The 132646-nt window shown below is 40.5% G+C and overlaps 3 protein-coding genes and 2 long non-coding RNA genes across 6 annotated transcripts; 3 read left to right on the forward strand and 2 right to left on the reverse strand.

Moving 5' to 3' along the window:
- Window positions 1–1114: 1114 nt before the first annotated feature.
- LOC124264951 (protocadherin Fat 4-like) lies at window positions 1115–25958 on the forward strand. The gene is made up of 27 exons (XM_046699732.1): window positions 1115–1580; window positions 2357–2777; window positions 2932–3122; window positions 3762–3995; window positions 4439–4864; window positions 5470–5890; window positions 6019–6212; window positions 6681–6920; window positions 7810–8057; window positions 8962–9154; window positions 9848–10268; window positions 10559–10752; window positions 11659–11898; window positions 12588–12751; window positions 12783–13029; window positions 14469–14892; window positions 15522–15715; window positions 16438–16680; window positions 17439–17879; window positions 19384–19762; window positions 20555–20748; window positions 21425–21664; window positions 22292–22732; window positions 23221–23629; window positions 24106–24296; window positions 24516–24769; window positions 25911–25958. Exons 1-27 carry the CDS (start codon window positions 1115–1117, stop codon window positions 25956–25958), a joined length of 7758 nt encoding a protein of 2585 aa, XP_046555688.1.
- A 6010-nt stretch (window positions 25959–31968) lies between these two features.
- LOC124264960 lies at window positions 31969–34000 on the forward strand. Its single transcript, XR_006895296.1, has 3 exons — window positions 31969–32074; window positions 33540–33595; window positions 33935–34000. It is a non-coding gene; the product is annotated as an uncharacterized LOC124264960 (long non-coding RNA).
- Window positions 34001–39905: 5905 nt separating this feature from the next.
- Window positions 39906–59807, forward strand: LOC124264954 (annexin C1-like). Of its 2 annotated transcripts, none has more exons than XM_046699738.1 (3): window positions 39906–40014; window positions 43801–44307; window positions 59259–59807. In XM_046699738.1, exons 1-2 carry the CDS (start codon window positions 40005–40007, stop codon window positions 44292–44294), a joined length of 504 nt encoding a protein of 167 aa, XP_046555694.1. In that variant the 5' UTR covers window positions 39906–40004; the 3' UTR covers window positions 44295–44307; window positions 59259–59807. The 2 variants fall into 2 exon arrangements, with proteins under 2 accessions (XP_046555694.1, XP_046555695.1); XM_046699739.1 differs by lacking the exon at window positions 59259–59807 and adding an exon at window positions 45980–46549.
- On the reverse strand, window positions 42773–65564 carry LOC124264955. Its single transcript, XR_006895295.1, has 3 exons — window positions 65446–65564; window positions 56970–56971; window positions 42773–42783 (listed from the first exon to the last, which is right to left on the reverse strand). It is a non-coding gene; the product is annotated as an uncharacterized LOC124264955 (long non-coding RNA).
- A 12930-nt stretch (window positions 65565–78494) lies between these two features.
- LOC124264956 (dynamin-binding protein-like) lies at window positions 78495–124961 on the reverse strand. Its single transcript, XM_046699740.1, is given in 20 exon segments — window positions 78495–79002; window positions 80110–80345; window positions 80902–81109; window positions 81888–82076; window positions 82630–82809; window positions 83369–83512; window positions 84115–84243; window positions 84721–84825; window positions 85120–85250; window positions 85714–85819; window positions 87129–87278; window positions 88066–88157; window positions 88541–88664; window positions 89084–89325; window positions 89919–89937; window positions 98356–98432; window positions 114993–115831; window positions 115833–117156; window positions 118002–118275; window positions 124799–124961. Coding segments are annotated over 19 exon segments (4749 nt in total). The 5' UTR covers window positions 124799–124961; the 3' UTR covers window positions 78495–78822.
- Between the last annotated feature and the right edge of the window lie 7685 nt (window positions 124962–132646).

Genomic DNA, 132646 nt, shown 5'->3' on the forward strand with positions numbered 1-132646 from the left:
TTTGTGATTTTCACAGGAAGTGTGATAATCATGGCATATATACATGGGTTTTTTCTTTTATTCTTAGTTCAAGACAATCAGTTTGACTATATATCTGACCACAGATGCGGAATTCGCATGAACCAGACGTTAAAAGCCTCTTAAACACATACTGAGTTAAAAATTAGTTCGTAGTTTAGGATTTCACTGATAGATAAAACGCATTAAAGATATTTCCAAACATCCTAATAATATATATTTTGCGAAAGAGTCCATTGTCCAATTCAAAATATTTCAACAGGTGTGTTTTATGGATCACCATCAGATACTGATGATATCAGTTATTCGTCTGAAGGTGAGCATACGCTGCCACCGGCATAACTCGTCACGCATACATGCAAAGGCAAATCAATTAAACACAGATATATCATGACTGTTGTTGCAATACTATACTGTAACACATGCCATACAGACGAACACACGGTACAAGTAATACACATTTGCATTTTATCATGGAACGCACGTTATTAATAGCAATGGATACTTATTGTGTATATTTACGGACAAATAGTCACCTTATTCTTCTTCTCGCAAGGTGCTGACAGCAGCTACGTAAACATTGACCCCAGCACTGGGGAGCTGTCCGTAGCACAACGTATCGACAGAGATGGAAGCAGCAGCAAGACTCAGTTGGACCTCACCTTGACCGTAACTGACCAGGGAGGACTACAGGACACTCAGGCTTTCTCCATCACTGTAGAGGGACATCAATGATTTGACACCAGTCTTCGACACACATCAGAGTTCAGCGTAGAGATACCTGAAAACAGTGCTGCAGGTGGGCAATGGTGTTCTTCATTGCAAATACTGAGACACGCGAACCACGTGTTATAAATGTGTATAATGTTATATGCATTTAGCTTGACAGTAGAAACTAGGATGTGAGCCTGGTCCCGTGGTATAAGGCGCTGCGATTCGCTTTGCAAAGGTTGTATCCCTTTGGCATGCTAGAAACCTGGCTCGTGGTTCTCTGAAAAGATATCTTTATTATTGAATTTGTTAATATATTCTGTACACTATTATCTATGTAACAGCGATTTAAACAAGACCGAACTAGCATGTAATTAAAAACCCTATGATCGAACTTACCAGAGTTATTTCAAATGTATTAGATCTCTCGTTGTTGGATCTGACTTGTTCCGATGGGGATACTGGAAACAACGCTCTGTATGCCGTCACGGTTGCCAGTGGAGACGGTGGGGCAGGTATCTTCAAGATGTCCGGACTTCAGCTTCTTACAGACTCTAACCCTGCTGACTATGAAGCTCTAGAAGCATCAGGCTACATGTACACCCTGGTCATCACAGCAGTGGACAAGCCTGACAAGAGGGGCACCAACACAGGAACAGCAATTGTATGGGTTACAGTGACACCTGAAAATGAGTTTGACCCTGTCTGGACATCCCCAAGTAATGGCATTGGTGCTGTAGATGTAGATGAAGACTCAGCTCCAGGTGCAGTCATATCAGCTTACCAGGCCACTGACAGTGACTTAGGTGACGATGGAGATGTCACCTACAGCATTGTGTCAGTAGTGAGCGGTTAGTAACATTAAACGTCATGTAGCAAGTGCTGCTGTGACCGATTCTTTATCATACACACTCAAACACCGTTTGTGTCGAATGTACGGTTGCCTATAAGTAAAACTTGGTCCTGTGAATTTTTCATTTAATCATTTTGCGATTCTGTCCAGCCTCGTATAATTCGAAGTATTTACGTATGTTCCTTCAACTTTAACACAAGGGTGCTGTTTGACTGTGCTCGCGTAATCTACGGTTGTGTAAAGTAAAACTTGTTCCTTTAGATTCCTCATCTAGTCATTGTGCGGCTCTGTTGAAAATCGTATAACTCGAAGTATTTACGTTTGTCCCTTCAGCTCCAAACGCTGTTTGATAAGGTATTTTATATGTGTGATTTTTCTTTATATTGTATTCTTTTATGTTGCACTCTGGGTTCGACCATGATACAGATTTCTCCATGTCACGTGTGTAGCTAAGTGGTATATTTCAAACTTGGAACTATAAATGAACCACATTTCTAGTGTTCCCCGTACTTATATTGCTAAATGCGGCGTAACACTATACTCACTTACTTAAATACGAGTGACGAAACGTTTTTTGCAGCCTAAGAAATTTTTCAAAAGCAGAGTCGTTTGTACGTTTCCCTGAATCCGATGAGCGGCCCTTATCAATAGTAATTATAATAGTTGTTCGTGGAAAGGTAAGTGTAGCCTACCAAACCAGTTAGTAAGAATACAGCTCAATATGGCAAAACAATATAATCATACTCTTTTATTTCACTTCCATTCTATTACCAGCATCAGGCGGAGATGGATCCGACAAGTTCACAATAGATGCTGTATCAGGAGAGCTGATGGTGGCTGGAGAGCTTGACGTAGACACTGCTACTAATGGAGAGGCTAGTTACACTATCAGTGTTAGGGCTTCAGACAAGGGGGTGACTCCACGCACAGTGGATGGGAGCATCACCGTGACGTTGCTGAACACCAATGACAATGCACCTACATTTGACCAGCACACCTTCCAAAAAAGCCTCAGCGAAGACAGTGCTGTGGATACAGTTGTCATCACCTTCAACGTCGAGGACAATGACGGTGATGCTGTGACATTGTCTGTAGTCAGTGGACGAGATGACCTGTTCTCGTGTGATCGATATGACGTCAAGGTCAAGGGTGCGCTGGATTTTGAAACGGACACAACCCACGTTCTTGTAATAAGGTAATACTAAATACCTATATCCTTCTACCATTGATGATGTTCTTTATATCAAATTAGCTGTATATAGAAACCTTCAGTTATCACAGAATTTGTTCGGTGTCTTTCATCAGTGGTAACCGTGGATTAATCAGCTCATTCAAATGCATTGTTACAGGGCTAACGATGGTAAATACGACACTGATGTATCACTAGAGATCAATGTTTCCGACGTCTCTGACGAAGCACCTGTCATCACCGTTACAACAAGCTCAATGGCAGAGGAACAAACGGCAGGGTCAGCAGTGGATGGAGGATATGTTGTCACAGATGCCGATGCTAGAGACGTCGTGACGTATTCTCTGTCTGGTATGGTCTTGCACTTAACGTTTATTTGGGTGCATCTGTATAAGCTACACGTCTTTCTCTCTACATCAACAAGCGAGCAAAGTGTACCCTTGGCAAACAGCTACAGATATCTGAAGCTCCATCGAGTATCTAAGATGGCAAAATATTGTGGCACTATTAGGGTTTTCAACTTGTATCTGTAGTCCATATGTGCAGCCCGATGTCAACTGTAAGGCATTTTATGCAATTGAAAAGTGAATTTTTCATCAATTCATTTCGGTATTTGAACTGTCAATTCCTTCATCATCCTGATATGTACATCTTTTTGTACCACATGGGAATTGGTGCCTCCAGCGTGTGATTATGGACGTGAGATGTAAGTACTAAGTATATTGTCTGGACCACACTATCCAGTGATTTATACTGTGAAAACCTATCGATGCAAACCAACTTACTATCAACCAAGACTGACCATCCGAGCCATTTAGTCACCACTAACGACCAGCAGGAGCTGTTTGGGACGTACTCCATTCCGGAATCCCCAAAGAGTTACATCTGCAATAGTCATCATACACGGACTAGGAACCTGTAGTGTAAAACATCATAGATAATCTCCGCCACTCACGGTTCTGATTGTCAATAAGTTTGCTTCATCCGCAGGTTCCGATAGTGGCTATTTCACCATTGATTCAACGACGGGAGAGTTAACTGTGGCACAGAATATTGACCGAGATACAGGGAAAAGTGAAGTGTCTCTAACCTTAACTGTCACTGACCAGACTGGACTTACTGCCACCAAGAATTTCACCATCCCACTTGTGGACATAAACGATCTCCCTCCCGTGTTCAGCCCGACAGAGTATGCTGTTGAAGTCATAGAAAATGCCGCTCCCGGTATGTTTCTTCACAAAAATTAGGGGCGTTGGGGTAGCCTACTGGTTAAAGCGTTCGCTCGTGACGCAGAAAACCCGGGTTCGGTTCCTAACATGTGTACAATGTGTGAAGCCCATTTGTGGTGTCCCCCGCCGTGATATCGATGGAATATTGCTAAAAGCGGCGTAAAACTAAACTCACTCACTCACTCAAAACAATTCCTGTGCAATATTTTTCTACATATATTTGTGTAATATCTTACTAGGACTAGTACAATCAACAACAGAAACGTAAACACTTGCAAAGCTAAAGTCTTCACCTTCGCAAATAGTTTGCATAAATCCGTTCATTACATGCGATTTAACGTACGCTGGTTTGTGAGACAATTCCGTCGTGCTATAGTTGAAACACTTTTCGAGGCCTGCCTCACTTACTTTTTGGACAATTTTTAAATTGGTTTTCAGACACGTCGTTGTTGGACCTGACATGCGCGGACGGTGACGATGGAAACAATGCATTATTTAATGTCCTTGTTCAACATGGTGATGACACATCTACAAAGTTCAAGATGAGTGGTCAGCAGCTTCAGACGGATAACCTGTTGGACTATGAGTCCGTGGAGTCGTACACCCTGGTCATCACAGCAGTGGACACACCAGGCCAGGGAGAGGCCAACACGGGGACAGCGATAGTGAAGGTGACGGTCAAACCAGAGAACGAGTTCGACCCTGTGTGGACAGCACCTGCTTCAGATGGAAGTGGAACATTTAGCGGGATAAGCGTGGAAGAAGACGTTGCTGCTGGTAGTGTTGTGGCGACGTTCTCTGCCACTGATGATGACCATGGGAATGATGGTGTCGTCACCTACAGCATCGTCTCAGTCACTGCAGGTAATGAGATCTTTTGATCTGTTAGAAACGAACTGATCATTTGAGTAAATATCATTTTTATCCTGAAACACAACTCATGAAAATGGTAACGCAGAATCAGCATTACCGCAATACATGGGTACCCGGTAGGATTTGTTAGTTTTGTGCATATAGTCATTTTTCTTCTTTCATCTCAGGCAGGTGCGATAAGTTTGGTTCTGTTTACGGAGCATTCGGTAATGTTCAATATGTATTACGGCGGTCTGTACCAGATACCCTTGTGACTGACATCCTTGGAAGCGATCTACATCATTCAGATACCATTACAGGCATCACCCAAACCATCTAACCTCACTACCCGACAACGTCTGTCGCCTTGTATATCGTCCTGCGTTTAGAGCCCAGCCCATGCTTCACTTTCTTATTTGTTAAATTACTGGTATTCTATTGAACGTCCATAGAATGCTCATCCATGCACCTAAAGATGAATGTTAAGTTACATGTCAAAATTTAAGAGAGTCACAAATTACACCTCCGAACTTTAAGGGTAGAGAAGTACCAGAAACATAATGCGGCTTTTTTACAATTACTTCTGAAATGTGCAACTCTACAAATTTCTGATTCAGCTTCAGGTGGAACAGTTACTGATAAGTTTTCAGTCATTGGCCACACAGGAGATTTACTGGTGGCAGGCCCTTTAGACGTTGACGTAGGAACCAACGGGGAGGCGAGTTACACCATTGTAGTGAAGGCATCGGACAACGGCGCCACGCCGCGCTCTGTGGAAGGAACCATCACTGTCTCCCTCGACAACGTCAACGACAACGCTCCAGTGTTTGATCAGGCAGAGTACCAGACAGATCTCAGTGAAGACAGTGCTGTGGATACAGTTGTCATCACATTCAACATTCAGGACCACGACGGTGACGCTGTGACGTTGACAATCGCAAGTGGACGCGATGATCTATTCATTTGTGACGGTCATGACGTCAAGGTCAAGGCTGCTCTGGATTTCGAAACAGATACCTTCTATGTACTTGTAATTAAGTAAGTTTAACAGTTTGAACATTATTTATATGTTACAGTTGAAAATATACAGGCAAAGTCTTAAAATGTAAACATAAACAAAACATATGCTGTACGAAATATTTTAGAAAGTGTGTTTATGTTTTTAGGGCTAGTGATGGAAAGTTTGATGTCGAGGTCTCACTTCAAGTAGACATCACTGACGTCATCGACGAAGCACCTGTTATCACCATGGCAACCACAAGTTCCGTAGCAGAGGAACAAACAATCGGTACTGGAGTAGATGGAGGGTACATCATCACGGATGCTGATAAACAGGATGTCCACTCCTACACTCTCAGTGGTTAGTGCAACTAAATAGGCGATCATTCTGAATGCAAGACATATCTTGTCATGCACTTGTGACAGGAGACGATGGGTTCACGTGTCTGCTCATCAAGCCATGTTCGAAACCCGCATTTGTTGTGTGTTAATCTAATTCGTCTTGCTTCTCGTCACGTATTGTTGCAATATAACTCATATCAATATACAACAACCTCCACTTCCAAATAGTATGAGGACATACGTGGATCTAATATCGACTTTATTGAATTATTTTACCTACATATAAAGAGAAACAATATTACAATGGATAATCCCGATTTTATTCAAAAATATATGTTTTGAATTAAATAAACTATCTGCAAGTATCGATGCCACGTTCTTTCAAATCATCCTGAGAAAGATTCGAGGTTTCTCAACTGATAGTAAAACCAACTGATGAAATATTTGTGTAATTGAAGTGGGTTAGTGATAAGTATGTCCTTCACAGGAGCTGACAGCGCCTACCTCAGCATTGATTCAGCCACAGGTGAGCTGACAGTTGCCCAGAACATCAACAGAGAAGGGGCCAATGCTAAATCAGCCCTGTCCCTCACACTGACCGTCACTGACCAGGCCGGACTCCAGGCCACCCAGGACTTCATTATCACAGTTGAAGACATCAACGACCTCCCGCCAACATTCAACCCATCTGTGTACGAGATCCAGGTCACTGAAAACACTGCTGTTGGTGAGTGTTATCCCCATACCCACCTCATCATTATGTCCCTGGAAGCAACTCAAGAGGACCCTAGGTTGTCCTAGGAAGTATCTGGCAAATATTAAAATCGGATTATATCAGTACGGCAACCCTTGTGTAACAGATATAGCAGCATGTGCCTAGAGTGTTTTGGGTCTGAAGTTTGTACTATTTGCTCCTTTGTGTGCTATTTGGGATCATCAAAAAGAGGTTATCTTTCAAAACCTGCCCAACTTCTGGAAGTCCTCTCAAGCTGTACTTCATGTTGACAGGCGGTGACGGTACTGTCCAATTCCCTCACCCACCCTATCATATACGACCGCCTCCGTGGTGTAGTGGTTAGAGCGTCCTCCCGGAGAGCGGAAGGTCGCGGGTTCGATCCCCGACCGCGTCATACCAAAAAGACGTTAAAATATGGTACTTGTTGGTCCCTGCCTGGCGCTTGACATTAATGGGTACAACAAGGACTGGTCGGCTCGGAGTCAGTATAATGTCAGTGTATTCATGCTTCACTGCGGCATGGTATCTCAGTGGGCTAGCACTATAAAACCAGCTTAAGTCTTGGCTAGTACAAGCAGCCGCACATACACATACACATGCATGCACGTCGTCATATGAGCGAAATATTCTCAAGCACGACGTTAAACCCAATTTCACCTAACCTCACCCTATCATATACCACATTAGTCAGTTAAATACGCTTCAAACTGACCTGCTGTTTGCTTTTCATGCATCCAAAGAATCGATTTCTTTCGGATCCCAGATTAAATCCGACAGGGACTGGTTTATCTGCACTATTAGCGTGTTCATAGGTTCAGTCGTAGGTTCACACAACACTAATTGTCTCATATTTTCTCTCAAATATCATAATACACTTCAGACTCTGACCTGCTGCAGCTCACCTGCACTGACGAAGACGCTGGCAACAATGCTGTATTCACAACGTCAATAGCCAGCGGGGACGATACAGTTCGGAAGTTCAAGATGGCTGATCTGAAACTACTATCAGATTCTAATGCTGTTGACTTTGAGAGTCTGGAAGCCTCAAACTATATGTACACCCTCATCATTACTGCAGTAGACACACCCGATGATGGCAATCCCATGACAGGAACAGCAGTCGTCAAGGTCTTAGCTAATATGTATATATAGGTTGTCCTTGTAGGGAGTTCAGAGCAGGATAACCTGTGAAGATCCGGGTTAGAATTGATCTTCACCCACCCATGCTTGATACTTGTCGAAAGTGGCGACTAACGAGATCGGGTGGCATGGTTGACAAATATAATCGTATCCCATGATCGATCGATGCTCATTCTGTTGATGACTGGATTGTCTAGTCCTGACTCGAGTACGGACCGCAGTCATATAGCTGGAATATTGCTGACTGCAGCGTTAAACAACCAACAAACAAACAAACAAACACAGCAGTATAAGCCCCAGAGATCATAAATTGGGGTCACGCGTAATAATGAGCTTACCCATTACAGCGTAAAACACGTAACGCTTTACCAAGGTATGATTACCTACAGTGAATGAGAAGTGGGCTTCCCACAAGGTATACCAAGGGCCGTTCTTCAAAGCGATCGTAGCGCGAAGGTGATCATAACTCCCATACTTTAACATGGACTTACGATTGTCTGAGCGCTAGCTTTGCTTTGTGGAACACGGCCATGCTTACTTACAGGACGTCATCATACAATCTACAGATGTGGCATCCCAATAATACTTAATGGAGATATTTGGTGCATTGGTTATCATCCCAACCATATGTTAATTATTACAACAAAGAAAAAAATACAAACCTTTGCTTTTATCTATGGCTTCGTGTAGTTTTGACATCACGAATTAGAACCAAGCTTCACAAACATAAATCACTCGATGATCCTGGAAGAAATACATTTACATGCAGTGTGGGAACGGCTGCATAGATCATATAAAACATTCTGAACGGAATGACGCTGACAATGTCATGTCCCGATGGTGCCCACGTTTTACATGCAAGTTAAAGCCTATGAATCCTATGTCATTGCAGGTGACTGTTGTACCTGAAAATGAATTTGACCCTGTTTGGATAGCGCCGGCTTCAAGCGGAAGTGGTAGTTTTCATGACATTGTCATATCTGAAGATACAGCCGTTGGTTCTGTTCTGACAACATTTAGCGCTACTGACAATGACAAGGCAGACGATGGCCTCATCACTTACACCATCACAGGAACAAATTCAGGTAAATGTCAACTGAAGAAATCCTTCTCGATTATCCGCAGAAGTACTTTATAGCTATTAATGATTTAGCAGCAGGTCGCGTAATACGTTTGTGGTCTCAACTTTACTATATCTAAACATCAAATTTTATTTATTTATTTGCATGAGGATCCATCTTTCTACCGTGTCCTGTCTTCCGTTAATATGTTCCTGAAATTAACACTTCCATTGTATATGGATGTTTGTTGTGTTTGTTCGTGATGGGAAGGTCGATGTTTATAAATTACGGATAACGCAGGTGCAATAGGTGGTAGGTGAAATATAGATTGAGATGTCTTATCTGTACACCTGGTTGGCGGAAATCAATGTAAAATATCGATCCTTCAAATGGAATACTATACACAAAAGTCAGGGCGCATATACAGATACAAACATATATATAGCATTTTCCGTTGAACGCTTGATGTGCCTTTGCATGTGTTTATGACGAGTGACAGTTTGATATTGATTCAGAAAGACATGCTTCTAATGGTCTTTCCTTGCTTTCTTTGCTTATGGAATTGTTTTCATTTTTTCTACACACTGAAATCTTTAAGTACAAACTTATTTAAATCAAACTGTTATCAGAGGATTTGGTAATGGAGAAATCCTATTCGCGTTTGTGTTTGCTATGAGTGGTTTGTTTGACGTTTGCTGAATGTTTGAATTTTCACAGCTTCTGGAGCTTCTGCTGACAACATCTTCTCAGTAGACAGCCACACCGGAGAGTTAATTGTTACGGGACCATTAGACTACGACACTGGTACCAATGGTGAGTCCAACTATACAGTCTCAGTAAAGGCAGCAGACAGTGGAGGTACCCCTAGAGAAATAGCTGGCACAATCACCATAACACTGACCAACGTCAACGACAATGCCCCTGTCTTTGACCAAAGTGAATACAACACCAGCGTCGCCGAGGACAGTGATGTTGGGACAGCTGTGATTTCCCTCAACAACGTCGACTTTGACGGTGATGATGTCACCCTGTCCATCTCTACTGGTAGGGATGACCTGTTCGAGTGCGACGGAAACGACATCGTCGTCAAAGCTACCCTAGATTTTGAAACAGACAAAGTTCACATTCTTATAATAAGGTTAGTTGTTTCAGTATAAAGCATACAATAATGCTGATATCTCAATAGCTTGCCTGGGGCGGTAGGGTAGCTCGGCACTTTGAATACCTGGGTTTGATTCCCCTCAAGGGTACAATGTGTAAAGGCCGTTTCTGTTGATATTGCTGGAATATTTCTAAAAGTGGCGTAAAACTATACTCACTCACTCAAAAATATTTCATTCAACATTTACGTATGATAAACAGACATTTTAAGAAAATTATTATTTCCATCTGGATCCATTACATATGTACGTTTTTGTCATGAATCAGGGCATCTGATGGAGTACATGAAACTGATGTGACTGTCAAGATTGACATAACAGATGCAACAGACGAGACGCCCGTCATCACCATAGCAACCACGTCTTCCATGGCGGAGGAGCAGACAGTTGGGACTCCTGTAGAGGGAGGTTACGTCGTTACAGATGCTGATGAACACGATGTCCTTACTTATGTCTTAAGTGGTGGGTCTCATGCAATATACATCCAGACCAATCCACCAAACTATTTTCTCTTTTCTCATGGTGAAAAATATATGTCCATTATTGTCTCTTTGGTAATCTGTTTGTTGAGATGTTGACATCAACGTATGTTCCTCTACTCATAAAAATTAGTTTTCTTTTTTTCATCCTCCGCTTTTAAAAACCGTAGGTAATTAACTTTTCATCCTCGATATCTCCAGGGTATACGTTCCGATCAATCTCCACAACAGACATCGAGGATGTTAACTTTTATAAGCTGGATGGACGTATTTTGCGAACTAGTTTCTCCTTACTTGACTTCCTTCCGTTGTCGGGGCGGTGGGGTAGCCTAATGGTTAAAGCGTCGGCTCGTTACGCTGAAGACCCGGGTTCGATTCCCCACATGGGTACAATGTTTGAAGCCCATTTTTGGTGTCCCCCGCCGTGTTGTTGCTGGACTATTGCTAAAAGCGGCGTAAATACATACTCACTCACTCCTTCCGTTGTCCTTTAATAACCCAAAGGTAATCTGCTTTCATTGTACTTCATACCATGTTGAGGGACCGTTAATACTTTATGGCTAAGGGGTGATGATGATCTTTATGGAGCAGCATGTACAATGTGAATGAGACCCCCACCCCTTAAATTTACGTACAATTGACACACACCCACACACCCACACAAACTTGACACACACACACCCACCCACCACCACCCTAGAACAAAGTGGGTGATCCCCTCTTAAAATCATCATCAACCCCGCCATAAATTAGGACCTGTCTCTAACCCAATAATCCTTTACATCTTGATTTAATGTTCGTTGCTGACCAAATGATTTGCTGCGCTTGTTTGTACAAACAAGTGTTCCCCGCCCTTGATGTGTGGAAGTTCTTCTGTCCATTCCTACAGGTGTTGATAGTCCCTACCTTACCATCGACTCATCATCTGGCGACTTGTCAGTTGCTGCCAATGTTGATAGAGAAGGAACCAATGCTAAGACGGAACTGTCTCTCACCTTGACCGTAACTGACCTGGCTGGACTACAAGCAATACAAGACTTCACGATCACGGTTGAGGACATCAATGATCAACATCCAGTTTGTGACCCGTCTGTGTTGGAAGTCGAGGTCACGGAAAATATGGCTGGAGGTAATGCAAATGTATACCTTAGTGTAATACCATAGTGGAAATGATAGCCTTCTTTAATGAGTATATATGAGAATCATCTGGAACACCAGTTAGGTCTCCTATACAAACATATGTTGTCTCAGCATTGCGTGTAGTCCAAGGGTCACTTCTGTGATAGTCAGAGACGATAGTGCTAGCTTCCCTCGCCGAAGGGCTGACTTCATTTACGTTCACATGGGCACAACGTGTAACGCGAATTTGATACTGTCCTCGCCATGATATTGCTTTCTAATTGCTAAAGGCGACGAAACTAGATGTTCACCTGCTCACTGTTGCCAAGGAGGGTGTGATTCCATGGCAGGATTAATTTGACTCGTGAGACATGAAACGTTCTTCTATCAACTTGACCCTTAAAACATGAAACGTTCTTCCATCAACTTGACTCGTGAGACATGAAACGTTCTTCTATCAATTTGACTCGTGATATATGAAACGTTCTTCTATCAACTTGATCCTTAAAACATGAAACGTCCTTCTATCAGTTTGTCTCGTGAGATATTAAACATTCTTCTATTAATTTCACTCGTAGGACATGAGACGTTCTTCAAGGCCATGTTTTATCATGGCGTTGTAATGAATTGAATATCCCATCAACATATACACTGAAAACCGGTTAGATTCAACTACAGTATCACCCTTTTCACTTTCAGATACCGAGGTCCTGGATTTTATATGTGTTGACAGCGATATCGGCAGCAACGCCCAGTTTGGCTTAACCTTAGCGAGTGGGGATGATACCCCTAATAAGTTTAAAGTTTCAAACTCTAAACTCCTCACGGACTCTACTAACCTTGACTACGAGGCTTTAGAAGCAGTAAATTACATGTACACCCTGGTCATCACAGCAGTGGACACACCAGACCAGGGGGGAGGCCAACACGGGGACAGCGATAGTGAAGGTGGCGGTCAAACCAGAGAACGAGTTCGACCCTGTGTGGACAGGACCTGCTTCAGATGGAAGTGGAACATTTACGGGAGTGAGTGTTAGTGAGGATGAAGAACCAGGGTTTGTGATCACGACTTTCACAGCCACTGATGACGACCACAGTGACGACGGGGTGGTCACGTACTCAGTTGTCTCCATCACTGCAGGTACATTATCATATATATTTATTCTGCAAAACTACATTATTTTGTCTTATATTACAGATATAATCAAATGCATATGTTCTTTGTCAAACTATTTTCTCCTGCAGTATTAGGTGTTTAGTGAAGTGTGGTGCACGCCGGGCAGCAATAGACCGTTCATACTTCATGGCTGGGGGTTTGGGGTGGATGATGATTTTTATGGAGAAGCATGTACAATGTGAATGACCCCCTTAAACTGTATGTACAAAGTAAGTGATCTCCCCTGCATATCATGTACAAAAGCAATGCTCCCCACCCCCACCCCTTCCCATATTTTAAAAGCATAATTTCTAAATATTTTACGTACAAAATTGCTGACCCCACCTAGGAACGTGTACAAAATTGATGACACTCTCTCTCACACACACACACACACACACACACACACACACACACACACCTAGCCATAAATTATGAACGGTCCCTTATATCACTGTCTGGGTTGATTCTGGTTGCCTCAGCTATCCGTTCTTCTGTAAAACATGATATTTAGGATTCATGGCACCTCGGAATCAGCTTAAAACCTCAAACCTTACAATGAACACGCGATATCAAACAAAACATTATTACAATTGTAACAAAGTACAAAAAGTATTTTGACAATAATTTCACATCAAAAAGACAAATGCAGACATTGGAACCATGTTTCTGTTAGATAATAGGAAATGTCGTTTTCAATAAAATGTGGTGTTTCTTCCTGATCCTGACATTATAATACCAAGATGTTTATTATCAGGGCTATTCAGCGTCTAAATCTATACCAAGTATCAGTTTTGAAGGGTCACATGTGTGTGAACGAATGCCAAGAAACTACATTGATCTGACAATGGTGACAATGTGATTAACAATGTGATGACATGATGGTGATGGTGTTATGCTGTTTTATCTTACGTCACACATAAATGTCGTTTTCTGATTGGCTGAGCAAATTAATGTTCCCCGTTTACAAGCAAGTAACATTTTCTATGTTACCCGCTGGAAATGCCGAACTGTGGGAATTCGTTTGGTACTTCGTGTTAGTAGTGTTTGGGCTGTTGTCTAACTCTGGGACTCCTTATCATGATCCAATACCTGTGCTTCAAACAGTTCATAATTATCATTGAGGTGTTCGGTAAGATGAATACGTTGTTCACTGGTGCCTCGGGACCATGGATTGATGTTCATAAACAAACATAGAGGGTAGATCAACCCATGTCCCCCTCGTGACCAGTGAACAACTTATAGTGTAGCTGTAAAAATGGACAATGACTTAAAAACGTCAGTGTTGAAGGTGATAGGAACAGCTACCAAAATTCATAAACGAGTGGTTTAGCCGATGTAAATCGGTGGCAGGACACTGTGAATGAAGGTATAGAAATGGGACATTCCAGACATCTGATATTTTATCGGTATTTTTCCTACAGCTTCAGGTGCATCTGTACCGGACATATTCATCATAGATGCCCACACAGGAGAACTCATTGTGGCTGATGACTTAGACGTTGACGCAGGAACAAACGGTGAGGCAAGTTACGCCATTGTAGTGAAGTCATCGGACAACGGCGCCACGCCACGCTCTGTGGAAGGAACCATCACTGTCTCCCTCGACAACGTCAACGACAACGCTCCAGTGTTTGATCAGGCAGAGTACCAGACAGACCTCAGTGAAGACAGTGCTGTTGACAGTGTCGTGATAACTATTAACACTGACGATTTTGATGGCGATTCTGTGACACTGTCAATTACGTCTGGGAGGGATGACATATTCAAGATTGATGGAAGTGATGTGACGGTCAAGGCTGCATTGGTCGATTACGAATCCGCCCAGAGTCATCTTTTATACATCATGTAAGTTGCTTATACTCAGGAACATTTTAGGTGTGTATGTTGGGTAAGTGTTTAAAGCTGCTTAATGATAATATGGTCATATTAGCGGGGGACTGGGGGTGCGTGTTTGAGTGAGTGAGTATTGTTTTACTCCGCTTTTAGCAATATTCCCGCAAATATCACGGCTTGGGACACCAGGAATGGGCTTAACACATTGTGAGATTTGTACCCATTTGGGGAATCGAACCCGGGTCTTCAGCGTGACGAACGAACGCTTTAACCACTAGGCTACCCCACTGTCCCTGCGTGTTTGGATGGGTGGGTGGATGGTGAATGGTATTTTTGACTTTAATTAATTGAAAGGTTTATACATAACAGTACTGTACTATACAACACAATGTACAACAAAGGGTTATCTTCGACACTGATATCCTGGACGAAGGCATCTTGTTGTTTAGGTTCCTTCCCCCGGGTAAGCCAGAAACCTAGGATGGTAGGTGCGACTCCTGATCTGTGTTTACCGGCATTATCTGGTGTTTCCCTCCACATCACACTGACCCTCCATAATACAGCTGGAATATTCATCAAAGCGGCTAAAAACACATGTCACTCACTACGTCGAGCTGCTTTACTTTCGATGTCTGTTTCAGGGCGACTGATGGCACGTTGGAGTCCCGAGTGTCACTGCACCTCACGGTGCTGGACGTGGTAGACGAAGCTCCTGTCATCGCCATAGACACCTCAGGAACCATGTCCGAGGGTCAAGCTATAGCTACAGGAGTACAAGGAGGGTTTCGTGTCACCGATCCAGATCAACAGGATGTGCTATTATTTGCATTAACAGGTACGTACGTACGTCCATTGAAATAAGGACGTGTATTGTGACTGAGTGTTTGGAGATCAGAGAGTTCGGGAAAGGGACGCAACTCTGTAGTCTGGGAGAACCTGATCACTTTGCTAAATGGTCGCAAAATGTGTTCAAATGATAAATATATTATTCAGGTTTGACATGTGTAGAAATATGTGATGGTTAGCCATTTTATATTATTAGGTGTTGGATTACAATTATTAAAATACCCATTTTCATGTCTTTAACCCAACCACCGAGCACTGCCGACCACAACCACCGCCAGGAGCCCCCTCCATTCCTACACTCACGCATCAAGCCGACAAATAATTGAATTACTTTTCAAACCAACATGAAGCTCATTTCTGGTGTCCCCCGCCGTGATATTGCTGGAATATTGCTAAAAGCGTCGTAAAACCAAACTCACTCACTTCAAACCAACATTTTCAACCCAAACTTGCTCCTACCACTCTCAAGCCTTTGTCACTTCTGGCTTTCATTATTTTACGTTAACCCATGGCCACCCAGACAGAACTGTTTCCTATAACTATTGGAAGGCACATCGTATCCGAACTGCATAGAGTCATGCTCGCCGTATTGCAAACCGTCATATAGTTCGAACTTTGCCGAGTGCGGCGTTAAGCAACAAACGAAAGAAACAATATAAACCCACATCACCAAGCCAGGTGACATGTATGTCGTTGTATTATCTACTATAGGTGCAGATAGTCACTACCTGAATATCGACTCCGCAACCGGCGACCTGTCAGTAGCGGAGCATGTCGACAGAGACGGGGTGGGTGGCGTCACAGAACTGACCGGACTCATACTGACGGTCACGGACCAAGCCGGGCTCCAGGACACAAAGGACTTTACCGTCACAGTTGTCGACATCAATGACCACGCCCCCGTATTTGACCCAGCAGAATACAGCATTGAAATCACAGAAAATACTGCTACGGGTAACGTTTATGGGATAAATACTGATATATACTCAGGCATATTGACCAGGATCGACTTTTCAATGGATCATTACTGTTTCGGGAAGTCTCTATGCATGTACTCATAGAAAGAACAGCGATTTCAGTATGCAGTAATGTGTGGTGTTTACAGCTATATAGGCTTAATCATCATCATAGAAGTCAGGCTATCTTTTTGGGGGCGGTGGGGTAGCCTAATGGTTAAAGCGTTCGCTCGTCACGCCGAAGACCCGGGTTCGAATCCCCACATGGGTACAATGTGTGAAGCCCATTTCTGGTGTCCCCCCCCGTGATGTTGCTGGAATATTGCTAAAAGCGGCGTAAAACCAAACTCAGTCAGTCAGTCAGTCATGATATCTTTTATCGCGATAGCTTCACTAGTAAACGGTCTCCGAACGGAGCTTCAGTATTATACCTAAAGTAATGGTAGACGTGAAGTCAGGCATTGTATCCCTTTTACAATTGAGTATGAACTACGATTTAATAACGAGTTTATACTCCTTCCCGATTGAAGGCGCCGGGCGTATAGTGGTATTAAGTCGAGACTCCGAGCGTGTAGTCTGAAGTCGTCTCCAGTCCTTTGAAGTCGTCTCCAGTACTCTTCAAAGAAATTGGTTATGGAACCTGATATGTAGAGTGGTCAATAAAATGTAGAAGTGGAATGCAATAACATGCCCTTTAGAATGTTGCACAATGTGTTGTCCTGGGTATAAGTTTAATATTGGTATCTCTGTTTCCAGACACTTCCTTGTTGGACTTCGTCTGCTCTGATGGTGACTCTGGCAACAATGCTGTCTTTGTCATGGGTGTTGGAGATGGGGACGATTCTCGGACAAAGTTCAAGATATCTGGTCAGCAACTCCAGACGGACGTTAACCTCGTCGACTACGATAGTCTAGAAGCATCAGGCTACATGTACACCCTGGTCATCACAGCAGTGGACACACCAGACCAGGGGGAGGCCAACACGGGGACAGCGATAGTGAAGGTGACGGTCAAACCAGAGAACGAGTTCGACCCTGTGTGGACAGGACCTGCTTCAGATGGAAGTGGAACATTCGTCGCCATCTCCGTGAAAGAGGATCTAGCTCCTGGCGATGTTGCAGTGACTTTCACTGCTGTTGATGACGATCTCGGCAATGATGGAGATGTTTCATACAGTATTGTGTCTGTAACCGCTGGTAAATTGTGTTCTTGAAAAACCGCTGGTAAATTGTGTTCTTGAAACCTGTGTTGGTAGATAGCGGTGTGATGACATCTACTAGTAATTATGATTTACCGTAGCGATATAGAGACTATTACCATATGTATTATCAGTTGTTTAACACTCTAGAACCATAAACGTTCAAGCCAGACGTAATGGTTTCACCTAAAGCAAGAGAAACTTATCAATGAAATACTGGATCTTCACAGGTGGGTGAAGGCGGGAATCGAACCCGGGTCTTCGGAGTGACGAGCAAACGCGTTAACCACAAGGCTTCCCCACCGCCCTCAATGAAATACGCTCAGGAAAGTAGTCCGTCATAATCTGACCTCAGTTCATCCACACTCCGGCGCAGCGATGACTTAGCATAACATCACTGCCACAGGCTAATTTGCATATCATGTGACCGGACTTTTCTCTTGTTTGTAAACAAACGCGCATATTCGTAAGTAAGAAGATACTGGCCCTACGCAACCACTTCGGCGCGGTCTTCACAATGGTTTACATTGTTACATAATTATTCTTCTACAACTGCGACAGTCAGGTTTATGACAATACATATTGCTATATCAAAGGGGCTGCATCGTTTGCTCTCCGGCGGCTTCGATGACAGCACGTGGAGCCGTACAACCTATGTAAACAAAGGATCGCTACTCAAATCGAAACAGTGTTACACGTTTTAGGATATTTTCTCAGTGAAACTAAACCATTCTATCAAAGATGTTTAATGTGATGTGAAACTCATTAAAAATAAAAGAGCTAAGAAATATGTACATCATATTGAATGGACTGTGCAAGATGTGACGAATCGTCACATCTTTCAGTCCTGTGGCAGAGGTATTATGCTGGCTGGCCGCATGGAACTCTGGGTAGGAGAGTGCAGTTCATCACCATAAAGTAACCACTCGCGGACCTTGAATTCGATAACACACATATGTTTGACACCAACTATCTCAGTTAGGTTTCTTGCAAGGGGGTAAGAAAGAACATTTTATGTCTGGAGACTGATTAAGTGAATATTGATTACTCCGTAGTAGGCAATATTTCAACTACGATACGACAGCCGGTGAAGTCTGTGTCGTTATTGCACGATTACACTCACATAAGTCGGTTATGATTTAAACACTCATTAGTTAACGTATACGACGACGAAATTGTTGCCTCCCTTGACCAAGTCATGATCTGGTGATCGTGTGATCGAATCCCAGGCGGTTCACCGTTCCTGTTATTATCCATAGGCTGCCAACACCATACCCTTGCCCGTCGGTGTCAAAATGTCTGGAAATAGCTTGGATAAAAAATATGTCCTCATTAACATACATATTAGCATACAGTCATAGGACCTGTGGTGATCTGTTTAGCTTCTATGTTGATAACAATTAACATCATTATACCTAACTCACTCACTCACTCACTCACTCATTATTTACTTCCTGTAGCACCTGGAACAGATGGAGCAGACAGATTCTCTATGGATGCAGCGACAGGAAGGTTGTTGGTGGCAGGCAAACTTGACGTGGATTCCGCTACTGGAGGGGTGTCCAGCTACACAGTCGTGGTCAAGGCTTCGGACAATGGTCAGACACCGCGTGAGACACAGGGAACCATTACTGTATCGCTAGAGAATGTCAACGACATCGCACCTGTGTTTGACCAGACTGATTTCGAAACATCCGTCGATGAAGACGCAGCTGTAGACGTTGTGGTGATGTCTCTTGCAGTTGTTGACCACGATGGTGACGCTGTGACGTTGTCTATCGCCAGTGGACGAGATGATCTGTTCCTGTGTGACGGATATGACGTAAAAGTGAAGGCCGCTCTGAATTTCGAGGAGGAAGCTATTCATATCTTAGTCGTACGGTGAGTAAAAATTCTTAACCTCAATAATCCTCTGAAATATATACTTACACCAAACTCAACATACAACACCTACAGCGTAGCGGCGCAAGGGAGGCAACTCCACTGTGCTGGGGTGACTCATAAAATAAAACCAGATTTAAAACCGAACGCGTAGCGTGAGTAAACAATGACTTGTTTAACCAATCACAATCCAGTATTTACTGAAGTCATGGTAGAATAACATTTTTGGCAATTCGATAATGTTGGTTATATTGTCCACGTTTTCTTGAACCTTATTGCTGAACCTTGGGGTCATCTATTGGTTCAGGGGAAGCAAATGTAACGCTTTACTATATTGACAAAGTATAACCATTGACTTGTGGGCATATTCTTTTAATGTCAGAGTCAGCATGAATATATGGTCTGTTTCGCTCTGAAGTGTTTTAACGGAACATTGACACGCTTTGAAATCATGCAATACAGTCCTAGTTCCCTGTACATAATGCATTTGTTGCCAATGGAAATGTACATATAGCTTCGACTGTCTATCACCATACTATGTTATTAGTTTTAACACCGTTATGGTTCCAATGGTGTCACGTTACCAATATCAACATCAATATCAGTGAACTTGTTCGTAACATCACCCAAGTAATAACAATTCGATTTAGTAAAGCTTATTAAAATATGTCCTAATGACTACCTAAATATCATAATTAATCGCAATTAAGATTCAAACCAATTTCAGAATATATTTAAAACGGTGTCACAAAAACAAATATAATTGAAATGCACATGTTTTATTGCCCTCAGTGCATCTGATGGCACTTTCACCACGGATTTCACCGTGCACGTCAGCGTCAATGACGTCATAGATGAAGCTCCTGTGATAACCTTGGAAGGGACAGCGTCGATGGCGGAAGGCCAGGTTGTGGGGACAGGGGTGGATGGAGAGTATGCCGCCACGGATGCTGATGCTGGAGACACACTTACTTTCTCCCTCAGTGGTGAGTCACCCAGTACTGCTGAATACAGGCAATACACAATTAGTCATCCGCAGTACCATCAATGCCATACTGAATATATATCTTTCTCTATTAGACCAGGATCGGATCTATTGATCGTGCAAGCAAACCCAACCAGAAACTAATTTAAAACCATTATATTTGATTCTGCATGTATCATATATCTACATCAAATATTCTCTATTATTGTCTTTATGTTATTAATTGTTCGCTTATTCCCCCAGCAGAAAATGGGTACCCGGTGACTATTAACCTTCTATTAACCCTATGTGACTATTAACCTTCTAATGCCTCACAGGCAGTTTGGGTTATCCGGGGTAATAATTATCAGATTATATCTGTTAGCGCTATAAGCATTCATGTAGTGAATGGAGTTTAGCGCATTATGCATGCACTTATTACTATTAGTAGTAGTAGTAGTAGTATATTCTCATTGTTTAATGCCGCAATATTCCAGACATATACCTGTGCAAGAGACAATCATTGTGAGCAACAATCCAAGCAATCTGGGTGCGATGGCACGCAACTGACCATTTGACGGAGCCATTGCCACCAACCGTTTCACTTCTACTGATATTGTCATGCCCACGCTTTGACAATAAGTTGAGGACATATTATAATACTCTTGATACTCAGCTTTCTGCTCGATCTGCTGCAGGTACGGACAGTGGCTACTTGTCCATAGACCCAGCCACTGGCGAGCTCTCTGTTAACCAGACCGTTGACAGGGAGGGAGCTGATGGGAAAACTGCGCTGTCCCTCACACTGACCGTTACTGACCAGGCCGGACTCCAGGCCACCAAGGACTTCACCATCACAGTAGAGGACATCAATGATCTACCTCCTGTGTGCGATCCAGCTGTCTTCGTAACGGAAGTCACAGAAAACACTGCAGAAGGTGTGTTCATGAATCTTCAACACTCATCATTCACTTCAGACAACATGACTGACTGACTGAGTTTGGTTTTACACCGCTTTTAGCAATATTCTAGCAACATCACGGCGGGGGACACCAGAAATGGGCTTCACACATTCAGACAACATGACACTGTGTTTGACTGGGTATGGTGTGTTAAAACACTGAGGGATATGGAGGCAGGGTTACAATATATATTGTATGGTGCTTTTTCGGTTTTTTTATTATTTGTTTTATTTTATTTTTATTGTTTTATTACATCCTTATATTGTTGTTTTCAGAGTGGGGTCACATTTAGTTCATGTTTGATGACGAGCGAACGCTAACCACGGCCTATTTCTGGTGTCATCGCCGTGATATTACTGGAATATTGCTAAAAGCGGCGTAAAACTGAACTCACTCACTATGACTCAGCTATATCAGTTCTATTTATTTATGATATGTGTGCAGAATTTACAGAATGTTTATACACAAGTATTGTCAACCTTTTGTATGACCCGGTTATAGTGTATATATTTTCATATTGTACGCAACATCTGTTATATTTGGAGAACTCAGACGGGCGAAATCTCATTTTATTCTCATGTATGTCTTGTTTTCTGTTAACAGATGCTGTCCTACTTGTCCTGACGTGCACTGACGATGACGACGGTAACAACGCCATTTTCAGGGTGTCCATAGGCAGCGGAGATGACACGGACCCCAAGTTCAAGATGTCTGGAAAGCAGTTATTGACGAGCAGCACCCCGTTAGACTACGAGTCGTTGAAGGACAATGACTACATGTACACCTTGGTCATCACGGCAGTGGACACACCAGACCAGGGGGAAGCCAACACGGGGACAGCGATAGTGAAGGTGACGGTCAAACCAGAGAACGAGTTCGACCCTGTGTGGAGTGACCCGTTACCGGACGCCAATGGTTACTTCAATGACGTCACAGTTGACGAAGACGCTGCTCCGGGGACGGCAATAACGACAGTGACGGCGACTGATGACGATCAGGCCGACGACGGAGTGGTTGTGTATGAGATTACTTCAATTACAGTTGGTATGTAATATATCTCATAATTTATAGATATCTGTTACAATCCGAATAGTCCATGGCTGCCCAGCTGCTTCTGGCTGACCATTGTTCAAAATAACGGTGTAAATGTACTTATAGTGAACTTGCAGATATTTTATTCTCCGAAAGAAGGAGCCGAATATGTGTCCTGCCTGTCCAGCAAACAAATACTCTTTTTGTAATACCTGAATCCAAAAGAATCCGTTCAAATTATTGTCTTCAAACAAGTATGGGTATTGCTCATAATATCAATTACCGGTTTGCCTGGACCATAATCTGTTATTTACAAGTTGCCCTCATAGAGCTTGACTGAGGTGTTAAACAACTGAAATTACCAACATGTCATAGTTTTTACCCGGGTCTCTTTCTAAATGTATTTACATCATTCCGGAATATCCAAAATGTTAACTTATGTAATTTCAAGATAAATATGTCCTAGTGATAAGAAACATTATAGTAGTTTTTTGTCCAAGATGACGGATCCGACGCTCTGGGGACATTTGTCATCGGTTACGACACAGGCGACCTTCAAGTCAAGTCTGGACTTGATGCTGAGGGCGGCATCACCCGCTACGACATTTCAATCCGCGCCGTAGACCTCGGCACCGCTCCAAAAGACGTGACTGCCTCAGTTAAAGTATACGTCAACAACGTGAACGACATGGCTCCAGTGTTCTCAGACACAAAGTACCAAATAGTGGTGTACGAAAACGTCACCACCGATTCCGCCATCTTTACGTTAGCGGCGACCGATCCTGATGGAGACGATGTCACGTTTGCGTTAGAAGGCACTAGTGACCTGTTCGAGGTTCGAGGAGAGGAGGTTATTATTCTGAAAACATTAGATTTTGAGACTGACAGATACCACTCCACCATCATTAGGTAAGTGAAGCAGTCACAAATATATACCACTCCACCTTTGATAGGGATAATTTCTCTTTTTCAAAGGAGGGCGGCGGGGTAGCCGAGTGGTTAACGCGTTTGCTCGTCTCGCAGAAGGCCCGGGTTCTATTCCCCACGTGGGTACAATGTGTGAAGCCCATTTTCTGGTGTCCCCCGCCGTGATATTGTTCAAATATTGCTAAAGCGGTGTAAAACCTAACTCACTCACTCTTTTTCAAAGATACAGAAAGTTGATTCATAAATCAAGGGTACATTCACTTAGAATGTAATTTCAGATTTTCTCAGATAATCAACGTTTAGTTGTATGCATTGAAGCGTAGTTTAACCATATTATTCCATTCACCAAAACAAGACGTATATTAAAACGATGTTTGTCAAAGACCACCATAGCATTAAAGAAACGTAAATCAAATAAACAAACTGTGACGTAAAGCTCAATTACATACCGTTAACAGCGCTGGTGACGGTATTCACACCACCTACGTATCATTCGTCGTAAATGTCGGTAACGTCATGGACGAGCCGCCCTCCATCACGGCGCCGGGTTTCTCCATACCAGAGGGGCAGCTCATTGGCACCGTGCTTGGAGATGTCTTCATTATCGATGACCCTGACCTCGGAGACGTTTTCAAGTACACCCTTTCCGGTAGGTGCTTCACAATCATAGTTGTAATCGGGCTACACAGAAGGAGCCGACGTTTTACACTAGTTGTATGAAATATGGAAGGAAGTGAACGATACTTATATAGAAAAGTATGCGCAAGTTGCGAGGTGCGCTGACGATACAGCGTTATCTCACTTATGTAACCGGAGCATATTTGAATATTTTTGAAAGTTTCCTACATAATTTCATATTTTTTATCAGGTACTAATGCACATATGCTGTCCGTCAATGAAGACACAGGAGAGTTATCTATTAATGAGTCCATCGATTACGAAGGCGGCATGACTGTGCTTGAAGACGTGACCTTGACCGTGACAGATCAAGGGGGACAATCAACTAACTCGGATCTTCGGTTTCCCATCTGGGATATTAACGACAACGCGCCACTGTTTGCCAATCTGTCGTACACTGCATCTGTTACAGAAGGTGACTTGGGCGGTATGTATACGTCCCAGGTACTTGTACGGGGTACGAATAGTTAACTCTGTCATATGATACAATATGGAATCCTGTTCTGTGTATATAGACCCTTGGGAGTCTCAGGAATATACGTGACAGGCATGAAACCGGTACTCATCAGTAGCTATATATTTTTAAATAGTTCATCGCAGACAGTGTTGGGAATCGGAAACCAAATCCACTATCGATTATCGGAGGACTTCGATTATAATCGAAATATACTCTCCCCAAAAAGAAACGCATATAGGAATTTCAACTGTGTTTTTATGTTTATTTTGAAACATCTTTTAGGCTTTATGAGTCAACGAAATATAGCAAAATTGCACACTGGGAATGCAGACTTATCCGTCTTTGGCACCAACTCGAGGAAAGTCAGTTTGAGTGTCACATGGAGACGTGTGGTGGCGCTGAAGTCAGTACCTCGTGTGACCACCGTGGGCATCCAGAACTGCACGGCATCGCCTCGGCATCGAACGAATAAGTCTCAGAATCTCGTGTTGCCCAACCGCAGCCCACTCTGCCTGTAGTGCCTGTGCGAGTTGCTGAAGTGTCTGGGGCTGAGGGTTACGGCGTCGCACCCGTCTGTCCAGGGCATCCCACAGATGTTCGATCGGGTTTAAGTCCGGTGATCTTGAGGGCCAGGGGAACACATTGATGTTGTGGTTCTGGAGGAAGTCTCTAGTGTGACGTGCTGTGTGGGGCCTGGCACTGTCCTGTTGAAACAACTCCCTCTGGCGATCAATGATTGGAAGGAGGTGTGGGCGTAGGATTTCACAGTACCGTTGAGCTGTCAGGTTGCCCTGGATCATCACCAAATCACTTCTCCTACGGCAGGTGATCGCTCCCCACATCATAACACAATTCCCCTGCCGAATCTGTCCACCTGGGGAACGCAAACGTCGGCGAAACGTTCACATCGACGTCTGTACACCCGCATTCTTCCATCGCGTCGTTCCAATAGAAATCGTGATTCATCACTGAACCAGATTCTACCCCAATTCGGTAGGTTCCAGGCCTGAACGTTGGCGCACCATTGAACTCGATGTCGACGATGTTGTTGTCGAAGCACAGGGCCAAAATAAGGTCTTCTGGCACGTGAACCAGCCTCTCTCAACCTGTTCCTGACGGTCTGTGCAGAAAGCCTCCTCATACCGTGTATTTGTCAAGCGGTACTGGTTGCCGTAGCTGTTCGATGACGCAGGTGATGTACCCGGATGTAGCGATCCTGCGCCGCAGTGGTCGCTCGAGGTCGCCCACTACGAGGGGCATCTGCTATCGCATTCTGCCGGCGATATCTCTCCCAGAGCCGTGAAATGGTGCTTTGGTGAACATTCATGCGTCGGGCAACTGCACGTTGAGACTGGCCAGCTTCAAGCAAACCAATGACGATATGACGGCTGGCTTCACTTAGACGTGGCATTTTGCGTTCGTCAACAATATTCCAAATACAGTAAATAAACGACAGACAGCAATCAACCTTTTATACCCATCATTGAGACTATCTGATCCCCAACTTTCACGTGCATTGCATGTATGTATTCTGTGACACTACACGCCGAAAATCATGCTGTTAACTACGGGTATTTTACGGATGTTTCAAAACATAAACACCATAGGACTCATAAACAGAGCAAAACCTTTTGTAAAATGAATCACGTTTTAATTCATTGCTACATGAAATTGCTATTTTCATGATGCGTTTCTTTTTTGGGAGAGTATATATACATTTTTAATGTAATCGCCAATCGTTTTTTTATAACTAATACTGTCATGCAATGAAATGCACGCATGCAAGAAAGACACTGGAATTGTAATTAAACAATAAAAGTGGTTAAAATTTTACAATGCGCATAGCCTTACGCTGTTGAGCGCATGTTTGTTCGTGAATATTCATCAAATTAAATGGTTACTCAATGCAAGGGTGTTATACAAAATCAACAAAATTCCGATTAATCAAAAATATTTTGTTTACAATCGATAATCATTTTTAATCCTTCTTTCGATCGATTTTCGAGTTTTTTCGATCATCGGAACAACACTAATTGCAGAAATAGAACCTATTCTTGAAGTGTCAAAATGAAATATTCACAAACATTGTTTATCTTTTCGGTTGCTGAAACATAATTATTTGTGTAACTGATGTTACCAAAGCATACACAGGAATGTAACATCTCTGTGTGCTATTGCACTTGTTTTCTATTTGTTAGAATGGTATGTATTGGTAAATATTTATTTTTATTTGGGATTTTGAATTGTTTGATTTTGTTTTGTGTTACAAGCTGCAACAGAGAGTAAACATTCATGACATGGAAGGATAAGATACATTGAGTCACATCTTCTTTATTACAATAGGAGCGACGTTTCGGTGTATGATCTAACACCGTCATCAGCCAAGTTAGAACCTACACCTAAATGTCACCCCTAGTGCAATAAAGAAGCTGTTCATTCATATAAACTGATGCGCAAAAGAAAGTCCACAGTTGGTGCCTTGGGGTCATTTTAATACGTCAGTTTATCTTATCTTATCAGTTTAACTTCCAAGAGCCTCCCAAAGAAGTTTTAAAAATTGGTCTGGACAAGGAAACTTCAAACGTTATAAAAACGTACCCGGCTAAATACAGTGTCCAAGACATACATCCAAAGGGCATCTAGCATGCCCCTATCAAATGCATTACCAATGAATAGCCATTTATGAATTGTTTAAATCTGTTCACTAAGAACCATTGACGTGTATGTTCTTTTGGGGCGGTGGGGTAGCCTAGTGGTTAAAGCGTTTGCTCGTCACGCCGAAAACCCGGGTTCGGATCCCCACATGGGTACAATGTGTGAAGCCCATTTCTGGTGTCCCCCGCCGTGATGTTGCTGGAATATTACTAAAAGCGGCGTAAAACCAAACTCGGTCAGTCAGTCAGTATGTTCTTTTACCCGAAGGTGTACTTTAGTTCCGTCTATGTTATGTTGTTGGGTGGTTGGGACAGGGTGTTTAGATTATTTGCATTACTATTAATTTGTTTTCTCTCCATGACGATATTGGGTTTGGTTGGGGTATGTATTTTCTAAAAGATGCTGTTTTGCCGAAGATTTAAGGACGATTGTTTTCAATCCAATCATCAGGTCAGGCCCTGTTTGACTTTGTCGTTACCGATGAGGACGCGGGTGTCAACGGAGAGTACAGTATCAACATCCTATCGCCCACCAACGTCGGCAGCATGTACAACATCACTGGAACAACGCTCTACGCCAACCCTTCCAACATCGACTATGAAGCCCTTGCCAATACCGACTATAAGCATACGTTGACGGTGGTTGCCATAGATACTCCAGTGGACGGACAAGCGTTGACGGGAACGGCATTAGTCACCGTGACGGTAACACAGAACAAACACTAAACAGAGACAATGAATATCAGACATCATTTCACTGTTTTATCTTAAGAAAGTTCTCTATGTAAAGAATGGAATAATTCAGAATTCATAGTTAAAAGTTGAAATTTTATAGAGAATACTTGATTGGCGACATTTATAGCTGTATAGACTTGATATGTGAAACATTTTCAGAAGTCTGATACAATTTTCTACTCAATCATCAAATTCTGAACAGACTGAATATATGGAACAATAGCGATATATATATGTGTGTGTGTGTGTGTGTGTGTGTTCGTGCATGTGCGCGTGCGTGCGTACGTACGTGCATTATGGATGCACAATCAACAGTGTTCTGCTTTTAAAGGCTTCATTCTTTTCAGGATCAATTTGTTGTATCTGTTGACAATCCCACCTCGGCAACCATTTTGATAAGAGTTATTTTCTCTCATAACTGAGCCTTTTGTTATATATTGTTATAGGATGCAGATGCTTCATGTGCAGAATAGCGTTATAACATTTTCCTTCCATTTTACATAACGAACCAGCAACCAAATTTGACCTTCACATACCTGAAAATTTTCTCATTTTAAAAGCAGTTCCTACGAAAGAATGTATCAATAAAATGCAAGTTTTATGTATGTAACAATCGGGCTCGCAGACTTCCGATCGAATTTTAAAACGTCGAAAACTTGAAATTGAATAAATTATGCATTTTTTTCCACAATTGCTGATAGCCATTTCCGCACATCACTTTTTGATACCGCATGTTGTTTGCTATACACGGGTTCACGATTTATGCATCACTACGCATTGTCACCTTTAGCGCCGCAGCTTTTGCAACTTTTGTCCTACGTCCAAAATTCATGACCGGTGAAGATCCGGGTTAGAACTGGTCTTCAGTAACCCATGCTTGTCGTAAGAGGCGACTAACGGGATCGGGGGGTCAGGCTGGCTGACTTGGTTGACACATGTCATAGTATCCCAACTGCGTAGATCGATGTTCATGCTGTTGATCACTTGATTGTCTGGTCCAGATTCGACTATTTACAGACCGCCGCCATATAGCTGTAATATTGCTGAGTGCGGCTTAAAACTAATCTCACTCACTCACTCCAAAATTGACGACATGTGGCTTTTGGCTTGATTTCTTGTAATGACAAATAGAAAGCGATATATATTGCCATTTAGGTGGATCCAACAAATGAGTTCACGCCTGAGTGGATGGAACCCGTCGTTGACGTCAACGGAAAATTCCCCAACGTGACGGTTATGGAGTCGGTTCCGTTTGGTTCCTTGGTGGCCAATTTCACCGCCGAGGACGGAGATGATGGGAAAGACGGAAGGATCGTCTACGAGATACGGTCAATTACCTCGAGTAGGTTTGCTAGGGCCGTTTTGGAAAATATAACATGAATTGACAGTCAGACTGATATGCAAGTAATAGTGAGTGAGTGAGTATGGTTTGACGCCGCTTTTAGCAGCTTCACGACCTAAGGAGTAGGGTGGGACTCCAAAAGTAGGCGGTCCACTTTGTGTCCATACAGGGAGTCGAAGTCGGCTCGTGGTGTTGACAAGCCGATGCTTGAACCACTGGGCTACTCCACAATACCCGCCTTTCCACACCTACCCCGACTATGCTCCTGTAGGTATTTACATAATTAATATGGCACACTGGTTTGTTCTCAAGTGTTTGTTCTTAAGGCGGTGGCGTAACCTTTTGGTAATGTCTAAAGTTCATTTCTGGTGTCACACCCTGGAATGTTGTTAAGAGCGGCGCAAACCAATACTGGCTCAATCGTTTTTTTGTTGACTGCCAGAAGTGGGGTCAAGCCGTAAGTCACTAAAAGATATTTGACGCCTTGGTTCAGCTGTTTAAAAACAGCACTAGGTTTAGAGGTTGAACGGTGTTTTAGACCCTAAGCCGTAGTGAACAAACAGTATCAGTGTCTTCCCCGTGTTGAAACACTCCTCCAGCGTTATCATTTTTAGAAAGGAGATGACACCACAACTGGCTTCGCTTATGGCACACATGTAATGAAAGATAGCGTAATGTTTCACAGAGCAGCCACAGTTCCACCGGGATGCACTGTGATGTATGTGAAGGTTGGGGCCAATGATGAGGTTGGTGTGGATATCCTCAAACTGGATTGTTCACCCAAGACTTGGACGTCAGTGCAGTGTATGAAACAACACACACCACTTCCCCACCTTTTGATGTGCGATTTAAAAAAAGTATTTTAGATATTACCGCTTCTTTCACATACACGTTGCTGCGAATAGCTGCAAAATTGCTTATGCGCCGCCATGCAATATTCACTCACTCGCATACATTCAAAGTAGATACCCTGGGCCTAGATTTTCGAAGCTCTCTTAGCGCTAAGATAGTCGTAAATTAATGTTAATGTATGGCACTTACGACTATCTTAGCGCTAAGAGAGCTTCGAAAATCTAGGCCCTGGGCCAGATATCTGATTTCCTTTACAGCGCTTGTGTTTGGATGACTGTGTTTTCTTGTTACTACAAGGTAATGGCATTCAAGAGCCGGGTGTGTTGACGATGCGGGAAAGTGACGGCGTCGGTGGGTTGTACACGTCGTCAAAGTTGGATGCAGATAGCTTGTCCTACTACGAGGTTGCCGTCGCTGCTTCTGATACTGGTGACACTCCTCGTTCCACCACCGCCACGGTCACCATCAATATTGAGTCAAATGACCCAGGTAAGTCTACCGTTTTGTAGAAAAGTCAGTAAGTTTTACCCAGCTTCAGTAATAATTATTCGAGCAATATCACGGCGGGGGACACCACAAATAGGCTTCGCACATTGTACCCATGTGGGGAATCGAATCCGGGTCTTCGGCGTGACGAGCGTACGCTTTAACCACTAGACACCCACCGCCCCGACGGCGTTGGTTATTATAGTTGATGTGGGGTTACTGTGGTAGAGTAATGGTTCAAGCGTTCGCTCGTCACGCCCATGGCCCGGGTTCGATTCCCGACATGGGTACAAGCCTATTTCTGGCATCCCCCTGCGGTGATGTTGCTGGAATATTGCTAGAAGCGGCGTAAAACCATACTCAGTCACTATAGTGGATGTGGCGACTATCCACTTATTTGAACGCTGCCGTAATGAAAGGGTTGGGTAGTGTTGGTCGCAGAGCAAACAAACCAGTCAAGTTATGAAGTGATTAACGCAGAGTTGGATCCGGTTCCTAGGAAGTTTGTTTGTTGTTTAACGCTGAAATATCCTATGATGGCGGCCTGTTTGGGCCAGACAGTCCAGTGGTTGATAGCATGACCATTTAGGATACGACTACAGTCATCAACCACGTCAACCATCCTGACCGACCGGGCGGTGGGGTAGCCTAATGGTTAAAGCGTTGGCTCGTCACGCCGAAGACCCGGGTTCGAATCCCCACATGGGTAAAATGTGTGAAGCCCATTTCTGGTGTCCCCTGCCATGATGTTGCTGGAATATTGCTAAAAGCGGCGTAAAACCAAACTCAGTCAGTCAGTCCTGACCGACCGATCCCGTTAAAGGCCCCTTACAACAAGCACCTGCTGTAGAGCTTCCAGCAGGAAATGTTGGTGGTAGTATCAATGAATGAGCATGGGTTTTAGCTGCTTTGAAAAAAACTCCAGCAATATCGCGGGAGGGACACCTGAAATGGGCTTCACACATTGAACACATTGTACCCATGTGCGGAATCGAACCCGGCTTGACGATCGAACCACTAAGCTGCCCGTCGCACTAAAAGTAGTAAAGAAGAGTGGTAATAACAGATGGTTATAGTGAGAGCAAGAGATCAGTATTTGCTGTTCCAGTGGTCACAAGTCAGTCTGGCGTGGACATGGAGACGTGGATCTTGAGGGGGTCTCTCATGCTGATGAGCGTAGCTGTGCTGACAGGGTTTGCCATGTATGCGAAGAATGCACTGGGGTGAGTATAAAGCTTCCCTGAGCTGAGTATAGAGCCTCCTTGTGGTGAGTATAGAGCCGTCCTGTGGTGAGTATAGAGCTTCCCTGTGGTGAGTACAGAGCCTCCCTGTGGTGAGTATAGAGCCGTCCTGTGGTGAGTATAGAGCTTCTCTGTGGTGAGTATAGAGCCTCCCTGTGGTGAGTATAGAGCCTCCCTGAGCTGAGTATAGAGCCTTCCTGTGGTGAGTATATAGCCTTCCTGTGGTGAGTATAGAGCCTCCCTGTGGTGAGTATAGAGCCTCCCTGTAGTCAGTATAGAGCCTCCATGTAGTCAGTATAGAGCCTCCCTGTTGTATAGATCCTCCATGTGGTGATTACAGAGCCTTCCTGTGGTGAGTATAGAGCCTCCCTGTGGTGAGTATAGAGCTTCCCTGTGGTGAGTATAGAGCCTCCCTGTGGTGAGTATAGAGCCTCCCTGAGCTGAGTATAGAGCCTTCCTGTGGTGAGTATATAGCCTTCCTGTGGTGAGTATAGAGCCTCCCTGTGGTGAGTATAGAGCCTCCCTGTAGTCAGTATAGAGCCTCCCTGTAGTCAGTATAGAGCCTCCCTGTTGTATAGATCCTCCATGTGGTGATTACAGAGCCTTCCTGTGGTGAGTATAGAGCCTCCCTGTGGTGAGCATAGAGCTTTCCCGTGGTGAGTATAGAGCCTTCAAGTGGTGAGTATAGAGCCTTCCTGTAGTGAGTATAGATCCTCCCTGTTGTGATTACAGAGCCTCCTTGTGGTGAGTATAGAGCCACCCTTTAGTGAGTATAGAGCCTTCCTGTGGTACGTTTAGAGCCTCCCTGTAGCGAGTATAGAGCCTCCCTGTGGTGAGTATAGAGCCTCCTGTGGTGATTACAGAGCCTTCCTGTGGTGAGTATAGAGCCTCCCCTTAGGTCGCTTTTAGCAATATCAAGGCTTGAGACACTAAAAATGGACTTAACACATTGTAACCATGTGGGGAATCGAACCCGGGTCTTCAGCGTGACGAGCGAACACTTTAACCACTAGACTACCCCACTGACCCTAAATCAGAGAGTTGTAACTGTGATATTAAGTATCTTAAATCCAACCTCATTCGGTACGTGTTTTATTGTAGCTGAACCTTATTGTATCTTACTGTATATATTATAGCTCCTTGTATTTAATTATAGCCTTATTGTGTTGCGTTATCTTGTATATTTCTGTAGCTAAAGCTTACTCTCCCAATAATATGGTTATTGTTTACTAAAAAAGATTTGCAAAAAACCCATTGGATGTACAAGAAACCATGAAGAGTTCTCTCACATGGCGTTTTGCATATGGCTAGGTGTATTTTATAAAACTGAAATGTAGCGGAAGGGACGTTGATTGTAACTATTGTTGCTGAGTATGCACCTGTGTAGAAATTGTTTCAGTTTAATGTTACTGGTGAGCAGTTATTTAATGTTATTGTTTTATTTCAGTCGACCAAACATGCAGCGACCAAAAATGCGGAGAATAAAAATAAAAAGGCGTCCAGGTAAGATAATTATAGTCGAACACGAACATGGCTTCGTGTCCATTAAAACTGGCAGTGCTTTTGGTTTAGTGGTAACACGAGTTACCTCCCTTGTCCTTTTTTTGCCTAATTTTAAATGTTTAAACGCTAGGTTGTTGTTTTTTATATTACTATAAAACGTTTGGGATTACACTTCCTCAGTAATGTCAGCACGCAAAGTGGGAGATCTAACCCACTCAGCTCCCACATAAATGGAAATCTGTCAACTGGTAATGCAGATCACGTATTTTCTGTACCCCCAGGGACATTTTCACAGTATTTGTTAGAGTCCATGTAAACTCTGTCTTCCATCCTTTTCAGAGAAGCTTAAAAGAAAGTTTGAAAGACATTGTGATGTCGACAAAGTGTTGTCTTTGGCGGAAGTCGTGAGTATTGACTATTGGTTATCAATTATCGATTACTACGTACATACGTTACAGAACTTCGTGTAATGGCATAACAATACAGGTATTTGTACCTTGAGGATTGCAGCCGTGAAAATCTGACAACCCATGCTTGTCTTAAGAGGCGACTAACGGGATCGGGTGGTCAGACCCGCTGACTTGGTTGACATATGTCATCGTATCCCTATTGCGTAGATCGATGCACGTGCTGTTGATCACTGGATTGTCTGGTCCAGGCTATATTATTTACTGACCGCCGAGGTAGCGGACCCTGAGACAAGCACCCTGAGGAACTTTCCAGATCTTTCTGTTTAAACCCAGTACAAGTCTATAGCACACCACTGCCTCTTCTTGAATCTACACGTACAATGTATCTCACTTGGAACACTGCTACACAATGAACAACACAGTAACAGTACCAAATAACCCCATCGGCTTCATTACCATCACTCCTTATAGTGTCATTGTATCCCAATTGCGGTGTCATTCTGTGCCAATTGCGGTGTCATTGTATCCCAATTACGGTGTCATTCTGTGCCAATTGCGGTGTCATTGTATCCCAATTACGGTGTCATTCTGTGCCAATTGCGGTGTCATTGTATCCCAATTGCTGTGTCATTGTGTGCCAATTACCTACAGGAGTGGTGGGGTTGCCAAGTGGTTAAGGCGTTCGTTCGTCATGCCAAAGACCCATACGATTCCCCTCATGGGTACAATGTGTGAAGCTCATTTCTGGTGTCCCCCGCCGTGATATTGCTGGAATATTGCTAAAAGCGGCGTAAAACCAAACTCACTTACTCACTCAATATGTGTGAAACCCATTTCTGGTGTCCCCCGCCGTGATAGCGATGGAATAATGTTAAAAGCGGCGTAAAAGTAAACTCACTCAAACTTAATTGCATAGACCTATTCTTATGTCTGGTCCAGACTCAATTATTTACAGTACGACGCCATATAGCTGGCATTTTGTTGTGTGCGACGGAAAACAGCAAACAGATCCTTGAGGATTGCATGGTTGTGTGGATGGAATCAGTTTGGTTGGGCGTCAACCGTGATGCAACAAGACTATTGCTCGCACCAAAGGAATAAGGTAACTGAGACTCTGGCCCCCTCTTCCCCGTAGCGATCGTACCGCTAAGATGATCCCATACTTTAACATAGACTTACGACTGTCGTAGCGCTACGATCGCTTTGAGGAACGGGGCCCTGATTATGGAATTTGTGATTGCAATAAACGATCCATGTCATGCATTTTAATTCCAGGAATCATGGAACGCTGAAACCATTAATTCAGGCAGGATGATTAGACCACCTCGCTGAGATTCGCTGTCGACTGATTGTAAGTCTGCATAAGAATTATCACGGCTGTGAAGCTGATATTCGAACCACTATGATTTTGCTATGGTTGATCCAGCACTGCACCCGTATCCATTAATGTTTCATTGGGTTTGATGGGTGAAAAAGGGTGTTTAAATTTATGTTTAACTTCATGACTGTAAGTATCACGATTTGAATATAGAGTATATCATAACATAGATAAATGGCATCTTCAGGTTTTGTCATGGAATACATAGATATTGAAACCGCTCTGTATTCAGATTTTGGATTGGGTACGTTTCAGTATACAAAAACGTACCTAGGGAATATATGTGTAGTACCTGTACCGACAACGACCCCTTCAGCAGTAATATCCAGAGATGGATCCTGTCTGGGCCAAGTACTGTCTCATGTAGATGACAGATTTGAATGAAAAATATCACTGTATCAAATCATAACAAATGACATTAAGTATGAATTTTATTTCAGATTGAGAGAAAAGTCGTGACGATGTCAACATTAAAATACTATTCAACATAGACCTCACCACACTTCCAGTTAAGATATATTTGAATCACATACTCAGTTTTCTATCGATCTATCTCTTATGATTGCTGTAATTATACATCGAGAATATACAAAAATGGACCGGAAATGGGCCTTTGAGCCATGTTGAAAGAAAGCCAAACAGGAGATGATCCTCGATGAGCCCCAGAAATATCAGTGCTTCCCATATTAGTATAAATCCAGTTTCACACATACATATTTTCACCTGCGGGTTTATTTAACTGCTGATCATAAAAAAATATTAATGACAATAACGATGTAATTTCCTGGTTATACGAGCACTACACTAGTGTGTAGTGGGTACTTGAATACAAATATTCTACAAATGTAGACATAAAGTTGACCTATACAGTGTTAATGATGTTGACCTATACAGTGTTAATGATGTTGCAGCTAGCTTGGGTATGTTTAAACAGCTGCTATGCGTGTACATATTGTGGATTTCAATGTTAAAAAACACCGACTTCACAGGTTTGTACCTGTGATAATTCAATTGTTATAATTTATTTATATAATGTTTACAATAATTTTATATGATAAAGAAAATGAGAAAATGATATTTTGTTTTTATTGTAAGATGAACATACGGGCCTGGTGCATCAGGATGACGTTTGTTTGTTGGTTGTCACAGAATTGTTCAGTTACATTACGGCGGATTTTAAATGTTCGAGATTTTGTTCAGAAAATCCAGTGATTGACATCGTGAGCATTGATCTACGCCGTTGTCAGCGGCAAACGTCCAGACATGTAGATATTACAGATACTTAAATGGAGAATTTCAAATGTAACTGTACCAATCATTGTTAGTCTTGCAAGTGGACGGACATGTCATTACCCTCTGAGAAATGTAGACGATACACATTCACACACACTGAAGCTATCGATTTGCTGAACAATCCGCTTTGATCAGTTCTTTGAAATGATCAGGTCCATGCTGTGCACACTGTAATATGCTGAAACTGAGTTTGGGAAAAAGCGAGTCGGTAAATCACGTCTCGTTTAAAGATGTATGGAACACATTCGTGACCAACTCGTGTTATTCCGGGACAAGCCGTTGGAGGTTACGGAAAGGGGCGAGTGGTGACGAATGGTTAAAAAGTCCAAGTAGGGCAGGTGCTGGTCTTTTGTTCGCCACTTTGCATGGTGAAACCCACGAGAACAGATATCCTGCTGATAAACCTAGACACATAATCGGGACGAACCGGGATTCAAACCAATGATCAGGGCCCCGCTTCACAAAGCTATCGTAGCGCTACGACTGTCTATGATACAGTATAGGAGTTACGACCGTCGTAGTGCTACGATAGCTTTGTGAAACGGGGCCCAGGTTTTTAACGTGCCCAAGGGAGACACTTCAAGACAGCGAATTGCGGGTAACCCGTGTCCACGAGTGAGTGAGTGAGTTTAGTTTTACGCCGCACTCAGCACTGTTCCAGCTATATGGCAGCGGTCTGTAAATAATCGAGTCTGGACCAGACAATCCAGTGATCAACAGCATGAGCACCGATCTGCGCAAATGGGAACCAATGACATGTCAACCAAGTCAGCGAGCCTGACCACCCGATCCCGTTAGTCGCCTCTTACGACAAGCATGGGTTACTGAAGATCAGTATTCTAACCCGGACCTTCACGGGTCCCGTGTCCACGAAATACGTTATGAAGATACGAGAGTGAGTGAGTCCGGTTTAACCCTTTGGTGTTACGGATGTGGCGGATGTTTTAGGTTCGAAAGTAGGACGTGGTGCAGACCAAATAGAAGTCAGCTGTAACCCCCGCACACAGAGAAGTTGTTGACATTACATCCTCATCAATAAGACATAAATTCATCTTAACCACTCGTGACAACTTTAAATGGTTGGTTGTTGTTTAACGCCGCACTCAGCAATATTCCATCTATATGGTGGCAGTCTGTAAACAATAGAGGCTGGACCAAACAATCCAGAGATCAACAGCACACGTATCGATCTACGCAATTGGAAAACGATGGCATGAGCCAACCAGGTCAGCGAGCCTGACCACCCGATCCCGTTAGTCGCCTCTTACGACAAGCATGGGTTGCTGAAGACCAACTGTAACCCAGATCTGAAAGGATCCTCGTGACTACTTTATCAACCTTGAATAACTTGTCAGTTGAAAACAACCATGTCCAAGTACAACGTTCATTGAACAATACTAACAATGACGCTGTGGAGTGTGAGTGAGTCAGTCAGTTGGGTCTTAAGCCGCTTTTAGCAATATTTCAGCAATATCACGGCGGGGAAACACCAGCAATGGGCTTCACATTATGTACCAATGTGGGAAATTGAACCCGGACTTTCAGCGTGACGAGCGAACGCTTTAACCGCTTGATACCCCACCGCTCCTGTAGAGTATAATAACAAATGGCTGTATAACGTTCTTAATGTCCAGCAGATAAATATACTATCCCCAAAAAGAAACGCATAGGCGATTTGTATTTTAAAAAATCTATTAATTACCTATTGTGTCAAATAGTCAAAATATGTAACAAAAGTGTTGATAACATGATTTTACACAACTGCACAAGTAAAATATCGACTTTACCTGAAAATGTTGATTTTGATGAGAATTCTTACAAGAATTAGAAAGGCCTCGCCACAACGCAACAGAAATCACCTTCCAGTTGAAATTGTGCAGTTAACAGCATGCACTGTCTGGCTATAAAAATCCAGATTACTTTCGGAAATTGGCATTCGTTTTGAAGGAGTTTCAAGGTCAAATCACTACGCCACGTCTTGACGCTGCGACACGGAACATCGCCATTGAAAGAATGCACGCTGGAGATTACCAATCTTCTCTTGCCAGGCGTCTGAATGTTAGTCTGAGCACGATATTACGGCTTGCAGCTCGTTACAACCAAACAGGTATAACAAATGACCGTCCCCGTACAGGCAGACCTCGAGTCACCACTGCAGCCCAAGATCGGTACATCCGGGTATTACATTTGCGTGATCGTATTGCCACGGGTGAGAGCACAGCAGCCAGGGTGCCTGGACTTCAGAGGATATCCGGTCAAAGTGTACGGAACAGGTTGAGAGAGATTGGACTGAGAGCCAGGAGACCCGACGTCGGGACCGTCACCATCGCGCTCAGCGTCTCCGTTTTTCTAAAATTATCACTTGGTTGTACAGACATTACCTTCTTCTAAACTGATGCAAAAATCATTTCCTAAAGTCTATTTGTGGACGAGTTATACATGTTTGAAAATACAACATTTTCGCAACAGATTTCTGGCATATGCGTTTCCTTTTTGGGATAGCATATGTTGAACAGTCTTTTTTCCAGATCTTCGTCAAGAGGCACGTTTGTTTTTGTTTTTTGGTTTTTTAAATAAAGACTAAATGGCGCTACATTTTTATAAAGATGATGCGAACACGACAGAGTTAAGTCTGTGTAATCTATTTATGTCAAATTCAGAAAAGAACATCACAGTTCATGACCTTACAGGGCAACGTCTTTTCATGGAAGACTTGGTATTTAAAGGGCCACTGATCCAGAGCAATTTCCGTGGACTGGTTATTTAATACCTGCATGCATTAGAAACGAGCACCACAGTTCATAACCATTCAAGGTAACGTCCTTTTACTGCAGCGTTTAATACCTTCGGAAACGAGCACCACACTTCACAAACATTCAACGTAACGATATGAAGATATGACGTAATGAACACTGGATGACGTCATAATTCACTATCACTTACAATGTACTATTGTGACGACACACTGCTCCTGAAAATAACTGGCTATAATAACAGACGGTTATATTAAGCTCGCTCTTTTATCTTATGGGTAATATAACAAGATATTAGCCATAACGTTAACACGTGGTTAAAGAATTGAGAAATTGTTTGAAATATGAATTCTGCGGGGGGAAAGGGTGCTGACGGATGAGGAATCAGATATGTAACATGACTACCAAAATCTATTACAGCCGCTTCTAACAAGGGGCATCACTCTAACCTCGATACTCTCACTTCCGGTTTATTAATGACAGGGAATGTTTTCATTCGGTGATGCTTGGAAAAAACAGAGATTGGCATTTGTTTTGAAAAAAATTGAAGTTATGAGATCTCGTCTTTGAAAGATATGTCTGACAGTAAGTATATCTATGCCTTGTTAACATTTTAACGTCACTCCTTCCTGTCAATCAACACCATGATCATGTCTGACGTCTGCAACTCTGTCAGTCGCACTAATCAATAACTATATGAATATAATTTTAGGTAGTGTAGATTGGTCCCTCTATTTATTAATCATTGGAATGGTTCACATGCTTGTATTTCATCACTGCGACTAGTGTCCTTTGTTTGGCGCCCTTGTATTCAACAAGTGCCGTATGGGAACTGTGCAAGCCAAAAGCCGAAGCTTAGCTAATGAGTTAATGTAATTATCCACAACTAACCCAGGGATCGTAAACAGGTGACTAAACCTAAGAATCGTAAAGGATATTTGGTTAGCACGTGGTGCCCGACCCTAAGGATCATGAATTGAAGGATGTTAGATGGAAAAGGGCTGTCTAACCTTACAGCTACTTCAGAGGTGCTTGATAAGAAAGGGGATCCAAGGACTAAAGATTAGAGCTAGGAGTTACCTACTCAATCCCTAAAACAACTATTCTAAGGATCGAAGAGGCACAATCAGCAATCTGAGCTCATTAATGCTACACTAAGCACACTAGCTAATAAACCAAGGCAGGGCACAGGCGCTGTCATAAGTATCAAATTCTTTCAGTTTCTGTTATTACTTTGTAGAGGTGACTGGTAGTTCACTGAATACAGAAGAAATAAAAATTCTAACCTGCATCTTCACAAGTTAATACAGTGGATAAGACTGTGAGATAAACTGAAACTAAATTGATGCTAAGAATAAAGTTGGGCTAGTAGATTCAAAATGTTTTGGCAGAGTCTGCATGTTAGAGCTCAGCAATTGTTACCTTATTATGCATGAATACAAAATGTAAGGGTTAAGATAATATAATATGAGTGTCCAACCCTAACCTAAACTGTATTTGCACTAAGGATCGAGGGGCGGTGGGGTAGCCTGGTGGCTAAAGCCTTCACTCATCACGCCGAAGACCTGGTTTCGATTCCCCACATGGTAAAATGTGTGAAGCTGTCTGAAATGTTGCTTAAAAGCGGATTAAAACTGAAAACTCACTCACTCAATAAGGATCCAATTCAAAGGTCATTCTTGGCCAGAACAGGGCCTTGATTTTCGAAGCTCTCTTAGTGCTCAGATACCGGTAGTCGTAAGTTATGTTAAAGTATGGCACTTATGACTCTCTTAGCGCTAAGAGAGCTTCGACAATCTAGGCCCTGGTCTCCAGCATCCTGTGGTTGTGACTGTAAAATTTCCAATCAAGTAACAATACGTTATCACTGAGTTTGCTACTAGCTGGGTTATAGTATTATTTGCAATTCAATTACTGTAACAATGTGATGGTCATGATACACAATACCCTAACAGTATCAATAATAATATTTAAGTGTCTGGGACCCCCATTTTGTTGTCCAGGAACCCAGAAAATTAAGAGTATGAGTCCCAGGTACCCTCAAATACAGGACTCCAGGTCCTGTAGATTGGATTGTTCAGCTTGGTGACATGTGTCACCATACCTAGATGGTGTACAGCATCAGTCACTGGTTTGTCTGGTCCAACCTCCAATAACTGTCATCTTATATATATATATTCAGCTTTCCATAACTGTAGGAATTTAGTACAGACTAGGTTTGTAATTTTTCTCATTTTATCCCTTTTTATTAGAGAAAAAACCATGCTTAAAAGTAAGGTCACTTCATCTTCCACAATAGTCAACTGACAAACCTGTTAACCAATGAAATTATCAATATCACTCTCAACATCATGATGTAAATTATCAGCATATCTTATTAGACGTAAAATTCACATGGAAAATGCATACAGCAAAAATATATGGCCACACAATAACTATAGAATAAAAAAAATCAGTGAACTGATGAAGTGTACCGAATAAATTAAAAAAAAACCACAAGTTGTACACCAGTACATGAAATATTAAAAGTCCTTCCATGTATGCTTTAGTGACCTTTTCCACCAGGCAAAAAGCAGGCTTTTGCAGCAGAAATTAAAATCTACAATTCAAAGAGGCCTCCCTAAATGTGCATGGTTAACCTGAGTGCACTGATAAGTGACTATTAAACCTGAGGAATGACACAAGACCTTGAATAGTGATGATGGCCTTAACCATGTTAACTGAAAGGATTACAAAAAACATATTTCATGTCACTTGGGAGGTGACAGATTTGTGTATGGATTACTGTCAAAACAGCCTTCTGAACATAATTTCTGTTGTTTCAGTTCAGTGCACTGAATAAGGTGCAACTATAATACAAGTCAATATATGATAAAATATATTTATGTATATTTTTGAATAATGAAAAATATATGTGATTTGTATATATGTGTGTGTGGTGATAAGTTGCAGATGTTTGTGCAACTAACTATAATATAAGTAAAAATATATGATAAAATATATTTCTATATATTTGTGAATGTTATATATGTGTGAGATATATATGCAAATAAGTACAGTAAAATAATAAATAATAAAAATGTACGATGAAATATATTTATGTTGTCTTTGTTCTTATTTTGTGGTAACACCCCTGTTAAGTTTGAAATGGACTGGTCCACATGCCTACTTCATCTAACAAGCAAAGTCACTCAACCCTGACTTTGCCTGGGTCGTCTAATTGTTACTGTTTACCTGTTTTAAAAATTAGACAAAACAGGTTGATACCATCCTATTACCTAAAATGGGGTGATGAGGAGTTGTTGTTTTAACAATGTGTGGTAGTATTGGGATGTGGAAGTTTTGGGATATAACCTTTAGAAGCAGCCCCTGAATAAAAACACAGCTTTTGTGTATTGTGTATGTGTTGATTACAATGTTATCTATGCATCGATTACAACATTGTTTCTTCACTATAGTTTTAGAGATTTTGTCGATGAAACAGTTTTCATATTGAAAATCGTTAATAATTCTTCCATGGCACTACTTTCAACTGACTTGTTTAAAGCCAGCCCTATCTTTGATAGTCAATCAATCAATCATCAGCATGAGTTCCTATTCATATTTTATAGGCTCTGTCCTTGTTCAGCACAGATGTAGGTCATCGGCCCATTCAGCTTGCAGCCAGCTTTATAAATTATATATTCAAATTGCAATTTCTCAATTGCATTGCCTAAGATACAGATAATTGAGAAATTTCACAATTTCGGTGTTACTGAACAGACATTAGTATATTGTACATGTTTTTCTGTATGATATATGTGGGAAAACCTAGTGGTTAAAGTTCACTAAAAGCAGTGTAAAACCATACTCACTCACACACTGTATGATATACCAGTATTACTACTATGTACCTGTAAACTAGGATGTAAATAGTATCTCTTGTAAACATGAATATGATCCAGGTTTGTGTCATGGTGAGTGAGTGAATATAGTTTTATGCCACTTTTAGAAATATTATACCAGGGGACACCATTGACACATTGTATCTGGAGAATCAAACCTGGGTCTTTGGTGTGATAAGGGAATGCTTTAACCTCTAAGCTGCCCCCTGAAAAAATGTCATAGTGAAATGTGCTAGTTTCAGAAGGTTTCCAAACTATAACCTGAACTTTACAGTCCTGTATCAGCACCGAAATGTAATCCATATGATAAAAATAGAGACCACCTATTGTACTAAAGTTTTGCATATGATCTAATCATTTTTACCTCTATGTGATTTTATCGTTAACTGTTTTAAAAAGAGTTTTGTCTTTTTTGTGTGTTACAGAAATGCAAGTATGAGTCACTTCAGTTTAGGTATCTATAATACGTGACACATTGTGTTCCCAGATCAAGGCCCCCCTCCTTCGTATGATGAGGCACAGGCGTACCCTCAGTATGATGCCTCAGGACAGATGTCCAATCTGGGACCACCTCTCTCACAGACAGGCTCCATCTTCACCTACAACACTGACACAGCCACCCCACCAGGTGCATACTCCTCCCAGCCAGCTGGACCCCCTCCAATCACAGGAATACCCCCCAGGCGACCAGGTGCCCCCCCTCCTGAGTATGTAGGTAGGGCCAAGCAGTACGCTGCAAAGACTCAAACCTACGGTGCACAGTTTGGAGGTTTTGCAGGTCCACCTGAAGCACAGTATGGATCTGCAGCAGCAGGGTATAGCACGATGTCCACGACCTATGGCCCAGGTCCCACAGCAGCCTGCTGTAGCAGGGTACCAGCCCTCAGGCCCATACGCCCACCCCACAAACGCCACAGCAAGCGGGGTGGTGTACAACCCCTCCCAGGGTACTGTACAGACAGTGATGCCTGCTGGATATAACACTACCCCTCTGGTAAGTAAATATGTAAATTAGGAAATTAATGAAAGCTTGAAATTAGAAAATTCAAAACTGAAACATTAACAGCATGTTATTGTCCTTAATCCCATCAATATGTTGACAAGTATTAGTGGAACTGTCCAATATAGTAACACTAAGGTAATTTGGTGCTGCAAGAAGGTAACACTTAGAGCAATTTTCATTGGTTCAGATGATGGAACTCATTTGAATACACCTTATTTGGCATTTCCTGCTGTTGATCTTATTGTAGTTCAGCCATTGAAAGTGGAACAACATAATTTTGTGAGAAAAGTAAACACTATTATTCAGTTCAACTGCTACTTCTGTAAGTATACTAAGGACTGCAGGAATTTCCAAGTCTACATTATTGGAGTTGTCATTTCTTGATTAACAAGATAAGATAAAGTAGACAGTATAGTGCAGAATAACTTCTTGCTTGACAATGGTGTAAGGATCTTCCAAAATGTCACTTTTATCATGATTATATTTTATCAGTATCATAAATTGTCTAAAATACATTTTATCAGTATAATTGTGTCTACTTTGTCATCTATCAGCTCTATGGAATGCTTATCAAATGATTAAGAAGTCTGGTGTTTTTTTAGATTTTATGGTAGGGTTACTATCATCAATTTAATAATGCTTTAGTTTCATGATTGACTGTTTTACAGAATCGGTATTTTCATAAAAAGAAAATGTCTTTTGCAGATGACCTATGATAATTTTCATGTTTTTAAAGAAATGAATTACCTTCAATGGCATAAGAAAACAGTTGGAAACAACTGCCAAAAAGTCACTCAATGTTTCACAGTCACATAGGGGTCAGACTTCTTAACTCATCTAAGCAATAGATAATCATCATAACTGATAATCATGATAAATATAAATGACTAAATGCTATTGCTATTTGGTCACATCCCTAGACACCGACATTTTATGGCAAAATCACAATGACTTATAAATGTCTTCTTGGCTTTCATAGCTAGGTACTGCCATTTTCCCAATAATATTACTACAAACAGTCTTTTGTACAACATTACAGTCTGGTTGTCAGCTCCATCACACCTACAGTATTCGCTGTAATAAACACCATGCCCCAGTAGGTGCCTACATCTATGTAGGTAATCTTTATGAATGAGTGAGTTTAGTTTTACGCTGCTTTTAGCAATATTCCAGCAATATCGCGGCAGGGACACCATAAATCACTATAAATGCCCCATGAAGAAAACAAAAATTACATGACCAGGTTTCAAGACTAGTGTTATTAGTTATCAGTGTACAGTAATTCCAATATCATCCCAGTTGGTGTATAGTGGAGGGGAGGTTATCATAGTTACCATGTTTTGTTGTCTCATTACCTGCATGTACAAAATGTGAGGATCCCATGCTTACTGTCCCCTGCCCTCTGTCTGTGTGAACCCAAATAGTTCATCCCATAATTTTTTCCTTGAAGTGATAATTTTCTCCTGCACACTGAGTGACCTTTATAATTTTGCCCTTTCTTAAATTTTTATAATCACTTGTAAACAGATTTTAGATTTTCAAATTTGTTAAGGTCTGGGGTTGGAAAACGATGATAAGAATTAATTAGCAGTTGTGAGCATAGGAATGACGTTAGCATAGTTAGTCAATAATGTACAACTGACAGTATTCTCTGCTTCCACAGGCTTATGATCATAGAACTGTGAACCACCCCGAAGCACGGAGGCATCGAAAGATCGCCCTCATTGTCATCTGCCTCATCATTCTTTTTATAGTCCTCACCACCACCTTCTTCGGGATCTTCCTCTAGTCTGTACTCCTGGCTAGGCCTACAAAAAATATGTGTCTTTCTGGTTTCTGGCAACTGTAGTTTATGCCTCTGACCCTAAACCTTTTCACCCTTGAGTTGGACCATAGCTTTTATCACTGTCCTATATTTAGTGTGCGTTTGTTGTGCTTCCAGTCATTATCTACATTTGAAAACTGTGATTACATAATGCAGCTGGTTGAATTTCCAAGAATATTAATCAATAAATAAATATAATTTTGCTACAATATGAAATAAGGAAAACACATATTTTTGTTTAAGAATATGTCATTTCATCATTTGTTGATGGAGGAAATAGATGAATGTTATTTTACCAACTTTGTCCAGGGCACAATATTTAGTTGATTAGTTGTGCCCTATGAATCATTGAATGTAGGTGGGCAACAAGAAGAATACTTTAGATAATTGAAAACTATCATATTGGGCCTAAAAAAAAATGTTGTGTTTCCGATTACCCGACCGACCCTTGAATTCTGGTGCCGACCCTAGTTTTTTATGAGGTATGAATAGAATAAGCTTTCAGATACCATTGTTTTTTCCCAGCACCAGTGGACATTGGTCATTCTGATAGAGAAAGTCGACATGATGTCCGCAAGCTTGATTGAATAAACAATTACACATTGATAAATGTATTATTAGTTCATACTTTACTTCTAAAAAAATGTAAAAAATATTCCTTCCTACCTACCTACCCTAAATTTTAAAGAGGTGTAATCGGAACCACAACATTGTGTTTATTTGGCCTTATCTGGAATGGTTTTCATTTTTCACAGCTATGAATTTCATGTCACTTAACTGTAACAGTTTTCATTGGATGGCCGTTATGAGGTTATTGTTTGTGAACTTGACCAATAAACTTGGGTCCATCTTCAAATAGATGAATGCAATTTTACGCCAAGCTGGTCAAGTTGTATTTAGAAAGTAGACAAACGTTTACGGATAGCAACTTCTGCATTATACTTTATAGTGACATTTCAGTATAGATTTTTATACTTTTCTCATAGAGGAAGTCAACTGGTTTAATTGACTTCCTCATCATGTGATCTCTGGGTCGCATGTTATTATATGTTGTTAAAACAAAGTAATGTTAATCATAGTCCTGTATGATACTTGCTCTTACTGTTATTCCTTCACCTACCATGTATAAATCTCGTTGTGTTCATCATTCAGTCATGTTTGACAGCTGTATGAGGACCTTGACCAAAACACTGTTCCCAACTATACATGAGACTGTTGATCAAAGAGCTGTTCCCAACTATGCATGAGACTGTTGATCAAAGAGCTGTTCCCAACTATACTTGAGACTGTTGATCAAAGAGCTGTTCCCAACTATACATGAGACTGTTGATCAAAGAGCTGTTCCCTACAATACTTTAGACTGTTTGTCCAAGAGCTGTTCCCAACTATACTTGAGACTGTTTGTCCAAGAGCTGTTCCCAACTATACTTTAGACTGTTGATCAAAGAGCTGTTCCCTACAATACTTTAGACTGTTTGTCCAAGAGCTGTTCCCAACTATACTTTAGACTGTTTGTCCAAGAGCTGTTCCCAACTATACTTTAGACTGTTTGTCCAAGAGCTGTTCCCAACTATACTTTAGACTGTTTGTCCCAGAGCTGTTCCTAACTATACATGAGACTGTTGATCAAAGAGCTGTTCCCTACAATACTTTAGACTGTTTGTCCAAGAGCTGTTCCCAACTATACTTTAGACTGTTGATCCAAGAGCTGTTCCCAACTAAACTTTAGACTGTTTGTCCAAGAGCTGTTCCCAACTATACATGAGACTGTTGATCCAAGAGCTGTTCCCAACTAAACTTTAGACTGTTTGTCCAAGAGCTGTTCCCAACTATACTTTAGACTGTTGATCCAAGAGCTGTTCCCAACTATACTTTAGACTGTTTGTCCAAGAGCTGTTCCCAACTAAACTTTAGACTGTTTGTCCAAGAGCTGTTCCCAACTATACATGAGACTGTTGATCCAAGAGCTGTTCCCAACTAAACTTTAGACTGTTTGTCCAAGAGCTGTTCCCAACTATACATGAGACTGTTGATCCAAGAGCTGTTCCCAACTAAACTTTAGACTGTTGGTCCAAGAGCTGTTCCCAACTATACATGAGACTGTTGGTCCAAGAGCTGTTCCCAACTAAACTTGAGACTGTTGGTCCAAGAGCTGTTCCCAACTATACATGAGACTGTTGATCCAAGAGCTGTTCCCAACTAAACTTTAGACTGTTGGTCCAAGAGCTGTCCCCAACTATACATGAGACTGTTGGTCCAAGAGCTGTCCCCAACTAAACTTTAGACTGTTGATCCAAGAGCTGTTCCCAACTAAACTTTAGACTGTTGGTCCAAGAGCTGTCCCCAACTATACTTTAGACTGTTGATCCAAGAGCTGTCCCCAACTAAACTTTAGACTGTTGATCCAAGAGCTGTTCCCAACTAAACTTTAGACTGTTGGTCCAAGAGCTGTCCCCAACTATACTTTAGACTGTTGGTCCAAGAGCTGTCCCCAACTAAACTTTAGACTGTTGGTCCAAGAGCTGTCCCCAACTATACATGAGACTGTTGGTCCTGGAGAAGGCCTTGATTTCCAACAACTGCAGATAATTCATGCTTTGTGTATAGGTAGCTCTTCATTCAGCATTTAGTATATTTTATAAGATTTATATATCCTCAGTGGTATCATGAATGTGATGAAAAAAATGTAACTATTGGACTTATCCTGTGAGTGCTTATGGATCAGCATACATGTGAAGACTAGATATTCCATCAGTGGTAATTTTGCAACAGGACTGTTCTACCCTTTTCACTAACAGCTGCCAAATGAGAAGGGCTCCTTGATGGTAAAAGGGCAGATAGTTCCAGAGAAATGATTGTGTCAGAAGAACATTTATCATCTAATGGAGGGTGTTATTGGTGCAATAAAGCAATCTGATAAACTTGGTATCCAAATCGGATAGCTATGCAAATTACGTCAATCCACGAACTACTTCACAAAACTCCATACACGCCATGCGAATGCTAAAACATTAACATTTCATTGATGACGTCGCAAGTTTACATTGTGTGGACTAGTTTGTAAACAAACATGGCTGCCCCCATTCTCAAAATTGGTGATTCTGTAAGAATTGATGACAGATGCTTTGGAGTCGTTACTGCAGTAATTGACTTTGGAAATCATGAAACGGAGAACTTCGTTCAAATTGTAGGTACGGATTATGGGGCACGAGTGAAAGGCCATCATCTAAGAAAGGTACCAACCAAGGATTTCGATCTATCGATCACAATTACAGACAATGAATCGATTCCATCAGGTATATGAAAATGATATTGATGAGGTAATTACCCGCAATGAAAATAGAAACACTGCCAGGAAAACCCTGCCCGATTTTTTTGTTCTTTTTAGACAGAAAAAGGCTCGCATAATACAGTTTTTATTCCTAATATATGATAATAATGATAGGGAAACACACTCGGTTAATAATCTCTATTTACCTTCCACAAGTGGCATCCACAGATGATACAACTTTATAGGGAAGAGTCTTGCCCCTGGGATATTGGTGTGCTTTAAATCACTAGTAAGCAGTGTTCAGCATTTTGCCAGGTAACTTTCAGGAGCTTTGAATAATGATATTTACTGGTTAATTCTTGAATCAAAATGGCTGCTGATGTTCGACAAAGGAACACATAATTCTTGACTGGATCAACTTGGGACTGGATCAACAAAGTGCCATCAATAGTGAAATGGGTTTTCCATCAAGTGTACATCTGACTTTTGGACATAGTTCAGTAGATTTTAGTAGCCATCAGACCTTGGATGAAATTTGCATACTTGATTGCTTGCCCCACCATTTTTCCATCAGATGCTAAGTTTACGATTTTGACCATTAAATTACGCATTACACTTAACATAAATTGACTTTTGGACTAGTAATCAGTAGATTTTAGTATCATAAGGTCTGTTGCAGAAGGAATTAAAGTATGTTGAGTCACATGACCAACAATATGTATGGAGATACATAATGATTGGTCACATGTGTTTCTGTCTAGAATCTTCCTTTGTGTGGTGTACCATGTTGCCGGCAGACCACCATTTTTAGGTCCAAATTACACTTTTGACCTCTAGTAGACCTTAGGCCCAAAATAGGGTTGGCATCTCTGACAAAGACCACAAGCTGTTGCAGACTCTGTATGAGCAAATAATTTCAAAGCGATTCATGGCTTACAACACACTTATTCCCAAGAATCATGTGACAGTGGTTAGCTTTTGCCACTGAAGATTGTCAGGCATTCTCTTGACACACAAGAGGCTGATTAGATGTTACTGTTCTCAAACTGAAAAATGTGGAAGAATGATATTGGATCAAGTATGTTGACCTTTGCTAAATGTTGATATATTTGCTTTAAAAAACATGTCTGATTTATCATATTTATGGCTGAATGGTTTCAATAAATTTAAGCCCGTGTAAGAATTGGTCTTAAGGAGCCATTGCTTGTTAAGAAGGAAGTAAATTGTTAGGCTGGTCAGACTCACTGACTGATGCATGTTGTTGTATCCTGATTGAGCAGATTTATGCTCATGATGTCAATCACTTGATTGCCCAGGCTGGATTATTTACTCAACTGTTGTCATATACCTGGAATATTTCTGAGAGTGGTATCAAAGAATTATCTAACCAAACCAGTCAAGTTGCTTGTACAATTAACCTTGACCTGCTGCCTTATCAAAGGGGTTTTGAAGAATGTATTAATGGCCAACTTGAGAAGCTTGATGCAGCTGTTCCTCCGATACATATTTAATGTAGACTCTGCTCCTAGATCTAAATCCCTTCTTCAGTCTATGTCCAGACATTGTACAGGGGTGTAAATAACCCATTGCTCGACGCGAGTCCAGTGGGTAGCCTAGTGGTTAAAGCATTTGTATATCACACTGCCCGAAGACCAGTTCACTTCCCCACATGGGCACAATGTGTTTAAGCCCATTTCAGCAAGAAAACGGTCGATGTATAGTGGAATATATCAGGGCAAGTGACTTTACATGTGCTACTGAACCGGAGTACACTATCAATTTTAAAGTTATTTCCACCCTTTTGTAATTATTGTCAAATCTAAAACCTTGACAATGTCTTGGTAGTGCTGAGACCCCATCAGTGACAATATCTACTTTGATGCCAGTTATTTGTGTTACAAGCCCCTATGTTATGACAATCTAGTTAAAACCCAAGTTGTGGTATTTTGATGGAATCCAAGTTCTTCTGACAACCAGTTAGCTTAGCCTTGTACCCCATTAATTACTGTCATATGTCCTGTCACTTTTGTATTTATGACAAATTTACAAATGAATTTTGAAACTTGTTTTCTTCCTGAATTCTTGCAAATAATGTGCAAATTCCTGAAAAAAGTCACAAAGACAGTCATTGTCACCTTTGATTGGACCAATATTGAAGATAGACGGTATGGCTGACGGTTGCATTGTTGGAGACACTTTTCTTATTGTGATCTCAGTGACATTGTTTAGCTTGCAACATCCAGATACTGGTCTGTGAAATTCTCTCCACGTGTTGCTGCTTACATGGCACATGACACAGAACACAAAATCCTTTGTCACCACCTCCATTCTGTAGCAGACACTAGTAGACCCTCCCTCAGACATTGCCACCCATCTGCACATACTTGTCCCCCATTTTCTTTCTGTAACTGGCTGTGAACAGGGGCTGTCGTTTTCATATTCTTGAGATGTTACCATGATCTATTTTGGATTTGGACATTAGCAGATTTTTCCTTATCCTGACTCATGCTCTTTTGCTTGTCTTCTTCTTCTTGCGAACATAGTGGAACACTTGTATCTCCTTATTTGAAGCTCCCTTCAAAATAAAATCACTAATTGGTACTCACCACGAGTTGCTCCCCTTTGTCTCCCCTGGCGGGAAAAGGTGTCGCCACCCTCTGGCCATGTGCTTCACTCTCTCCTTCTTAGCCCAGTGAGCTTGTGTCTCCTTACACACACATATCCTTTGATAATCTCTTAGTTTTTACCTCTCATAGGTTACTATAGAGGTATAGCTAGTATCCTTTACTATTTGTATTGATTAATTATCGTGATTTCTACTGTTTATTCGCGTGTATTCGCGGATTGTTCAGCTAGCTTTACGCTCATGAAAATCTGTACGATTTGTAGATTACGCTTTTCTGCCTCCGATCCACATGTAATATGCCCTAGTTGTTCTACTGCGTGCTTAATTCACGCTGCAGTTACTGCATTAATTTATCTCATTCTGCATTTAATAAATATCATCTTTAAGGCCTTTAAGACGTGCTGCAGATAGAGATCACGCAAACAAGGGCAAAACATGGCAGAGAGTCCAGATATTCCTTCCAGTCAGCTGCTAGCGATCGAATTCTCTCCCTCGTCTGGTGTTCTGCTAGAGACCCTGCGGCGCAGAGGAACGATGGGACGAAGTCCGCTACCTCGAAGAAGCGACCGGCCTCCCCAGACATCCGTCATTGCAGACTAAGTCTAAGAGGGCTCTCATCGTGCCGTCTCAAGCGCCAGATTGAGGACACCCAGGGGCGCAGACTTCCAAAGGGAAATCACGAAGACAGCAAGAACTTTCTCAGCCGAGATCGCTCCAGCAGCAGAGTTGGGCCTCTCTCTCGATGATCAGCCGATAATCATCCGACTTACGGCAGAAGAAGTTGACCGGTGTCAGCGACTGTGACTTCTGCAGAGATCTCCATGCAGCCTGATGCCTTCTACACCGGCGTCAGACGTCATTGATGTGAACCCCATCGCGCAGAAAAGAGCGCCCGCACTTCGCTTAAATGGTGATCATCCCAGAAGACATGTATGCAGATTATGAAACATCATGGAGGACCACTACAAACCGCGCAAGCAGCGTCCGAAACCAGCGAAGGCTCCAACGTGAACAGCACCCAGAGGCACCCCCATCAGCGTGAAGCAGCCAAGGCGATGTCACCTTCTTCGAAGGAAGTCCGCACCACCTTGACGAAGGACCTAGATGTACAGCTCTTCGCGAAGGCCTTCGCCCAAGGCGAGAGATCATCACCATCTTCGATTTCATCTCTAGATATGGACTCAGACCATCAGACATCACGGAAGCCTTCGGCGAAGGTCATATCATCGATCCCCCGGACCGACGCGAATGAAGCTTAGCGAAGGCATTCGCGAAAGACATATGATTCCAGATCTTCATCGCCTAGAAGATCATCGAGGGACTGCCCGAAGAGCTTCGCGAAGCTATCAACATTCACCTCACAAGTCTCCGAAGATCATCCCATAGGCGCATCTCCACTCCGTTCATCAACAGGTCGATCACCCATCAGATCTCCACATAGAGCCGCGCACAAGTCAACTAGATCGCCACAAACCTCATCAGATATTCAAGACAGCTACGCGCAGTCCGAAGAGCATCTACAATTTATTAATGATGATGGTTTTGAGGATGATGGAGGAATCATATTTTTCTGATGCAGAGATACGGTATTGATGGTCAATAACCTAGATCTCACATCACCATCTAAAAGTGGCAATACAGCTCAGGACGTATTTCATGAAGGAAGATGATCCAGATGCAATCACTCTACCCCCGACGACCGATTGCGGCAGTGCCACAGAATCTAGATGCAGCTTTCCAGAAAGCTACGTAAAGTTCAGATACCACATCTACCCAACTTTCAAGCCAAGAAGTTCTCCACGCATAACATGGACTCCTTCTACAAGGCCCAGGACATGATGAGAACTATAAGATCATCAGCGATGTAAAGAACAAGATTTACAAGATGGATGATCGCAGTTGGCTCATATAGAAACCATGACGCAGATCGTATGTTCTTTGGGTTAAATAGATCTAGGGACGATCAATGAGACTCTTATTACTAGATTCGGATTCCACTGACGGAAGATGATAGAATGATTTATTCTGCCTTTACTTATGCAAAAGAAAGATCAGCAGCAGTTTTTAACGGATCATCTTACATCTGTTTCAGCAGCACTGACCTTAGCTCGTCGTCCAAGGCCTCCTCGCCTTCCTGTAATTGGGGGAGAACTTTACAGCCCCACTTTATACAGCCCCGTGGTGGAAGCAACATCCATCTTTGACGGAGAAATCGACAAAGGGTCGCAAAGGAAGTCTCTAAGGATTCCAGGAAGTCCTTATGATTAGATCGATGGACACACTAGCCAGCGTCATTCGATCGTGACTTCACAAAGATACTCAGAGCAGATCTAAGTTCACGCAGCCACCACAAAGAGCAAAGAGACAGGAAGATAGCCAGCTCTAGAGGTAAAGATTCTTTTCGTAAGCCCATATGGCAGCTATAGAGAGGAGGATCAGGAAGAGGCAGGACACCCAGAGGTTCCCGCAATTATAGGCGCTGAACACACAGGTTCGAACGACTGGAGTCTTCCACCCCCAGCCGCTCCAGGTACAACCAGCCTCAAGTGGGTGGGCCTTCCAACTACACTGGGAAAACTGGGGAATACTGCAAGATCCTTACCGTCTCCAACATTATTCAACACGGTTCGTTATCCCTCTACAGGACAAGCCTCCGCTGACAATCAAACCCCCCAAGTTCGATTTACAAAGCGCCAAACAACTACCAAAGATAAAAGAGGGGTTGTCTCATCACTCCTATCCAAAACAGGCCATAGAAGTAATAGATCAAACAAGCGTCCGAACCAGGTTTCTACTCCCCAGTTTTCCTAGTTCCCAAGAAAAACTCACATGAGAAATACAGACTCATCTACAACATGAGCTTTTTCAGCAAGAACTATCTACGCAAACCAATTTCGAAGTTTCGCGATGATACATTTACCTCGAGTTACGCCGAAAGATGATTAGGCCCTATGGACTACATGGGCAGCATAGATCTACAGGATGCCTACTTGCACATCCCCATTCATCCCGATTCCAGGAAATACCTCTACGATTAATTCTAGAAGGGCTACATTACCAGTGGAAAGTACTCCATTCGGAATATCATCAGCCCCTGGCTATTCGCGAGGATAACGTAAAACCGATTATCAAATTTCTACATCGTCAAAGGGCTACGCAGTGCTTTTTACCTCGACGACGGGATACAAGTAGATCAAGATCCACTCGTCTCAAACTACAGTTAAATTACATCATAAAGCTACTAACACAACTAGGTTGGTTAGTAAACTTCACGCAAATCCCGGACCTAGTACCATCATAAGACCTACAGTTCCTAGGTATTCGATTCATCACAAATCGCTAACCGCATTATGGTACCAGAAGACCGTTGGCTCAAGATACAACAGACCATTCCACCAGCTCTACTCTCTCCGTTACCACTGCGACAATGGCAGAGCCTACTAGGTCTTCTCACATCAGCCCAAGACATGACTGTCACAGGCAGATTACAGTTACGCCCCCTACAGGTCCTCATCAACGCGCACATCTCAACGATACAACCATTCAGTCTACCGAAACATCTCAGACCACATCTACTATGGTGGACCAAGAAATCGAATGGCTCAAGCAAGGGATTTGTTTAGCAGAGCAGGAATACAAAACCCATCTGTATGTAGACGCTGGTTACTCCAAGGTTGGGGAGCTCATCTCACCAACCACCGCGATATCAGGGTTATTGAATCAGCAGAATGCAAACTCCATATAAACAGTCTAGAAATGAAAGCTGTAATCAGCGCCATTCTACATTGGAGCACATTTCTACAAAATGCAGCCTAATGATCCATACAGACAATTCGACAGTGGCGTTCTACATAAACAAGCAAGGCTCAAGCGATCGATGAACCTTTTTGAACCTAAGCTTTCAACTGTTCGGGATTTAATACAAGATCTAAATCTACATGTCAGAGCAGTGCACATTCCCCGAGCCAGAAATATACTAGCAGGCGGCTCTCTCGGCCTCATCTACCATCACCGACAGAGTGGATGATCAACCGGAAATTTTGCACAGATAATCAAGCAATTAGGGCCGCTGATAGACCTATTCGCCACGCGATTCAACAATCAGCTACCGACATTCGTGTCACCAGTCCCAGACCCCCAAGCTTGGGCAGCGGACTCTCAAGTCTATCATGGGAAGGCCTCAATGCGTCGCAGCGTTTCCGCGGGCCAGCAATAATACCTCAAGTATTACAGAAAATCAGACAAACACAGAGCCTACAACTCACTTTGGTCAGCCTACTGGCCGGCCAGAGCGATGGTTTCCCATACTAATTCAAAGAAATCGGTCAACCAACACTGGAGCTACCCAAGCAGCGCCAAACCTGTTAATTCATCCTCACACCAAACAAGTGCGGAAACCCAGCAATGTTCCAACTACGCGTGATGGACTGTATACAAATGTGTTTAAACAAGAGAGGATATCCTGCCAGGGCTGCAAAGCAGTCACGCAACAGCATACGTTACTCAACTTCGTGAACTTGTGCGGCGACAAGTGGCACAGTTTGAAAATTATGCAACAAAGAAAGGGTTTACAGCAAGAGAGGCTTCACAACCTCAAGTGGCAGACTATTTGTGTTACCTACGCCAAAACAAACATTTAAAAGGTTCAACGATATCAACATATCTTGCCGCTTTAGCTCTGTAATCACCATGAGAGCGGGTGTCAAATTGACAAGATCTCCAGAGTTACTGGCCTTACTACGAGCTTTCGATTGGAGGACCAAAGCGGAAGTTCCACTTCTAGCTTGGGATCTGAATGTAGTGTTACAACACCTCACGAGTGAGGTCTATGAACCCTTGGAATGTCGACAAACTTTGAATTTCTCTCACAGAAAACATTGTTTCTGCTATGGTCGCTAGCCACAGCTTTGGCAAGAATGTCTGAAATTCACGCCTCTGGATTACGAAGGATACAGTTTGATGACAATCATAACACATGGCGCACCTCGGATTAAGATGGGATTTCATTGCAAAGAATCAACTGCCAGGTCAACCAGACAGATTATTCCACATCCCGTAGCTATCCTCTATTCTCGGATCACAAGATACACAAGACCTATCACTGTGTCGGTAAGAGCTCAAAGTTTATTTACTGACGATCCAAAACAAGGAGAAGATTTCTCAAACGTTTATTCATCCCATTATAAGCCTACTTGAATCAAACAGAAGTGTCACGGACCTACAATATCTATTTGGATAAGGACTGTCATTCTCCCGTGCCTACAAGGCAGCGGGCTTTGGACCCACCAACAGCATCAAATCCACATGAGATCAGGGCACTGGCCTCTACCCTCGCCCTACGGTAACTGTTCCTTGAACCACGATTATGGAAGGATGCTATTGGAAATCTAACATGGTATTTGCTAATCACTACCTAAGAGACATCACTACAGAAGATGTCTCTGGCATTCACCATTTCGGACCACTGGTCCTCGCTCAGCAACTGACAGTCCCTCGTAGGCGTTAAAATATTAGCCTCACAAGATTAATATGTATTTTATACATACTCATCTAGCTTATAACTCTAAGGAGTTTTAGGGCTATGTATATATGTTCAGCTTAAGTATTCTACCTTAAGCATATACTTGGATATAGTCAATTTCAGTGCCTCTATCAGAGTCACCTATATATATATATATATAATTTATATGTATTGTTCAATATATTCATAATGTAATTCCCCTTAATGGCTTTATATAACCTATGGTTTTCTTTATACAGGAAACATCCTAAATCTAAGACTTCATGAAGTTCCCGTAGGGGATATTACAGTATATCTATACAAAATCACTAATTATAAATCCAAAGTATTCTGTTACCCACCTCCGTTCCGTGAGGATGCTACAAGTAAAGAGCATGAGTCAGGATAAGGAAAAAAATATGTAATTTTTAGAGTAAAATTGATATTTTATACTTATCCTGACTCATGAGGTTAGCCCTCCCATCCTCCCCACATAACACTTTGGATTTCCCTGTAAATTCAAGTGTTGGGCTCGCTAAATCAGGAGAGAGTGGAGCACATGGCCAGAGGGTGGCGACACCTTTTCCCGCCAGGGGAGACAAAGGGGAGCAACTCGTGGTGAGTACCAATTAGTGATTTTATTTTGAAGGGAGCTTCAAATAAGGAGATACAAGTGTTCCACTATGTTCGCAAGAAGAAGAAGACAAGCAAAAGAGCATGAGTCAGGATAAGTATAAAATATCAATTTTACTCTAAAAATTACATTTTTGTACTTCAGCTGAAATTCCAGTTTTAGCTAACATTATTAGTTTTTTCAACCATTCATTCTTTTTTATTTTTTGTATTGTTCATCATTGTTGAATGAAAAGAGAATCTTACCCTCATTCCTTTTGATATCAAATATATTAAAACGAGATAGAAGCTCATGTTGTGAAAGTGATGAGTTTATGAACACATCCCCTCTCACACTTATTGTTACTAAATGCATGATTGTTGAGCCTGTTTCTGCAATATAGAAAAAGCACAGTTAATATTTTTGTTTTATCAGAGCTAACTTTCAAATTTATCTATCATTAGTTTTACCCCTTTTACTTCATCCAGCATCATTTAAAGCCCTAATGAATAAGACGTTTTTGCCTTTATGTCCTATGTTATTTTTTATTGAAGGTGAGCTTCTGTACCCTTCTTCAGTTTATTATATTTTGGTCTCCTTTGTGTGACACAGGCCTCAGACTAGATTCTTGAGAGGCATTTAGAAGTTAGTGAATATATAAGACGAGTATATGGATGGCAACTTCTTCTTTTTTGCATAACACAATACATTTATACAATAAAGAAGAAGTTTCCATCCATATACTCGTCTTATACAAGCCTCAGACATTAATCACTTAATTGTACAACTGATATTCCCAAGAGCACATGAGGGACAAACCAGTATTCACACAAATCACAGGTTTCTGGCATTCCCAATGGATGCACCAATGGCCCCACAATATCATTGATGGCAATTTTCCGCTGATTTTATTTCAAATTTATCAATTCTGTGCCCTCCTCAAGCCCCCATTTGATTAAACCTCAATAACATTTCAGCTGAAATTGGATTTTCCTGTTGCCATCCCTGCCATGTTGAGAGACAGATCAAATACCCATGGCAGTAAATTGTGAAGTTACTGTGCTCTATAATATGACATTTCTAGACTATTTCTTTTTCTGTCTTCAGGCTTATGGGAAAGGAACTGAAAATGGATTCTTGAGGAACAGGACATGTGTTCGTATAATTTTTGGATGTTCAGCTTGTGGACTTCTAGGTTTTATCATTTTGTTTTACAAATTCTGTCAGTTATTGGCCTCATGAACAATAATCATGATTTGGGCATCAGCATGATCAAGTTAAGCAATTGTGTTTCAAAATTGAGGGGCCTTGAGGTGTTCTCAGGTATTTGAATCTGTGTTTAGTATTAGTTTATGACAATGAACCCTTTACCTTCATGTCAACTGGAAAGCTAAAATACTCTCATTGACCGAATCTTATGAACCTTTTAGGTATGGATCATGCTTTGGTTAGGTGACTCTTGTACTTGGGCAGCATACCTATCCTGTCTTCTGAAGACACTATTTATATCTTAATGTACAACTATTATTCAAGAAAATCATGGATAGCAAGCTGTTTGTGTAATTGCCACAAAATTACATACAAACGAGTGAGTGAGTGAGTTTAGTTTTACGCTGCACTCAGCAATATTCCAGCTATATGGTGGCGGTCTGTAAATAATCATGTCTGGACCAGACAATCCAGTGATCAACAGCATGAGCATCGATGTGCTCAATTGGGATCTGATGACATGTGTGAACCAAGTCAGCGAGTCTGACCACCCGATCCCGTTAGTCGCCTCTTACGACAAGCATACATCATACAAACAAAGGCATATCAAAACCATTTAATCTGACTAAGCAGTGATTGTGTCTTGGAGTGTCTTTGTGTCTGAACTTTGAGAACAGGTTCAGTAAAAAGGATACATCTCTTCAGCACAGTATACAAGTGGGTAATTGGTATTTTGCAGTCCCAGTAGGTGTGTCCCTCCAACACCACCTGCTGTCTACTACTGGTGCTAGTTCTTATTCTGTTATTCTAATTATATACAAAGTCGGCCAATTAATGCTTGCCCTTAGTACAGAGACATGATGTCTCAGTTTTAACACATGATATTGATTACGATGTCTAGGACAAGGGAGACAACTGGTACTAGGTCATAAAGCATAATCCCTCTTTAATTGGCATAGGTCTTCTCACCAGTACAGGCCTATTGTTTTTATACATTGTGTATATAAATGTCTGTGTTATATTTCTGAAATGCTGCCATTTTGTACAATTTTGAGGTACATAGATGGTGTTTTTCACTCTAGTCATGTCTAACCTAACACAGATTGATTATACACATGCTTGCTGATGACACTAATAGTGTTTGGTACCTGTTGTGTTTTGCTGTAGTGTTTAGTGTTTCGTAATGAGAGCAACCTTATTCATAAACTTACCCAGTGGCCTGTATTCTAAGCGGTGTAATGATACGGTGGGTTTGCAATATGTTTCTGGATACCATGGGTGTGATAACTTTTCATTTTGTTGTGACACAACTTAAACACAACAGTGTTGGCCCGTACTTATATGTAATGATTTGATATTTTTCCTGTAGGTGAATCACTGTACCTTGAAGCATTTGATTCTAAATTTGAGTCATCGAAGATGAAATATGTAGGGTTGAAGTTTATGGGCAAGTGCTACTGTGAATGTCTAGTATCTGATAGAAAGGGACCAGTGCTGAATAAAGTTGGTCCCTATGTGTGAGTGAGTGAGTTTAGTTTTACACTGCACTCAGCAATATTCCAGCTATGTGGCGGCGGTCTGTAAATAATCGAGTATGGACCAGACAATCCAGTGATCAACAGCATGAGCATCGATCTGCGCATTTGGGAACCGATGACATGTGTGAACCAAGTCAGCGATTCTGACCACCCGATCCTGTTAGTCGCCTCTTACGACAAAGATGGGTTACTGAAGATTCATTCTAACAAGGACCTTCACGGGTCCATCAACTGCAAGATTGTACTTGTTTATCTGGTCACTTGATGCACAACCTTGGGTTCAGTTTTCTGCAGATAATTGGTTTGCAGTATTCTGCAATGCTAACATCAAGCTCCTATGTGGTTGAGTTTGAATAGTCTGTCCTCTGAGATGTTTCACTAAAAGGTCAAAAGTGGCAACTGTACTTTACCCTGTAAGAAGGTACACTTATGTAGGGGTTAATGTCATGATGCTGTTCAGTTACCTCCACAGTGATCTAAAGTGTGCTTGGTCACATTGTTCTATCATTTCTTTGGGAGGTGGGGTAGCCTAGTGGTTAAAGCGTTTGCTTGTCACACCGAAGACCAGGGTTTGATTCCCCACATGGGCAAAATGTGTGAAGCCCATTTCTGGTGTCCCCTGCCGTGATATTGCTGGAATATTGCTAAAAGCGGCGTAAAACCAAACTCACTATCATTTCTGTCAATGAAGGGAAGTGTCCCCATGGTTTTTCTTTATAATAGTTAGGGAAGAACTATATTTGATGACTTTATGCCTTGGGGTATAGTAGACTTTTGTTTCTTATTACATATATTTCATGAGGCTGTGATACGTTTCTCAAAGTACTATTAGGATGTGTAATCGAGTATTGGTGAGGGACTTGGAGGAAGCTTGTTTGGTTTCCATGGCCACAGTCCCTTTTGAATGGGTTTTATGCAATATTATAGTGTGGTACAACTAGACATCAGTTGAGGAGTATTTGAGATCAGTTGTTGAAAGATGCTAGTCAATTTGTTAATTTTTTTAATGGAATAAACAACTCAATCGATTTTCCTTAACACTGTGATTTTAGCCACTTGTTGTAGTTTATATGTTTGTGAAGTGTCCAAACCCACTGCTGGGTATCCAACCATACTCAGGTACTCAGTGGAGGTACCATAAGTTACTTCTCCAATTAGGATTAGTTTTACTGGAGCTTGGGAAAATAGTATTTTGATACACATATGAAAGTATATGGTTGTGCATCTGTTTACGTTGATAGAAGCTTTATCTGTTTTCAAACATATTATAAAAGTCAGGACACAAGTACAATAGTGACTTGTAATTCTACCAGGGAATTATAGCAATTATTTGTCACTGAACACATGACTAACAACAGGTCAAAGTTGTCTGGTGAATGCCCAAGATGTACCAACCCGTGTACCGATATTACCCATTCCTGACCTAGCAGTTGTAATACTTACTTTTGGTAGTTACATGTTCAGTTGTGTTAGAACATAAAATGAGGGCAGAAGACAAGTTCAGACAAGGATGTATATGGGACATGAACATACTGGAAATACAAAGGGCTACTAGAGTTTATAGGACTGACAGTGGCATGTTCTGACTTAACTTGTACAATATCTATCGATTCAAGTATTCATTTGAAGTATGGAAGGCTTTCCTTCATTTTTAATTCAGCTTAGTCATTATTACCATAGTGTCCTTGACCCGATAATTTTGCTGCTTTAGTGAAGTTGGCTGTCACAATTTCAATTGCGGAAAAACACTCACTTGTTTCCATGGCAGTATCATTGCACTGGAATTTTGTTTACAAGGGCACCGGTATATAATAGTGGTGGTCCAATTAATTGAAATAATCGAAGATTGGTCGCAATGACAAAACAACCAAGCAATCGATCATGCTTTCTCATAATCGAACACAATCAATTTTGGAGCACTTGTTTGCAATAACAATATTTTTCACAAGGTTGGTTTTGTCTGCTAGATTTCATTAGCACTACAAGCTCTTCCATGATTGAATATATTTTAAAGATTCCATGAAATTCATGTTTCTAACATGCTAGTCATCCTTTAAAGATGTGAAATTTGCAAATGCATTTTGTGCAATTTGCAAAGAAAACGTAAGAACTACATGTGTTTTTCTTTACCTTTTGTGCATTAACAAACATAACCAGGAAAATTTGATAAATGAAGCAAACCAATAATTTTCGATGATTGATCGGTTGTAATGAACCAATCATTAATTATCAGATTGAAACCAATTCCCAACACTAGTATAAGGGCACATCTCAAACTTCTTTTTGCAAATGAATCTGACATTATAGTGGTCTGTTGCTGACATTTGGTTCACTGGGAAAATGGCATTTTCTTTCCTCCATCCCAACTAGTCAAGATGAAGCTGTGATGACTGTTGCAGTATTTTATACTACACAAAAGAAGTCAAGGACAACCTGATTCTTTCACATAACTATGACTGATATGACCGTAACTAAAGTAATTTGAAAGAATTGGGTATTCTTAATTCTTTTGAGTAGCATGCACTATTATGATCCTCATGGTGTTTCTGGTTGTCATTTGATTGTGTAGTATTTTTGTGGGAATATTAATGTTACATTTTACCTTGTTTTCTGAATCATGTATTGATGAAGATTTTGCATTTCATTCATGGCTGTGTTTCTTTTTTCACAGTTCTTGCCTTTTTTTACAATTTACTTTACTCAAGCATTAGGCTCCATATTGTACAACATCCAGCTTGTCTGGAGATCACCTATAGATTATTTTTAGGAAAAGATCTAACTTATATTCCAGAGGGTATGTACTTATTACTCATGTGTGTTGTTAAAATTAATGTGCCGTCTAGTTGTTTGTTAGCTAATCAACCATTATACCACTGTTTGTTCCCTTTTTTTTTGCAATTCCCTGTTTTGACTTTTACATATTTACAGGTGAACAATTGTCTTGCCTCTGCATGTATTTGCAACATGGGCGACTATTGGGGCAGGATATGCTCATTGTTTTTGCCAACACCAGTCTTCATCACTATTTGTTCGCAATGAATAAACACATCCTTATGATATAATAGTTTGAATTATACACTGGACTCTGCTTTAACATTGTAACACTGCAGAGATTTCTATGATGAATTATGGATGTTTATTTGGTGCTTTTATTATTATTAAACTCACACCCCAACATCAAACTGTTCTGTTAACAGGGTATGGTTCGTGTTGAACTGTAAGCTATGACCTCTTTACTGGGTATCACTGCTTCTTGTTGTAGACTTGTCATGCTTACTCCTGGAATTATATGGTGGAAGAAATGTTTTTGAATGAACAAAAGTCATTGTCAGTACTTCCATGGAGTCCTATTCCCTCGTTTCCTTCATCACCCGTTCTTATGTCAACAGTACTTCATGACTTTATAATTTATTCATCTCCTATGTGTACATTGTCGGTGGGCTAGCCTAGTGGTTAAAGTGTTTGCTCGTTGTGCCCAAAACCTGGGTTCGATTCCCCACATGGGTACAGTGTGTGAAGCCCACTTCTGGTGTCCCTCGCGAAGATATTGCTGGAATATTGCTAAAAGTAGAGTAAAACTAAATTCACTCACTCACTCCTATGTGCACAGCATGACTGCTTCATTGCTTCATATACACTATTCTTCTTCATCACCAGTGTAATACTGGTTGTAGTGACGTGTGTCAGTTTTTAGTAGGATTTCAGAATTAAGCTGTTTGTAAGTCATGGGTGAGGTGAGGTGAAAGTAGGTTTAAAGTCGTGCTTGAGAATATTTCGCTCATATGACGACGTGCATGCATGTATGTGTATGTGCGCCTGCTTGTACTAGCCCAGACTTAAGCTGGTTTTATAGTGCTAGCCCACTGAGATACCATGCCGCAGTGAAGCATGAATACCCCACTCAGACACATTATACTGACTCCGAGCCGACCAGTCCTTGTTGTACCCATTAATGCCGAGAGCCAGGCAGGGACCAACAAGTACCATATTTAACGTCTTTGGTATGACGCGGTCGGGGATCAAACCCGTGACCTTCCGCTCTCCGGGCGGACGCTCTAACCACTACACCACAGAGGCGGTCTGTAAGTCATGGGAATGTAAAGAGCTCTTCTATTGAACTCTGTGCAAATGCATTGCCTGACATGTGCTAAACAGTCAAACACAAGGCAGATATGAGGTAAGCACTCTTTGGTCTGAGAGCTTACTTACTTCCCCCAGATTTGCTGGTTAAATATCAGGACTATTCTTCATATCAGCATCTTCATGCTAATGTATTCACAGGTGATGGAGGAACGTGAGGAATCCAGATACATGAAATATTGACAATAAAGCTACATTGGTATTTGCAAAACCAATTATTAAGATTTTCAGATTTGAAGGTTAATAAAATAGATATGGCATGCCTGAAATTGATAATTTTTAATATCTATACCTGTGTTGGTTCCTAATAAAATATGCAGGCACTAAATCTCTAATTGGAATCAATGTGTATGCTTTCCAACTACAGATCTGGAATGTGTCATTCCAGGAGTAAATCTTGAAATGACTTTATTATGTAAGCATATTTTTCTGGCTACCTAATTGGTCTAGAGGCTGTCACGTGACCGTCGACAGAAAAGCATATTGACTCCAACCCAGGTCCGACCAAAAGTCATAGTGATTTGAGTTACTAAAAATAGATTTTGACGTCAAGCTATGACGTCATTCTATTGTTTGCATGTCACAGTATTGTTGACATAGCGTTATTGGTTTGTAGCGAATTTTTTTTTACTTTTCTTGACTAAATGGACATGTTTTGGTATTTAGAAGCTTTTTTCGGTAATTACATAAGAAAACAATTCTGGACTGGTGAAGTTGGTCAATACCTGTATTTATGGACCTGCGAAAAGCAATATTCACCTCCGATTTCGTCCTCGTCAGTATTGCTTTTCGCGGGTCCATCAAGACAGTCCTCGGTCAATATTGCTTTTCAGGTATAAACCTCATCACCAGTCTATAATTGTATTTTGTTAAAAACATAAGTTTTAGGAGAGGATATTGTGAAGGCCTTGAAGATGATTGAGTCTTCCCTACTAATATGATGTATCTTGTCCATCATGATAGTAATGAAGGCCATCTTGTTACTGTTACTGGCTCTCATTGTAGTCAGTGTTATATTAGCACTGCAGAGTTGAAACACAGTTTCTTGTCACTGATGTAGTAGAGACTATATGCTGCATGGTTATCATGTCATGTTTATGTCTTCGACTTGTTCTGTTGTAAATCTTGAATAAAATATCTTGATGATATCCTGCGCATTCACAAATATTATGATGGGAGCTGTTGTTATTATGCAACTAAGTAGAAAATGGTTTTCTGATTGTGCTTATAGATTTTTAGGTTTTGTGATCAAGCATTTCAGCAGGGACTGAACTGTGTTAAAGTTGAAGAGTCTGTCATTTCTTTATGAACATATGTTAGACATATAATCCCAGTGTCAGTGTGCAGCCTTGTGGTAGATGTTATGTACTACAGGGGAAACTTGGCATCAGTTCCTGAAGGATTTGGAAATCTAAGATATCCTATTTTGGGGCAGAAAATTTGCTGAGTTTGCATTTTCATCATTACTACAGTGTCACATCAATGTTATGAAATGTTGCAATATACAGTATAATGAAAAAGGTTCATTGAAATTTTGTTGAATGAATGAAATTTCATTTGTTTCATTCAGCAGTTCAAAATGTTTGAAACAGGTTCATTAAGAAAGGAGATGTAATTAAATATCTCTGTAAATTATGGTACTCAAAGGGAAATATGATTTCTTCTGTTTAATTATTTCTGAATTTGTACCAAACAACTGGTTAAGGGATCAAAATATATTTTGCAACAGATTTGTAACAGACATGGGAGTGATTTTCAGAATTATAACTATTCAGCCCATTGTTCTGCAAAGTGTGTGATGAAATTTGGTGCATTTTGCCCAGAATCCTTCCAAGACTGAGGAATGACCTCTGACCTATGTACCTATCTTACAACATTGTCTGCATCGGCTGTTAGATTTTATTCATGCTAATAAACTGTTGTTACTTGTTAAACATGTTTGTCTTCTCTTTCCGAAGAAGATAGTTCTAATGAAGTAGATTTCACAGTGTTTGCCATGATGCAGAAAACCTGCATATCTGACTCCCAAAAACATGTCCATGACTCCCTCTCATGACATCAGTGTGTCATGATAACTCCTAAATTGTTATACCTAGGGCAAACACTGATGTCAGCAAGCCACAAATGGAACGTGTTCTGTAGTCTTAGCCAGAAATATTGCCTCAAGGAGACTATTGGATGCAAGAACATTCATTTTCACATGCAGGAAGGTAAGTTGAGGTGAAATGTCATTGGATTGCACTTCCTAGTAGTTAAAGCGTTTGCACGTCACACCGAATACTCAGGTTCGATTCCCCACATCAGTACGATGTGTTAAGCTTATTTCTGGTGTTCCCAGCCATGATGTTTCTGGATTATTGCTCAGTTGCTATTGCAACCTGAATGTGTGTGCTTGTGATTGTACTAGTTGGGATTAAAGACTAATGCTCGTCTACTGAGGTACCATGACACTTTCACAGGGTACCCCACTTACACACAGCACACTAATCAGGTGGACAAACCCTTGTTTATCTCAGTACCAAGCACCAGGCAGGGAAAATACAAGTATGATCCTCTAACATCTCTTGTCTCTTGGTATGAGACATTGGGGATCGGACCATAGACCTGTGTCTTTGCTGGCAAGCACTCTTCCAACTACACCAAGGAGGTGATGTTCACATGCATGGAACCAGTACTGTATATGTAAGTGTGATACTACAGATGATTGAAAGCTCAAAGGTGATACAATAAGCATTATCTTGCCTCACACATAAACATAGTTTTCTGATTGGCTGAGCACTTCTATTATTTTCAATGTACCCCGCTTACAAGCGAGTAACATTTTCAATGTACCCCGCTGGGAATGCCGAACCCGTTTTGTACTTTGTAGTAGTAATTCTTTATCTTGAATAACATTGAATCACGTATGATGTACGGAAATTACCGATGTTTTGCCAATGCAAATTGATGGAACGGAGATAATTTGTTTTTCTTGACGTCTTGTCCTCCATACTATGATCCGATACACGTGTTTCAAACAGTTCAAAATTACCATTGAGGTGTTCGGTGAGATAAATACGTTGTTCACTGGTCCCTCGGGGCCCATGGGTTGCATGAAGAAAAGTCATTGTCAGTACTTCCAAGTTGTCCTATTCCCTTGTTTCCTTCATCACCCTTGCTTATGTCAACAGTACTTCATACTTTATTCATCTCCTATGTGTACAGGGGCAGTGGGCTAGCCTTGTGGTTAAAGTGTTCTCTCATTGCGTCGAAAAACCGGGTTTGATTGCCCACATGGGTACAATGTGTGAAACCCATTTCTGGTGCCCCCTGCCATGATATTGCTGTAATATTGGAAGCGGCGTAAAACTAAACTCACTCACTCTTTGGGCTCAGGGAACATAAACAAACATTGACAGTACATCAGCCCATGTCCCCCTCGAGACCAGAGAACAACTTATAATGTTCCAGGTGACCAAGGCCTGTAATTATCAATGTCTGGATGAGGCAAACCAGTGGCAGAAAGTCCAGCCCGATGAGGACACATTATCAACATGCATGACCTGTCCCTTGAGTCACATCTTGCATGACAAGGAAGTCATTTGGAGGACCTGTTCTAACCAAAGTCCTCAGGGGTTTGAATCTCCAGTATCTAACTGCAGAACATCAGTTCTAAGTACAACCAGAACAATTGTTGCAAATCAAAGCAGAACAAATGTTGCAAATCAAAGCAGAACATTTGTTGCAAATCAAAGCAGAACATTTGTTGCAAATCAAAGGACAATTGTTGCAAATCAAAGCAGAACAGTTGTTGCAAATCAAAGCAGAACAATTGTTGCAAATCAAAGCAGAACAATTGTTGCAAATCAAACAGAACAGTTGTTGCAAATCAAAGCAGAACAATTGTTGCAAATCAAAGCAGAACATTTGTTGCAAATCAAAGCAGGACAATTGTTGCAAATCAAAGCAGAACAGTTGTTGCAAATCAAAGCAGAACAATTGTTGCAAATCAAAGCAGAACATTTGTTGCAAATCAAAGCAGGACAATTGTTGCAAATCAAAGCAGAACAGTTGTTGCAAATCAAAGCAGAACAGTTATTGCAAATCAAAGCAGAACAGTTGTTGCAAATCAAAGCAGAACAGTTATTGCAAATCAAAGCAGAACAGTTGTTGCAAATCAAAGCAGAAGGGTTTGACTGACCTGTTGTCAGATATTGGTTAGTTAGTTTTCTTAATGATCTCTTTAACAATTTGTCAGTGGTGTGAAACGATTATATATTTAATTTAATAAAAGTTGAATTGTTACTTCTGTGACCACATTAATTGACCTATATTCTTCACAATCGATTAAGTTAAAAAATATGGATGAAAAAGAGAATAAGCAAAGACACCAAGTATTCCTAAATTTTGGTCACATCCTAAAAATATAAGAAGAAAACTTGTTTAAACCACAGTGATATTTGGTAAAAGATTTTCACCCATGAGAATGCATTTCCCAAAGTATTATTGTCTAGACCAACAACAAACAAAATTCAAAGCATCAAAGGCATTTATTAAATTGACATATTTTACACAATGTATGTAGAACAGAAGCTAAACTGTATGTAAATTCTTCAAGTCCACAGTAATACCAGTATATATAGAAAGATAATGTACACTTTACACCAACAATAAAGATATGCATAGAATCACTGGAGGATGGAAGGGGACAGAACATAGACATTGTCAGTGAATGTAAGCATTTTGTAAAGAGGTACCGAAGCTCACCTTCAGAGCATTATTCAACATGAAAATTTATATCAACAAAAACATGATAATTTTTCAGAAAGCTACTGTTCTTTAACTTAAATGAGTCTTAAATTCATCCACTCACTCTTTCTAACAATATTCAGAAAATATTACCCTCTTCTCATGACAAGCAGTCTAGATCATAACACATGACATTGAACATGTTTAACCATGATTAAATGGATGCAATAACAGTTAGTGAAGCAATTGTAAAGGTTAAATAGTAATAACATTCATTTCACATCTCCATTTTCGTTGGATTAAGTATAAGAACATGATTTGAAAAGGCATCCAATATTGTTTGTGCGGTGTGTACTGTGGCAACACGTAGATGGGCATGGAAGTAAATAGTTCTTGTGAAGCATCACATTTATCAGCAGTTTTGCCTGATATTATTTACACATAAGTAACACGGGAAGATCTTGAAGCCATGCTTAACTAAAAAAAGGAGTTAAGAGACTTCCCTTTCAGAACAATTTCAATTAACAAAACATATATTTCTTTTCAGTTACATTTTTTCATCAACTGAATTCATTCTAGGACATATTTTATCAAGTATTGTTTCACATACAAGATTTAAGGATTTTTCTACAAATATATAACTACACATCTGTATTCTTCCTATGGTTGGTGCTTCACCATACAGGCGCCCTGTTAATAATGTCATTGTAACCATCACAACTACTCCCACAATAACTGAAGTCATAAATATTTCACACAGAACCTGAATGTGAGTTACTGTTAATGTCAGGTAAAATAATTACAATAATATTGACAAATGGGATTAGAGCAGTAACTGGAACAATACAAATATACAATTCATAAGTGCACTTACATAGATAACTGGGAAACAGGTACTTCAATTCAACATCATCAGAATATAACAATAGGTTCATATCTTTAAAACATTATGCAGTCATTGAGCAACTCTTTACATTATTTATTTCAGTGCACCATCAATCTACACATGAAAGAGCTTCTATGCATGTTGATAAAGCTGAGACAGCCTAGGATGGCACAGACTTCCTGGGTCTGATATACCCGGTACCTTGCATGTTTTGTATCCATCTCGTTCCTACATCCTTCGTGAAGACATGGCCAAAATACAGTAGTAGTGATGTGTATCTCTTAAGTCAAGCAATGAAATAAGGCTGCTTGTAACTAATGAAAAATCCTGGTCTGTGGATGAGCATGAAGCTTCTAATATGGAGCATTCTGTGACTCTCCTATACTGTAAGGCTATAGCTTTGTGAAACATGTCTTGACATGGAGAGAAACATTTGCACAAGATACATTTCTATACTCTCGTTAGTTTCCTTATTACCTGACCCTGCCAATGTCTACACTAAATATCAGTCCTTGTGTTAGCAGGTGATGGAAGAACGTAGTGTATGAAGTACTTACACGCTAACTCTCAGGATTAATCAGGATAAAAGGCCTTCAATCTAGAGGATTTCTGTTCATGTTTATAGAATAAAGATAGGTTCCACACTCTGTCTGTATGAAAGATAGTAAACTGTTTCCAGGTAAATGCAAGGATGCCATCCAGCAGACTGTTTTCTTTCCCCAAGAGGATTATTTTTTTATTGTTTATCAGCTACAACCTAGCATGTTTGTTTGTTTGTTTGCTCTGTTATAGGCGTCTATAAATAATTAAGTCTGGGCCAGACAATCCAGTGATTGATATTTAGTTCAGTCTGAAGTGTAATTTATAGAGATGTTCATATCATCAAGTTACATGCAATTAAACAGGCTGTCTCAACAACCACTGCAGTCATCCCAGACATGCATAGACAGAGGTGCTTCCGACTGTCATGATGTGCTCAAAACATATCACACAAGTAAATGGCATCTACTAGCACAGCACCTGACGCACGATGCGTGAGATTTAGGCAGCAGCCCTCAAAACTCAAATAACCACAGAACATGCCCCACCTGATTGGGTTGAAGATGTCCTGAAGAGCTGTTATTGCAATATTATACGACTGCAGTTAAGCATATCTTTTTTCCCTATAATCTGAAAATCTCATGTGGAATATCCACTGTTTTGGAAGGTGTCAAAAACAAATATGAATTAAACATTACCTAAATGTAATAACCATAAAGATTTTCTTTGCTATTCAGCAACTTACAATAAAGTGTTAGTTCATTAACAAATACACATATATTGTACTACACTAAAGTGAACATTATCTATAGAACATAATTATAGTATGTTATATGGTAAATCAAAATCAAAATACCATGCATGGTAAAACAGTTCTACAATGCTGCCTGCAGCAACTCCTCCTGCACTGCCATATAACAGTACATACACAGATATTTCAAAGTGCTGAACAGAACACTACCCACAAAATCCTAACCTAAACATTTAAAGGATTTTTTTTTTCTATATGATAAAATCCATCCTGCTGACACAATCTGTACTTTTCAGTACATGCTGTCTTTATATTTCCAGCAAAGGGCCAGTATGTGAACAATGCTACGTTTTAAACTCAAGCATGAAATTAATTCCGAATGAGACGTTGCACTTTTTGTTCAGGCAAAATTCAACTGTCCACTTCCTTTACAAAATAAGAACAGAGCTGACTGGGCAATGTTTGCAAACAGTGCTTTAGAAAAGTCGACATCCTGGCACTTTAATATCTCAAAGAAATATTTCATGGATATTACATGAATGGAACTGTATTTTCAGTATCACTGAAAGTTAACTTCTTTGGAGTGGCATTTTAGAAGCAGGAACGTCGCACTCCCGTGATAAAACAAGTTTTATCCATAAAGTTTGTCTATTTTCACTGAAAGGTATTTCTCCTTGGTAAGAGACTCTGTAACTATACACTTAATGAATACAAAGATAAGTTTAAGATTCCAGAAAAAATATACAACAGTAAGTTCAATAATCAACATCCAGGAAAACAAAGTTTCACTTCAACTCAAAGATTACATGGAACACAATTAAACCCTGATAGGTCAGATGGAAAATGTCAGTCATTTCCACACTCCACTCACATGCAAACAAAACAAAGATTAGACTCTGAAAACATAAACCGGAATGGCAACATACACAATAGTGATAGCTTTATAAGTGAAAAGATATTTGAAATAAATATTCATTGCAAGCTCATGAAGTTTGATTGATGCTGTTCGTATCACATATGAATCCTTTCAATAAAAGGTAAAATATGATAAAACCAAAGCTTGAACCTATCTTAATGTATAAAACTGATAAAGAGCAAAATAAAGAGAGAACCTTAATGCAGAATTCTAAAAGCAACATTCTGAGAAACTTTGAAATATGTGTTGACATATTACTAGCCTACAGATAAATACATTCATCCATTATTAATACAAATAATGTATATCATTTGAGGAAAGTTCATAATTTATTGAAATGATATAGATTTAAAACATCAACACGACAGGTTATTCAGCCTAGACTATCTGCTGAAACAGATTCCATTTGGCGTAAAATGTGCATGACAATCAGAGACGGTTTAGAGGTGAGATGCCCAACAATCATAAAACTGACACATCTTGTATTGATGTGTTGCATAACACTGGGCAAATCCTGTTTTTCATGTTTTGATAATCTTACAAGCATTTTGAAAATTGGAATTTCTGTTCCAATATCTGTTATTAAAAGCAACCTAGGTTGTGTGCCTATTTTATGACTCAAAAGGGTTCTGGTAAAGAGAATGAAAGTACAATACAGCCCTAAACTAAAATTAACCTAAACCAGGATTAAACTAAGATTTTCAGCTGCCTCTGATCTCCAATTTTTCAACTGTTTAAGTCCTTATTTGGAGATATCTGGAATTTGGTTATATGATCTGTTAGTCTTTTTTGACCCTGTTATCAGTGAAATACAATTTGGTTTTGCGAACGTAAAATATGACCAGGATCTCAATACTGGCTCCTGAAAATGCTTGATAAACATAACCGAGTGAGCCAGAAGTGATCCTTGCATTCGGTTCTGTTGTAGTCCATAAAGCACAGGAGAGTCCCAGACATGACCAACTCCAAAGCACATTACATTACAGCAAGAAGACATGACAAGTTATTCCCTCCAGAGGTGTATAGCTAATACTAGTGTTGTGGCAGTGGGCAAAGTAAATGATACCCTGAATACAAGAATAAGCTTGCAGAACAAGACCATACACAGTAATACTAGGTGATATAGGCTGTATAGAGGATTCCAATACCTACAGAGCTGATAGGCACCAGACATTGTGCTATGACTGTTGTAAGAATGGGCATTCTAATTAGTATACAATAGATCCTACATCACTTGTGAGTACATGTATATTGCCACAATGTAGATTTTAGTTGAATGAAATGGGGTGATCTATTACTCTCATAAGTGTGTGAGGGTGAGTGAGTGAGAAAGGCTTTTAGGAACATTTCATCCTGTCCGTGAGGACCTGAAATGCACTTCACACATTGTACCCACATGGGGAATCAAATCTGGGTCTTCAGCATGAACAGAGAACACTTTAACCACTAGGCTATCCCAATGCCCGATTGAGTTTCTAAATTATGACTGTGCTTGAAGAATCTATTGATGATAAGGCATTTTTTCCTGACTGCTATTTTAAGTGATCTGTCAAAATATTTTAGTCAGGTGAAACAAAATGTTTACAGTATAACTTAGAACTGGTTTCTTCTCTATTGTTTTAACTATACTGGAAATATTTTAGCAAAAATAGTTTGCTATCTTCAAATCTTTACTAAATCGAATACTGAAACACAAATGTGTTCATATGTATGTTATGCTCATAAAATGATTAAGCTGATTAGGCTTCGAGGAAATCAATGACACTGATTCCAATAAATACATCATCAAAGACTAAAATTGGTTACAGTCAACTTTAAACTCCTAACAGTGGACAGTGTGCTTAAATTAGCACCTCATCTGTGGACCATCATGACATGAACACTGAGAGTATTCACTACGATTTCATCTATGATTGTAAGTACTGCAACAATATATTTTGTAACAACACAATCCATTACCTTATGATAAGGTCATCATATGATACATGGTAAAATAATTAATTACATTACCATTGTCAGGTAAATGAGAAATATTCCATTATCATGGGGAATATGGACACTTGTTTAACACATGTCAGCTTTATTTCAACTAGAACACAAAAGCTTGGACCAGAAAACCTGTGAAGATCTGGGTTAGAATTGATCTTCAGTAACCCATGCTTGTCGTAAGAGGCGACTAATGGTATCAGGTGGTCAGAATCGCTGACTGGGTTGACACGTCATCGTGTCCCAAATACCTAGATCAATGTTCATGCTGTTGATCCCTGGATTGTCTGGTCCAGATCCGATTATTTACAGACCGACCGTCATATAGCTGGAATATTGCTGAGTGCGGTGTAAAACTAAACTCACTCACTCACTGGACCAGACAAACCTGTGACTGATGTCATGAACAACGATCCATGCCTTGTGACATGATGTCATGCAGTTACCGAGTCTGATTTCTACATTGCGTAACACCCCATCCTGCAATATTCCAGCTAGCAGCCTGTAAGTAATTGGGTCTAGATCAGAAAACTGAGCCTAGTAATTGATATTGTGAACAATGACACACAATCAACAAAGTGGCCAAGCTGGCCCATTCGATTCTCTACAGTCAGTTGTTTTCACATGTACATCATACTGGTGACTTTTTCTACACTGGAATACGACAAAGATGTATTACTAGTACATGTGTCAACACTGATACAAACCTTCAACAGTACGTGATATGATCAAAATGGGTCAGAGGTATGAAAATATGTTCTTTGGTTTTTATCAATGATAAAACATACAAAATTCATCATGGTAAGAATAATTTAAGACAGATAATAATTCTAGCATACAGTATTACTTGTCACTGTATTCACTCCCTGTAAAAAGCGTTACTATGGTTACATATAGCAACCTAGTCTCTCGACTTCAACCAAAAGGAGAATGCCTTTGTTTAACCCTATTTGGACTAAAAAATGAAGCGCAGTTGGACAGTTGAAGAAAACATAGCAGTGTTAATGACAATATATTGCAATGCATTTCACAATACAGACCTAGGTTGTGCAATATAATACAATACAAAATGTATTTGAAATCCTTCAGGTGTATTACAGAGGATGAACAGACACCACACCAAAACATATTTAGTAAATGTAATTGAATCAAATGAGTGAGTGAGTGAGTATGGTCTTAAGCCGCTTTTAACAATATTCCAGCAATATCACAGCGGGGATACCAGAAATGGGCTTCACACATTATACCCATGTGTGGAATCGAACCCAGGTCTTCAGCGTGATGAGGATGCTTTAACCACTAGGCTACCCCACTGCCCCAAGTCAATCAAAACAACAGTGGCTCGACATTATGTTGATTATACTTCCAGAAACTTGATATTTACATATGTTACTGTGTCGGATATATTTATCATTATTTTGTAACTATACATGAACTCAAAATATGATACTTGAATTATAATGAACTGAACCTTTGGTGAATCGTTACACCTTAATAAACATTGTTAGTGATCACAGAAGTGCTAATACTGCTAGACACAGAAAAACCTTCATTCAAGTAACAAAGTAAGGAGGGAAACTGAAAATATAAATAGAGAACACAAGCTGTAAACACATAATATTTACTTAAGTTAATGAGGATAATAAAGTTAAGTTAGTAAAGGCTAATAGAACTGTGAAATCCTAGTGTGTATTACATACATAGAAAAATATAGATCATTAAAAACGTCTCAGAATATCATCACATAGTGATCTGAATACATAGAAGTTGTTAGTGCCATTATTTCCATATACAATGCTCTAACTTCCATGCAGTAAGAAAATAACCTGGTATTTTATTACATTGCACTTATGTATATGTAAAACTGTGCATGTATTTGTAAGACTCAGGACTCCCACCAAGATCGTGTAGACCCTCCATCTGGATCCCCATCAAGACCTTCCAACAGGATTGCCCAGACCCTCCATCCGGACAGCCATGAAGATCTACCAACATCATCGCTTAGACCCTCCATTCAGACCCTCCAACAAGATTGCCAACACCCTCTATCCGGACCCCCAATAGACCTTCCAAAGGGGTTCCACACACCCTCCATCTGGACCCCCATCAAGACCCTCCAACAGGATTGCCAACACCCCCTATCCAGACCCCCATTAGACCTTCTAAAGGGGATGCACACACCCTCACTCCGGACCCCCATCAAGACCCTCCAACAGGATTGCCAACACCCCCTATCCAGACCTGCATTAGACCTTCTAAAGGGGATGCACACACCCTCACTCCAGACCTCCATCAAGAGCCTCCAACAGGATTGCCAACACCCCCTATCCAGACCCCCATTAGACCTTCTAAAGGGGATGCACACACCCTCCCTCTGGACCCCCATCAAGACCCTCCAACAGGATTGCCAACACCCCCTATCCAGACCTGCATTAGACCTTCCAAAGGGGATGCACACACCCTCACTCCAGACCTCCATCAGGAGATTCCAACAGGATTGCCAACACCCTCTATCCGGACCCCCAAATAGACCTTCCAAAGGGTGCACACACCCTCCATCTTGACCCCCATCAAGGCCCATCGACAGGATTGCCAACACCTTCTTACTAGCGTTATACAGTCCAATAGGTTTGCAGGAACTTCACCAATCAGCACCATACAGTGAAGAAAGTGAATCAGTACAGACAATCAATCAATTCAATTTCATCATAATCCACGAACATCACCTCTCATAAATAGTAATGAGCCATTTCTAAGTGCATAGGCATTTGTTCAGGTGACATATTTATATTCATGATTCTCCATGTGTTTCTAGGCATGCAAACATAACAATGCTGTTTAACATTCCACACAAAGCACTACCTTCTAGTGAGCACCTGTTGGAGAGAATCACAGATAGCGTCTGACATCAAGTGTCAACTAATACCCTAACTTGCAGCTGCGTGTGAAAATGTGTAAAATGTAAGTACAATAACATAATAAACAAGGTTTATCATTAGTGAGCAAGGTTTTTAACCATTACTTCTAAATATCACACATTAAATCTTAATAAATTCTATGAAGGCCATTTAATGTAATGGTTATTAACACAGTCACTGAACAGTACCTGGGTACATTGAAGAATGTTTTAGTCCCAGGTAAATGAATCCTCTGTTACCCTTTGAAAGAAATTGTTATACAAATAGTGGACTAGGGTAAGTCTAAATTACACTGGCCCTCATAGTTTGTAGCTAGTCCTGACTGAACAAGACAATGTTTACTAAGTCTATATTTTCTGTCAGTTTATTAAAAGTTCGAGTTTGTAGCCAGATTGAAAACTGGTTCAGAATTAAAGCCCTCAAATGCTCTTTGATTTAATCAATGAGGACTACCATCAATGGATCTTTAATGTCCTAAGCACAACTTAGTAGTACCCAAGTAAGCAGACTTGCATGAATTTCAAGGGTTATGACAATTCTAAATGGAAACAAATATCTTTACTGGTAAACACACTTGCCAATTCCCTAGCAGAACAACTGTTAAAACTTTCTGTCAACGTAAACTGTTCTGAAAGATTCAAATTCCGCATTAACAGGTCACTTGATTAGCAATGGGACTGGGAATACAGAAGAGCGATCTTGTGGTATTGGGTACATTGCAGCGTATGCTGTTACCATCCACACTGTACCCCTATACCAGCCATGCAACAAACTGTTGGAACTCTCCAGACCTAACAATGAACTTCAACCACACTACAGGCACTCAGGTGACAGTCCTAATTGTCACAGTGAAAGCACCTTAAGTACACATCAACCTTCTACTTGTCTGACCATTTCTTGACCCAAGTCCATCGCTCACTTGACCTTTGCTTGTCGATTTCACAGATCTGCTCCACTGACATCACTAAGTTATATCTCTTCAGATGAATCCTTGTGTCTCACATTGATCATAGCTGCTTTGTATCACATGGCTCACTGTGGATATGGAAGCAAGGGCTGCTATGACATTGGCCTCAGATAGTTGGCTGGGGCATAGCCACGTTTACCATCTGCATCAACCAACCACCATTCAGTGTTCCCCTCCTGGTCAGACTTGGCTATCACGGTGATCACTTGACCCTCAAACATCGACACTTCACTTGCACCACGGGACTGGAAGGCAAACTCTGCGTAGTAATACTGAAACAGACAGGAACAGAATGGAGTTACTGGGATGTGATATTCGCTGAACCTGTCAGGATGTAGAAGTTAATATTCATTTTCATATTGTTTGCGTTTGTAGGATCTGCTTTCACCAAATTTGTCAAACGTGCAGAAAAAACATAAACAAGGTCTGTACTAAAGTTTTTTTGCTTGTTGTTCAATGCTACACTCAGCAATAGGTCTGTAAACTCAGTGATTGATATCACAAGCAATGACCCATGCTATCTGGGTTCGCAGACCTCAAGTCTCAGAAGCTGCTGCCAAATTTATTAAGGTACCACCGTAAGCTCCTAGTGAACTAATCTAACTTGGAATCCCCATGAGGATCTATTCTGCCCAGAATCCCTAAAGGCTCCTTCACACTTATTTCGAATTGACAGGAATCAAGGAGAATCAGCCAGGAATTATTTTCTTACAAAATTCGAACAACATTCGGGAGAGAATGTCAATATAAACACTTTTTCAAGCTTTGTAAGAATGCAACTCCCAAATGCTATCTGTCATTTCAGTGACAGGTGGCCACATTATTATGCTATTTGGCGGTGTTCTGATGACACCAGGGTTCATTTGAAGAGCATTCGGGACGTTCTGACTGTATTCGAAGTGTACTCGAGGTACATTCGAGCTGTATTCAACTGCAATCGAAATTTGACATTTGAAGAATATTCCACCTGAATTCCAGCAGCAATCGAGATTGCATTTGAGACATTCGAGACGCATTCGGGACATTCTGACAGGGTTTGAAGTGGCTTGCCTTTTCCATTCTCCCTCGAGTACGTTCAGAATACTTATAATGCAGTAAGAATACTTAGAATGCAGTTAGAATGCACTTCAAATGCCGTTCGATATTCTTCCACTTTGAATGTACCTCAAATTTTTAACATGTTCAAAACATTTGGGCATGTTACAAGAATTGACCCGAATAGTTGGAATGCAATCGGAATGCAGTAAGAAGTTTTAGAATGCAGTTTGAATTTCCAAGAATCTCCAGGAATTTTCATTCCAACATCATTCGGGCTCATTCTGCCTCCAGGTTGAAGGGGGTATTAGGGTTGCCACCCAAGGAATATTGTCCCTCTTTACCTGCTCAGGTTGTGCTTCGGGGACTGGTTCTGGGGTAAGGCTGGGGTAGACTTGAGCCTGACTAGCAGTGGACGACAGTGAGATGATGTCAGACATGGTGTCATTACCAAGGCTCTCCAGCCCCTCCTCCATCATCAGACTGTTGAGACTACCTGAGGGAGAGGAACCAGCCCCACCCACTCCTACTTCACCTGACCAGGGAGACAGGATCTTCTTTGGTACAAAGCCTTTCTTCACTGTAATCGAAAAAGTATATGCATATTTTAGCATCAGATTTTTATCAGTGAGTGAGATAGCATTTTTTTAGGCCACTTCCAGCAATATTCCAGCAGTATCACAGTGGGGACACCAGGAATGGGTGTGACACATTGCACCCATATGGGGAGTCTATAGTATGATGAGCAGACTATTAACCATTAGGCTACCCCACCATCCCAGATTGTTATCAGAAGGCATACATATTACATGCTGTGATAAATTCTCAATGCAAACCCAACTGTGATCTTACAAAACTTAAAGATAACTTTAAAATATCATCACTCAATGGGGGTGGTGGGTAGCATAGTGGTTAAAGCGTTCGCTCGTCATGCCGAAGACCCAGGTTCGGGTACAATGTGTGAAGCAAATTTCTGGTGTCCCAAGCCGTGATGTTGCTGGAATACTGCTAAAGCGGTGTAAGACTAAACTCACTCATCCCTCTAGGGAATGAAAACAACTAGATATTTTACCCAAAATTGTTTAATGAATCTAGACAGAATGTTTTCTTTCTTTGTTTCTAAATAACTCACTGACCTCCGTCATCAACAAACCACTTGTCCTTGTTGCCCATGGGATCCTGATCCTTGATGACACCCACCATGATCCCTTCATTCAAGCACAAGTCCATGGAGTCAAGGGCAGAGTATGTGTAGCCCACACGATGCAGCTTGGCCGCAGGGTAGAGCTGACGGAGATACACACGCTGGCTGTCACTCTGGGGGCTGCTTGACCCGGCTGCTGGCTGCAGACACAAACACCATCATCAACAAGTTCCTCTATTTCCTACAATCTGATAAGGACACACTTTATGGATGGACAACTTCCTTATATGGGTGATGTGACGTTTTGAGACAGATTCTTGTATCAAGCAGGTATGAATCTGTATCGAAAAAGGTACCAGAAGAATCTGTATCGAAACATCGGATCACCTGAATAAAGAAGTTGTCCATCTATAAAGTGTGTCCTTATCTGACTCTCCAACTTCTAACAATGCCACTCAAAGAAGTTATCCTACAATCTATTTCACAAGACTGGCAAGTACTGCCTTGGTCAACTATACTGAGGGAACAAATAAGGGAACACCACTTCATTGCAGTGTTCCTTTATTTATTCTCAGATTTCCTCCCACAGCGCTATCTGCCCTCCTCCCACAGCGCTATCTGCCCCCAGTGCCCTGGTATACTATGCTTTACTGCGCTATCTGCCCTCAGTGCCCTGGTATACAATGCTGTAACACTATCCTTCCCCAGTGCCCTGGTATACAATGCTGTAGCACTATATGCCCTCAGTGCCCTGGTATACAAAGCTGTAACACAAAGACCTACTGTGGTCAATCTGGTCAGTAATATCTTGTCAACAATTACTGACAATTTTATATGATGATCTTCTACTATCTTGACACTAGTCCTTGTTAACTATTTCCTACAATACTGAGGCACAAAGAAAGACCTAAAACCATGAGGCCAAAATTGCCCTGAGCAACAGTTTCATACAAATCTGTATCACAGGTGAAGACCTACCACTGTCCGGCCAGCACTACCCTGGCCGAGAGACATCCTCTTCTGTTTCTTGTCAGGCTTCATTGAGTCCATCTTAGGGTTGAAGCCTCGAGGTATGAACATGAGAGTGGACACCCTGTCTAGCGCTGTGCTGTGGCTTATGTTGAATGTCTCTATCACACCAGCATCAGAAGATAACAGCAGTGGCAACTGTAACCAATAACATGTTCTACATTCAACACTGTGTGTGCTGACTACTTTTGACAACAGAGTATTTGTCGTGGTTTGGCGACTAAGTTATAATATGCGTTTGGAAAACATAGGCACAAGTATCTTTTTACTTGTAAAGGGATAAGGATATATACTGGTGGTCATTAGTTAGGACAGTCAGTGAGCAAGTGAGTTTTGTTTTCATCTTTATTAGTCCAACTGAGACAATTAAAACAAACATTGCACCCATGTGGAATTAAACTGGGTTTTTGAACTGATAAACATCACCTCAACCAGAAGGCTATCCCATGTTCGTTACTGTTGAATGCCTCACTCTGAGATAGTCCAGCTACATGATGTCAGTGTGCAGAAAATCGAGCAGACAATCCAGTCACTGACATTATGAGCAATCAAGCAAGGAACGGTGTCTGACAACCTGGTTACTAGGAACCAATATTCTCACTCAGATTCCCTAGACCACCCACAATGTCATGCCATTTGAATATGCTCTTCTGTAGACCACATTATTTTGTTTTCAGGCTTAATTACTCACCTGTACAAGTGTATACGTTGCTTTGAGAGTCTGGTCTGTGAAGGTCTTCTGAGCTTTGGTGAAAGCCCCCATACAGTCTGTGAGCATCTTGAACGCTAGACTGAAAAGTTTGGGCAGCTCGTCCAGGAGTTGAGCGTTCATAGCCTCATAATCATTCTTGGCTATCTGCAGTGCATCATTCTAAACAAACACAAGAAAACAACATGTTCATTTGCTACCCTCATATAATAATATGCATCTGGCATGGCTGATAACTGATTTCAGATGAGCACATTTCCATTTTCTGGGGAAACGGATGTCCTTATGATCTAAATGAACCAATTTTATCACCTTATCACCTCATCACCTCATCTGGCCTTGTCCAACAATTCCATCCAGTAAAGAATTCTCTTGCAGACATATTTGGAAGCTAAATTTTTACAATGTTAATCAGAATGTTGCAAAATCTACCCAAAACAACAAAAAACTGATGTAGGAATTTGTATTTGCCATAGAAGTTTGAAATGTTTACTCTGTAACCTGAACCCTGAAGTGAGTCAGCTTTCTTGCAGATGTTAACAGACCCTGAACCTGAGGAAACCTGAACTTGCTTCTTTTAGGTATTTAGCACTGCAGAAAGGGTTGAACTGAAGGGGAAATAATGTGATTCAGGGACTGTGAGACAGACTATGCTGGGTATGTATAATCCACGATATTAGAGCCACTACTCCTTGCCCTGGTTCATACAAGACTGTCATACCTTCTCATTGTCCTTGGCCTTCCTGAACTGACTGTCATAGTCCAGCATCTTGTCAAACCTCTTCTCAATAACATTGTTGGGCCCATCAAACATCTGTATGAGTTGGCTCAGAGGGACAAGAACTTGTTCCTCCACAGTGCATCTCTGTATAGTGTAGAGAATAATGACTAGTGTGAGTTAGTGAGTTTAGTTTCTACGCTGCTTTTAGCAATATTCCAGCAATATCACAGAGGGGGACACCAGAAATGGGCTTCACACATTGTACCCATGTGAGGAAACGAACCTCGAACTTCGGCGCGACGAGCGAACGCTTTAACCACTTGGCTACCCCACCTCTTATTTCCTTCCTTTCACATGTATACTTGGAATTTATAAGCAATCTTCAAGGAATTTCACATTAAAATGTTATGGTTGATCTGCTAACGTTCTACAACCGGCCCTGACAGTTCCATAGCCTCAAAATATATGTTTGATGACTGAAAGAGCTTTTGTCAGGCAATGGCAAGGCAGTGGTTAAATGCCCATTCACATCATACCAAGACTCTAAAAGATGGTACTTGCTGTTACCCTGCCTGGTGCTAGGCATTACGGGGACTGGTCAGCTTAAGAGTCAGTATACCCTGTCCGACTGACGTCTCAATACAGAATGCAGCTTTGTGCTGAAAAACAATGTTCAGTCCGGACTACTACAAGTGCAACATCCAACACACCCACATATCACGTCACAAGCAAACATCAATACTCACGAACGTGTGAAGCAGTGGACCGACAATCTTGCCCTGGATCTCCTTATACATCTTCACCTCCTCTGAGGGTTGCCCATCGTACAGGTCAACAATGTCTGCCACCAGACTCTCCTCTGCCCCGACACACTCCTGGACAACAACATGTATACAACTTGTAAACATGTGAACAAGGGAGTCAATCAGCAGATTTCCCTTTCATCTATGGTAGAGCTGCATTAGCCATGGTAGTGGACCAGTAATTCATTAAAGCGGGATTGTTATTGAAATATTATACATATGTGAGGAGGGCAAGTCAGGTAAGTTTTTTATCATTGGAGCCTCTTCAAGCACACAAAATATCAATTCTTCTGTTTACTGAGAAGAGAATACACCTGCCATCTGTAACTTGATAACCCAGACCGAAGATATAGGTTTCATGAAGGAAATAGAGAAAACAATTATGTTTTATATCCTTACCACGTATAGTAAGACTGCAGCAACAACCCTGTATTACACACCCGTTGATTATTTACAATCTGTTACGTTAAAGCTGGGATACAGATGGCTGGCACAAAACAACATTCACTCATTATTTCTCAATATGTGAATCACAGTTTGGATACCCACCTGCATGTGCTCCATATACATGGAGACATTTTTCTGGAAGACTCTTATAGCCTTCTCTATGTGCCGGAACCGTACCTCTTCCCGCTCAAAGTTCTCGTCCCGAGTCTATTAATTAATCAAATACAAAAATTAGGGAAAAGTCTACAAAAGTATCAGTGTCGCTGAACAGACTCTCAATCAAGAAAAACTTAATAACAAGCATCTTTGACCTACACGACAATAGCCATACAGTCTGAAGGACGAGTCCAGAATACTTATGTTAGTTCATGCAGGTCATGTTTTTGAAACATGTTTTGTATTGATGTTTAAGTAAAATCAGCTGTGGTGTCATCGCCTCTGGCCGACTAGTGTTGTGCAGAGTAGTTTTGGTGTGTCCCCACTGTATTCCCCTTCCCCTACCTGCAGCCCCAGTCCCAGGTTGGTTGACAGTCGGCCCCGCATCCTGCTGGACTTCTTCCTGATAGAGTGGAAGTTGAACTTGGCGATCTTCTCACTGAACCGCTGGTCACTATCCTTCTTGTATTTGAACACTGCACAAAACAATGTGAACACTTTATCATCCATCACACTTAACACCACTTAAACTTACAAACGAAACAATCTTTGAGCAAGCAGCTTCAATGCATAATATGACTGTTGTTCTTTAAAGGACACGTTTTGCATATTACAACATTATTGTTGATCTAGGAGGCTTACACCCCAACTCAGCCCTTCAAATCTCTACCCAAATGGTATGCCTTAAGAGATTCCATCCCTGAGAAAGAGATACATTGCTAATATCTTGAATCCAAGCTACTTACACTGTCTGCTTGTTTAAGTACAAATATAGGAAATTTATCTCAAGTAAGAGGTGCGAGAAAGAAAATTGACTGACATCCTATTTACATAAAACACATTCAGATTGTCTTATAATATCATGTTATTTTGTCTTATAGTTTCAGAAAAGTATGGGGAAAATAGATCTGCTCTTGCTAGTCATAACTATCACCTTACCTAAGTCTTTCCTTCGCTTGTATTCATTAATAGCAGTAGCCACATCAGTCATGGCGCTGATGGCTTTAACAATCTCCTGTTTGTCTTTGTGATCATCCTCTGTTGACTGAAATAAGCAAGTGTTCATTTCATAACCTCATCACATGTGAAAATGTATATAAAAGAAGTAAACATTAACTCGGCTTTTGAACTCTTGAATTCATTCCTACAACCATCAATATTGTTAATGGTTCTACTGAGTTTGGAATAGCTCTACACATACAATTGTAGCCTCAAAACCTTGATTTATTTCAGCTTAAGAAAAGGTGTTTACTGTATAATAGTCATAATAAGATGGCAAATCACCCTGGCCCCTACAAAACTGTGTGCACAGTTTCATGAAAGAATACCTATTAGTTTTAGAGATACGGTCCTGACAAAGACACCACTATGAACAGTCAAAGTCGAACTTGTCACCATGGAAACAGAAATATATTCATTTTCTTAAAATTCCCAAATAACAAAAGGCACCATTTTAGCCAGATGAACATTGATTTTTTTGAGCTGTGCTCCAGAAACAAAATCCACCCTTCTCCCTTTTGAGACTAAGTCCAAATCCAAGGAAATCAAGAAAAAGAAAAATGCCAAAAATCTGCAAGTAGCAAAGGCACCAATTCAGAATTTGTTTGATGTATCTGCCAAGTTTTGTTGAAAAAAATTCAAACGTTTTTGGAGTTATGCTCCACAAACGAAATCTACCCCTTCTTGTTTCATGGAAATTGAGAAAATTGAAAATGCCAAAAATCTGTAAATAGAAAATGCTCCACTCTAGGTTCTGTTTGAAATATCTACCAATTTTTGTTGAAAAGTTTGAATGTTATGCTCTGGAAGCGATATGATTACAGACAGACGAGGTGTTGACTATATCCCCCCACATCATCGTTGGGGGGGGAGATAAAAAAAACCAAACTAATTAGATACCAGTGATGTCAGTTAGCAAAACATCACATAAAAGATGTGTGGTACTGAATGGGTCCAGGTTATAGTTATCATAATATACAGTGGCTGTATCAAAGATGACACTAAACTAACAAGCTCCTTCTTTGTTTGTTGTTTGTCTGTTAGGTTTTCAATACTAAAAACATTATTCCAGCTATATGACAACGGTCTGTAAATACTCCTGCATGGACCAGACAACAAGTGATTGGCATCATAACAATTAATCTCCACAACTGGGATAAAATGACATGCATCAAGCAGGTGGCGAAAATCTGACCCTCAGATCCTGTTAGCTGCCTTTTACAATAAGCATGGGTTGCTGTAGATCCGTTCTGACCCAGGTTGTCATGGAAACTCAAATCTGTAAGCTCAAAGTCAAACAAAAAGGTAGTGGGAATAACCATCTTGTAATAAAAGTGGAACATAAACCTACGCACCTTGAAAAGTTCATTCAGCAGAAGTGGGTACTTGAGTATTCTCTGTATAGGTTTGATGAGCAGCGACTCCAGGTCAAACACATTGGTCTGTTCTCTCAGCTTGGTAATGATACGCGTAAAATACTCCTTCACTTCCACGTTGTCTGTGTACTGGAAAAACATACAAATTCCTCAATACTTCCACAGCAAAAGACACAAAACATGATGTGGTGTGATGCTTATTTTGAAACACTTTTTGATTTCTTTTGTTTTGTTTATTGTTGCACTCAGCAATATTCGAGCAATTCGACGGCAGTATCTAAATAATCAAATCTGGAATAGAGTGAGTGAGTGAGTTTAGTTTTACGCCACACTCAGCAATATTCCAGCTATATGGTGGCAGTCTGTAAATAATCGAGTCTGGACCAGACAATCCAGTGACTAACAGCATGAGCATCGACCTGCGCAACAGGGAACCGATGACATGTGTCAACCAAGCCAGCGAGCCTGACCACCCGATCCGATAATTCGCCCCTTACGAATCTGGAATAGACAATCTAATGGTATTGGTATTGTGAATATTAGCAACCATCACACCATCTTTTTACATGTTAGCGACCTGGCTGTCATTGTACAAAGCAGCTGTGCTACGACAGCCACAACTTCACGTTGAGGTATTGCAGTTATGAGCACCTTAGCGCTAACATCACTTTGCACAACGTCACCAAAGTCACTATGCCTGACCACCTGATTCTATTAGTTTCCCCCTTTACTATGCAATACATGCTAGGAGAATACAGCCTCATACTGATCATTGTACCACCTAATTAAGGTGAGCCACATTACTGTACAAGCTGATGACCCACTCAGTCTTAAATAACAAAAGAAGAAAAATGGACTACTGTATTCTCCTTGCAGGGTAATTCACTTGGCATGTCACTGTAGGAGCAAGACCCACCTTTTCCATGAGAGTGATAACTGCATCATGGTTCCTGCAGTACGGAGCATACGTGTTCTTCATGTCCTCAGAGAAATGCACAAAGTTGGGACCTGAAACAAGTCACAGCATTCAAGGACACTGGAGGTTTTTGGTATCATTCTGACCAAAAACATACCAGCTCATGTGAAATAGTGAACAGTCATTTTGTTCTACTTTTGATCAGAAATGCTTGTCCATTATTCAGAGACATTCAATGTCAGCTGGGATCAGGGGAAATAAGGTATACTGTGATAGCACATATAAAAAACAGGAGCACTGACATGACTAAATCTGTGGAATTTTATCCTTGGAAACTTGTCATCCTTGAAATTCTGGACGACCTTATACTGAAATAATACTTTTCAATCTTAAAGATATATAACCTTCAGTCACTTTAACATTTAACAGAAAGCCCTAGGTAAGAACATAAGGGTTACCAAAATGTATTGATCACCTATTATCTGTTCCTCAAATGTCTTCCCATTGATGCAGCCTTCCAGCATGGTGAGGAGTCTCTGTGAGACGTCTGCTATCTCCTCGATGTTGCCGAACACCACCTCCATGTCCACACCAGGCACCTGACAGACATAACATTTGCTTTAACTTTACTGTCTCACACGAGAGCCATACCAAGATACATATACAAGATAAACCAGTGTCTTCCAGACTGTGCAATGATACGTCACTGATACTCAACTCATTCACACATACCAACCACATAATCCACTGTCAAAGTCAAATGACAATATTTATTTCATGTATAGTTGGCAACAAAATGATTCATCTATACGTATTTTGTTTGTGACTGTTATGTTACCATCGCCTTTTGAGGTCTTCTAATCTAAGACAGACAAGTGTGGGACAGTCTTGGGTTTTACTTTTTTCATTCCACTTGAGAGTTACCTCCCTTCCCTAGACTTGCATTGTCTCTTCTACATAGCTACCACCACAGAGACCTGAGAACAATTTCTGCATAATTCTTGTTCCATCACTGTACCTTCTCAGCAGCTGGACCTAGGAAGGCGTCGATGCACAGATGAAGGTCACGCAGGTAGTCCTTCTCCGTAGCCAGAAGTTCTGCAATTACATTTTCTCTCTTCTCCCTCCTCTTTTGTTTCTGCTCCTCTTGCCTCTTCTTGTCTTCCTCCATCTTCCTTTTGGCTTCCTCTCGCCGGCGCTGTGCTTCTTGTTCTGCCTGGTACTGACGTAGTTCCGCTGGGCAGAGCTGGTGAAGTTCTTCTGAGGAAGGAAGGACAGGAATATGTACACAGAAGACTTCACCTACTGCTGGAATATCTCACAGCATGGATTACCTGGTAGCTACATACACTATAGTGTTATAACCTTAGTAGACATACACTTTTATAGTGATATAACCTGAGTAGACTAAAGTCAATGCAACCATGTTTCTTTACTGACATTATTGGTAGTCTTTATTTTCTACTGACCAGTTGACAAATATGTCTCCATCATACTCTTCTGCTCTGGCATTCCCACAGGACAAATGAATGTCCTTGGAAACTATTCTATCATCTAATGTTCTGTGAACCTATTTTACTCTTCTCCAATTCCCTGGGAAACTCTTTTTCACTGACTGTTCCGGGAACCTATTCTGTTCTGGAACGCTTCAGGAAATGGTCAAAACTGGACTTAACCTGAAGTTTACTAGGACATTAAATCTAGGATGTGAGAGAGTGTGAGATGCACATACGTCTAAGATTGGTCAGTTCCTCTGTGAGGCCCTCTACATTTGCTCGCTGGTCATCTAGGGTCTCCAGGATTTCCTCTCTGCCCTCCTCCCCCCACCTGCTGTAGCATCAGCGTCAACTCACTGCATGACTTCTCATAGCTCTGAAACAGGACAGTCAGACTCAACACCTTAAAGTCAAACAAGAAGACACATGTTTGGATAGTGCAACTCACATCTAATCTTGAATTGAACATCTGCACATACAAACAACCAGTCTCATGGAAAACATGGACACTGACATGGAAACAGGTGGACTATTGTTTGCATTATATATCAGGGGTGGAAATAACTTTAAAATTGTTAGTGTACTCCGGTACAGTGGCACATGTAAAATCACTTGCCCTGATGATTTTTCCACTATACCGGCCATTTTCTTGTTGATTCTTTAAATAAACAACATAATTTACATTGGAAAGTCAACTGGACACCGGTACAGTGTGATATACAAATTTGCTTGCCCGACAGAAAAAAACGCTGGACTCCGGCGTCGGGCAATGGGTTATTTCCACCCCTGTATATTATCAAATGGTGGGGATATTCAATAAAAGGATGTCACAACTACTACAGAGGTTCCAACCCTAATTTAGCCTAATTAGTATTTTGCCCCAAAACTGCTGCAAAACTTAGTATTTTTGGACCAAAATTAAAATAGACTTTTCCAAAGAATTTTCATATTTAATATAAAATATATAGATATTCTACGAACGTGTTATTAACATTGTGCTCACCTAAATCAGTAGTAAGTATCCACAAATAGCTTGATACTGAATAAAATGTGCTTGAAATTTATTGTGTATGGTACGTATGCTACTTGATAATTTAATTTAATGTATTTTTTTTTAAAACTTGTATATATTTACGGCTATCGTAGTCGCATATGTTGTTTTGTGTTTTCGTAATGAATACAATAAAATCGTATGGGTTGGCATCTCTGCTACTGATACTTTATGTTTTGGATGAGATAAATAGTTTAACAGCGTAACAGGGACATCTGATTGAGATTTGCATTAGTCATTGAATGTCAGATGCTAATAGATTTTGTCAGCTGACTGGCTAATGCGTCCTAGTGTCCATCATGTAATTTACCATGAAAAGTCCAAATCTTTATAATCATGCAAATCTGCCTGCACTCTGAAGACAATTCTGGGTTTGACGAGATAAACTAATAATCAAACATCCAATGTCAGCTTGGTTCATTCTAGTGCGGGCTGTTGATATACTGTAGTTAATAGGGATTGATACTCGATAAATATCGAACAAAAATGTCCAAAAGAAATGAAGATATTTCACATCACTGGTGACACATTTATTCATGGATTACCAAATTACCAACAAAAGTAGTGTCCTGTACATACTTAGATGGATCCTTTGAATAAAGACATAATGTCTACAATTTTATTTCAACTCAAGAGATTAACAAGGTTATTATAGATGACACATATCGATAAATTGTTGATAGTTCTTCCCATCAACGATATTTCCAATTATCAATCTTTTTAGCCAGCCCTAGTTCATTTCATCCTCTTCTTCCTGCTGGTCAGTTCACTGAGGGTGGTCAGTGATGGTTGATGGTGATGTAAAACGTACAAGCACATCCCAGACATGTTCAATGGGTGACAAGTCTGGACTGAGTGCTGGCGATGGTAAGGTGGTTATGTTCACCTGGTAAAGGTAATCAGTAACAATACATGCTCTATGTGCTCTTGAGTTCTCATCCTTAAACGGTTATTTTCGAAATCCATATACAATCATATAACTTAGTTCACAAATAATTTCACCCCAAAATGGAATATCCCCTACATTTTTTTATCGTGTATATCTGGGACTGAAGTTACCTGACGTTACACTGTTAAACACCGACACCATAGTGTATAATCCAAATACTTACCATTGATAAAAGTGTGCTTTCTTACATAGAATTATCACATACAGTGTTTCAAATTTTGCATTTATAGTTGAAAGGGTCATTGTCTTAACTCTAATGTTAAAACATGAAGACTAAGTGGGTTCCTACATTCAGACACTACCTCAGCAAACAATAAGGGACCCACTGGCCCTTCATGTCCAGCTCTGATATTGTTTACTACAGAAGGGCTTGGGAACAATCATTAAAATCATAACCTTTCCACCTCATGTAAAACAGAACAAGAGACAGGAAACATATATTACTACACACCCACCATTACTAGAGCAGTGTAATGACAAAACACATCCAATGTATGTTCTCCAAATATGCTGTATGCTCTGTAACATACTCCTTGAAACAGTTTTACAGAGTCTTAATGGATGGAAAAGGTTGTGTCTTGTATGCATGAATGTTAATAATGACAAAAACTATCCACAGCAAACCCTAATTGTTCACAGAGACTGATTATGTGAATTACATCCTCTATGCTGTTTAATGAGGTGAAACCTCAAAGGCGACAAAGAAACAACATAGAGGCTGTTAATATGAGGAAAATACCTCGTTGGCCACAAAGAGAGTCTGAATATTGGAATTACATCCTCTATGCTGTTAATATGAGGTGAACCCTCATTGGCCACAAAGAGAGAATGAAACTAGAATGAAAGAAACTATTTATATTGCAGCATGTCAGATTTAGCAGGTATTTTTGTTCCAAAATTGTTTGGACAGTCCATTTCAGATTTTTGTTTTGATTAAATGAAGGCAAATCACCTCATTTACGGAATTTACAAGGGTCTTACAGTCCCATACCCCCTTTCAAAACACTGTGTAAGTAATAGTACACCTTACCCAGTATTCATATTTATTACCCAATATTAATATTCGTTACCCAGTATTCATGATATGTATCATATTTGCTTTATAGCAGATTCGATGCAGCCCTTGTGTGAACCCAATTTTAGTAACCCAATATTGGATGGCAAAGATGTGATAGAGTGAGTGAGTGAGTGAGTATGGTTTTACGCCGCTTTTAGCAATATTCCAGCAATATCACGGCGGGGGACACCAGAAATGGGCTTCACACATTGTACCCATGTGGGGAAGATGTGATAGAAGGTCAAGGTTACATATAGTCTAATTTGCATTAACCTTTGGTCAACCTCTATATAAGTTCAAGGTCACTGGATCTCTTCCGAAACTGCTCAAATTTCATAAATAGTTTGTCACACTCTTGAAAAATCAAACCTTTGCTATTCACTTAAAACTGAGACATCACAATAACTGATATATATCACAATAATGACAGGATGAACAGAGTTCATGTCAAAGTCACTGCTGAATAGGGGTTAAGTGATACTACATGGATGTACATACCAGATGTACTACTACATTACATCACCTTGACTTGTGTACACAATACAGTCCTGCATCACGGTTCTTGACAATATAAAGTACATGTCTTGTACAAAATGGTCTGTTTGGTATAATGACTGCCCTGACCCTTAATGTGTTTTTCAGTCACATGATCTGGGCTTTTCTTTGTAATTCTAAGACATGTATTGCATCATGGTCATTTGTATCCATGCATCCCTACTTATGACAATAGCTTCATGTTGAACTTACTGCCTGTTTGGTTATAGACAGTTGTAACACTCCCCAACCCCTTGAGACAATGTAAACGTAGTCTCTCAGAGAGGACTTACATGTTCACCAGGGTCTGATAAAGAGTGGATTTGAATTTCAATGAGATCGACCACAGGGTCATGAGAGATAGTATTGAAAACAATATCCCAAAATTCAGAAAGACTTGATTTTTATATGTGGGAAAACAACTCTATTGTCTGTGTGTTTTACTTGTAGGTTGTTTAACACTACTCTCAGTATTATCAAGTACACGATGTCAGTCTGTAAAGAATAATATCTGGATCAGACAATCCAGTGATTGACATCATGGTCATCAATGTGGGCCTTCAGGCTGCAATGACTTGCATTAATCAAGTCAGTGAGTCTGACCATCCAATCTTCTTAGTCAGCCCTTACAGCCACCATGGACTGTTGAAGAGTAATTCTAATCCTGGGTTCTGATCCACAAAACGTTTGTAGCACTACGACATTCACAAGCCTTTGATAAACTATGGAGCTACAACAGGTCGTAATGTTACGAACGCTTTCTGGATCGGTACCCAGATCTTCACAGAACTGACTCTACTGACATGCATGAGGAGCCTTGAAGTTGACCTGATCCAGGAGATTTTCTTTGTATAATCATACCTTCACAAATACTGCCACACAACACTAGATTGTTTACAACTGGTAACTCTGCTACATTCCTCCCACTAGGAGTGGTGTTCGGGCTCTTGTGATAAAGAAACTACATCATGCATTGACAAAGCACGACTGGGGCAGTATCACTTACTTAAATTTAATATGCTGACTGAAATTGAGATTACAGTGCATTAGTACATTCCAAAAGAATGATTCATTATATATTTACTACTCACATTCTTCTCATCATAAATTGCTTGATAAAAAGATAAAGGGGAGTTTAATGTTTAGAGGCCTACAAAACATAATCATTGTTTCTGGTATTCTTTGTTGTAGCTCATGTCCAAGTGCTTATCTCAGATGTGGCCACTTGCGTCAGTACCCAAGGATGTTGGTCACCTATCCTAGTACTTACATCAGACTACAGGATACATACCTCAATGTCATTCTAGATGTTGTCACATGTCACAGTACTGATGTCTGATGTAAGTCACATGTCACAGTACTGATGTTTGATATTGGTCACATGTCACAGTGCTGATGTTTGCCTTTGGTCACCAGTCACAGTACTGATGTCTAATGTTGGTCACCTGTCACAGTACTGATGTCTGATATTGGTCACCTGTCACAGTACTGATGTCTGATGTTGGTCACCTGTCACAGTACTGATGTCTGATATTGTCACCTGTCACAGTACTGATGTCTGATGTTGGTCACCTCTCACAGTACTGATGTCTGATATTGGTCACCTATCACAGTACTGATGCCTGATGTTAGTCACCTGTCACAGTACTAATGTCTTATATTGGTCACTTCTCACAGTACTGATGTCTGATGTTGGTCACCTGTCACAGTACTAATGTCTCATATTGGTCACTTCTCACAGTACTGATGTCTGATGTTGGTCACCTGTCACAGTACTAATGTCTTATGTTCGTCACCTGTCACAGTACTGATGTCTGATGTTAGTCACCAGTCACAGTACTGATGTCTGATGGTAGTCACCACTCACAGTACTGATGTCTGATGTTAGTCACCTCTCACAGTACTAATGTCTGATGGTAGTCACCTGTCACAGTACTGATGTCTGATATTGGTCACCTATCACAGTACTGATGTGTGATGTTGGTCACCTGTCACAGTACTAATGTCTGATGTTGGTCACCTCTAACAGTACTGATGTCTGATATTGGTCACCTATCACAGTACTGATGTCTGATGTTGGTCACCTGTCACAGTAATGATGTCTGATATTGGTTACCTATCACAAAACTGATGTCTGATGTTGGTCACCTGTCACAGTACTGATGTCTGATATTGGTCACCTGTCACAGTACTGATATTGGTCACCAGTCACAGTACTGATGTCTGATGTTGGTCACCTATCACAGTACTGATGTGTGATGTTGGTCACCTCTCACAGTACTGATGTCTGATATTGGTCACCTCACAGTACTGATATCTGATGTTGGTCACCTGTCACAGTACTAATGTCTGATGTTAGTCACCAGTCACGGTACTGATGTCTGATGTTAGTCACCACTCACAGTACTGATGTCTGATCTTGGTCACATGTCACAGTACTGATGTCTGATCTTGGTCACCTCTCACAGTACTGATGTCTGATGTTGCCCACCTGTCACGGTACTAATGTCTTATGTTTGTCACCTGTCACAGTACTGATGTCTGATGTTCGTCACCTGTCACAGTACTGATATTCATCACCTCTCACAGTACTGATGTCTGATATTGGTCACCTATCACAGTACTAATGTCTGATGTTGGTCACCTGTCACATTACTGATGTTGGTTACCTATCACAGTACTAATGTCTGATGTTGGTCACCTGTCACATTACTGATATTGGTCACCTGTCACAGTACTGATGTCTAATATTGGTCCCCTATCACAATACTGATGTCTGATGTTGGTCACCTCTAACAGTACTGATGTCTGATATTGGTCACCTATCACAGTACTGATGTCTGATGTTGGTCACCTGTCACAGTAATGATGTCTGATATTGGTTACCTATCACAGTACTGATGTGTGATGTTGGTCACCTGTCACATTACTGATATTGGTCACCTATCACAGTACTAATGTCTGATACTGGTTACCTATCACAGTACTGATGTGTGATGTTGGTCACCTGTCACATTACTGATATTGGTCACCTATCACAGTACTAATGTCTGATGTTGGTTACCTATCACAGTACTGATGTCTGATGTTGGTCACCTGTCACATTACTGATATTAATATCACAGTACTAATGTCTTATATTGGTTACCTATCACAGTACTGATGTGTGATGTTGGTCACCTGTCACATTACTGATATTGGTCACCTATCACAGTACTAATGTCTTATATTGGTTACCTATCACAGTACTGATGTGTGATGTTGGTCACCTGTCACATTACTGATATTGGTCACCTATCACAGTACTAATGTCTAATATTGGTTACCTATCACAGTACTGATGTGTGATGTTGGTCACCTGTCACATTACTGATATTGGTCACCTATCACAGTACTGATGTCTGATGTTAGTCACCTGTCACAGTACTGATGTCTGATGTTAGTCACCTGTCACAGTACTGATGTCTGATGTTAGTCACCTGTCACAGTACTGATGTCTGATGTTAGTCACCTGTCACAGTACTGATGTCTGATGTTAGTCACATGTCACAGTACTGATGTCTAATGTTGGTCACCTGTCACAGTACTAATATCAGATTATTGGCCAAATGTCACAGTACTAATATTAGTTGATGATCACCCATCACAGTTCAAATATCAGGACCCATGAAGAAGGGATAGAATTGGTCTTAAACAATAAGTGCTTGTTGTAATGGGCAACTAAGAGGATTCATAGGTCAGACTGGCTGTCCTGGCTGATGCCAGTCATTGTAGCTTAATAGTATAACTCATTCATGATGCCACAGTACTAATATCAGCTGTCAATCACATGTCACAAAAATAATATCAGCTGTCAATCACATGTCACAGTACCAATATCAGCTGTCAATCACATGTCAAGTACCAATATCAGCTGTCAATCACATGTCACAGTACCAATATCAGCTGTCAATCACATGTCACAGTACTAATATCAGCTGTCAATCACATCACAGTACTAATATCAGCTGTCAATCACATGTCACAGTACTAATATCAGCTGTCAATCACACTAATATGTCAGTCACATGTCACACTAATATCAGCTGTCAATCACATGTCACAGTACTAATATCAGCTGCCAATCACATGTCACAGTACTAATATCAGCTGTCAATCACTTGTCACAGTACTAATATCAGCTGTCAATCACTTGTCACAGTACTATTATCAGCTGTCAATCACATGTCACAGTGCTAATATCAGCTGTCAATCACTTGTCACAGTGCTAATATCAGCTGTCAATCACATGTCACAGTACTAATATCAGCTGCCAATCACATGTCACAGTACCAATATCAGCTGTCAATCACTTGTCACAGTACTAATATCAGCTGTCAATCACTTGTCACAGTACTAATATCAGCTGTCAATCATATGTCACAGTACTAATATCAGCTGTCAATCACATGTCACAGTACTAATATCAGCTGTCAATCACATGTCACAGTACTAATATCAGCTGTCAATCACATCACAGTACCAATATCAGCTGTCAATCACATGTCACAGTACTAATATCAGCTGTCAATCACTTGTCACAGTACCAATATCAGCTGTCAATCACATGTCACAGTACTAATATCAGCTGTCAATCACTTGTCACAGTACTAATATCAGCTGTCAAATCACTTGTCACAGTACCAATATCAGCTGTCAATCACTTGTCACAGTACCAATATCATGGTGGGGGAAGCAGACCGGTGAAAGCGTTTGCTCGTCACACTTAAGACCAAGTCAAATACTGTTACTTAAAACAATCTTCTACTTATTAAAGGTATACTTCCAATAAATGGAGTGGTGGGGTAGCCTAGTGGTTAAAATGTTCGCTCGTCACGCCGGAGACCCTGGTACGATTCCCTATACGGGTACAATGCGTGAAGCCCATTTCTGGTGTCCCCAGCCGTGATATTGCTGGAATATTTCTAAAACCGGCATAAAACTATACTCACTCACTCACTCGCTAATATCAGATTATAGTGTGCATATCACAGTACTAATATCAAATGATGATTGTACATCCATTACAAACATCAGATCATAGGGCACTATACTCATCTGTGTACTCAGTTACTAGCCTGACAGCTGACACATATACTGTTCCTAGCCGGATGTACCAGAGTCCTCCTGTTGGGGGAGTTGTACTGTGGGGGATCAAGCTCACCTGTATATCTTTCTGTATCTCTGCTATCCTTCCCTTCAGCTCCGCAACCACCTCTGCATTCACCTCATCATCTACATCTGGAAATAATGTAAATATTAATATCTAACATACAGCAAAACAGATGCAAACAAAATGCAACCACACAGCCATATTTTGACTGAAGGGGTCATTGTCGGCACAGGTACAACAGATATGTACTCCAGGTTGTGTCCCAGTTAAACTGTCCCTGTCACAGCACTAACAAGCCTTATGTAAAGACTGAACAATATATTAGGCCCTTAAACACATGCTTGACATAAATACCACAGCAATAAACAGACAAGGACTCCAAAAGCCCTGCATTTCCTAACACTTTAGATACACAACAAAGCCATTAAATAACATATCAGGGATGGAAAGTACCCTTGAAAATGTTTGAAATTCCACAAGCATACACTTAACATTTACAAATTTGATAAAGGCTTGTGCTAATTTCTATCCCTGTAAAAATATGCATAAACATGATAACTACATGCTTGATTGGCATTTTAGAAGATGATATTTGATGAACATAAAGTTTTTTTCTGGATTACATCTTCTTTTTATTCTCGAGTACAACGTTTCAGGGCTTGTTCTGAAGCCCTGAAACGTTGTGCTCGAGAATAAAAAGAATATGTAATCCAGAAAAAAACCTCTATGTTCATGATAACTACAGACATTGTCAATAATGAAGAAAAGGTACTATAAACATGATAATTCCCTTGTCAGAGATGCCCCAAGATGAAGGTGCTGAAGCTTGTATGGTCTGTTGAGTACTTACTACCAAGCCTATAACAGCAGACAGACAGTGAGGAATGTTATTGTCTCACACCCTGGTCAGCTATGCATGCACTGCAGATACTTAGCAGGAAGTCCATCTTGCCATAACACAACAGGACAACATAACAGTGGTCTCAGGTCAATCAATCTCAGCTATGTTCACATCGGCACCAAGAAATTTTGATTTTTTTGCGGTAGCATGGCTTACTACACAATTGTTAGTAGATTTCAGTGTTACATATGGACTATTAATAGAGGAGCCTACAAGAAGACAGAAGATTATAATCAGCATGGGATTTGGACCAGGGGCTTGAGTTTGGCTTTACGCTGCTTTTAGCAATATTCCAGCAACATCACAGCGGAGACACCAGAAATGGGCTTCACACATTGTACCCTTGTGGGGATTCGAACCCGGGTCTTCGGCGTGACGAGCCAACGCTTTAACCACTAGGCTACCCCACCGCCCCTTCTGACCATGAAGACTACAGATAAGACACTGGAGATGTTTAACATATTTTGCTGAATATTATCTCAAAATCGCAGGTTTTTGAATAATTTGTTTTTCCTTGCAGAACATCTATGATGTCCTTGAATATATAAGGCTACCAAATACTACCCCAATCAAGCATGTGTCCAGACACAATTCTGATTTTCTGTAACATAGAAAAATTGTCTAGAATTATTAGTCCCTAAACAAGCACACAGAACATTACAATATTACAATATTGCTAAATCTTTTGGAATCATTTTCATTGTTAGAATATGGCCTCTCATAGGTTAAGTTTACTAGACTCAAAACTGTTTTTAGAAGAATCTGGCTTCTGTGGATTTTGTTTTGTGTAGTGACTAAAGACACAGAATTGTATAATGTAATTTTTGAGTAAAATTGATATTTTATACTTATCCTGACTCATGCTCTTTTGCTTGTCTCCTTCCTCTTGCGAACATAGTGGAACACTTGTATCTCCCTAATTGAAGTTCCCTTCAATGTAAAATCACTAATTAGTACACCACGAGTTACCTCCCTTCCACAAGCGCGGGAACGAGGGCGCCACCTCTACCCATGTGCCTCACTCTCTCCTCATATACTGAGCCCAACATTTGAATTTACAGGGAAATCCAAAGTGTTATTTGGGGAGGATGGGAGGGCTGACCTCATGAGTCAGGATAAGTATAAAATATCAATTTTACTCAAAAAATTACATATTTTTCCTTATCCTGACTCATCTCTTTGCTTGTAGAATCAACAGGCGGAGGTGGGAATATATAATACTTTGGATTTTAATAATTAGTGATTTGAACTGTGATGATTGTAATAACCCTATGGGAACTTCATAAAGGCATTGAACTGATGAATTCCTGCTGCCAGCTTATCAGCTGCCATATAGAGGTTATTACAATGTACTTATTATGATAAGTATATATAATATTAATACAATGCTTAAGACTAATAGACTTAAGCTTGTTAATATGCTAGTATAAACTCCTTAGAGTTTGTTAGCTAAAATACTTTAAGATATAAACATAGCACTAAGCTTAAAATATGATTAATTTTAAGCTAATTATATAATAACAAACCTCTTTAGGGTTTGTTAGTTAAAATATTTATATGATATAGACAGTGCTGAGCTTAAGATATGAATAAGCAGCTATATATATAACAACAAACTTTGTAGAGTTTGTTAGCTAATACATTTTACAATATGAGTATAGTATTGTGCTTAAGATATAATTATCTTAAGCTACATATATAATAGCCAAACTTAGTAGAGTTTGTTAGCTAATATATTTTTACAATATGAGTATAATACTGTGCTTAAGATATAATTAACTTAAGCTACATATATAATAGCCAAACTTAGTATAGTTTGTTAGCTAATATATTTTTACAATATGAGTATAGTACTGTGCTTAAGATATAATTGCTTAAGCTACATATATAATAGCCAAACTTAGTAAAGTTTGTTAGCTAATATATTTTTACAATATGAGTATAGTACTGTGCTTAAGATATAATTAACTTAAGCTACATATACAATAGCCAAAAACTCTGTAGAGCTTATTAGCTAATAGATTTATAATGTAACCATAGTACTAAGCTTAAGATATGATTAGACTTAAGCTAAATGTATATAGCAAAAACTCCTTAGAGTTTATTAACTAATATACTTTTATGTTATAAACATAGTACTGAGCTTAAGATATGATTAAACTTAAGCTATATATATATAATAGTAAAACTCCGTAGAGTTTGATAGCTAATACATTTTATTATGTTGATTTAGACCTAGTATTGAGCTTAAGATATGAAGTAAACCTTAAGCTAAATATATAATAACAAAAACCTTTTAGAGTTTTAATAGCTAATATACTTATATGGTATCAACATAGTATTGAGCTTAAGATATGAAGAAACCTTAAGCTACATATGTATAGCAAAAACTCCGTAGAGTTTGTTAGCTAATACATGATATAATGTAACCATAAAGCTTAAAATATGATGAAAACTTAAGCCCAATATATAATAGCAAAAAACTCTTTTAGAGTTTTGATAGCTAATATACCTATATGCTATAAACATAGTACTGCGCTTAAGATATGAATAAGCTTAAGTTACATATATAATAGCAAAAAACTCCATAGAGTTTGTTAGCTAATACATGTTATAATGTAACCATATTGCTTAAGATATGATGAAACTTAAGCCAAATAGCAAAAGCTCTTTAGAATTTGTTAGCTAATATAGTTATATGATATAAACATAGTACTGAGCTTAAGATATGAATGAGCTTAAGCTACCTATATAATAGCAAAACTCCGTAGAGTTTGTTAGCTAATGTATTTTTACAATATGAGTATAGTACTATGCTTAAAATATACTTGACTTAAGCTACGTATATAATAGCCAAAAAAAAACTCTGTAGAGTTTGTTAGCTAATGCATTTATCATGTAACCACTGTGATGATGAAAAAAAGCGAGCTTAAGCAAATTATATATAGCATGAAGCTATTTAGTACTGTTATAAGATAAGTAAAATCTGTAAGATTGACTTATCTTCTCGAGGAACTGTCAACTGTTGTGCAAGGACCATGGGATCAAATTGGTGGATACCTGAGATGTCCTCGGTGGTGATATCTCTCAGATAATGGTTGGCAACCACCATATCGGATCTACAGTAATAAACCCTCCATTATTTCAAATAACATTTGTGTAGATGAAATTGTAGAAGTTAAGCTCTAATATCAAGAGTATTAAAGCTCATGGAGGGTCGGATTAGGTCCATCTGTCTTGTATATGCGTAGTATGACAGTTCTGATCAAAGCGGAGATATAGTGCATTGAGACTACACTCTGCGTAAGTTGATGATAGAAAAAAAAATCTGTTGTATTTTTTCTTCCTGTTTGGTTTGGTGGAGATAAATTTACAGTGCTCTTGCTGGCCAGCGTGATAGCATCATCGTATCATGGAGTCAAGTATGTCATCCAGGCATGTTCATAAACCTCACTTGTGAGGTGTTGTAACACTATATTCATATCCCCAAGTTGAGTGCGTGAAACTTCCGTTTATTCTCCAAACAGAAACTTAGTAGGTTTACTAACCATCTAGTTGTGTTAGTAGCTTGATGATGAAATTCAGGTGTAGTCTGAAGCTGTGGATTTCGATCCACTTGTATCCACGTCGTCTAGGTAAATCGTTGCGATGTCCTTGGCGATGTATGTGCACAACCGGGAGTTTGTGTCCTCGATGAACTTTATGTAAAATCGCCTGACTGCTGTGCCCTTGTCTAAACTTGACAGGGGAGGTCTCTAACCTGAAGAAAGCAGCCTAATCATGAAGGTTCAGGTTAACTGGGCTGTAAGGAGGCTTGCTCGTTCATTGATATAAAGTTGTCACTTGCAACCTATGTCTTGAACTGTGAACTATGCTCGACCTCTGTGTAGGGCGTTGTTCATCGGGGTCCAATCAGAATAAGGCATTTTGATTCTGTAGAGTACCCGAGCTGTGATGTCACCGGTGTAGCAGGAAAAGGAACCTTGTATAATATAGTGCCGTCGTTGATATTAGAACAATCATCGGTCTTCATCGTAACTTCGAAGTTACCCAGTGATACGTGTTTGAGGATTAATGGTAGCGAAAGCTTGGTATAAAATACCTCGCTCTGTAATATTAATGCTGGGTAGGTTATTTTCCTGGCTGTCGTGAAAGTACTTCAGTTTTGAATATAATTCCGACTTCTTTATATATAAAGGTACAATAACTTGTAAGTTGTCAGCTTGTAGACTGTATACATGAATGTATCGTCATAATTGTAGAATTAAAGCTGAATTTGTTGTACATATTTCTTCTCAGAAATGTTGACGATTATGAGTTATACTCGCTGTAACAAGGCTGCTGTTCAATTTCGATATTGAATTGTCTGCAGATATGCGTAATGGTCGCATGTAGATAATCGTATCGTCGTCGGGATTGCATATACTAGCAATTTATCGGAATAGTTGATTTCTGTGAAGATCTATGAAGCGTCGTTGACAAATTAATACAGCGGCGTTCTGTGTTGTAAATAGCCTGTGCAATTGTCTTGGCGTAGGCTTATAGGCGGCATCTGGCATACAGTTGATAGACAACTTATGCGATGTCTTGAGCGGACTGAGGAGTAGCTATATATGGCGAGTGGCTAGTATATGGAGACCTTGGAGGAGACTTCCTCGGTGAGCGCCGGAGACTTCCGCGAAGCTCTCGAAGTATCCCTTCTAGATCTACTGGTGAAGTAGACTTGGAGCCACTTAGCCTTAGCGACCTTAGCGAAGGTATCGAGAATCAAAGTCGATTAGAATATATATATATATATATATATATAAAAGCTTGCTTGCAGCGAATGGCCTCTGTGTTTAACAGGATGTGGGGTCGTGGCGCTTCTCCTCAGCGGCGTCCCTTGTAGCTGGTGAGGCTCTAGCTCCTTAGCGAGGCTGACCTGGGACTTGCTGGTTCTGCATAAGTAGGGCGAGTGGATCATCTTATCATTTTCAGAAGTAGGTGTTCACGAAATCTGGTGATAAGTGTCTCAATGATCGTTCTAGATCTATTTAGGCCAACGAACATCACGTCTCGTCATGGATTCAACTGAACCAATTTCACGATTGTAGTTCTTATTGTTGATATCGATGATCAACTTGTAGTTTTCATCGATGTCTTAAGCCTTGAAGAAGGGGTCCATGTTGTGCGTGGAAAACTTCTAGGCGTGAAAGTTCGGCAATTATGGTGTCTGAACTTTTGTGGCTTTATGGGATGCTATGTCTAGATTCTGTGCTACGCGGCAAGATTCGTCGGAGGTAGGGTGATAGCATCTGCGTCGTCTTCCTTCATCAGGTATGTCTGCGTCGTACTGCCACTCTAGGAAGGTGATGTAGACTTGTGTGCAGACTTGTGTGGTAACCTGTGAGGCGTCGATGTGGTGATGTATGCGAGGAGATCGGAGACTATTGACAGCCAGCGAAGCTCTTGAGTAGTCCCTTGACTCTGTTAAATGGCGATCTATATTGGTGTCCTTCGAGTGCCTTAGCGAATGCCAGCGAGCGCCTTCCTGAGCGCCGAGCGCCAGCGCCAGCGAAGCTTCCTCTGCGTTGGTGCTGGGAGCGGCGATTTGAGCTTAGCGAAGGCTTCCGTGAGGTCTGGTGGCTGAGTCTGCATCTAAGGATGAAGCGAGGAATGTGATGATCTATCCGCCTTAGCCGCGAAGGCTTAGCGAAGCTGTACATCTGGGTCGCCGTCAAGGTGGTCTGCGACTTCCCAGCGAAGGCTGCATCGTCTTGGCTGCTTTCGTTGACTGGAGGTGCCTCTAGAGTGTTGTCTAAGTTGGAGCCTTAGCGAAGGCTTCGTACTCTGGGCTGGCTGCTTCTCCAGTCTGTAGTGACCCTCCATCACGACCATGATTTGCCGTAGTAGCTTCGTCTGGGATGGTCTGCGGCGAAGTAGTCGGTGCCATCTCTGCGCTGTTAGTGGTGGGGCCCTCAGGTAAGTCGTCTGACATCAGTGTAGAGACATCAGGCTGCATGGCGATCTCTGCTGATGTCATTGTAGCTGTCACCGGTCGCTACTTGTCTCATCGTCGGGGATGATGATCGGCTGATCATCGTAGAGGAATAAGTTCAGCGGCTGGAACAATCTCGGTTGAGAAAGTCCTAGTAGACCGTTGAATTCCCCTCAGAGGTCGGCGCTGCCCTGGGGGTCGCGAAGTCTGCGTTGAGTGTTAGTAGCGGCGGGACCCTCAGGAAGATCATCGAATGTTGATCTGCGCTGACATCACTGTTGCCGACATCAGTCATTCTTTGATGTACATCAGGAATGATGATCGGCTGATCATCATACAGGCCCAAATCTGCGATGAGAACAATCTCGGCTGAAAGTTCTAGTAGACCGTTGAATACCCCTCAGTGCGGCGAAGGGATGTCTGGGGAAGCAGGGCGGCTTCTTGGAAGCGGCGGACTCGTCCACGCCTCTCCACCATTCTAGCGGAAAACCAGGCGGGGAGGGTCGACCAACAGCAGTAGACTGGCGAGGGTTCAGGTGTATCAGTCATGCTAGACTCTGCATCGTGACCTATCTGCTGCGGCGTCTCAAGCGCCAAAGTAATTATTTATTAAAGGTAGAATTGGATAAATTAGTATCGCGCAACTGCAGCGTGAATCACATGAAACATGGCGCAGTACAGCTAGGGCATATTAAATGCGGATCAGCAGCAGAATAAAAAGCGTAATGTGCAACAGTACAGAATTTTTATCAAGCGTAATCCACTGCAACAACCGCGGCGTCCGTGCATAAACAGTAGAAACGACTAAATATCAATATATAATTGTTGAAGATACTAGCTAAACCTCTATAGATCTCTATCACGAGGGTAACTAACTAAATATAATCAAAGGATATAGTGTGTCGGGAGACACAGAAGCTCTCGTCCAGCTCACTGGGCGAAGAAGGAAGAGTGAGGCACATGGGTAGAGGTGAAGCCCTCGTTCAGCTTGTGGAAGGGAGGTAACTTCGTGGTGTACTAATTAGTGATTTTACATTGAAGGGAACTTCAATTAGGGAGATACAAGTGTTCCACTATGTTAGCATGAGAGAGGAAGGAGACAAGCAAAAGAGCATGAGTCAGGATAAGGAAAAATGAGATCTAGTCAGCCAAAGAGGGTTCTTTTCATACCTTATCTTTTGAACAACAGATCTGACCTACTCCTGCAGACAGGAAAGATCCCTAATGTTAGTGTACATTGTTCGATCAGCAAGACAGATTACAGCAGTACATGTATACAACAACAAAGTTAGGGTTACATAGTCCAAAGTCCATAGGCCACTCTTATTTATTCATGTTAAAATGAATTCTGGCACAGAGACAAAACTTGGTATAAAATCAGGTGGATAGGGCTTCCAATTTTGACGGAGGAGATGCCACAACTCCACAGGAAACTACATCAGTTAGAAATTAAAGCCTGGAGCTCTAAAGGTTGATTGCAATAGCATGATAATCTAAAGATCCCCTTAACTTAAAAACTTTAAGCATCAGGCTTACATAAGTTTTAATGTTTATAACAAGAATCCATTTAGTTTCACGCTTAATTTCAAACAATGCCTCTGGTGTTGCTAAAATACTTTACAATACAGACATCCCAAAATCATTAGATGATTTTTTCAAGTATTTATTATTGGCATAAAATAGTTTTCCTCTTTCTACTTCATATTGAGAGAAATCATGCACCTTAAAACCATCAGATGAGCAGTGCATTTTGTCAGTCAACAATAACTATGGAGCATATGCAGTGTTTGTTGTGATGTTGCTCAACCCCTTGTTAAAGATGTCTACTTAACATAACAACATGATAGTTTTGAAAACAACTTTTCTATAGATGGGTATAAAAGTAACAAACAGATATTGTTGGGTACAGGGTATTCATTGAGATGTACTTATTTGACATTTACAAGACTATTCCCAATTTTGAGTTACTTTGCAATTCAACATCAGAGCTACACATAACTTTTTTGGTCATTGAGTTATGTACTCGCTTGTGTTCATCTCAATTGGGTATCCTAAGTTTCCTTTGAGTAACCAAATAAATTGCACCCACCTCACTCAAACTCAATTGGGTATTTTGCCATTTTCCATTAATTGTAAAAATGTAATAAAGTTTAAATGTTGGTTTACGCAAATGTTGGTTTGGTGCAAGACGAGAAACCATGTGGCTGGACATTCTGGACATATTCAGTGTAGACACTATATTCTGTTGGACAATATAGAACAGGGAACGCTGGCCGAAGTGCTGCTCGGACATCACACGTATGACAATGACACCATACAACTGCTGCTACTGGTCGGACAGTTTGCATCTGGGATCAACTGGTCCAGTTTCACTCTTTAAAGACTCTAATCAATCTATCATACAATTTCAACACTTGTGGCTAACAATTTAAGCTTTTAATATTCAATTGATTTTATATCTCCAAATCTGGAGGAATTAAATAACCTACTTACCTACCAACCAAATAAATTGTACCCACCTCACTCAAACTCAATTGGTTATTTTGCCATTTTCCATTAACTGTAAAAATGTAATAAAGTTTAAATGTTGGTTTACGTTTGTTATTTACATTTGATCAGTAATATGAGAAACGATAAGCTCAGTTATTTTACCTATCCTCAGTAACCTCCAAGCTAAGAATTGACATTTTTGTGTGTACACGTGTAAGATAAAATTTATTGAGTATTTACAAAAACTCAAGCATAATTCTACACAACAGAAATGATAGGAAATGAGTTTTCACAAAAATATTTGCGTAATTTACGCAGATACGCAGCTTTTTCTGTACCTCTGCATCATTCTCATTTGGAGGCATACGGACAAAGGATGTAGGCTTCTGCCTAAGACTCAGAGACACCTAAACAACATATAATCATAATAAGAAATTTATATATATTTTTTTAAAAGATATATCTAAATACTAAAAATGAAATACATATGTAACCCAAAACAATGGATTAGTGCTGAGGCAATCTAGACTTATAAAATCATTTCATATTTCATTTGGATATATACTGAGGGAAAAATATAGGTGTTCCTGTATTTTTTTCCCCGGTTTATTCACAAGCTTTTTATTCCACAACTTGTGAAGAAACCTGGAAAAAAATAGAGGAACACTTGTGCTTTCATGTGATCCCTTATTTTTTTCCCTCAGTATATTTTTCATTTTTACCTCTAGGGAGTGGGAGGCTGAAAGACTCCTTGGGTACTCTCGAGACACATTTCTCAAGGGTTGTCATTACAGGACATAATTTCATTTTTGAACCTATGACTGTGTTTATGTTTCCACAAATTAGTTTCTTGTCATCAGTGACTCATTACTTGACTTCCTTATCAGCTTCCTAAACCCATCTTCCTACCTAAACAAGTGGGCGGGCAGTGCCAAAAGTGTTTTACTACACAAATTCAAACCTGGCTCCTGGCACCATTTTCAGTAGACTTTAGGTAAGTTAATAATGGACCAATCATCAGACAAGCTTTAAAGACAAACCACATTCTACCGGAACCTGTTTTCAGACTAGTGGCTAAATTTGCAGTCTGCAAGAGCAACAATGTAAAATTACTTGTTTCAATTATATGTCAAGCAATGAATTATGCTGTATATTTCAAAGAAGTTAAGAAATGAATCCTACAAAAGAGTACATCATAAAAACATCATGACTGGGATCTAAATCCTCAATATGAAACAATGCTTACATCTGTATGTAATATTGAAAAGAGGCTATGTAAAGTGCTAATAAATAAACATAATCATGATAGTAAGGCTTGATGATTGATTTTCAATCATCTCACTGTTTCATCTGAATTGGTAGGTCATTGCAATAAATGTGTCTGAAAATATATCATAAATCTGAAAACATTATTTGCAATAATAGTTGGAATTGTTTTGTTTAAGCAAGTCTTCAGCCCATGGATATTTTTTACTGTCATGACAATCTTTACCATCAGCATGATCAGAGGAATAAAAAAACACTGTCATTCAGATACTGTTTTCTTTGAAGTTTTAAGGTCAGTTGATCTGGAAATAATGTCAAGATTAAATCAAGTATTCAAGATCAGTTTTGCTCTTACCTCGTATTACAAACTTTGGTGTAAGCATGGACCATGATGTATATATCGATCACATTTCTAAATGTCCTTATATTTGAGTATCAACTGTGCTTTGCCTTATTGATCTATGCTACATATACCTATCAGCTTATCTCTGTTGACACTGGGGAATGGTGTCCAGATAAGAATTTACGAAAAACTTTTCAGTGTACTATCCTGAACATTGCTCAAAACATCATTTTCATTTGATTTCTTACACATAGAACTTGGTAGTAGTATGCTATACAGCATGATAAAAGTTTGCTTTGCAAGCAAAACAAGCAACATAACTGTCTTTAGCATTATTTATTACCCAAAGGGTTAGAAATGACCAAGTTCATAAAAGTGGTTTTCTAAAACTTGGACCTTGATTCGATCATTTTGTAAAGGAGAACCCCAAAGGATTAAGAAATAACAGAAAATATTATACATCATGTGTGTCATTCTGATCTTAGGAAATCCATGTAAGAATTCCAGTATTACAGTCACTCTCACTTGGAAAACACATGAATTCTGAAACCTTTCATAAAATCAATACGACAAACCTACCATATAATTTTCTCTATGAAATACATTCTGACTGTGACGGTTGCAGTAACAACTAAAAAAAATCATTAAAAACATAGCAGGAACAAAGATAGATACAATGAGGACATACATGATTTCAATTGTGAGATAAAGATTATTGAGATGAAGTCCACAAAAGCAGCGAAAATGATCCATGTGTCATATATGCTATAACATCTTCTAAAGGACAACAGAATGTCTGTGGACATAAGGATGATTATCATTAAATTTAAAAATCTGGAATAGCTGAACTGCACAGCATTCATACAAGTTACACTTCAGTTTGATGTTGACATAACCAGTGTATGAAATAAGCCACAAATCCAGCCAGACATCAGGGCTGGTAACTTCAAAATGTTACCAGCCCAAATGGATTTAACCAGACCAAATATGGTGAATTTACACAGATGTATAGAACATCTAAATTTTTTACCAGACCATCGGGCTGGCTAGCTATAAATTTAGACCGTCCGTCAGAAATCTAGACCGTCTCGGACGAGCCTTATTTCATACACTGATATAACATTTACCCATGTTTGCGAGAGGAGAATGTTTACATTCCCTCCACTGCACACAAAAATAAACATCTAGTTGGTCAAGTTGACAAATTTGTATCTTGCAATAGAAAACATTCCATTATCTTTTGCAACCAAATCTATAGAATGTGTCCTTAAAACACTTGCACACTATGTCACACTCCTTGTGTTAATTAAAATAACAAACATTAAACTATGAACCACAGTGAAATAAACACGCTTGATGAATGAAACTATCAACGTCAATATCACTTGATAACAGCAGCTCCCCATTACTGACCCTGTGTCAATCATGACCAGATGCAACGCAACTTGGAGTTTGATAAGTTAACAGCTAACAGACATAACAACAACCAACAAGCAGTGCTGTGCCAGGTCAAGTTTACCTAAAACTGCTGTTTACTCTCCCTGTCCATAATAAACAACCAAATAAACATACCAAGAGAACAATAGAACATTTCTCTCCAGCTGAGGACTGCGGTCAGGTGTTGCTTGCCAAATTTTCAAATACCACGTAGCACTCCGAGAAACAGGATTGTTAGAACTGAAGAACAAATCTGTTTAATGCTTATGTCCTGTTCCCATGATTATAATAAATCCATCTGCACTAAAAATATCCATGACAGAGCCTTCCTCATGAACAAGGTGAACTCTAACTGCACAATTCGTTTTCATTCAAATGACTAATTTTAGAAATTCACCAAACATGACAAGCACTGCTCAAACATAAACATAGGGTGGATTAACAATTTGTTTGCATGAATTTCCCAAGTAACTAGAAGAAAATTAAAATGATTAAGACAGGAAAAGTTATTTTTATCCTGCTTCAATCCTTCCTTGCTGTATTTACTGTTATGGTTGTCTCTCAGGCAACGGAAATCACCTGCCCTACATTTACTACATTCATGTTACCAGAAACATAAAATATGTGCTACGTGTGTCACTGACATTTCCGTTCGACCCATGATCCACACAGCAAACAGATTACTGAACGAACACTTCACTGACACAAGAGATGTAGCCAGTGATTGTGTTAGTAACATGAATATTACAGCACTTCCTCACATGGTCTGCAAACAAGGTCCCTTGTCATCCTTATGAAGACACACATGAATTACTACATCGTACATCTCAAATACCTCTTGACCATGTTGCCACTCTTCTTCTTGGAAAATAGAGGTAATCTATTGCGAAATAGATATGGCTTGCCCGTCAGTTATTGCAACAACTATCACATTGATTGTGGTCGTAGTGACATATTGACATATTTCTAGACGATTCTTAATCTTGTGTAGCCTTATCTTGCTTGTTACATTATGACCATAAATAAGAAACATTTCTATACATCATTTGTCACTGAGGAGAATATATATAATATATATCACTTCAATTATTGTCAAAGATAAGCTACGTATGTCGCATTATGTAGGTCACGACAAAACCTTGAACATACCTGTATTGAACCATGGAATGGGAGACCTGCTGAGACCCTTTCATTGAGACACAGACTAGGGACATTGCACCTCAGGTATGTGAATGTGACACTATATATATGTCGCAATACTTTGTTCATGCATGTCAAGGTACAGTTTTAGAAAGCTTGTGATATTGTATTCTAACTTTGATTTAACTATGATAACGGATGTAAGCAATTTTCAAAATCACCTGTCATCTTAACATCACATCATCAATAATCACGGTTTGAAATTAACATCAACCAGGAAGGCTGAGAACAAGTACAATTAAGAAAGACTAGTGATATTTCCTTAACATGGACGTATATGATAAGCAACAGATTAGTAGAATAGGTAGATGGTATTCAGCAGAGTAATTTTACACTCAAGTTAAAATACTGATTAACTGCTGACCCTGATATGAAAGTGTTCTCTTCAAAATATTCATCTATGACTCTTATTATCATGGTTATATCATAGAGTATGATAATGATTATGATATTCAATATTGTTTCCCCTATTAATAGTTTCTCAAACATGGCCAACATACAAGAAATGCATACATTCTAAAATACAGAAGTATATGAAATATTGTAAATTCTCACTCACCCACCCACTCATGTCTTGTGTCTAAAACATGTTTGGTTTTACCCTTAGAGATAAGCTTGCAAAAAAACACAAATCATCTATCGTCTATCATGACGATATGTTCATGCATCTTTTGATCAAAGATACATTTCTGACACTGCTTTAAAAACAACAAAACTGTCAACAACATTAAACTCAACCTGTAAAGAGGAAAAGTATTAAACATTCAAACACCTTTTACAAGTTTTATCCTGTTTAAATTACAACAATTCAGAGGCTAAGAACAAAAAAAGTAAGCGATTATTATGTTTTATGTTCACAACCACTAGAACACAGCAGGATCTGTTTACACATTCCACATCTCTGGGTAGAATAACTACATTTAATACAGGCTTGTGAATAAAAGGCTCCACTAAACAGGTCATGTGCTATATTTCCGACATGAGGTCGGGGCAGTACAATACATGATACAATACACAATACATACATGATCATTCCACTCACAAAGCAGGCATGTACGGTGATCATCCTCTTCCTGAGCACATGCTCTGCTCACTGTATCATTGTATATTGTCAACCATTGCTCATACTATCCAGTAGGGCCGTGTATTGGCAAATACATTATATTGCAATATATTGCAACACAGGTATATGTATTGTGATATGTATATCTATATAAAGTGATAAGTATTCCAATATATCAGGTGTTTGACAGTGATTGGCACATACTGTACAAGCAGATCCCAGGTTCTACATACTACTAGTTGAGTTGAGTTGAGTTTTACGTCGCATCAGCATTATTTCAGCCATATAGCAACAACACCAAGTACATACTAAGCTGCTAGACATAAATGTTATGGTTGTGATAACAGCAATCACAAAAATAGGTTCAAGAGTAACTGTTGTTGTTTGTTTTTTTCATGTTTATACTATTTACAGTATGTGAGGTGAGGTGAGGTGAAATTGGGTTTAACGTCATGCTTGAGAATATTTCGCTCATATGACGAATTTACAGTATGTAAAGTGTGCTGTGTAAAGTGTGTCAGTGAATAGGGCTGCGTAATATAACCGGTTTAGCGGTATTGACCAGTTCTGACATGAAATCGATACGTATTGCGATACGCTGATCAAAAACCAGTATTTCGACATGCATTCGGAAAACATTGTAACACTCGGAAATCTTTGGATATTTCCGTTTTTCACACTGGAAGTAATGTTCGGTTTGAAGTTGTGTTCTTAATATTTTTTTTTCAGATGTTTCGCAATTTTTGGATCTGAATGTTTTAAGTCTCAGGGCTTTTTTTGAGAGTGGAGAAACTAGTTCAAACTAGTAACCACTGTGATGATGTTAAATTGTTCTTTTCCTTGTTTCATCATGATTACATCTTTTTATTAAAGCTTAATCAAGCATAGTGATTTTGTTGTGTTTTAACCTCGATCATAAGTAGATTTTTGTTTTAAAAACTTTCTTGCAATATATTGCGATACCTTGATTTAGATTATTTTGTATTAGGAAAGCAGGACAGATAGACCTCAAAGGTTGACTTTTTGGCTCTTTTGCTAGGGTTATACTGGGACTCTCTATTATCACGGGCTCTGTATTATCGCGACATGCGAAAACATCGGGAAAGCAGAAACACCACGCCCTGCATCTGCTGTTTACATATGCAAATTACGTAAAATATAAATAGTAAAGCATTCATCTTTTTAGTAAGTTCTGGAACATTTTGAAACTAGTATGACCCCTACTGCCATCACATCTAGCATGAATCAAAACTTACTTCGTCAAGAGTAATCCTACGACAACTATAAGTTCATTTGCATATTTTCATATTTGCGATATACAAATCTGCTTGCCCGACAGAAAAAAACCCACTGGACTGGGGCGTCGGGCAATGGGTTATTTCCACCCTGCCTTGTATCCAAATGAATAGAAGTTTCAGATGTTTGGGTTAGAAACATGATGAAATTACTAATGTGAATGAAATTCCTAAATATTTTTAATGATCAAACTATTTATATTCATTACTTGTCTTAGTAAACGTTTCACAGTGTTATCTGCTTGTACCTTGTGCCATAGTAAGAAAATAGCAATACCGTGATAATAGGGAGTTGCTTCATTTTCCGGGTCAAACGAGACAATCGGAATTGCCGCAATGGTATTAAAACAAGTTGCGACTATGTGTCACATTATTTGTGACAGAAATGAAGATTAAACATCAGTCAACACAAAATATATATAAAATGCTAAATGTCAGTAGCCGTTCATAATCCTGATGGCGACAACATTAACTACCGCTATAATAGAGGGTCCCATGATACTTTTATTGGCATCAAAGCAGTATTTCAGAACCCTCTATTATTTTGTGTATCTCGTCTTCTTTCTATTATGATATACGCTGGAACTGCATCATTTCAGAAGTGACATCACCAACTCATCACAATTTAGCTCAGCTACTTAGCTAGATAACTCAATCTGAAAGAAAAACCCATACCATCAAATGTAAATCAGGGATAAAAACAAATTTTAACTAACCTGGTGATGTATCCTTTTCAGGACTGAAAGACATGAGGTCAGACGGTGGAGGTCTAGGTGGAGGCCTCCTGGGTGCATTGGGAATCGATGGCCGAACAGGAGCAGGTCTATTTGGCATCTTCGGTGGGCCTTTCGGCACTGGAGGAGCAGGCCTAAGAGGAATTGGGTGTGGTTTTGATGATCCTGCAGACAAAGGTGTTGCCTTGGCTGGTTGAGCAGGTCGGGGTGCTGAGGGTCTTGGCGGTGGCGCTCGGAGTGGAGGTACCCTGGTCTTTGATTTAGATCCTTTTACAGAAGGCACAGGAGGTGGTGGACGAGCTGGTAGGCTCATTTGAAGTGTATGTGGATCATCATGATCCTTCACAAATGCACTGTTGATGAACCCATTGGCATCTTTGGGCTTGGGTGACTGTGGAGGAGGTAAGTCTGTATTAAACTGATAAGAATTGTCACTAAAATGAACACTTTGATCGCTATTTTGCTGAGACACTTCACTGTACTGACTGGTAACACTGGCATTGCCTTCATGCACAAGCTGATCTAGACTGGCTAAATCTTCAAAAGCATCACTCCCAGGTCTTGAAGACTTATCAGAAATGATGCTACCAGGTCTGGACCTTTGGACATTGGACTCTGTCAAAGAGTCCTGTTTCTTTATGCTTCCAGGTGAAGACTCACTGCTTCTGGTACTGGAGCTTCTGGACCTGTTCAATTCATCTGATTCTGTTTTAGCACTCGTCAACTGTTCTTCTATCAGAGAGTTGAGAGATTTGGATGTATTGATTCCTTTGAACACATTCTTCTCTTTAGGAGATGAGACATGCCCTACACTTAAACTGGTGGACATTCCTGAGGGTTTCTGTGTAAGGTTTAGGCGTTAACACAATTGGCTTAGGTTTTATCACAGGTTTAGGTGCCAACTTAGGCTTCACTGCAGGTTTCGGTTTTAACCTGGGTTTTTCAGTTGCAGGCCGTGGTGTTGAAGATTCTTCATCAGTTCCATCTTTTTTCAATTTTTCAACATCTTCCTTGTGATTGTTGATTTCTGGTGTCTTTTCACAAGATGTATCAAGATTTGAACTGACACCATTTTCCTTATGAATGGGAACAATGGGTTCACTAGTTTGTATCACATTGTCAACATCAGATGGTAAATGTCGGGGTCCTTCTCCTATCACCTGCACATGATTTAAAGGCACAAGACCAACATGACCAGTCTCATCTCGAGCTTGGATCCAATTTCCATCTAAAATCTGAACAACTATCACAGTATCACCCTCAGAGACTTTCAAATCTCCATCCACTTCTCCTTCAAAGTTATGCAGGACCAAACCAAGCTGATCACTGTCTGTGCTTCCTATGCTGCAGCTCTCAGCCAAATCAGAAGATGCTGTTGCAGGAGCTGATGATGATTCTGTAGGAGCTGAATATTGCTGAGCTGGAGAGTCTGGCTGAACTTGCCCCAAGTCCTGGATCTGTCCTGTTTCAGCATAAGGACAGTCCACAATGATTTCAACATAACCAGCCGGGAAAAGTCCAATTCGGCCATCCAACTCACCCTCAATCCACTCTGAATCAACATGCTGGATGAGTGTAACTATTTCATTGGCTGCAAATGACAGCTCATCCTGAGACTGGCCCTGGAAAGCGTAGATTGTACGAGCATAGGGTGTGATCTCGGTGTCGTATGATCGGGTGTTCTCACTTGAGAACGATGAGACATTTAGTTGATTTGCTTGAGAAATTTCATTACCCAAGGCACTAGAAGTCTGATTCTCCTGAACATGATTCTCTGTCGTATGACCAGCATTTGACTCTGATATTATTACATCTTCTAAAAGCTCAACACAAACAGAAGAGACCAGCCCTTCTTTACCACCAAACTGTCCCATGTACCAATCAGAGTCTATAATCTCTGTGATGGTTATAACATCTCCAATCCCGAACCCAAGTTCACCATCTATCTGGGGTGTAATGTCCACCATTGCTCTGGCACAGATTGGTTCCGATAACGAACCCTTCTGTTGACTTGACCGCTGGTCAGCTTTAGCAGGAGGATCAAGCAGCTCTGTGACACAGGTGAGAGGAAAGATCCCTGTGTTACCTCCACAGCTTCCCTGCCACCAGTTGTCATCCAGCTGATGCAATCCCACAATGATGTCTCCTGTGGAAAACATGAAGCATGAAGCAGACGTTTCCCTTCAAAAATAGTGTAATTAAGGCCAAACAATCATAGTTTGTTTTGACACTTCTTACCTTGAATGCAGTGGGGTTAAAATAGTTGCTCATTACAGATGTTACTTCTAATGTTATTATTTCTTAAGCACATCAGAACCCTTTTAAGACACCACAATAATCTGTAGTGTTTCCCCTCTGCATATTTATTTGGCGCCCTGCCCTTTTTATTTGATGCCCTGCTCTTGTTTTTAATATAATAATTGATGGTTTTTAGCTTCTATTTCATGTTCAAGGTAAGTGAAATAACTGTGCTTTTTGAGTCTTTAAGAATCATTTGCATGAATAACTTAACATAATACTTGGAAATCTTCATTGCATGCTCTTTTTGGAATAAGTGTTCCCCTTTTGAAATTCTGTCGCCCTGCCCTTTTTGGATCCTGGGTTAAACACTAAATCTACAATGTACTTCTTTGGTGATTATAGTGTATGTCTCAGACAAAAGTAATACATTAAACTTTGAAAACTCCTCCATACCTTCATTTATGTTCTTCAATACAACATATTTTTATGTCAATGAAAACACCTGCTATCACATTTTGACATATAATCACATTTAAGCATTTGGCTCACTGTCAGGTACCACTATAATAGAAGATGACAGTTATGACCAATATGTTTCCAGTATACTGTATGTGTACACAATTCATGGTTAAGGTGAGCAAAACAGAAATATCTCTGTAGCAATAAGCAAACACAGACTGATGTAAGAACATAAGAATTCAAGCTATAACAAGTATGATGACTGCTCCAGGGCCCTTGTCTACTACTAACCTCTGTTGATTCCCAAGTCTCCATCCTGCCCAGCCTGGAACTCATCTACACCAGCAAATATCTTCTGACCAGGCTGTAGGCTGGGCAGTGTGATACTTTCCACAAAGTTGGATGGAAAGATTCCTTCTGCGCCATTCAGTCGACCTCGTAGCCAGTTGTCATCAACAACTTCTGTGATCTGTATTATGTCCCCTGTCAGAAGAGTAATCTCCCCTTTCTTGGAGGTTTCAAAGTCATAGAGGACCCTCACATGTTGTCCAATGGAGGGCCTCATCTGAAAACATTGAAACAAGTACTTTAACAGTGGGTGAGAAAAACTTTAAAGTTACATCAGCAGTTATTCAGCCGTATCGTGACCAAGGACTTTGAACCAAATGAATTTATTGGATGGGTTTGGGTTTTCATAGATATATTTTCCTTATAAGATGAGCAATATTGGATTAAAAGGTGAAGAAGTGGTGAAAATGGGCTGGGATAATGGTTGATGATACCAGGTGCCCCTTGAGGGGATTCTGGGTCTGACTTCTGGGTCCTAGCATCTCATGCTTGACAGAAGAGTTGACTAAAATGGTGACTGCTTGGCCAAGATTGATCATGTTGGTGACTTGTTTGTTTGTTTCTTTTAAACATAATTTATTCACAAAAGGTGAACCTGATTGGGTACCAGTTCTCAAACTTACGACACCTTCTACCAGATATTTACACAAGTGAGTTACAATTTGTAACATAAACAAGTAACAGTAGGAAAGAAAAGAGAACAGAGACAATGATATATATATAGTTTCCATAACATCTTTGTATTACATGCATTGACCTGTATATATACTGAGGGAAAAAATAAGGAATCACATGAAAGCACAAGTGTTCCTTTAATTTTTCCCCAAGGTTTCTTGACAAGCTTTGTATCGCATAGCTTGTGAATAAACGTGCTTTCATGTGATCCCATATTTTTTTCCCTCAGTATATTTGAAAATAGTTATATTTACTTGTTCAGGTAAGTCCTCATTTCCATTTAATATTACTGAGATCAAATGGTGTATTTGGGACTATGCCACTTATATTTCTAATTTCAGTTCAAAACAGTTTAACTGGTAACTCAGTCTGTCTGCTGAATCCTTAGTTGGGCAACTGTTGAAGACATTTTTACCACCTGTTCATATCAATTTTGGTTAATCTAACGGTTCCAACTACATCATTAAAACTCTATCAAAATCGTATGAACAACAAAGTTCACTAAAGTCAGCAAATACTGACCAAACATCAGCTATTATCAGCCAGATTCAACCTGTATCATTTAGCACTATTGTTGAAGCTGATAATATACTAACTCTGACAAATTGCTCTCACAAACTAATCAATGCAAGTCCTGAATGAGTGTATTGTTCAGCAAGCCCAGTGGTATCATATTCACATAATCGCATCTTACATGTTAAGATACCTTAGATTATACTTAAACATCATATCGCAGATAGCTTATGTAAAACTATATTTGCCTACTGACTGTGAACTGATATGTTATGACACAAAAGGGAGGACATGTTTATTTACAAGTAACAAATACAGATACAATGCAATTTCTTTAGTGTGGAATCCCTCCTACAGTATTACATACAGACAAAATGCCCACTATATATTACATCAACTTACAACTGTATCATGATACATATGAGGTGAGGTGAGGTGAAATTGGGCTTAACGTCGTGCTTGAGAATATTTTGCTCATATGACGACTTGCATGCAAGTGTATGTGCGGCTTCTTGTACTAGCCCAGACTTAAGCTGGTTTTATAGTGCTAGCCCACTGAGATACCATGCCACAGTGAAGCATGAATACCCCACTCAGACACATTATACTGACTCCAAGCCGAGCAGTCCTTGTTGTACCCATTAATGCCGAGCACCAGGCAGGGACCAACAAGTACCATATTTTAACGTCTTTTGGTATGACGCAGTTGGGGATAGAACCTGTGACCTTCCGCTCTCTGGGCGGCCGCACTAACCACTATACCACGGAGGCGGTCTGATGCATATGATACATTGAATTGCATGTTATATAGCTAATAACAACATGAGAATTATAACAAACTGTTCAACAAACAGCTTAGTATTTCCCACTTGGCTAGAAACTGCATAACATTCAGCATGTTTACAGTGCACTCTAGCCTACAGTATATGTTTGTACCAAGAATTGTCACATCTTCAATCTCTGAAATTTAAAAAAATCATTCAGGATTGTGATTCATTCACAAAAAGATAGATTATCTATTCATGAATTAAACATTATGTATCAGAACACAAACAGTATTGCAACCATGGAAAAGGGAAAAGGATAAAGACTTTGAACAAGAGACTGGCTTCAGATCAGTGGCTAATGTTATGAATTCAAACTGTACCCCATTCTTACCACATCAGCACCTCAATGTAATTAAGATGACTGTCCAAGAACCTCAACAATTCTATTCTTCAACTCACCAACATTTCAGTGTGACATTTTTTTAAAGTCAAACAGAGATGTCCTCTAACATTTCCACAAAACACACACAAATATGTCAAACATGAACAAGTTTGAAAACTAGCCCCCAACTCAACTTAAGGTTATGTTTGTACTAGGCAGACAACAAGGTTAAAAAAGGTAACACAATAAGACGCAAGGATTCTACATAGGCAGTGTTTGTGAGGCCATCAATGTGCGGCTACAATGTTACATGATTCCAAACATCGGGGCACCCCTGGCCTGGCGTGGGTGTTTTCTAGGCAAACAGTTCCTAGTTTTCTGTTTCCGCAGATCACATCTGCACCAAACAGGTTGCAAGTTTGCATTTGTATCAGCTATCTCCACAGTGCTAATCTCTTAGAAAAATCAAATTATCCATCATACATGAGAAAATTCAGCTTGCTGTTGTAAATAATGACTTTAGGCCAGACCAATTATATTTCTTGTTTTACGGAACCAACGTGTCGTATTTTTTCAATAATACAAAAAAAAATAAAATTAATTTCCCCACTTTTTTAGATTGTTTCTTACCCCATATACACTTCATAAATTGCCAAAAGTAAAATACTTTGAGTATTTAGAAGACATTTAGCGACATACATGAAACATTATGTCAGTTGTTTTCAACATGTTCCGAATATTACCTGTAACCATACGTGCTGCAGAGATTGCTTCAAAATGCTGAATCAGTATTATATCTACCTGGTAATATAACCTTGAGATTTTACTGATATAGTTTTCAGCCTAAACAAAATCTTCTTACTCCAAAATAATGTAAACAATCAACAGTGAATACAATGCATTATAAACACGGTCAAGTCTGACAAGATGCCTCTCTATTCAGTGTAGTCACTGTTCTTGTTGATGATACGATAATGAGACCTAGTGATATGAATACTTATGAATATAATTTTGCCAAGATACATGCGAGCTACTTAAGCTGCTAGATGAGATATTGTGGATATGACAGATAGAGTTACATGACACAGTGTCCTCACCTAGTTCCTAGGTATAGGTTGACAGAAGGAGGTCATGTTACCATGTTTATAATTCATTACAGTCACTGTATCTCTATAGTCTAATTGATAATACAAAAACTAAGAGGTTGACGTTGATACATGGAAGCTTCACAAATTTTAAATCAGCTTTTCTGCTCTCTTTATCTCTCTCATTCTGCTCTCTCTCTCTCTTTATCTGCTCTGTCTGTGTGTGTCTGTGTGCGTGCGTGTATCTCAGGGCATTTGATATTGTTTATGTCAACAGTGATCTGTATGAAACAAATAAACAATAAATAATCATAATCACATCTGACAACATAATTTTCTCAAACATAAGATCCCCAGAATCATACCTTTTTCCATTTAAGCTGGCTTAACTATAGATCATGTATGTTTAACCTTGCTGAATATAAATATTATAGTAATCACGACATAGTTGTACACGATATACATGGCACTATACTATTTCATATGACTGGGGTGGTCGGGTAGTCTAGTGGTTAAAGCGTTGGCTCGTCACGGCGAAGACCCGGGTTCGAATCCCCACATGGGTACAATGAGTGAAGCCCATTTCTGGTGCCCCCCCGTGATATTGCTGGAATATTGCTAAAAGCGGCGTAAAACCAAACTCAGTCAGTCAGTCAGTCATATGACTACTGACAATGACTGAGAATGAAGCACCTTTTGATGGATTTTACCTTACACTGTACTTCAACCAACATAAGTTGTGTTAATCAACAGCTGTTTTCGTGATTTGAAACCTGTGATTGACCAATCATATAATTGAGTATTTCCAAATTTATTATTTATTTTATTTACTAATACCACTGGATCTTAGTATTCCATCTGATGTGTCATGTAAAGATGGTCAAAGAGACTATGTGAATGATTTTATACTGTGCTGTATGGTTTACTATGTATATTGTGTTACAATCAACCTTTGTTACCAAGGTACCATGGATGTTCATCTATTGCCATAAACATGACAATCTGGGATAAGAAAACATATTTTCATAAACATCAAGTTTTAAATTTTGGGCAAATCCATGTTCTAACGATACACACAGGCCACAAAAAGCTCACACAAGGCCTCTTAGCAAGGATCCATTTTTTCAGTAACAAATATAATCATGATACAAATCAACTAAAAGTTCAAGTACATGCATCACACAGTTACATACAGAAAAGTAGAAATGGTATTGGTAAAGGTTTTCCATTTCATATTCATGTAATTCACAAGAGAAGCAATCACTCAAATACTGCTGTCATAAAAATAGCAATGAGTTACAAAAATAGATTTTTATTATTTGCATTAATCAGGTTTATATATCATTATTCTGTCAGCAAAACACTCATAGTAAATTATTTATCATGTTTACATACACACCATTTAACAATTTTACATCCTAATGTTCTCCCTTGTACTGTGCACATACTCATATGCATGACACATCTATTATCCTAATAGAGTGTTCCACAAGTTCCTGTGTCACTGATGCCCTGACCTCGGACACAGTGGCAGGAGAATGGGTCAAGCACTTTGTTCTGAAGGAAATCATCACTTGTCTAACAGAAATCCATTGACTGTCTATATGATATGGTTGTGACAAGTGAGGTGAGGTGAAATTGGGTTTAATGTCGTGCTTGAGAATATTTCGCTCATAAGACGACATGCATGTGTGTGTATGTGTGTCTGCTTGTACTAGCCCAGACTTAAGATGGTTTTATAGTGCTAGCCCACTGAGATACCATGCCGCAGTGAAGCTCAGACACTCAGACACATTATACTGACTCCGAGCCGACCAGTCCTTGTTGTACCCATTAATGCCGAGAGCCAGGCAGGGACCAACAAGTACCATATTTTAACATCTTTTGGTATGACGCAGTCGGGGATCGAACCCGCGACCTTCTGCTCTCCGGGCGGACACTCTAACCCCCCACTCAGACACATTATACTGACTCCGAGCCGACCAGTCCTTGTTGTACCCATTAATGCCGAGAGCCAGGCAGGGACCAACAAGTACCATATTTTAACATCTTTTAGTATGACGCAGTCGGGGATCGAACCCGCGACCTTCTGCTCTCCGGGCGGACACTCTAACCACTACACCACGGAGGCGGTCCGGTTGTGACAAGAGAAACATACATCTGAAAGAATCTATTTTGAAAGAAGTTGAATTTTTGAAGCATTTATGGTATACTACCCTGGTACCCAATCACCATATTACTTGACCATGCCTTGCTACCAGTAGAAGGTCTCAAGAGATCGGTACAAAATGTCAAACTAGGATACATTTTACCAGTGCCGTAAGAACTATTTAGATACATGTATAAAACAATCTGATCAGGCATACACTGAACTTAGAGCTTTAACCTTTCCTGATAAACACACAAGTCAGAAGGAATGGATTCATGATCACATTCGTGTAGTGCAGCTATGGAGCCTGGAGCTTTTGCTTTTGCGATAAAACTATATATTACGTGACTATGGTTCATGTTGTCCTGTGGGTACACACATATCATTCTCTGGGTACACATATCATTCTCAGGACACACCCGACCTTTGTACCCAAGTTTCGATACTCAGTTACTACAAGACACAATTAGCGGCACAATGAGCAATATGCAAGAAAGAACTGCAAGGATCATGTTGAACGTTGACAGGTGCTTTCATATTTCTGGATGTTTCCATGTCTTCCAAGTAAGAAACTCAATATAGACAACGGAATCTCAAACAATCTTAACTTCACATATTCGTGCTAAAGGGATGATAGTAGCCGTTTCAGCAGCCGAGAGCTCTCGGCTAGCTACTGTTTCAGATGATACTTCCTTTATCACAAAATGAAGTTTTCCCAGATTGAAATGCATAAGGAATTAAGCAAGGCAGATTGAAAACATGATACTTTCAAACGCATACACTGACGGCAGCATGTTGAGACCGCATGCTGTTTACCAAAACATAAAATGTATAGCTACACGTCCAAATTACGATTTCGTTTTCCGAAAAGATCCTGACAATATCGTGACCTTACTGCCATCCCCGCCCGAACTGATCAGCTGAAGAGCGAGTATAATTTGTAAATCAACATCGATTATCCATGCGTCAACAGAAACACCTGTCACTTGAAACTTTCTTGCAAACTTCCACTTCCCAGACACCGTGTTGACTTTGTTCACTGCAAGCTGGATTATTTTTTATAATTGTGACACTCAAGTAAGCTCGTTAATCACCTCCCCAGCGTAGACTTAGAGTTTCTTCCGTCGCGGGATATATACCCGACCTGACTACATTGCCATTTTACTTACTGTCGATGCTGAGAGTTGGAGTCACATCAGAAGTCCACTTCCTACAACACCTACTTCTATTTACGACGCCATGATTCTTTAGGCGACACCTGTAGGATGCATGGGAGGTAACTCCAAAATTCGTCTGCTGTTTACGAGTAGTTCAACTGCACAGGAACCCGTTATCGGCATGTAGGTTAAACATAGACGATAGATCTACACGCACGTCACTTATATAAATAGAGTATATGTGACGTGCGTGTAGATCTATCGTCTATGTTTAACTTACATGCCGATAACGGGTTCCTGTGTTCAACTGACAATGTTTCTCATGGATGTTTTTCACCATTGCACTCATCGCTGTTCTGCCTCCCACTGCTTAAGTCGCTTTTCTAATCAATGTACATTTTATGTATACTGTATAGTCCATTTAAACGTTTTCGTTTTTAATGAGTCAATCGAACAATCTCAGGATTCTGTTTTTATCAATTAATGGCCTTCGCATCATTAAACATGATACACACTGCCAAATTATTCGTATACGTTGTAGTTTCGTAGACGTTTTCATGTAATGAAACTCTCAATTTAAGTCAAATAGATTTCAATTCGATTGTGTTGATGTGTCAGTCAAATTGGAGGAGGTCGATTGTGTTGATGTGTGGCGAGGAAAAAACATCGCAAATAGAAAATCATCTTGGCGGCATGGGACGTTGCTCATCAGACGATTGTCTGGCCCAGATCATACAATATATACTGTTCGTCATTGGAATGTTGCTGAGTGTTGCGTTTTCAAAAAGTACCAAGCACCTGTTTGTACCTGTGGAGTGTGAGGATAACGTATAAGCTGGAAGCGCTTGTAAAACTCCAGGTAAGATACCAACCTGAAACCGTTTCAGATCCCACTGATAAGTGTATACCTCTGAAAGGAGGTCCCTTAAATTGAACAATAAGTATACTGCTGAAAGGAGGTCTCTTAGATTTAACAATAAGTGTATACTGCTGGGAGGAGGTCCCTTAGATTAAACAATGAGTGTATACCGCTGGGAGGAGGTCCCTTAGATTAAACAATGAGTGTATACCGCTGGGAGGAGGTCCATTAGATTAAACAATGAGTGTATACCGCTGGGAGGAGGTCCCTTAGATTGAGCAATAAGTGTATACCGCTTGGAGGAGGTCCCTTAATTAGATTGACCAATAAGTGTATACCGCTGGGAGGAGGTCCCTTAGATTAAACAATAAGTGTATACCGCTGGGAGGAGGTCCCTTAGATTGAACAATGAGTGTATACCGCTGGAAGGAGGTCCCTTAGATTAAACAATATGTGTATACCGCTGGGAGGAGGTCCCTTAGATTGAACAATATGTGTACACCGCTGGGAGGAGGTCCCTAAAATTAAACAATGAGTGTATACCGCTGGGAGGAGGTCCCTTAGATTAAACAATAAGTGTATACCTCTGGGAATAGGTCCCTTAGATTTAACAATAGGTGTGTGCCGCTGAAAGGAGGTCTCTTAGATTGAACAAGAAGCACATATACTGCTGAAAGGGGGTCTGATAACGGTGTGATAACCAAGACGTAGATAATCATAAGCATCTTGACCCTTCAATTAATTGTTACTGGGATATTCACATAAACTCTATGAAACGAAAGTTAGCCCACTGATTAAATGCTCAAGAAGTTTGAAATATCGATTATCGCGTAAAAGTTTAGAAATTATCTACAAATCTTTCATCTTTACCGACGACATATGCCAGATCATTTCTACCTGATACAATAAAACTGTGGAAATCCCTAAGTTCGGAAATTCAAAATATTGATACTTTATCCCGATTCAAAAACTCGATATTAAGACAATATAACAAAACTATTATTTTTGATCTAAACTGATTTGATTTGAATGCTGATAGGTTTGATAGACATCATCGACAGCCCCTCGTGCTCATGTGGACATCCAGTCGAAAATGCTGTGCATTATTTCTTTACATGCAATAAATACACGGAATTAAGACAAAAATCATATTTCTATTTAAAGGGGTTTAGTATCAACAATGTACTATGGGTATCAACACTGTACTATGGGTATCAACACTGTACTATGTACATTGAATGTTAACAATTAATTGTTAATGTTCATCAATTAATCATGATGACAACTTATTGTTAATCCTTATTAAAATCTTGATGATGACAAATGATGATATCAACCTTCATTAAAATCATTCTCTCAGTCTTATAGCTGTGTGTTGTTATGTCTCTTAAGTGGATTAGTCCATTGTATGGAATAGGTAACAGGCAGGGGATTAACAGTGCAACAGACCGTAAACTATGTTGTTGTAAGCTGTGGGGGTAGTGGTATGTAGGGGTAATGGGGGGTTACCGCTGAAAGGGGGTCTCTTAGATTGAACAATTAGTGTAATCCTCTGAAAGGAGGTCTCTTAGATTGAACAATAAGTACATATACTGCTGTGAGGAGGCTCTTAGATTCTCTGACTCTCTCAGTGCACTACAGTCACTGGCAACTAAGCATTCGAGCAGTAGACCTGACACCATCCGAGACATTTTGGTTGTCATTCAGAAACTAAAAAGGGAAAATGAGAAAGAGATAACACTGTGCTGGATACCATCTCACATAGACATTCCCGGTAATGAGAGAGCCGACAAACTAGCTAAACAGGCGCTAGAATTGGACGTGTCACTGGATCATCCTTACTCAAAAAGCGAAATTCGAAGTATGATCCAAGGTTCGATCACTAGCAAGTGGCAGAGGCAATGGGACACCTCAGACAAAGGCAGATGGTATCATGGACTCCGCCCCAGTGTGAAAGGGACGCGAACTACTCCCTCACAAAACAGGCGAGTCGACATCATGATCACCCGCCTAAGACTAGGTACCACCAAAACCTCATATAAAAACTGTCAAACATGCCACACCAAAGCTACAGTCCCTCACATTATGCTGGATTGCCAACGGTTTGACACAACCAGGCAAACACTCAGAGAGGAAACAGGGCTAGGTACATTGACAGCCAAGAGGCTGCTGGCTCCCACGGAGCACCTCGCAATGTACAGACCGCTAGCCAATTTCCTCTTGGAAAGTGAACTATGTCAGTATATTTAAAAAGAAATTATATCAATCAAGCCAGTCTTCAGTTTGTCCGAGGGCGCCAAGGAGATTATACCACCCAAGCTCCTGACCTCAGAGGACCAGCCCAGCCAGAACACGCCGGTCGCACAGCCTGTCATCATGCCCGGTTGCCAGACTGGCACGCCAGTCCACCATGCGTCCCAAAGAGGGACAACACATGCGTCCCAAAGAGGGTCTTGAAACAGGGAGTGGCCGTGTCCACCCCCTAGGGAAACAGCAGGGGAGTGGCCGTGTCCGCTCCCCAGGGTGAGTGAGCAGAATGAGAGCAAGGGAGTGGCCATGTCCACCTTCCAAGGTGAGAGCAAGGAATGGCCATGTCCGCTCCCCAGAGTGGAAGAAGGAGTAAAAGCAGGGGAGTGGCCGTGTCCACTCCCCAGAGTGATAGTAGTGACAGCAGGGGAGCGGCCGTGTCTGCTCCCAAGAGTGAGAGTAAGGGAGCGGCCGTGCCTGCCCCCAGAGTGACAGCAGGAGAGGGGCCGTGTCTGCTCCCCAGAGTGAAAAGTGGGGGAGTGATAGTAGTCACAGCAGGGGAGCGGCCGTGTCTGCTCCCCAGAGTGACAGCAGGGGAGCGACCGTGTCTGCTCCCCAGAGTGACAGCAGGGGAGCGGCCGTGTCTGCTCCCCGGAGTGTGAGAAGGGGAGTGGCCGCGTCCACTCCCAAAAAAAAAAAATATATATATATATAGTGTATGTTCACACAACACTCGTGTACTTACACCCACGCGTCCCAAAGAGGGACAACCATGCGACCCGAAGAGGGTCACACAAGCTGGGACAGCCATGTCCTGCCATGCGTCCCGAGGTGGGACACACCAGACCAGCCCCAAGTGTCCCAAGGAGGGACGCTCCGGCCCAGGCCCAAGAGTCCCAAGGAGGGACACTCCGACCCAAGCGCCCAAGGAGAGACGCCCAGACCCAACGCCACCAAGACAACCCGGTCCTGCCCCATGAGTCCCAAGGAGGGACATCGCCACCACACCCACGAGTCCCAAGGAGGGACACCCCATGCATCCCAAGGAGGGATAGGTCTGCCGACATGCCAACCGGCGAAGGCGACCTCAAAAGCACCTAACACAACAACAACGGCTCTTAGATTTAGTAACATGTGTATACCGCTAGGAGGTTTCCTTTTTAGAACTTATAACATATCCAGAGTAATGAACAAATGAAATACACAATGCCATTTTTAGAAAGTTGTCAAATGTAACATATGTTATATTTGGGATTACACTTTCTTAGTAAAGTACAGATTCTAGTACAGTTTTGGGGGGGTTGAGTGATGGCACTCAACCCCAAAAAATGTACTTGAATCTGTACTTTACTAAGAAAGCGTAATCCCAAATATATCACCCATCACTCAACCCACAAAAATGTACTAGAATCTGTACTTAACTAAGAAAGTGTAATCCTAAATATAGCATATGTTATATAATGAACAAATGGCCTGAGTGAGAGAGCATGGTTTTACGACGCATTTATCAATATTCCAGTAATGTCACGGCAGAGTACACCAGAAATAAGGGAAAACAGATTCCTGATTAGACTGTAGACAAGGCTACTAATGACTAGCATTATCTTAAATCTGAGAAACACCATTGCATGCTCGCGTTATCGTTTCCAACAAGTACTCCACGTCCATCAGAGACGTCTGGTTGTTATCACACAATTCATGAAATGTTCCTCGGATTTGTTACGTTATTATTTTTATGATCTATCCACGGCACTGCTTCAAGTATATTCTTGTATGACACTTCCTATCTGTCTACCCCGAATACCACAGTGGAGATAATGCACTTTACACAGCTTGAATCAGTATCATTCCATGATCAAAGCAGTATACATATTGATGAACATTTTCCTTCATCATTCTGACAATGGTCGCATCTTCTTCCTTGACCTAGTCTGTCTCCTAGGCCCTAAAGTATATAAATTGTAAAGCCGTCCAGCTCAAGTCCATACTGTTTGGACAAGTCTCCAATGCATCAGTGATAACTAAGAATTGTATTGGGCTCTTTGAGGATTTTATGTATATTTTTAGATATACACTCTTCCCCTCCACCCAAAAAATAAAGAAACGCACAGGCGTTTTCAGCAGTTCATTTCGATATATTCTGACAGCAGTCATCATTAAAACTATTCCTATGTTTGAATCCCGTTGATTATGTCGTGGTTGTTGTGCATTGCGCGCAAACGCATCCCTAAATGTGTTTGTAAACATTTGTCATACAAAATGAAAACGATACATGAAAAGTGCATGCAGAAAAGGTTTCCGTGTAATGCAAGTGCAAGGAGTCGGAAACACGAGTAGGGACATCGACTATAAAAAGCCAAACCAAGTTCATCAACCATTACGAAATTTACGACGTAAACGAAAGTACAAATGCCAAGGATGAATGCTACTGAACTAAATATCGCCATTGGACGTTTGGAAGCAAGGGAATGCCAGTCTGCCCTTGCAAGACACTTCAATGACTACCAGAGCACCATATCTTGATTATGGCATCGATATACCCGCTTCAATTCTACCCAAGATCGTTCTCGAAGTGGAAGACCAAGAGTGTCCACTCCTGCTCACAATCGACTCATCCGGGTGTTTCACGTACGTCACCTACTTGCTACAGCAACGGAAACTGCAGGACAGGTGCCTGGTCTTCGACGAATTTCCGACCAAACCAACAGAAATCGCCTAAGAGAAGTGGGAGTTCGAGCTTGTCGACCAAACGTTTGACCTGTTCTGACACGATTACAACGACAGGGTACAGGCACTGAGCCCGGGCAACTGGCGACGCTTTAAGTTCAGCAATGAATCGCGTTTCCTCCTGCAACGACGAGATGGGACACTACGTGTCGTCATGAACGTTTTGCGCTGAACATTGTTCGACAGGTGGACATATTTGTGGAAGAAGCGCCCTGGTGTGGGGAGCCATGTCCTACACGGGTAGATAAGAGTTAGTGGTGGTTCAAGGCAATCTTACAGCAAATCGCTACATGGACCAATTCCTGCGACATCACCTCCTCCCACTTTTTAATCGCCAGAGGGAGCTGTTTCAACACGACAACGCTCGACCCCACACAGCTCGTGTAACAGGTGCCTATCTCGCCAATGCAAACGTCAATGTCATTCCCTGGCCTTCCAAATCGCCTGATCTGAACCCGATCGAAACTCTATGGGACGAACGTGATCGACGCGTCACCATCGTCCTCAGACACTTGCAGAACTTGCCAACGCGTTGCAGGAGGAATGGCGAAGAATTCCCCAAGCAAAAATCCGACAACTTGTGCAATCCCTTCCAAGGCGGTGTAAAGCTGTGACTCCTGCGAGGGGGGGTCTCACCAGGTACTGACCTGAACGCCCCCTTGTGTCTACACATGTGCAGTGAGTGAACTGAATTAATGCTGACAATGACAACAATACATATGTTCATCCGTGTGTCGAATTTCCTTCATCTATGTTCAAGCTAACTTGACTTATGCACACTGTGCGAGTTTATATTTTCAACGTTTATACGTGTTTCTGAAAGCTGATGGGTTACCTGTTAGCTTTGAAGATTTCGATGTACCAAAGATCGCTAATTAATTTCTTCAACCCCGTCTAGAGTTTATTACACAGCCCTTATAGACGACCATTTGTCACACTCGGTTGCATGAACCATCAATTTCTCTAGCCTAGGTGACAGTGTTTGACGGCTGGGTTGAAGAGAAAGCTCATTGCCCCTCGAACTTCTTGTTTGATTGTTTAACGCCGCACTCAGCAATATTCCAGCTGTACGGCGGAATATATCCTGTAAATAATCGAGTCAGGACCTGACAATTTAGTTATGAACAGCAACTGGGATCAAATGACATATGTCAACCAACTTAATTACGATATACCTGCTCCATAATATTATGCCCAGGGAGCCAAGGAAAGAGTCAGAAAAACTACCCAGTCAAGCAATCTGTCTACCGGTTGATGACACGCTTTTTAGTGTGTCTTGCTGTTGAAACGAGACGAGCTGTTTATGCCTATGCGTTGTTTCAGTGTTGGGTGATGAGGTGATCGGAAATGGGGTTCAACGCAACGTTCAAGATTATTGTCGTTACATGGCGATGAATATACACGGTTTTGTGTGTCTGCTTGCACTATTTCGAACGAACGCTGGTTAAAAAGGATACCCATTCAGACAGAATAAACTGATTCCGAGAGGACACATGAAGATTCGGGTTAGATTTGTGTTGAGCAAACCATGTTTTTCGTAAGAGGCGACTAAAGGGATGGACTTGTTATTGTATCCCAGTTGCGAAGGTGGAGGCCTGTGTTGATCACTGGAAATTTCAGAATACACAATTGACGGAATACTTACTGAAGCACACGTAAAATATTCACGTCAGCCGGAACTGAAAACACAAAAGCTCTTTCAAACTCAAGTGTCTTTAATAATTAACCAGTGTTAACTTTCCCCCAAAAATTTCCATGATACAAAGACAGACGGTTACAATCCTATGCAAGGATTGAATGTTCTGGACAAAGTTTAACACAGGTGTTTGACTGTCTCTCGTCATATTAGCTTATGGTAAAACTGTACATTGAATGTTTGTCAGTTGAGAAGAAAACCTGAAACAGGTCAGTTCTTGTTATTCTGGTGTTTGGAATATAGCTTGGTAAGTATTTATATCACACATTGAATTGGTGCTTATTAAATGTTTGTAGGATACCAGTAAGTAATTTCTCGTGCGTCATTATAT

The sequence above is a fragment of the Haliotis rubra genome, unplaced genomic scaffold, assembly GCF_003918875.1.
Source record: "Haliotis rubra isolate DU_JTF1 unplaced genomic scaffold, ASM391887v1 Scf951, whole genome shotgun sequence".
Lineage (NCBI taxonomy): Eukaryota > Metazoa > Mollusca > Gastropoda > Lepetellida > Haliotidae > Haliotis > Haliotis rubra.

What these genes read in the sequence shown, in the direction of transcription:
- LOC124264951 (XM_046699732.1), top strand. Translation starts at nt 1,115, where the DNA reads ATGATCGAACTTACCAGAGTTATTTCAAATGTATTAGATCTCTCGTTG. An exon ending in ACTACGAGGCTTTAGAAGCA is followed by an intron (nt 12,752 to 12,782) that starts GTAAATTACATG and finishes TGGTCATCACAG; the next exon opens with CAGTGGACACACCAGACCAG. An exon ending in CACAGAAAATACTGCTACGG is followed by an intron (nt 16,681 to 17,438) that starts GTAACGTTTATG and finishes CTCTGTTTCCAG; the next exon opens with ACACTTCCTTGTTGGACTTC.